Source organism: Capricornis sumatraensis, chromosome 5 (assembly GCF_032405125.1).
Source record: "Capricornis sumatraensis isolate serow.1 chromosome 5, serow.2, whole genome shotgun sequence".
NCBI classification, from domain to species: Eukaryota; Metazoa; Chordata; class Mammalia; order Artiodactyla; family Bovidae; genus Capricornis; species Capricornis sumatraensis.
Window position 1 is genome coordinate 10,154,564 of NC_091073.1, and position 144,179 is coordinate 10,298,742.

General features: G+C 46.1%; 3 protein-coding genes across 7 annotated transcripts in view; all 3 read left to right on the forward strand.

Annotated features, from left to right (window-relative positions):
- The window catches only part of GRB10 (growth factor receptor bound protein 10), a 215,468-nt gene extending 213,832 nt beyond the window's left edge, over positions 1-1,636 (forward strand). For all 3 annotated transcript variants that reach the window (XM_068973463.1, XM_068973464.1, XM_068973465.1), the window contains one exon: positions 1-1,636. This exon is cut by the window's left edge and continues 1,131 nt beyond it. The gene's annotated coding sequence lies outside the window, so the exon portion shown is untranslated.
- An 8,590-nt stretch (positions 1,637-10,226) lies between these two features.
- DDC (dopa decarboxylase) lies at positions 10,227-107,992 on the forward strand. Of its 3 annotated transcripts, XM_068973482.1 has the most exons (15): positions 10,227-10,358; positions 33,670-33,898; positions 36,099-36,212; positions 39,049-39,168; positions 46,745-46,879; positions 49,943-50,086; positions 60,070-60,136; positions 65,227-65,321; positions 70,133-70,200; positions 88,211-88,287; positions 93,453-93,472; positions 95,475-95,573; positions 98,062-98,163; positions 104,383-104,590; positions 107,471-107,992. In XM_068973482.1, the coding sequence occupies exons 2-15, from the start codon at positions 33,698-33,700 to the stop codon at positions 107,482-107,484; spliced, it is 1,464 nt and encodes a 487-aa protein (XP_068829583.1). In that variant the 5' UTR covers positions 10,227-10,358; positions 33,670-33,697; the 3' UTR covers positions 107,485-107,992. The 3 variants fall into 3 exon arrangements, with proteins under 3 accessions (XP_068829583.1, XP_068829584.1, XP_068829585.1); XM_068973483.1 differs by lacking the exon at positions 104,383-104,590; XM_068973484.1 differs by lacking the exons at positions 46,745-46,879; positions 49,943-50,086.
- Positions 107,993-122,098: 14,106 nt separating this feature from the next.
- Positions 122,099-124,169, forward strand: FIGNL1 (fidgetin like 1). The gene has a single exon (XM_068973349.1). The coding sequence runs from the start codon at positions 122,099-122,101 to the stop codon at positions 124,130-124,132; it is 2,034 nt and encodes a 677-aa protein (XP_068829450.1). The 3' UTR covers positions 124,133-124,169.
- The last annotated feature ends 20,010 nt before the right edge of the window (positions 124,170-144,179 follow it).

A 144,179-nucleotide genomic window follows, 5' to 3' on the forward strand; every position in this document is an offset into this window, starting at 1 on the left:
GGTTTCCATGGTGACAGAGGTGGAAACCTTGGAGAGGGCAGCCCCACAGAGGATGGTCTCGCTTGGTGGCCTCCATCCTGCTGACAGCCCTGTGGCCAGGCCCTGCAAGGCAGCCGGCGGTTCCTCCACTGGCCCGGGTCAGGAGGCCCCCACAGTGGGGCTGGCCACGGACAGGCTAGCAACGCAGCGCTGCGTGCTGCTCCAGGAGCTGAGTCAGATGCTGGCCTGAGATGTCCCCACCCTCTGCCTTGCCCCGTGGCCAAGTCTTTAGCGTGCAGGCAGCCGTTCCTCTGCCTTTGATCCCTGCAAAGCAGAAAGGGCTCCCTGACAGCATGCACGCCGCTTGCTGAAGGGTGACTTCCATCCCCAGGTCACAGCGGGATGCTTCCCTGCCCCTCTGGGCCGCACTGGCCGCTAGACCCCTGGACTGCCCGATGCAGCGCTTCCCGAGGGAGACGTGCGGCTTAGGACACAGTGACACATACCCGCTGTACCTCAGTTCGTGGTATAGACACTGTATTTTAGTTGACAAGACACACTTTACTTATTTTCCATGAAGTGTCTACTTAGACAAATGAAGAATTTTTAGTAAAACATGTTTTTAACCATGAACGTTCAATGGCTTTTTTGTTTGTTTTGGGGTGGGGGTGGTGGTTTTCTAGCCTGTTAATCTTTCCAACTGTTGACAATTAGGTAATTTTCGAGTCATGCCTGGCACCCTGCTTCCCCTGGAGGGACTGATGCTTTAGTTACACTAATAGACATTTTTCTCTTTGCCAGTTGGAGGTAAAGCCTTTAAAAAACAAAAAATCCAGCAAAAAAAGAAAAAAACGCCACCTTTCCAGTTTGTTTTCTGTTTACATAGACCAGTCTCCACCAGTGAGATGAGACTCAATCAATAGACAGCTAGTATCTGCAGTATTGCGTATTTATAAATCACCTTCTATTTAAAAAGAGAACGAAAGCTAGACTCTGACGCAGCGTTCTGTGTGTACCCTCCTGGCCACAGTGAGCTGTCACAGAGTGTGACCTCCCAGGGTCCCTTGTACTGGGGGATCCCCCCGCCACCGGGCAGCCCCTCGCAAGAGATGGGCATCCAGCTGGGCCAGCCAGGGGCTGAAGGACGTTCGACTTTTATTTTTGTATTTAAATGACATGAATGTAAACGGAACAGCTCAGGGTCATTTCAGAGCCTGTTGACTTTTTATCTCTTCCTGTGATTTTCTGTTGTGAACAGAAACTCCATGTAGCAACCTGGACTGAATCGGGAAAGAAAGCACCAAATGCTCTGGGGATTAACGCTAAGTAGGAGAGCTTTGTGACCTTATGTGTAGAGTTTCAGAACGTTTTTCTGTTTGCTAAACCTTGAAGAAATACGTGCCTCCGTCTAGATGCTTTGTCTCCTGTCTTCTGCACTGAATACCTGAGGGTTTGACCAGTCGACGCACCTCTGCGGGGGTGGGGCCGCTCACGGGGGCTCTGATGCCTGGTGTGGTGAGCATGGCATCGCCCGCCGTGCTTTCAGGGAATGCAGAATGGATTCACCGAAAAGACAAAACCTTTGTCCCATGTGCTTTGCTCCTTTCTGTACATAGCTCCTCGGCTCATGAACCTAACTGTAAACATTCAGGTATTTTTGTACAAATAAGGGACTGATGTTCTGTTTGTCGTTAGAAATAAACAGTAATACAGTGTTCTTCATTTTGCCTGTGGCGTCTGTTTCTATATTTTAAAAACGTTCAGCTGATCAAGCACTAAACACCTAGGGAGATGATTTGGGATATTTTAGTGATTTGCTTCTTACCTCGCTAAACAGCAGTTACAAACGAGTTGGTGTGACGCACAGACTGGCGTGACCCTGCTGGGTGGGCCCCATGCTGACCACGGAACAGATCCCCGGGCCTCTCCTCCCCCCACTTCCTTCGCAAGAACAGAGACCCATGGAAGCTCCAGAGGGAGGCAGAGCTTCCCTCAGCTGTAGCGAACACCTCAAGAAACAAAAAAGCTCACATTTGTGCAGTTCAAATGTGACTGGATTTTGCCATCACACGGGCAAAATGGCCCACATGAGAAATGGGCAGAAAGAATAAGAGAATGGATGCCCTGCATCTCTGCTCCCACAGGACCTCCCCTGGGGCCCGCGGGCAGCATCACTTAGCTGTCCTTGGGCCTGACACCTCCTCCTGTCCCAGCCCCATAAGCCAGCTGTGTCCACCCACCAGAGCACACCTGTGGCATTTTGAACCCTCCCATCACTTGTTTTCAGAATCTGCACCCTTGGTTGGAAATCTCATCCCACTAAGGCAGGCTGCCATCAGAGCAAGAGCAAGAACTCACAACACTCTCTTCCTTGTCAGAGATGGGGAGGGGGGCGTGTTTACGATGGGGCTGGTGTGTGAATGTGTGTAGGGTGTATGTGGTGAGGGTTGTGGGTGTCCATGGGGTGGGAGAGCAGAACCAAGTATGCTGTGGGGGGTGGTAGGGGGCAGGTGGAGGCGGAGTGAGGAAGGCTAGATGCAAGCAGGGCATCTGCGAGGTGTGAGTCTGTGCGGAGTGTGTGCATGGTGGTGGGGCATACAGTGCACAGAAGGCATGACATGAGCGACCTTGTGTTTCCATGTTCCCAGAGTCCAGGGGGGTGGGGGGGCGAAGCACTGGGCCAGGGTCCCAAATGTAGACCATGGTGTTCCTTCCAAAGAAGGTGCTACAAGGGGCCACACAGATAAGCCAATAGCCAATATAATTAAAAGAAGACACGACATTAAATTTGATCTCACTGCCTTGATCATAGTGTTACTGATCTTTAAAACCCACTTTGAGGGATTCATAAAATTATAAGATGAATTTTCTGTGATAAAAACTTCCCCCTGTGAAATGTAAACAGAAAAATATCCTACACTATTGAGTTTTAGCATGGTAATTTCACAGCAACCCTCCTCATCTTGGAAGTTATACAACAGTAACAGGGACAGAAAACAAGTGAAAAGTCCATCCTTGGCAGAACTGGGAACTTGCAAGAGGGATTGCTCAGCTCGGTGGGTGGAGACCGCAGGCCAAGAGCTGCTGGCAGGGACTCCGTGGTCGCATATCTCAGCCAGGCCTGCAGAGGGCGCTCGAGGGTGCATGGGCCGCCTGTGGGGGCACTGCAGGCCCTTTTGGAGAGCAGCAGGACAGGCAGGGTTTGATATAGAGCGATAGGTGTCCTTCCCGCTCCCCCATCCTGGGGATGCCATGTGTACTTTCAGTCTGTAAATAGATCCAAGTCTTCTTTGATCTCTGAAAGTTTTCTTGAATCACATCTAAATCTGGTTTTGTTACATCACTGCAGGTCTTGTTTTTAAAGACAGCACTGTTACGTGTGCTGGGGCTCTCTCACCTGCCTTTCCTAAGATATACCTTCGCTCACACTTGCTGGCTCCGTTTGGTGTGCACATCCGTCTGTCCCATCAGTGTGCATGTCCCGTCTGTCGCCCAGGTCACGCACAGTCTCTGGGCGGGCTGCTTGCTCCCTGAGCCACGGCCGACCTGCACCATGACCAGGATGCCTCCTTTTCCCTCCGTTTCTCTTTGGAGTCACGCTGGCTTCTGTTGCGTATATTCCTGCATCACTGCTTTAAGCTTTGGTGAACTGATTGCTTTGATTTTTGTTTTGTTTTTATTTCATGGTATTAGGCTTGACTGCCAATTTAATCTCCATGTCAATGTATTTCTACTGAATACTACTTAATACCATTTTTTTCCTACTCTTTTTCTCTTGGGCATCTTCATGGTTCCTTGAAGAATGTGGGTTCTTCTTGGCTGAGTCATTCATAGGAAGTTTGTGTAGGAAAGAAAGCAGGGATTGTGTCTGATGCTAGCAGGACAAAGTAAATGAATGCTATTTCAGTTCAGTTCAGTTCAGTTGCTCAGTTGTGTCCGACTCTTTGCAACCCCATGAACTGCAGCACACCAGCACTCCATCACCAACTCCTGGAGTCCGCCCAAACTCATGTCCATCGAGTGGGTGATGCCATCCAACCATCTCATCCTCTGTCGTCCCCTACTTCTCCTGTCCTCAATCTTTCCCAGCATCAGGGTCTTTTCAAATGAGTCAGCTCTTTGCATCAGGTGGCCAAAGTATTGGAGTTTCAGCTTCAACATCAGTCCGTCCAAAGGACACTCAGGACTAATCTCCTTTAGGATGGACTGGTTTGATCTCCTTGCAGTCCAAGGGACTCACAAGAGTCTTCTCCAACACCACAGTTCAAAAGCATCAATTCTTCAGTGCAGAGCTTTCTTACCACTGAACACAAAGGGTCATGGATGTGAATTCCAAGACCTTGACAACATTAGTCATCAAGATTGATCTTCCAGCTAACTCCTCTCCCTCCCTAGAGTCACCCCTGCCTTTTCATTCAGCCTCACACACCTTCCAGACAAATGTCCCCAAATGATTTCATATTATTTTGCAATGCAACAACTTTTCCCCCTTGGTTGTTCTATGGAAAATAATGCAATGTCATTTTTGATAATTATGGAGTTTTGTCATTTGAAATAAAAATTATGAAAAAGTCTCTTAGAAATAAAAGAGATTCTATTGTAAGTCTACATTCTTACACAAACTCATGCACACACATGAGCATAGATGTCTACAAGGGCTATAGCACAGGATTCCTAGGGAAGACCTGGGCCCAGCTGGGGGATGCATCTGGAAGGTGTGTGGAGAATGAAGGCAAAGGTGGGCCTGAGCACAAGTGGATGGAGAATGTGCCCTTATCCAGGTGTGTGTTGTCCAATTCAGTAGCACTAGGCACGCATGACCATTATTTAAACTGCAATAAAAAATAAAATGAAAACTTCAGTTTCTTGGTTGCACTGTCCTCATTTCAAGTCCTCGATAGCCACAGGTGGCTACCCATAGTGTATGGATAGTGGTAGTGGTGTCCAGCAGCCACCACACTGAACAGTGCATTGATAGGACATTGCCATCACAGGAAATCTTGCTGGACACGGCTGGTCTTACGGGACCCGGAATGAGAGGCTAAATTAGAGACGTGGGAATGGATGGTTGGAAGGAGGGGGCAGTCCCCTTGAGAGTCAGTCTCTCTGTGTCTGGATGATGTTCTGAATTAATGAAGCCAGGGCCAAGGCTAAAGGCACCTGCATTCATGGGGCATCTCTGCCTCACCCCGTAGGTAAGACAATATTAACTTCTCATTTGCCAGAGCAGGGTGACACCATCCGCTGTCTCCCGTTTGTTTGGGTACATTTTGCTTTCCACTTATAATTGAATGGTTTCACATCATAGGCATACACTGTGTACAAAACTCAGTGATGTCCACTTAGCCCCCCACAACATGACTCCACTGAGAAAAAGCATGCTTCCCAATTTGACATCAGCCTATCGAGTGACCAGAGGTAGAAACTCTACCTTTTGTATTTCCCAAAATAATCGCCACTACTGTGAGCATCTCCCCAGACTGAGTGCAGCTTTAATGTCTAAATATAAAGTGCATGTGTTTACACATGACTCTAAATGTAAGCAGGGCTGTTATTGCTGTGCATCTGAAAAGACAGCCATGTCTCTGGGGGGGTAAGAAAGAGCCACATGGGACCTCTCGGAGATGGCTTTGTCTGGGGTGATTACACAGAACCCAGGGATCATTCTTGACACTTTGACATTAATTCAAAACCAGTCTGGACAAAGTGTTGGAGTTTCTGTGGATGGGCACATTCTCTACTTTCTAAAGCATAGTGGAGGATTCATCCAGCCAGCCAAATTCAAAAATATGCAATGCTTGGTGTATTTCTTATTGGAGGAAGGAGACTAACATTTTTTTTATTTTGTACAAAAAGTGAAATTATATTAATATTTTGTCATTGCACTACTTCTATTGTACATAAAATATTTCACGGAACTTTCTGAGAGGACTGAGGTAGAGTCTAGGGTCATTCAGAACATCGATGGTTTCTGAATGGTTTCTGCTGCATTGCTGAGTTGACAGCTGAACCATGGTGGGCTACACAGCTGTACCAAACCTGCGTTTCTGACACTTCCTCTCCAGAATGGACACCTTCAAGATGATGCAGGGCAAGTGTATTCCTGGTCTTACTCCCCGGGGTCCCGACTCAGAAAGCTGGGTGGGAGACAGAGCCATGCCTCTGTGCCAGCTCAGCAAGATTCGGTGCAGCTCCCACGGGGAAGGAGAATTCTAGAAGCTGCCCCAAGAGCCAGGCTTGTGTGTTCCACATCCTCAGGCCTCTCTTAAACCTACAGATTAAAATCTCTGACTTGGTGATAAAAGCATTTGGCCAGCACAGGGGGGTGGGACCGTCCCCAACTTACGATGAGCTTCGGGATTTTAGGGTCCACGTACTCACTGTGTTTTCATCCCTTCCAAGCCACCAGAGTTTTCAACTCCTATGATAGTGATCTTGGTAGAAAATGATGGGAAAGGCTTAGAATTAAATCCAAAAATGCCTGAAGCTGTATTGGAGAGCACCCAGTGAGCACACAGCTGGCATAACTGGAAGGCCACTGGGGATTCAGGCACCTCCAGATTCTCTTCACCCACTGACAGGCCCCACGTGGTGGAAGCCATGCAGCCCCATGGTGCCCCCTCTCCACCCCTGCACACTGGCCTGATCGCCACTCAGGGGGCTTGTCCGGGGGTACACAGCCAGCCCCAGCACAGCTGAGGCTGGCCCGTGGCCTCTTGACTCTCGACCAGGGGTCCTCTGGTGCTTTCCCACAACTCTCTTCGCACTGAGTCACTCACAGAGGCTGGCAACGGCCTGCATGACATCGTACAGAATCCACAGGGAATCTGTGGCTGGGTAACTGGGCAAAATCAAAGCCTCCTGAGGGGCGGAACCATCCTCTCTCTTGCCTGCCTGAGCACCCAGCAGGAGCCTCTTCTGGCCTTTACCCCCGCCTCCTCCTTTGCAATTGGGCCACTAACACTACATCTGCCCCCCCCCCCCCAAATGAGGTGAAAAAGCCAATGTGATAGGTTATTCCCTAGTGGTCCAGTAGTTAGGACATGGTGCTTTCCCTCCTGGGGCCCAGGGTTCGATTCCTAGTCAGGGAACTCGGATCCTGTAAGATCTTGCAAGCCATGGCAATGCAGCCAAAAGAAAAAAGAATGTGCTGAAGCCCAATGGAATGTATTAGCCTAACTCTAGTTAGCTTGAGCAGCTGAGCAGCGCATAGCCCTGTCTGTGCTCAGCTGAGCCAACCGGCCCCCACCCGGGGCTCCCCCCTGCCCTCAGGTCCTGCTGAGGTCCGGCCCCTCCCAGGCTGAGTCCTGCTCCCTTCCGAGCTTGAAATAATACAGGAGATAGAAGCCTGAAATTCCCAGAAGAAAACTACAAATAGCTAAGGAACATAAGCCCACCACTTTTTGAATGAAATGAACAATAAGTACTGGAATAGCTGTTTGCCATTAAAGGCTGCCTCCTCCAGCTTTTATGGTTACTCTTGAATCCTCACTTGCAGATTTTACAAACCTCAGCCTCCTTTATTTCTCTAGAGAGAATTACCCTCAGTGCCAGCTGTCGTCTTTGATCATAACCTACGGTAAGAAATGCTGTCATCTAGTGGCCCAGCGTGCACACACACAGACATGCATATGTAATTGAACAGAAATTTCACGAAGCACCGTTTCCCTTGTTAGGTGCAAAGCCCTGTCTTTCCTATTCTGTTCTGTTCTATTTGCTTTCCTCTTTTAAAATGCTGGTCATGAAATCTCCAAACCGGTTTCATGATCCAATGATAGCTCAATCCCAGCGAATTGGAAAACACTGAATTGGAGAAGAACCATGTTGAAGGACCGACACACCCAACCTCAGACTTCCTCTGAAACTGCAGTAACCAAAGCCGTGTGGAAGCAGAGAGAAGTGGATCGACGGAACAGAACAGAGAGCCTGGAAACAGACTCGCACAAAGACAATCAACTCATCTCTGACACAAGAGCGAAGGCAACACAGCAGAGCAGAGACAGTCTTTCCAACAAGCGGAGCTAAAACAACTGCCACCCACGAGCAAAAGACAAATCTAGACACAGACATCACACCTTCACAAAAACTAACTCCAAATGGATCACAGACCTGGATGTAGGATGCAAAACTACAAAACTCCCAGAATATGACATGAGAGACGACCTAGATGAACAGAGGCGTTCGTGATGGCATTTTGGCTATCATACCAAAGGCACAACCCACAGAAGTAGAAAGCAAGCTGGACTTCATTAAATTTAAAAACTTCCACTCAGCAGAAAATACGGAATTGACATTGTCAACCACTCCTAAGAAAAGTGGCTTTTCTGAGAAATTTGATCCCTTGGATATTGCTCCTCTGCAGATTCAGTCTCAGGGTCCGGGCTGGGATTAGGACGAGGGCTTAGGGGTTAAGGGTTAGGGGTTAGGGTTTAGGTCTGTTTAGGGTTGCGGTTAGAGTTAGGATTCAGGTTGAAGTGTTTAGGGTTACAAGGTTGGGGTGGGAGTCAGAGTTGGGGTCATAGTCATCATCAGTGTGGCCCCTTGGCTTTCCACCGCCTGCTTCACTGGAGTCTCCAGGGCTCCCTTGCTGGTCTCCACTAAGTAGGGATATTGAAGTTCCTCCACGTGTCTCCAGGGCTTCCCAGGTGATGCTAGTGGTAAAGAACCTGCCAACGCAAGAGACTTATAAGAGACACCCGTTCGCTCTCTGGGTCGGGAAATTCCCTGGTGGAGGGCACAGCAACCCACTCCAGTATTCTTTCCTGAAGAATCCCATGGACAGAGGATTGTGGTCGGCTATAGTCCACGGAGTCACAAAGAGTTGGACACAGCTGAAGCAGCTTAGCGCGCATGCACAGGTGTCTCCAGACCAGATGATGTGGCTTTGACCCTGTAGAGAGTTGCTCAGTGTAACCAAGGCATGACTGTCACTGGGAGAGGAAAAGTCTTCTTAAGATCATGGACTGGGGGCAGCTTTACTGCGTCTGCCTGGAAGATCTACCCAGAAACCTCTCCCCAGTGAGGTCTACACACGACAACACCAGAAGGGACTCTTTAACTCCAAGCTGCATTCAGTTGAAAACGTGTTCTGTAGAAAAGTTCCAGTCCACATGGTAAATAAAAGTACCTAGAATTCCCACTCCCGCATCAGTGAGCCTCCAACACTGACCTGTGGACACAGGACTTAGTTAAGGAGCCTTGGCAGAGGCTGTCCATGACTCATCACTTTTGCGCACACAGCTGACAGGTCCGGTGACTCTGCCCAAGGCTGCCCCTCGGCACCAGAGCTTGCCGTGCCTGAGTGAGGGCTGAGCAGGGGGATTACCAGCCTTGACAGGCAGGCAGCCTGTCCGACCTCCTTCGGTTCTGCGGTGTGGGCCCTGCCCACCTGGCCACCACAGGGGTAAGTGGCTTGGAAATGTGCCCGGTGCTGCCTAACAAAACAACAACTAACAAAATAAACAACTTGCACTCCAGTCTGTGTCTTACGGCAGCTTTGGACGAACCCAAACTAAGACAAGAATGTCCCTGGAGTGAGATGATGGGGCTATAGAAGGGAAAACTCCCTTCCCAAAGGTCAGAGCCTCACTATTTAACTCCATCAGCGTGCTTGCAACACAGACCTCAGCAAAATATTTGAATGTAGGAACATTTTTAAATGATTTTAAAGTTCCTCTTGAAAGAAATATATATGAAAGCAGCCAGGATTCTTTTTTAAGAAAAATGATAAGGGATTTCTTGCCTTCCAAGAACCCAAAGGCACCAGAAAGTGATGCGTTTGTATATATGCCTGAAATTAACCCAACATTGTAAATCAACTATACTCCAATTAAAAAAATTAAAAATAACAAAAATATTTTAAAAAGGAAAGAGGCAAAGTTTACACACTGTAGCCCTGGCACAGAAATGAAACAACAATTTCACGGGACCAAAACAACAAGCTCAAGAAACAGAAATATTTTTCAAAAATCATGTTGGAAGGATTAGCTTACTCTATGGGGGAAAAAACAAATCAGAACTTTATCCTATGACTTACCTTAAAATAAATTTCAGATGGAGGAAAGTTCTAAAGATAAATATCTAAAATGATAAAATACTAAAAGGAGACAGAAGTAAATGTGTATATATTCTGAGTGAAGAATCGTTTCCCAAGTTCCCCAGAGATTTCTCAAGATTTCCTTGACCTTTATCACTATGAGAAATTAATGTTTAACCAGCGTATGACTCTGAAAAGGCAAGGGCTCGTGGATCTGAAGCAGTGAGAAGACTGCAGGGCTTCAGCCCAGCTCCCCAGCTGCTCCTGCATGTTCTCCCCAACCCCCAAAGCTGGCAAGTCTCAGACAGGAGTGGAGACCCAACAGGGCCAGAATTCCCAGCAAGTAAGTCCTGCTTTCTAACTTGATTACAACTGTTGGAAATGGCAAGCCCTGTGGCTTTACTCTGCCGCCCCACTGCTGGGCTTTGGCGTAAAGCTCAGCTGGCTTGGGAAACTGGAGCTCACAGGGGCAGCGTGAGCCTGGGGGTGCTGTGCTGACATTGCTGGTGCTCACGGGGGCATGCGCCCACCTGTGTGATGAGGCAGACGCGGGGTGCCACCTCTGGAAGGCCGCTGACAGTGAGCACAGGACACACATGGACTCCTCTGCTCTCTGCTGCGTGCCACCCATGGGGTCTGGGGCTCCGAGCCCTGTCTCTTCTTCTCTAAAATGGTGATTTTAACTGTCCCTACCTTGTCAGGTGTGGAGGAGCACTGATTCTCATAATGCATGGGAAACACTCGGCATATCGGAGATGCTGAGTAAATATTAACGCTTCCCTTACATTTCTAACAACTGTGACTCTGCAAGGCTGTCCCTTTGTGGCATGTGCTGTAGTCTCCTCAGGGGCAGATTCAGAAACTAACTGTGCAGTGGGATTTGAGAGAACTGAAGAATCTTCCCTTCCCACCTAGCAGGCTCACTATAATCCCATCGGAAGATACAATTCTGGAGGAGAAACCTTTGCTTCTCCATCCAGCTGGAGTTAAAACAACAACTTCTGGGTGTTTGTGTGTGCTGAGAGTCACATACTTGGTCCCCAGTCATATCCTCATTTCACAAGGGAGAAAACTGAGACCGAGGAAGTGAGAGACATGGTCCAAGACCTCAGAACTCATGACCGAGGACTGGGGCCAAGCCCTTTCCTGTACCATCTGAAGCTTTCTGTCTTGCTACTCTGGGAAAGTGGTGCCTTTTGAAAGTACCTACAAAGCCTGGGGCTTGTAGTCAGCACCCCAGGAAGAGTTAATAGGAGCTGCTTAGAGACCAAGGAGCATGGTCTGGAGGTTCTGGATGGGAGATGCGGGGCTGTTGAGGGGTTGTGGTGGGAATGGAAAAAGTGGGAGGAGGAAATTCAGGGCACAGCTGGGAGGTGGAACGTGCAGGGCTGAACAAGAAGTGGGAGGCTCCGGGCTCCAAAGTGGGTGAGGACACATGGGCATGGTCTTCTTGGGAAGTCTCCCCGTACCTGGCCTAGGGGGCCCCATGCTCCCAGTCCTTGAGGATCTCTTAGGAGAGGTCCTGAAGGCCATCTTCTGAGGACCTCAGGATGCTCTCCATCAGCCTAGCGATCCCTTGTGATGGGGCCAGATGACAGATCTGAAGGAGTTCACCCCTGCCCTTTGGGCTCACTTGTATGAAGGCTTGGGACAGACATGCCCCAGAGAACTTCACTCAGAGTGGATTGATGACATTCTGAAACCAGGAAAATGTTGGTGCTGCTTAAAATTTAAATCATAACTTTAAGACTTTTAAAAATTACTAAATGATGCATAAAGAAATAAAGCCCTGAGTTTCACTGCACCTGGGCCTCCGATGACTGAGGAAGAACAGGGGTAGTTCACTCTACGACAAGGTCATTAACATTAATCTATTAAGTAATCTATTAAGTAGCATGACTTTATAAAATGATAAAAGGTTCAGTCCACCAAGAAGTAATATAGTTCTAAACACACGTAGACCTAATGGAAAAGTCTTAAATATATTAAGCAAATTTTGGCACAACTATGGGGAGAAACCAGCAAATTCACCACCATAACAGATTTCAACACATCTTCAGCAATGACAGTGAGTTGGACGATAGAACAAGCTAAAAAGAACATTAGTAAAGATTTAAAATATGTCAGCAAGTAACAGTCTTGGCTTATTGGATGTACTGTCTACCCAATGATTAGACTAACCCTCCACCCAATATTAGAAAACACACTTTCTTCTCAAGAGTACATGAAATGTTTATAAAAATTCAGGATGTATTCATAGCAGTCTGTAAGGCAAGTTTCAGTGTTGGTCAGAGAATTGCTAAAATACCAGTTGCTTTCCAATCACAGTTCAATTAAGTTAACTAAATTACAACTAAAGAAAAAAATAAGTAAAAATTGCTGTGCATGTCTGAAAATTTGGGGGAAGGTACTATTTAACTCACGATTCAAATTTAAAATGTAACAAAAATTAAATAATGCTTGGAAATAAGTAGCCGAGAGGAGGTACTCCACGTTCAAGGTCAGGAGGGGCAGCTGTGAGGAGATACCCTTCGTCCAAGGTAAGAGAAACCCAAGTAAGACAGTAGGTGTTGCGAGAGGGCATCAGAGGGCAGACACACTGAAACCATAATCACAGAAAACTAGTCAAACTGATCACATGGACCAGCCTTGTCTAACTCAATGAAAATAAGCCATGCCATGTGGGGCCACCCAAGATGGACAGGTCATTGTGGAGAGGTCTGACAGAATGTGGTCCACTGGAGAAGGGAATGGCAAACCACTTCAGTATTCTTGCCTTGAGAACCCCATGAACAGTATGAGAAGGCAAAATGATAGGATATTGAAAGAGGAAATTCCCAGGTCAGTAGGTGCCCAGTATGCTACTGGAGATCATTGGAGAAATAACTCCAGAAAGAATGAAGGGATGGAGCCAAAGCAAAAACAATACCCAGCTGTGGATGTGACTGGTGGTAGAAACAAAGTCTGATGCTGTAAAGAGCAATATTGCATAGGAACCTGGAATGTCAGGTCCATGAATCAAGGCAAACTGGAAGTGGTCAAACAGGAGAAGGCAAGAGTGAATGTCGACATTCTAAGAATCAGCAAACTAAAATGGACTGGAATGGGTAAACTTAACTCAGATGACTACTGCGGGCAGGAATCCCTTAGAAGAAATGGAGTAGCCATCATGGTCAACAAAAGAGTCTGAAATGCAGTACTTGAATGCAATCTCAAAAACGACAGAATAATCTCTGTTCGTTTCCAAGGCAAACCATTCAATATCACTGTAATCTAAGTCTGTGCCCCAACCAGTAGCGCCGAAGAAGCTGAAGTTGAACGGTTCTATGAAGACCTACAAGACCTTTTAGAACTAACACCCCAAAAAGATGTCCTTTTCATTATAGGGGACTGGAATGCAAAAGTGAGAAGTCAAGAAACACCTGGAGTAACAGGCAAATTTGCCCTTAGAATACGGAACGAAGCAGGGCAAAGACTAATAGAGTTTTGCCAAGAGAACGCACTGGTCATAGCAAACATCTTCTTCCAACAACACAAGAGAAGACTCTACACATGGACATCACCAGATGGTCAACACCGAAATCAGATTGATTATATTCTTTTCAGCCAAAGATGGAGAAGCTCTATACAGTCAGCAAAAGCAAGACCAGGAGCTGACTGTGGCTCAGATCGTGAACTCCTTATTGCCAAATTTAGACTTAAATTGTCTAAATTTAGACTGTATATTGTCACCCTGCTTATTTAACTTATATGCAGAGTACATCATGAGAAACGCTGGCCTGGAAGAAGTACCAGCTGGAATCAAGATTGCCGGGAGAAATATCAATAACCTCAGATATGCAGATGACACCACCCTTATGACAGAAAGTGAAGAGGAACTAAAAAGCCTCTTGACGAAAGTAATAGAGGAGAGTGAAAAAGTTGGCTTAAAGCTCAACATTCAGAAAACGAAGATCATGGCATCTGGTCCCATCACTTCATGGGAAATAGATGGGGAAACTGGAAACAGTGTCAGACTTAATTTTTTTGGGCTCCAAAATCACTGCAGATGGTGACTGCAGCCATGAAATTAAAAGACGCTTACTCCTTGGAAGAAAAGTTATGACCAACATAGACAGCCTATTCAAAAGCAGAGACATTACTTTGCCAACAAAGGTCCGTCTAGTCAAGGCTATGGTTTTTCCAGTGGTCATGTATGGATGTGAGAGTTGGACTGTGAAGAAGGCAGAGTGCCAAAGAATTGATGCTTTTGAACTGTGTTGTTGGAGAAGACTCTTGAGAGTCCCTTGGACTGCAAGGAGATCCAACCAGTCCATTCTGAAGGAGATCAGCCCTGGGGTTTCTTTGGAAGGAATGATGGTGAAGCTGAAACTCCAGTACTTTGGCCACCTCATGCGAAGAGTTGACTCATTGGAAAAGACTCTGATGCTGGGAGGGATTGGGGGCAGGAGGAAAAGGGGACGACAGAGGATGAGATGGCTGGATGCCATCACTGACTCGATGGACGTGAGTCTGAGTGAACTCCGGGAGTTGGTGATGGACAGGGGGGCCTGGCATGCTGCGATTCATGAGGTCACAAAGAGTCGGACACGACTGAGCGACTGAACTGAACTGAGACTTAAATTGAAGAAAGTAGGGAAAACCACTAGACCATTCAGGTATGACCTAAATCAAATTCCTTATGATTATACAGTGGAAGTGAGAAATAGATTTAAGGGACTAGATCTGACAGACAGAGTGCCTGATGAACTATGGAATGAGGTTCGTGACATTGTACAAGAGACAGGGGTCAAGACCAACCCCAAGACAAAGAAATGCAAAAAAGCAAAATGGCTGTCTGGGGAGGCCTTACAAATAGCTGTGAAAAGAAGAGAAGTGAAAAGCAAAGGAGAAAAGGAAAGATCTAAGCATCTGAATGCAGAGTTCCAAAGAATAGCAAGGAGAGACAAGAAAGCCTTCCTCAGCAAACAATGCAAAGAAATAGAGGAGAACAATGGAATGGGAAAGACTAGAGATCACTTCAAGAAAATTAGAGATACCAAGAGAACATTTCATGCAAAGATGGGCTTGATAAAGGACAGAAATGGTATGGACCTCACAGAAGCAGAAGATATTAAGAAGAGGTGGCAAGAACACACCGAAGAACTGTACAACAACGATCTTCATGACCCAGATAATCATGGTGGTGTGATCACCCACGTAGAGCCAGACATCCTGGAATGTGAAGTCAAGTGGGCCTTAGAAAGCATCACTACCAACAAAGCTAGTGGAGGTGATGGAATTCCAGGTGAGCTATTTCAAATCCTGAAAGATGATGCTGTGAAAGTGCTGCACTCAATATGCCAGCAAATTTGGAAACTCAGCAGTGGCCATAGGACTGGAAAAGGTCAGTTTTCATTCCAATTCCAAAGAAAGGCAATGCCAAAGAATGCTCAAACTACCTCACAATTGCACTCATCTCGAACACTAGTAATGTTCAAAATTCTCCAAGCCAGGCTTCAGCAATACGTGAACCGTGAACTTCCAGATGTTCCAGCTGGTTTTAGAAAAGGCAGAGGAACCAGAGATCAAATTGCCAACATCCGCTGGATCATTGAAAAAGCAAAAAAGTTCCAGAAAAACATCTATTTCTGCTTTATTGACTATGGCAAAGCCTTTGACTGTGTGGGATCACAATAAATGGTGGAAAATTCTTTAAGAGATGGAAATACCAGACCACCTGACCTGCTGCCTGAGAAACCTATATGCAGGTCAGGAAGCAACAGTTAGAACTGAACATGCTCAATAGACTGGTTCCAAATAGGAAAAGGAGTACGTCACCCTGCTTATTTAACTTATATGCAGAGTACATCATGAGAAATTCTGGGCTGGTAGAGGCACAAGCTGGAATCAAGATTGCTGGGAGAAATATCAGTAACCTCAGATATGCAGGTCACACCGCCCTTACAGCAGAAAATGAAGAGGAACTAAAAAGCCTCTTGATGAAAGTGAAAGAGGAGAGCGAAAAAGTTGGCTTAAAGCTCAACATTCAGATAACGAAGATCATGGCATCTGGTCCCATCACTTCATGGGAACTAGACTGGGAAACAGTGGAAACAGTGTCAGACTTCATTTTGGGGGGCTCCAAAATCACTGCAGATGGTGATTGCAGCCATGAAATTAAAAGACACTCTTTGGAAGGAAAGTTATGACCAACCTAGATAGCATATTCAAAGGCAGAGACATTACTTTGCCAACAAAAGGTCCATCTAGTCAAGGCTATGGTTTTTCCAGTGGTCATGTATGGATGTCAAAGTTGGACTGTGAAGAAAGCTGAGCACCAAAGAATTGATGCCTTTGAACTGTGGTGTTGGAGAAGACTCTTGAGAGTCCCTTGGACTGCAAGGAGATCCAACCAGTCCATTCTAAAGGAGATCAGTCCTGGGTGTTCATTGGAAGAACTGATGCTGAAGCTGATACTCCAATACTTTGGCCACCTCATGCAAAGAGTTGACTCATTGGAAAAGGCCCTGATGCTGGGAGGGATTGGGGGCAGGAGGAGAAGGGGATGACAGAGGATGAGATGGCTGGATGGCATCACCGACTCAATGGACATGAGTTTGAGTAAACTCTGGGAGTTGGTGATGGACAGCGAGGCCTGGCGTGCTGCGATTCATGGGGTCACAAAGAGTCAGACACGACTGAGCGACTGAACTGAACTGAACTGGAAATAAGTGATAAGGAAATATACTAATTTTAAAACTTGAACTACGTATTGAAAGCAGCACATAGAAGAAAGCAAATAGCTTTAAATGCTTCTATTAGAAAGTAAAAAGGCCAAAAAAATAATGAGGTAATCCCTCAACTAAAGAAGTTAGGAAAAGAACAACAAGATAAAGATCACTTCATGCAGGCAATAATAAAGAGAAAGGAGATAAATAGTGAAAAACAAATAAATGTAAACGAAAGAGGATCAACAAAGCCCAAGGGTTTTTCTTTTTTTTTTTTTTTAACTAGTACAATAGGCACAGTTTTGGTAATATCAGCTAAAGACAAAAAGAGACAGGAGTAGATAAATAATACAATAATAAAAGGGGATATAATTATAAATCCAACAAACTAAAAAGCTAATGACTGTTTCATAAAAAAGAATTCTTGTCATTAAATCTAAAAAACTAATGAAATAATATCAAATTGGGTTCATGGAGAAATAGAAATCCTGAAGAGTCGTATAATAAAAATAAATTGACATTAAAAATATGTCCTCAGAAACGAAGGGGAGGGGCAAATGATTTTATGAATGGTTTCGTACACTCTTTTAGTGATTGCAAAATTTCAAATTTCAAAATTATATGACTGTTTCAGAGAATCAAGAAAGAAGAAATTACCTTCAGGTCAGTCTGTGAGACCACAGAATCTGACACTAAAAGTAGAGAAAAAATTCTCTACAAAAGTTAATGCAGCACAGCTTTATCCCAAGAATAAAAAGATGTTTAAAATTAGAAAATTTATTAATGTGACTCATCACTTAACAATTCAGAGCCAGAAAACCATAAGATCTTTTACTTTTGGTGCAGAAAATATTTTGATAAAATTAAACATCTATTTATTTTTAAAATAGGAATAGAAGAAATCATCTAATAAAGAATATCCAGGGACTTCCCTGGCAGTCCAGTGGTTAAGCCTCCACACTTCAAATGCAGGGGAACAGGTTCAGTCCCTGGTTGTGGAACAATATCCTTCCATGCAGTGTGGCCAACAAAAATTAAAAAAAAAAGACTGTCTGGTAAAACCTGGGTGTGAATAGTGCAATGTTAGAAGTGGTCCTTTTAAAGTCAATGAGATGAGATGTTCACCACCATTGCCTCTATTAATACTGCCTCAAAGGCCCTACCTAGAACAGTGACAGGCACATACAGAATTTTAGAAGTTAAGTTTTCTAGCAATCACATTAGCAAAATTAAAAATATGTGTGCACTAGAGTAGGATATTTTAGTTAAAACAACAAAGTGAAACGTAGCCCTGCATTCAAATTGTGTAGTGGGGAAAATTTCCACATTGCTTCAGTTTTTAGATTTAAATTTAAATTATTAAATAACGTTAGCAGAAGCATTCATTTCCGCAGGAGCACTGGCTGCACTTCAAGAGCTCAGTAGCCAGATATGGTTCATATCTCTGATGTGGGACAGTGCAGTCCAGGACAGTGCAATGAGACAAGAAAAACAAATATGTAACCGAACTAGAAAGAACATTTTCACAATTCACAGATGATACAACTGATTACATCGAAATCCACCTGAATCAAGAAATTATTGAAAATTCTGAGAATATTCAGAAAAAAAGTCAGACACAAAATCAATTGCAATTCCATATGTTGGCAATAAACAGCTATTTTCTTGGATTATGACCAAGAAAAATCACTTTTTCACATATTTACGAGATATTTTGTTTCCATTTTGGATAAATGCTTGTGTTTCTACTGAATTGTGTTCTTTCACTGAAAAGTTATTTTTAAATGAATATTTCTAAACCCATCACTAGTGATACGCATTTCAAATCCTTTCCTCCACTCTACAGGTTGTCTTCCTAGTTATGTAGTTAGAAGAACAGATATTTTTAACAGTAACATGATCAAATTTGTCAGGGTTTTATGGTTAGCTGATTAAGGAAACCATTTAAGAAATATTTTTCTTCTACATTCATAAAAATATGTCTATTTTTCTCTATTGCCCTAAGAAGTTTGCCTTTAACGGTTAAGAATTTAATCTATCAGGAATTTATTTTTGTGTATAGAGTGAGAAACGGATTCAATTTCTTTTTTTTTCCAAGCAGCCAACCAGTTGTTCTAGAACCATTTAATAGTCTCACCTTACTCTATTGATTTGCAATTCCACAAGCTTATTTTCTAAATGTTTGTGGCATGTTTTCCTGGGCTCTCTCTTCTGCTAGCTTTGCCAGACGCCCATGCTCATATCAAAACTGTTACAGTTCTGCAGCTTCAGCTGCCTTGATAAGAGCAGAGCAAGAACATGCTGGTCATTCTCAGGCTTATGCTTTTCCGTTCATATTTTAGACTCAAGTATCTGGGTGGGATTTTGATGAAAGTGCCATTGAATTTGTTAATCAGTTTAAGTAAAGTGGAAATATTTACAATGGGGAGTGTTCTTACCGGTGAACGGCCATGTATTTCCACTTATTTAGGTCTTCTTGAGTGTCCTCCTATGAGCTTTTTTGTCTCTTCATACAAGTCTTGCACACCTTTTGTCGGATTTTGTTACGGCCATTCCTAGTGTCCTGTTCCTGACTGAGTCAGAGCTTGTCACTGTCCCTGGGACGGGGAAGAAGCCACCCAGGTTACCAGCAGGGTGAGAAGCAGGTCCAAGCTCAGACCTGGGGCCTGAGGTCTCAAGCCTGCGCTGCATCTTCAGGAAACGTCACCTCTTCTTGCTTCTTGTTGCTGTTCAGTCGCTCAGTTGTGTCCGACTCTTTGCGACCCCATGGACTGCAGCACGCCAGGCTTCCCTGCCCTTCACCACCTCCTGGAGTTTACTCAAACGGATGTCCACTGAGTCAAATATTCTTGTTTCTACCTTCCAAATCAATTCATATCTATTTATTCTCTTCCCTACAATTTACTCTCCAAGCAACAGTTGGTGGAACATTTAAACCCCCAGGAACAACGTTTCTCAGCCTCAAAGACTTCAGTGACTGGAAATGCCCTCCAAGAGCAGTCAGGCCCCATGCTGGGGCTCCCTTCTGGGCGGTTCCCTTCTCACAGGCTTGGCTTCTTAGCCCTGGTCACAGCTGGCCACCGTGGCTTTCTCTCGGCTTCTTCACTCACCGTCCGCATCCCCTCCTGGGCTGCAGCAAGCTCATCTGGCAGTGCCCAGCCTGCCTGGTGAAGGAAGCCCTGCTAGGTCACATGTGCTAGCTGTGTGACCCTGGACAAATTTCTGAGCCTCTCTGGGCCTCCATTTCCTTATCTATAAACCGGGGGTGACGATCATATTTACCTTCTTATGGGAGTTGTGAGGGACTGAGTGATTCTGTGTAAAAAAAAAAAAAAAACCGCCTATACAAGAAACTTTTAAAATGCTAAATATAGTATTATTGCAGTCACTCTGAAACAGGAGGTTTCACTCTGGTCTCACGGCGCCCTCTCGCAGAGGTCGGTCATCGCATCTGGATCCCTCCATTCAGCCTCCACGGTGATACAGGATTCACAAGAGTCTGCGCTGGGCCAGGCTCCCGGCTCAGCGGGCACCGTGTGCAGATTCCCGCTGGAGCCAAGCTTTCCAGCCATCCCGTCCAGCTTTCCCCCTCCCTTCCCTGCCTCCAATCGTACAGAGCGGGGCCGGGAGACCAGATCCTCTGTGGCCCCTGGCGAGGTGGTTCCCAGCTCAGTCGGCACAGCACCCTGAGGTCTGATCCCTGCACTCAGAGCAGGGCGGAGGTGGGGAGGAAGCTGCGCGGAGCGGCCCGGGTCCCTGCAGGCCCCGCCCTCCGACCCGCCCACCGGCCCTGCCTTGGCCCCGCCCCTGCCTTGGCCCCGCCCACCGCCTTGGCCCCAGCCTGCTCGGAACCCAGCAAGCAGATGCCCCTTTGAGCAGATGCTGTGTCATTAAAGTCAAGGGGAAATGGCTGTCTGTGGTCTGTGCGGAGTTCCCAGCTCCTGGCTGCACCACATGCCACGTGTGTATATGTTTGTGATGGTGTGTGTGTACATGGCTGTCTGTGTGTACCTGTGTGTATGGCATTTGTATGTGTGCCCTATGTAGTATACGTGTGTGTATGTGTGCCAGAGCATGTGTGCCGTAAGAGAGTGGATGGCGGGAGCAGGGGAAGCTGGTGCCCTGCTGGCCTACATGGGCTCCGGCCAAGGTGGGCTCTGGCCTAGGTGGGCTCTGGCCTAGGTGACCCAGGCCCTTGGGACCTGGATCAGCCTGAGCAGTGAGGTGGATGAGATGGGAAGCCCGAGTTTGAAGAAATCCCTGATTTGAATGCTGATCAGCTTCAGGGGTAAAAGAACAGGACGTTGAATCTGATGAACCTGGATTCAAATCCTTGCCTGCCTCTTCCTCTGTTTCTCCATCTGGGCTCCTGGGCTTGGCCCTTGCAGCCTCCTGTGGCCAGGGTAGTCCCCTGCACAGCACAGTGGGTCCTGGTGGCCCCAAGCAGGTACAGCTCTGACGCAGGGCAAGTCCTCTCACTTGCCTTGCCCAGGCCGGCCTTTCTTTGTCCCTTGGGAAAGCCAGGGGCCTTTGCTGATTAGAGGTTGCCTGGAGAGACTCCAGGAGAACTGGCCCCGATCTGGGTCCCATAGAGGGCCCTGGGACCCTGAGCACCTTTCCTTGTCTTCTTGCCCTCCCCTCTCCCAGGCCCTGCAGGCTCCGCTGTCCCTGGTCCCTGTTCTGCCCTGCGAGACCCTCACATCCTGCAGAGGGTGGGGAGCAGGAGGGCGGGGTGTGGGGGAGATGCTGCGGAGTAAATAATCAGAGCGAGCTGCTCTGATTGGCTTGGGGGAGGCGGACACTCTGTCTACATAAATGGCAATTCCATCCTCTGTGCCTTTTAACTGTCACCAAGGAGGAGAGGGAGAGGGAGAGACAGAGAGCAACCACCTCGGGCTGCCTGTGAGTACCGCTCTTTGTCCTCATAGCCTGGGGGGACCAGACTCAGAGGGGAAGCCAGCTCCTGAAGCCGGGGCCCCTTAATTTTGGGGACCCTGGGGATGGGAGGTTCGCCTGTTGATTGCAGCTGGGTGGATCTCCTCTGGCCAGCTGGGAGGGGTGCATCAGCTGTGTGCAGGTGTGGCAGGCTACCGGAACTTATTGAGAAGATTGGTGCCAATCTAAGTTCCCTGCTGTTGTGTGTGGCATGTCTAAGCAACAGGTGAGATAAAGAATCAGAAACTTCTGATAATTTTTAGCCCATGATCTCTGAGCCATAAGAGCAACAGAACAGAGGGAGTAGAAATTATTTCTCAGGCTGGTTCGTGGTGCATCTGAAGTGCACAGAGGCCAGGAGATGGAGACCCGGGGAGAATATGGGCCCCTCTCGTCCTCCGCTGTGAAGGGCATCCTCCCGCACGATGCTTGTAAAAATCAATTGAGTCCGATGTTTACAAAGGGCTAAGTACACAGTAGGTGGTCATTAATGTGATCTATATTACTAATAGGCAAGTAAGTAAACGCAGGTGGGAAAATGGGGGGATGCTAATGCTGGTGAGGGAACCATCTGCTCAGGGTATGTTATTTTCTCCCATTTTCAAGGGAAATTCAAGCAGGCGACTTGCCTTTTCCCCTTCATCCTATTTCTTTCACAGGCTCCAAGAGGTGGGTCTTTACAGTTGATTTCTTATTTAAATAGCAGTGTTTTTCTGCTGAGACAGAACCAAAAACAGAGGGGACCATTGCCACATAAAAAGCAGCCAGGACAATGGTCACCCTGGAATGGTTAAGACATAGGCAAGATGAGGAGAATCTGGGTGTTTCCTGAAAAAAATTGTGACATTCACAGCAGCCTCTCTGTCTCTCCCAGGTCCATGGCAGGTGGGCTGGCGGTTTGCTTACAATGATGAAAATAAAACAAAATCCCTTTGTGAAAGTTTTAGCCACTCAGTTGTGTCTGACTCTTTGCAATCACATAGACTTTAGCCCACCAGGCTCCTCGGTCCATGGGCTTCTCCAGGCAAGAGTACTGGAGAGGGTTGCCATTTCCTTAAACCTCCACGAATTCAAATAAATAGCTGGGCAGTTTATTTACACTTTCCCCTCTTCATGATGTTTATTCTGAAGGTCTTACTCTGTTGACTCATCATCTGAGTCTGGTAGCAAGTTTGGGGAGAGACTGCAGGAGAATTTGACTCCCTCCATATTTCAGAAAAGCTGTCCTCAGTCTGTCGGATCTCTTCAGCATTTCTGGAGGAGGACGCTCGGGGCTCAGGAGGACAGTGAGGGGCACACGGCCTCAGAGGAAAGGTTAAAGTCCCCCTGTGCTCTGCATGCAGCGAGGTTCCCTGTAAGTGAGGGGTGTGGGGGACCCCAGGCCAAAGGGCATTGGATGGCCTTCTGAGCTCACAGACCACGTGTGAAACCGCTGATGAGCTGAGGGGCTTAGTCCAGCCACCTGCTTCCCTGAGCCCTTCTCCTCATCTCGAGAGTGGGGATAATTTTGCTGCCTTGCGGAGCTGCTGTGGAGATTTAGGGTAGAGGTGCAGGGCTACCGCAGGCCATGGACGGTCACCACTGGGCATTTGTCAGGGTTTGGAGGAGCTGTGGGGGCAAGTGCTTCTGCCGGGTCGTTCAGCCTCTGCCTGTTTCTGTGGTGTTGGGACCAGCGCAGGATGGGGCCAGTGCCCTGACCTGGAGCGTCTTCTGGTGACCAGGCAGGACCCCGACCACACTGGCCTGCCTCGCCAGCTCAGGTGGGAGCCCCTAGGGATGGGCACTCTGACTCGTGGCAGAAAGCCCGGGTGTGTGTGTGGCTCTCTGGCCTCAGGGGTCAGGAGGAGGCTGGCTTCAGGGTCAGAAATGCCAGCCCAGCTGCTCCTGTCACCAGCTCTGTGGCCTCGGCAAAAGCATCCGCCCTTCAGAGCCCTAGCAAGGTGGCAGTGTTAGTACTGGCCGGGGTGCTGAGAGCGTGATGAGGTGAGGCGTCCAACGAGCTCAGCAGAAGGCCAGGCAACACCGATTCCTTTGTTTTCTTGGGACATAGGATGTAGCCACTAAGTGGCAAGCGTTCCCAGGATTCGACGTGGGGGGACCCTCAGTTGCAGGCTTCTGAGCGATGCGGTGGCAGACCTGCCCCCATGCCCAAGGAGTGAGTGTGCACAGTGAATTTAGAAAGTCAGCGTTTACTCCTGACCCAATCTGTGGAAGACAGTGGGGACTTCGTAAAGCTTGTGCCAGAGATACTGCCTACATGCACAGTGGCAGGTGGCAGGTGTTTATTCTAGCTGGGAAGTCAATATGTATTTTAGTCACAGGGCGTCCTGCCTGTTATGAAAATAAGCAGCCAGCTAGAACATCGTCTCAAGTCTATAAAAAAGGCAGAAGGTTGTGACCTTTTATCAATTATTAATGTGACTCCAAGAGAATAAGAGAAGGGGGCAGGGTGAGGGATTGAGAAAAAAATAAGGAAAAAAGTGAAGGGGGAGGAGGTCTAGTCTGACACTAAATTAAAATGGAAACAGAAGAGGAAAGTTCAGATTAAAATGACTGATGGTTCTTATGTGGATATCCTAGAAGGGTACACAGGAGTGAAAATGATAAAAATTTTTAGGTTAATTTGATGCTTAAATTTGAAAACTTTAAACTTTATTTTAAAAGCTAGCAGGAATGGCGTGTTCATGCCTACCAAGCCTGATGGGTGACATTTTTTTTTATTCTAGTTTTTCTGGAAAGAAATTTGGCATCATGCCAAAGAACTGTAAAACTCACACTTTTGAATCCCATTGGGAATGAGTATCTTTGAGGGACAGATTCAACAGGGGAGAAGTGCTTGGCCCTGTGGTGGGTAGCTCATGGCTGCTTTCCCCACAGCACTGTTCACAACAACCTGCAATTAATGTGGGATGTGACCCTTTGAAATCGGCAGGTATTGATAAGGTGCATATGTGCACGATATTAATGTAATTACACACAGTGTCATTAGGCTTACGGGGAAAATAAGTGGTAAGAGGCTACTAAACGACACACATACCCTGATGACAGCTGTTTGAATGGTCTGAGCTAAGCGATAAATTAGAATACTACTAACTGGTTAAATGTCACCAATAATTCTCTACTTTTGAAGTTGCTTAAGTTGTGAGTTTTCCAGCCAGCTTTCTATTCCATCCCAACCCGTCTGCAAGAGTGTGAGTGGAATCAGTATCTTCCCATGAGAGTAAGATTGAAAATCGTGCTGTAAATTTCTTTGTGGCTCCTTCTCATAAAGAGTTTCTGGCCAGGAAAATACTAAGATGGGGACTGTTCACTAAGTAGGGACTGAATCAGAAACAGATGCAAGATTCTTATGTTAGAGGAGCGAGGCTTTCCTCTCTAGGTTTGATCTGCATCCAGGGCGGGCATGCTTTCTCCTCACCCTCCATTTCTTTCCTGCTTCCCTGGCGCTCTGTCTGACCCCGTGATGATCTGACCTGCTGCTTTCCTAACATAAGGATGCATAAATGCCAGACCCAGCCAGCATTCTGAGTCTGAGAATGGCAGTGTCCTGTGCCTGCAGCATCTCGCTGCCCGATTACAAGGGGCTAAACCAAGACTCCAGAGGTCGTGGAGCCAGCCGGCAGCCGCCCAGCTGCTTGCAGCAGAGCCAGGACTCATGTTTGTTGCTCTGACCTTAACCCCTGCTCTCTCTACTTCTCACGACCGCTGGGAAGAGGAGCACGGTCTAGGGATGGCAGAGAGGAAGACTCTGGCTTTATGAAGTGCAGCGGGGAACCTCTCTAATCCAGACCCAGCTGGGCAGAGAGGAGGTGCCCCCGGATGTCCAGCCCTAACAGGGAGAGCCCACTGCCCATCGCTCAGGCGTCTGTGGGGTTCCCCTCTGACAGCAAATTCCTGGTGATGTTTTCATGGAATGGACCACAGAAGCGGTGGTGTGCCTTACTTAGAACCCTATGTGATACTTAGCGCTGTGCCATTTGACAGACTGAAAATGGAGGCTTGGAGGCCCAGTGGCCTGGCCAGAGGCCCACCTGCAGCGAAATCTGGCAAGCAGCTTGTCCTCCTAGTTACCCTGTGTCAGGGATGCAATCAGGAGAAGGGAGGTGCCCTTGGAGACTGCCTCCTCCTGGCCTCTAGGGAGCATCCAGGAAATCATTCCTGGAAGCTCAGGGAAAAACTGGCTTTTCAAGTTTCTGATCTAGAGGGTTGGGTACTGTTTCCCAGGAAACCCCCAAGCTGTTGGAGGTGCACTGTGCCTGCATTTGAGTCCAGTGCATTCAGGATGTGGCGGGTCAGGGGTCAAAGTGCTGCCTCCTGTCTCTCTGAGCCTCAGTGGATCTATTGCTCAAGAGGTGATAATAGTCTTGATAAGATTGTTATGAAGATTAACTGGAGCCCATGCAAAAAGTTGACGTAGCACTTGGTACGTGGAAGTTAATGTAAATGTTGGCCATCTTTTAAAAGAAGAATTGTATTGAACTGCACTTGCTTTACAATGTTGCAAGTTTTGTTGTACAGTAAAGTGATTTTGTTACACATACATACAGTTTTTAAATACTCTTTTCTTTTATGCTTTATCAGGGGATATTGATTATAGTTCCCTGTGCTCTACAGGAGACCCTGGTGTTTATCCATCCTGCTTGTAATAGTTTGTGTCTGCTGACCCCAAGCTTCTAGTCCACCCCTCCCCCGCTGGCCCTCCCTCTTGGCACCCACAAGTCCATCTTCTCTGAGTCTGTTTCTGTTTTGTGGATAAATTCATTTGTGTCATATTTTATATTCCACATATAAGTGGTATCATATAGTATTTGGCTTTCTCTTTCTGACTTGCTTCACTTCATATGATAATCTCAGGTCCATCCATGTTGCTGCAAATGACATGATTTCATTCTTTTTCATGGCTGAGTACTAGTCCATTCTGGTGGCTCAGACAGTAAAGCGTCTGCCTACAATGCAGGAGACCGAGGTTCGATCCCTGGGCTGGGAAGATCCCTTGGGAAAGGAAATAGCAACCCACTCCAGTACTCTTGCCTGGAAAATCCCATGGATGGAGGATCCTGGTAGGCTGCAGTCCATGGGGTCGCAAAGAGTCAGACACGGTTTCACTTTTTCGCTTTTCACTATTCCATTCTATGTATGTACCACGTCTTCTTTATCCGTTCATCTGACAGTGGATATTTAGGCTGCTTCCACATCTTGGCTACTGTCAATAGTGCCGCAGTGAACGCTGGGGTGCATGTGTCTTTTTGAAGCCAGATATTTGCCCAGGAGTGGGATTGAAGGATCCTATGGTAGCTCTATTTTTAGTTTGTTTAAGGAACCTCCGTACTGTTCTCCACAGTGGCTGCACCAATCACATTCCCACTAACAATGCAGGAGGATTCCCTTTTTCCCACACCACCTCCAGCATGCATGGTAATGTTGACCATTTTTAAACTGATGCAAGAGTCCCTATTTCACCAAGAACACCTCGGCTTAGGTAAAGTAAGTGTATGAGTGTGAGAAAGTGGTAAGAGTGTATAGAGAGGACAGAGTGCTTGGCAGGGTACATGGGCTCTGCCTCAGCTCTGCGTTCATCCCTGGGAAGACCCTCAGCACCTCTTCCTCCTGTACGAGGAGGGTAGCAGCAGCACAGATGTAATAAAGCACCAGCAAGTCAGGCCTGGCTTTTGGGGCCTCTGTTTCTGCCTCTCCTTGCCCCTCCCCGGGGGCCCTCGCAGGCTGGGTTTCCCCAATTACAAGGACACCTGGATCCTGGGAGCATTTTGCCAATGGGGGGTGCTGGTGGGAGGTTGAAGGGCAGAGGTACCCACCTCCTTTGTGATGCTGGCCGTCTCCTCCATGGTACCAGCTCCATCCGGGTGAGTCTGACAAAGTTGTGGCTTTGCACTAATGACCTGAGTCCCAGCTCCAGGACACAGTCTGCACCCCCCGCCTGGCCTTAAGGCCCCTAAATATCTCACTGTTAACTAGCGTGTTAAGTGGCACAAAAGATGTTAGAGGATTTTTTTTTTTTCCAAAGAGGTTAACAGATCACCATCCTTATTGTTAGATAGGTCTCACTGCTAGAGGCTTCCTGACAGTCTTGGCTAGAAGCCTTTCTCCTGTCAGGATTGTTTATTCTCTTTGTGCCCACAGAGAGGATGATCATCCAGAAACCAGTCAATTTAGGGGGAGATGAGCCAATTTAGTTTTGCACCTAGTACTCATGTGCTTGAGGTTTTAAAAAAGAGACAAGGCCTCACAGTTCCAGAGGGAGAAGTGTTTTTAAAAACATAAATTATGGTTTGTTTTTCCTGGAATCATGTTTTTAAAAGAAAGGTAAACACTTCTCTTTTTATCCTGATAGAGAAGGAAAGCCAGGAAAGGCTGATTGAAGAGTCCGCTGTCCCAGGGTTTGAAACCAAGACCAAGGTTTGTCTGAATCCACCGGCAGGACCATGGACAGATGCAAAGCACCTGGTTCCCGTCTCCTGCCCAGAGGCATGGCGGTGCTCAGACCCCTGTGCGGTAGGCGTGGCTGGCCGTGTGTGTTCAGGGCTGGCTCTGCAGTCCCCACGGAAGCTCTGCTCAGGGCCCACCCAACCCCCACCGCCCGGGAACAATTGGCTGGAGAGCCCAGTTCTCTCCAAACACCTGTGGCAAAGGTAGAATTCCAGGGGTCCAGGAAGGGGAATATTTTCAGCAAGGACTGCTGGGGCCAGAGCAGAGGGTAGCTCAAATCCAAGATGAACTTCTGGGTGCAAGACTGGGGAAACCAGGTCAGTTCTGAACCTGCAGGGTTAAAGGCTCAGCGTGAACTGTACACAGGAGTCTGGGAGAAGGGTCAGGATTCCCTGGGGAAAGGGCAAAATATCTCCTGTTTCTGTGGCAGGTACATGATGAGTTGGTTTATGGTTGTCTTAAAGGTAGAGAGTAGGATCTAATATGTCGGAAAGAAAACGTTCAGAGGACAAAAAGATCTTCCATTCATTCATTTTTTTCGTTCCTCATTCAGAAAACAGCCACGGTACTTACTGTGGCGCAGGGTCTGATTGCTCCTGAGAAACCTAAATAAAGAGTTGAGGACTCTGCTTAGAGAAGCCTGCAGTTAGCAAGGGATGTCAGTGAAATGATGCAATCCAAAAACAAATGGTCTTCGGGTCAGTCAGGAGGCCTGGGGGCCTGCAGAGAGGTTCGCAGGGCCTCGAGCAGGTGGGGCTCACCACGGGGCTGCAGCTGCGACCAGATGATGTCAACAGCCACCGTTCCAAGGCCCAGGAAGGCATCAGTCATAACCTTTATCATCGCCTACATCTTCCAGCCAATATTTGCTCAGCTTGAGGGCGTTAGATAGCAAACAGCTCCACAATGAACACAAGATTCTCTGTGACTTTGTACTAAAAGTCTTCTGGAAAAGTCTTTGTGGGAAAGAATTGGCAAATAAAGGACAGAATGATTAGAAAGTAATAACCAGGTCTTATCTTACAATTTGACTAGGAATATTTCTTTGGAAGGGCAAGTTGGTGTGTCTGTCAGTTTATTTTTCCCGAGGCCTCCCATTTGGCCATCCATACTCATGTATTCTCGTTAGAAGAGAGCGGCTGAAACTCCAGGAATGTAAGCATCCTTCTGAAGCCTCAGAGCATCCCTGGAGCCTTAGTAGGGCAAATAGAGGTTGTGCGAATATTTACTCTAAGAAGCCTTTTTTAGTAGTCTTGCATAAGGAACAAATCACAAAGAAACATATCCTGAGATCTGACTACATTAGAATTCTTATAGGTCAGAATAAAATTAAAAGCAAAACCAGATCAAATAAAAATGAGGAAAATGTCTACAAAATATATCACACATAGGGTACAAGTATTTATTATAGGGTGCAAGTATTTATTATATTAGTGCTCTTGCAATTAAATAAGAAAACATCTAACATCCTAGTAGAAAAAAATGTAATGAACAAGCAGTTCATTAAAAGAAAATCCACGAAAAGAAATCCCACACCACTATCCAAAGTCATGTGAGAAAACTATTTGTCTTCATAAATCAAAGTAAAAAATCATGAAACTTTGCCTGACTGGCAAAGCTTAAAATGTATCTCAAGCCCAGTGTTTGCTATCGTGAGGCAAATCTAGTGTTTTCATACAGTCCCTGTGAGTGAGTAATTTGGCAAAAATATTTCCTGGGGACAAGTCTGGCCATATAATTTTAACCAGGTGGCCCAGCGGCAAAGAATCCACTTGCCAATGGATACAGGGGACCTAGGAGACTTGGGTTCCATCCCCGGGTTGGGAAGATCCCCTGGAGGAGGAAATGGCAACTCACTCCAGTACTCTTGCCTGGGAAATCCCATGGACAGAGGAGCCTGGCAGGCTGCAGTCATGGGGTGGCAGAGAGTGGAATGACTCTCTCATGGTGGAATGACTGAGCGTGCACACAAAATATGTATCTCTACAATAATTTGTTCTGAAGAAGTTGTAGAATAAATGCTTTTCTTAAGAAAATTTTGACACAAAACAAACTGAAGAAACAAAAGATTGAGGTTGTATATTTCAGTGCTTTATAGAACATTAACAACGTGTATTGAATGCTTATTTTGTGCCTCTTTTCCTCAGCTGTTCCCATGTACTTATCTAATAATCATAAGAATTATTTGAGATAGAGCTTTATTATGGTGTTTGTTTTCAGTCGAGGAAAATGAAACCTCAGTGGCATCTATGTCATGCTGTGCAGTCTTTTAGCTCTTTATGATGCAGGGTTGGCCGTCAGGTTACACCAGCTGTCCCCACTAACGTAGGTGATAACCAGAGATGATGCAGATAGTCAACAATAGAGATGTACGCTGTGAATACAGCACATTCACCCTGTGGAACACTATGCAACTGGGAGAAATCAAGCAACAGAAAAGTATTCATCAACCTGGGAAATGTACTCATAATTACTTCATGAAAGAAAACAAGCTAGCAAAAAGATCATCTGTTTGATGCAATTTTGGTTGAATTTGAATCAAGTCAATTTAAAATATGTCAATTTGAAGTAAAACCTAGATTTACTCTATGTGTGACATTTGACGTAATCAGAGTTGTTCCAAGTGAAAAATAAATTTAGAAGCCTTCAGGGCCAAGGAATTATGAACCTGAAAGTGTACATATAAGGAAAGCTTCATGGCTTCGCACTAAGAGCCTTTGGAAATTCTAGCCACGATATTTTGGATAAGCTCCCTTGACCTGCAGCTTATGAAACACAAAGGTCCAATGGAAACTCAAAGACTCAGTTTGGTGTTTCTCATGCTATTATTTTAGCCTTTGCTGTTGCTGAAATTTAGAATCAAATCCTATATCATATCCAGTCACTGTCACTCAGATTTTCACTATGTGAAAAATGTGTCCCCTGGAGAAGGAAATGGCAATCTACTCCAGCACGCTTGCCTGGAAAATCCCATGGACGGAGGAGCCTGATAGGCTATACCCCATGGGGTCGCAAAGAGTCAGACACGACTGAGGGACTTCACTTCACTTCACTTCACACAGTCATTTGGTTGTAGAGGTTTGATCCAGTCAGTAACCTTGATGGAGCCTGGAACCTTCCATGCGTGCCTTCTGTACTATTCACGGAGGATATCTGAACAGAGAACTTCGGACAGAAGGCCAAGAGAGGAGAGACGCCATCAGGCTGATTCCTCGTTACGACACACTCTCCTGCGCCAGGCTTCTCTGAGCCCGCTTCTGAATGCAGGTTTGCTCCTCAGGGAGCTGAGCCCAGCTGTAGCAGAAAATCATGCTAAGTTGGTTTATCAAGAAAGCTTCTACCCTTGGGATACAATTCAGCTCTTCTTCCTCCACCTGGACACCCAGCCAAACTATTCTTAGTAAAGTAGCATCTGCTTCCTAAGTCTACCTGTCTTTGGAAATCCCCACTGACCCCTGTTGTATTTGGGAGACAGTCTCCCTCTCCTTTACTCAACAGTCTTGAGTAAAACCTGTCTTGACATGTTTAACATTAAAATTGTCACAAAAAAAGAAAGGAAAGCAACACAGATGATGGAAAACAATGGAAGAAGTGCTGAGAACATGATCTCAAGGTCATCAGCGAGATACAGTGGCTTGTAGAAGCATCTCCCAACACTTACTCCCACAGGAAAACCAATCTTCATGTATGAATCTTTGAACTATTAGAATTAAGAAATGTATCCATGACTCAGCATACAATTGTCTCTTAAAAGACACAACGTGGAAGGGTGTGTGCCAGAGTTTTTGAGTGGTGGGATTCTAGATGGATATTTTTCTTTCTTTGTGTGTTCACATTTCCAGTTTGGAAAATATAGTCCATGCTTACTACTCACAGATTTTCTATATGCAGGTGCAACTGTTTCCAACAATTCATTTATATTATTAATCGCCACAGTGGTGCCTTTATGATCATTCTTGGGCGCACATACATAAAAGGATAAAAAATTTAAATTGCCCAAGGTGCTTGTTGCCAGCAGAATCTAATAAGGCAACGCTCTGCCTAGTTGCTTCAGCCAGTGGTCTAATTACTGCTGTGTCTTTATGTTATTCTTGGTTACCTGTTAAAAATGGCCCCCACATATAGTGCTGACAGTCCTACATGCAAGAAGGCTGTGAGGTGCCTTAGGGAGAAAACACATGTGTTAGATAAGCGACATTCATGAGTTAGAGAGTTGTTGGCCAGAAGTTCAAAGTCAATGGGGCCAAGGTGTATTAAATAAAGTGTATTTAAAAGGAAATAGGGCTTCCCAGGTGGTGCCAGTGGTAAAGAACCTGCCTGCCAATGCAGGAGACATAAAGACACGGGTTTGACTCCTGGGTGGGGAAGATCCCCTAGAGAAGAAAATGGCAATCCACTCCAATGTTCTTGCCAGGAGAATCCCACGGACAGAGGAGCCTGGTGGGCTATAGTCCATATGGTAGCAAAGAGTCCAGCACAACTGAAGTGACTTAGCATGCATACATGCCTGATTTCAAATGACAAATGGTGATGTCTCTGGACAACAGTAGTAGGATTCAATAGGCCTGGTTACAAATCAGAGCTAATTCCAGCTTTCTTGGGGCTTCCCTGGAGCCTCAGAGGGTAAAGAATCCGCCTGCAATGTGGAATACCTCGGTTCAGTCCCTGGGTTTGGAAGATCCTCTGGAGAAGGGAATGGCTGCCCCCTCTTGCCAGTAGAATTCCATGGACAGTGGAGCCTGGTGGGCTCTAGTCTGTGGGGTCTCAAAGAGTTGGACACAACTGAGCGACTAACACACGAAAGGGCACAGAAAAGAGATTATGTATTGATTGATTGACAAAAATGTGACTAGAAATGCGCAGAAATGTAACCTTGATTTCCCCTGGGAAAGGTCTGGTGTTCGCTAATTCAGAGTTCATGGACTCTTTGTGGAATATTACCACCACAGAGGACCGGGGTCATCTGGATGTTATTATGTGATGAGGAAAGAAGGGGGTTGCATGGAGAGGTGTGGTTTCATCTGGTGATGATATAGAAAGTCAAGATATAGAAAGAAGCCTTGCTGATGGGCCTTATCCTATCCAGGCTCTGCTCATGCTGAACACAGGCCATGTGACTGCCTTTCTACCTTCCGGAAAGATCAGCACGGTCATCTGCTTTTCTCAGATAAAGAGAGACTCAGAGAGTCTCTGTCCCACAGCCCATGAAGAATAAGGCACGATTTGGAAACCAAGGCTTGTTATTAAAATTGCAATGGACCATGGAAATAAATGTGTACCTGGTCCATTTCCTGATACAGACGGAAAGAGAAATGAGACAGAGACGTGGCATTGTGTCTAGCTGAGTAGCTGGTGAATAGCAGAATAAGTACTTTGCTACAGTCTCCAAATCCAGGGTTACTTCTACCCCATCTGGACATGGAAAAGTGTTCCTGACTTGGAGTCTGGGTGGACTCTGGGGTGTTTGGTTCTCTGCCCAGGCAGCCCCAGTGGTTGGCTTGGCTCTGCTCCACTACAGGTGAAGCATCGTCACATCTGCAACTGATTTCTTTTCTCTCTGTGCAGCTTTTGCGTCTGAGGAAGGCCAGTCACCATGAATGCAAGCGAGTTCCGCAGGCGGGGGAAGGAAATGGTGGATTACATGGCTGACTACCTGGAGGGCATCGAGGGGCGCCAGGTGTTCCCTGACGTGTGTCCAGGCTACCTGCGCTCCCTGATCCCCACCACCGCCCCGCAGGAGCCAGAGACATTCGAGGCCATCATTGAGGACGTCGAGAAGATCATCATGCCGGGGGTAAGCCTGTATCCATGGTTGAAGAAGGGGAGGGCAGCTGTCAGTTCAGTACCTGTTGGGTATCAGGCAATGCACTTGGATCATTGCCCCTAATCCTCACAGTCATTTTCTTGGGGAGAAACTTTTGTTATTTCTCTTTTATAGCTGAGACAATGGAAGCCCAGAGAGGTTGAGTGATCTGCCTAAGGTCACACAGCTAGTAAGTGATGGAAGCAGGACTGCAATGCAGATCGTGTGGGCTCCAAAGGTGGTGACCATGATTTCCCTCCAGCTGCCTAGCTTGCTACTGAGCCAACCTGGGTCCACTGGCCCTTGTGCAGTAAAGCCAATCAACTGACACCAGGTTGTGGTGAAGGATAGTGCAGTATTTACTGCAGGCATCCAGCAAGGAGTCCAGGACAGCTAATGTTCAAAACACCCGAACTCCCTGTGGGTTTCCGGAAAGCATTGTTAAAGTCTCAGGGTAGTGATCAGCTCCTCCTCTTGTTGGTTGATTGTGAGGTCACGGGGTAGGATCACAGGGGTTCACGTGATCAATCCTCAGGTGCCGAGAGGCTGGGAGCTATGTGCTCATGGTCACCAAGTAACTGACTTCTTCCATGTGGTGGGGGTTTTATCATCTGTAAAACAACGCAGGAAGTGCACGTCAGATACTATTATCTGGGTACTTCAGAGAGGATCCACCTCAAAGGCTATGGGGGAGGGATCTGTTCCCAGCCCCATAGGGTCCTGCTTGGTTACAAGGTCAGTCCCCTGCCCTGAAACCCTGGGATGTGAGAGAGATGGTTAGTTTCAAATAAGTTAAATCAGCAGAGGGGTGATCAGTGCAAGGAAAAAACATGTATTTCATCTGAGACTGTGCAGCATGGACCACCAAAGTGGGCCTCTTTTTCTGTGGTCCGTGAGCCTGGATATGGGGTACACTCGGGGCTGCAGACGGACGTGGGGAGCACCCAGGACAGTCGTCTCCCAAGAGTCACTCGTAGGGAAGCAGACAGCTCAAGTTCAAAGGAAACTCCACTGCAGCTCCATGCTTGCATAATGAGATTTTCCTTGGACTCACCTAAAGGCACCGTCACTGCTGTGGAAGGGGTCTCAGACCCTCAGCCTCACCCCCTCAGCTCTAGGCAGGAGCCCAGGGCCTGGAATTTCAGACCCTGACACTCGGGGTGAGGCGCCCCCGCCCATGGGGTCCCCTGGTGGGTCCCTTAAGCCCAGGGCACCTCCCCACTCTCCTCCTCCCAGGAGTTCCTGTGACATTTGCGCTTTGAGCACAAAGCAGGATTCTGGTTCTCACCGGCGCAGAGGTTGTGCAAATGTGACAAGCCACTCAGCACAAAATCCCTCCCAGGAGTGCAGTTAAATGTCAGACCCAGGGCTGTCCCAGCCTCTCTGCAGTGGCAGATCCCACCGCTTGCAGCTTGGACAGATGCATCCTCTTCTCATGGAGCGAAGCCTGGGCATCCAAGGTCAAGGTTCCCACAGATTCGGATCCTGGGAGGTTTGCATCCCGGCCTTTCTTTTGTGCAGAGGGTCCACCCTTTCCATCGCATCCAACCCCTTACCTCCCAGAGGCCCCACCTCTAGGTACCATCTCATGGGGTTTCCATGAGACTGCCAAACCCAGAAGTTTCTGCTCCATTAGCTGGGAATGGATTGGACAGGAGAGTGAGGAAGCTGCAGTAGGCGGCTGCTGCTGCTAAGTCACTTCAGCCGTGTCCAGCTCTGTGCGACGGCACCATAGACGGCAGCCCACCAGGTTCCCCCGTCCCTGGGATTCTCCAGGCAAGAACACTGGATTGGGTTGCCATTTCCTTCTCCAATGCGTGAAAGTGAAGTCACTCAGTCGTGTCCAACCCTCAGCGACCCCATGGACTGCAGCTTTCCAGGCAAGAGTATTGGAGTGGGGTGCCATTGCCTTCTCCAAGTAGGCAGTTGAGGAAACCTCAAAGATCAAATCTCTCTCTTTTTCTCTCCTTTTCTGATATAGACTATTTTTTGGAGCAGTTTTAGGAAAAGCAATCTCAACACAAAGAGATGGGATCTCAGGGGCAGCCTCCTGGCTGACACTTCTGGCCAGAATTTAAAACAAGGTTTTTCTATTAATAGAGACTTGACTCTCTGTGGCAAACCCAAGCACCCCGGCCCCTGCCTGCAGGGCTGCCCCCCGGCCCCAAGTGACTGCCCGTGTCCCACACAGGTGACCCACTGGCACAGTCCCTACTTCTTCGCCTACTTCCCCACGGCCAGCTCGTACCCCGCCATGCTCGCGGACATGCTGTGTGGGGCCATCGGCTGCATCGGCTTCTCCTGGGTGAGTGAGTGTTGGTGGGGGTCGGGGGTGGGTCTTGGGATTCCCACATGGGACATGCACCCGGAACTCAGGCAGTTGAGCTGGTGGCGCCACCCTTGTGGGAAGGGAGGGTCTTGGGTCTGGGCAGAGGGGGACTCACGTGGGAATTTGGAGTTCAGGGAAGCAGAGGGGGAGTCTGTCTGCATCCAAAAGCCAGTTCTGCACAGCGGTGTGTTTAGAGGTGCTTGGTTTGAATTCAGACCACAGTAGAGGCCCTGGAGTTTCTACAGCGCAAGCCTGGGAACCTGCATGTCTCCCAAGCAGAATGAGGGGTTTCTAGACCATCTGCAGTTTGAGAAACATGACTGCCCTGGTCCCACCCGCTCTGTTCTTGGCTGTGGATGCTGTCCCAGGAGGGACCCCAGCCCAACAGAAGTGCCGCTGTCGAGAGCAGGGGATGGGCCCTGCCTCCACACCAACCCCGGGGCGTCTTTATATACAGTGGAATATTACTCAGCTGTAAGAAAGAATGCAGTAAGGCCGTTCGCAGCACTGTGGATGGACCCAGAGGTGATCATTCTAAGTGAAGGAAGGCAGACAGACAAAGACAGGCATCGTACGATGTCGCTTATAGGCGGAATCTTAAACATGGTACAGATGATCTTAGTTACGAAACAGAACTAGACTCACAAACAGAAAACAAACTTGTGTTTACCAGGGGGTAAGAGCGGGGAGGAGTAAGTTAGGAGCTGGGGATTAACATGTATACACTACTACATATAAAGTGGGTAACTAATAAGAACCTGCTATATAACACAGGGAACTCTTTAACATTCCGTAACGACCCATGCTGCTGCTAAGTCGCTTCAGTCGTGTCCAACTCTGTGCGACCCCACAGACGGCAGCCCACCAGGCTCCCCCGTCCCTGGGATTCTCCAGGCAAGAACACTGGAGTGGGTTGCCATGTCCTTCTCTGTAATGACCCATATGGGAATAAAATCTAAAGAAAAGGGGACATAGGTATACACATAACTGATTCTCTTGCTGTACAGCAGAAACTAACACCACATTCTAAATCAGCTATGCTCCAATAAAAACTGTTTTGTAAAAAGGCCTAGAAAGATCCCAGCCCAACACCACAGGAAAGATTCCTGGCTTTCCTCCATGCAGAGCACTCCAGAGAAAGGCCGCCTGCTGACTGTGTGAGGGACCCCAAGGCTGCCCATGTTTGAGGGTCTCTCTCCAAGCCAGGGTCTGAGCTCGGCCTTCTGGGCCCAGGGTGCCTGCTTGCTTGTGCTAAGTAGCTGAGCAGACTCATAACTCCGGACTCGTGCTGAATAATGGCCTCAGGCACTAAGAAGTTGTGAGTTCCTAAACGCCCAGCTTCAGCGCCCCCATTACCCCCTGACCCCGGCTCCGGCCCCCTCCCTCTATGCTCCTCTCTGGCCTGGGGCCCAGAGTTGCTGGGGGAGGGGGCCTCAGCATCCCAGAGGCAGACTTGGAGGGTCAGCCCTCAGCTCTTGCCTTAGTTGCAGGGATTTCTCTTTGGAAGAGCAGCCTGGGTGCCGCCCATGTGGCCTTGGGTACCCTCAGAGCACAAGTCCCCTAAAGCACATTCTTTGCATCAGACAGGACAGTGGACTCCACTCGGACTCCAACCCAGAGCCCCCTGCCCCTCAGGGTGGTGGCACCTGTCCTTCCTGGTCTGTTCTGAGGATGGTCTGGTGCCCTGGGGCCTTGGAGGGCTGCCTTACAGTCTCTAAGAAGCACTGGCCGAGACCTGGGCTCTGAGCAGTGAGGCAGGTTCCCATGCCTGGAGGGGGCCTTGGCCAGGATGGGATGGGGGTGCCCTCTGGATGGTGCTGCCCCACAGTATGTGGGGAACTGGGGCACGTGTGAGGGCCAAGGGCACCCCGAGCACCACAGTGAGACCCGCATGGTTGGAGAGGCTGGTTCATCTGCAGGTAGGGCCTGTGGCCAGCTCACCCCCTCCTGAGCACAAGGAGAACCATCCCAGAGCTTGGAAGGCAAGATCAGAGACTGGGGGGTTCCTGGGGCTTCACCTCCTCCACTCAGCCCATCTCATTCCTCGCACTGTGACTGTGGACCAGGGTCCACCAGAGAGCCTTACTAGGTCCTTCTATAAACAAACAGACGGCTGAATGAGGAAGCTGGCCTGGGAACAGTGCAGCTGTGGGGCAGGTCATCGCAGAGGTCGGTGTCTTCCTGCCCTGCTATCCTCCCAAGTCATGGCTGGAGACCATGTTTGAAACTTTGGGAGATGTTTGAATAGCACCTGGGATCAGGTGATTTTAATCTAGAGGTCAGTGAATGAATAAAGCCTGCCGTTGCTTCTGAAATCCTTCTGAAATCTAGGCCCTTATTCCGGCACCAGCCCCTAAAGGTTTATGATGGAGAAGCCCTGGAGGGCAGAGGACCTGAGCCTGTGGGTGAGGCAGGTAGAGACTTGCAAACCCCATGCAGAGAACATGGACCCCAGCAGCCAACCTGGGCCCCAGGGCGCATGGCTCCTTCCTGGCTCTCCAGGGGCCAGACGGAGCGGAAGGTTATGGGCGCCAGCTCTCAGCACCAAGTCCTGCCAGTGGGCCTTGGCAGCAACTTGGGGCTGCTGGGGGGAATGGTCCAGCCGCTGCTGCTCCAGAAGCTCCACCATGTGCAAGCGCACCTTCAGAGTGAGTCCCCTCCAGGGATGGGCCTTTTGAAAATGTTCGAAACCTTTTGCTCAGCTGATCAAGGGCAGTAAGGAAGTTTCCCCTGCTTGTCATATCCCTGGATCCCAAGCTGGTGGGAAGCTGAGGGCAGCTGTCTGTGGTTCATCCTTTCCTCCTGCCCACAGGCTGCCAGCCCGGCGTGCACGGAGCTCGAGACGGTGATGATGGACTGGCTGGGGAAGATGCTGCAGCTGCCCGAGGCGTTTCTGGCTGGAGAAGCTGGAGAAGGCGGCGGGGTGATCCAGGTAAGGCGGAGAGGGTGGGGTCTGGATTCTGGGGTGCAGGTGGCCCGCAAGCGTCGTTTCTTCTGGAGAATGAGCAGAGCAGAGCCCTAGGAAAGCTCTGCGTCTGGTTTGGCTCCCCAGCCATCTCTCACTCCCAGGCCGCCGTTGATGGTGGGCAGCATGGTGGCTGTCGCTTGCCTGGTGCATGGAGGTAAACACACAACAGTGGAGGCGTGTGTGGTTCCCCATTGCTTGCCCACCTACCAGAGTGCTTCCCAGGCCCAAACTTAATTTTCACAATAGCGCTCTGATTAGGGACCATTTCTCAACCTCCGTTTTGCAGGCGTGGAAACGAGGGCTCAGAGCAGTCAGGTAGCTTGCCCATCGATGCCCAGCAGCTAAGTTCTACAGCTAGGGTCTGAGTCCACCCATCTGACCACAGAGCCGCAATCTGACCACCACGCAGGGCCGTCCGCAGTGGCAGCCGTGACCCAGTGCTGCAGAGCCTTCTAGAAAGAGCTGCACCATGGGGACCCACCATCCATCTAAAGATGCTGCCTTTGCGACGTGATGATTAAATGTATTCTTCATCTAGCGCGTGTCTTTAAGAGTGTCTACGTGCCAGACGGTGCGTCAGGGGACGGGACGCACAATGACGGGCACAGCGGGGCATCTATGGCACGAATGCCACTCAGGGAACTAGGACTGCCCGGCTGCTTTCTTTCCTAGCGGCAAAGAGGGACACTAATCAACCCACCACCCTCACAGGGAGCGCCCCCTCTACTTTGGGAAAAAAATTTCCTTTATCAGATATCGTCTTCTCAAAGGTTCTGAGAGTCAGTCACAGCAGCTGTGTTTGTGTCCACTTGGCTGATGGGAGCTGAGGCCCGGATGCCTCAGTGTGAGGTCACCTGCTGGCGTGGCCGGATGAGATGGGGGGCAAGCCCGTCTCCAGGCTCGAGGCTGCTCGACTCACCAGGGGTCTTAAATGCTAGTGTGTTAATCGGCTGACTAACCCTATTATTTTACAGTCCTTTCTGGTGGGAGCCTGATGGATCTCACAGCTAAAATCAGGTTGACCCCTTGTAAGTCCCAAGCAAGACTCTGTCCTTGCCTCTTCTAGTTTCTAGAAGTTTCCCACATTCCTGTGCCATGGCACCTCGTCTGTCTGCAAAGTGGCTGCAAAGTCCCATCTCTCTGACCCTTCTTTCAGGTCACCTCTCCTCTGACCACAAATGAGAAAGCGTCTTCACTTTTCAGGACCCACAAGATTAGATAGAGTCCATCCAGATAATCCAAGATAACCCCCTCCCCCTCCTGTCAAGGTTCTTAACTTAATCACACTAGCAGGGTCCCTCTTCCAAATACAGTGGGGATTCTCATCTCCCAGGATGAAAGCGTGGCATCTTTTATTTTCCCAAACAAAACCAGTGCGGGTCAGCGTCACGGAGAGAGGGTCCCACAGAGGGAGTCTCACTTTTACCCTCAATAAGTCTTTGGTGGGCCCGGGAATAAGCATGTCGGGTCATCCTGATGCTGCATTCGTGTCATCTCATTCAGAGATGTTGAAATACTCTTCCATAAACAAGCCTTGTGCCATGACCCAGGGCTGACTTTCCTGTGACCTACAGCCTGCTTCCTCTCTCAGAGTAACTCTTTTGCCAGATCTCTTTCTGATGGTTGTGATGGGATGGCTGATGTGATGATGGGCAGTGAGACATCACAGGACCGGTGTTAGTGGCAGACAGAGATATGATATAGGCTGATTGTGCTGGAGTCCTGGCTGTGACGCTCAGATTCACAAAAAGGAGACGGCCAGGATGAGAGTTTTGATAATGAAGTTGACTGTGCATCATTCTGGCAGGTTGGGATTATGGAATGCTCCCAAGATTAGGATGGTCATGAAAGTGTTTGCGGTGACAATATTGGCAGATTCTGCTAGGGAAAAACAGGACTAACGGACCTGCAGCACGGCCCCCACTAAAGGCAGAGGAGAATTCTCCTATCAGCTTAACTGGGGCCCTGTGATTTCTGCCAGTGCGGAGATAAATCATATCCTGGCTCGGGGTCAGGATGAGAAAATCAGTCACAGATGCTCTTGTAAAAGGATTATGGTTGAGAGCGTCACCAGACCATTTATTAGCAGGACTGATGATGGAGAGAATTGCTGGGTCACTCTATATGAAACCGTCTGTCTCCTGCCCAGCCTGGCCAGGCTCAACCACACTCCCTCGTCCCCTCCTGTATCACCTCTCTGCTTATAGCACGCTCCCTCCTGCAACAGCATTTCTGAGTGCTGGCTGATAGAAATGAATCCTTCACTCTGAGTATGCAAAGCTTCAATACGGTGCTGTGCACGGGACTTAGAGACGGTGGCAACAGTGACTTTTCTCACAATGGCAAACGTTTCGGCCACCTTGGACAGCTTTCTGTTGGTCAAGGTGATGCAGCCTGGGGCAACCTGGGAAAAACCACACACAAAGGTCTGAGCTCCAAGCCGCTTCCAGCCTGGGAAAGGGGCTGCTATCCGCAGCCCCAGTCCATGCCCCTTCAGCTGCATCTCCCCTTGCTGGGGGGTCGGGTGGCTTTCAGGTCCCTGACTCTCTGGGGCTCCACTGCCAACAAAGAGCAGGGCCTGAGAGAGGCAGGCTGCCATGGGGACCTTGGTGGTGAGTTCTGTCCGACTGAATTCCAGCCCTGCGGGTGATCTGACGCTTCAAGACAAGATGGACCCTCATGGTAGACCTACTTCTTCTTTCTGATTCCACAACTTTTGTCAAGATACACTTTTTCCCTTTGTGCTATTCATTTTGACCCCATGTCCCAGCATCTGAGAAGCCCAGTTAATCTGAGAGTCAGCTCTTCCCTCACCCGGGGACGTTTTCCTCCCACTATAACTTAGTCTTTGTCTCTCGGTCCCTTATACTCGGTTTTTGAGGAACTTTAGTTTTCCACGGTTTGGGTACCTCTTCCATCATTTTCCACTTTTATTTGGCATTTTCCATTTTTTTTTTTGGTCATTTTCTCCTCTGTATTTTGGGGGAATTTCTCATGGTTTTCTTTATATCACTATCTCCATTTTTCACAGTGTCGACTGATTACCGTCAGCATCAATTTTGGCTCTGCTATTCAACTTAAAAGCATCATCTCCTTTCCGCTAACAAAAACTAGACATCCATTAGATAAATGGAAGAGATGCAGAAACACTTTGGGGCGGCTTCCTCCCAGTGTTATTTCAATACCTGTGTGTGTGTACATACATATGCACGTAATAGAAACAAAAGTGGGATAATACAATACATCATGTAGACCTCCTGTGTGGTGTTTTACTTACCATTTTGTTGTGGGCTTTCCCCACTGTTTATTTATCTGTAAATAGTTTTGGCCGTGCCCGATCTTCGCTGTAGCCCACGGGCTGCGGTGAGCAGGGGCTCCTCTCTAGTCCCTGTGTGAAGGCTTCTCACGGTGGTGGCTTCTCTTGTTGCAGAGCCTGGGCTCTGTGGAGCAGGCTTAGTAGTGGTAGCAAGCAGGCTCAATTGTCCTGCATGCAGCGTCTTTCCAGACCAGGGATTGAACCCGTGTTCCCTGCACTAGCAGGTGAATTCTTAACCCCTGCACCACCAGGGAAGTCCTCCTGTTGTTTAGTCTTTGAGAATATTATTATTGCATGATTTTCTCCTTTTTTTAAAATTAAGTATGGTATGTTTAACATGTGTGGTCTCCTTCCATTTGCATGACTATCTATGGTGTCACAATTTATATAAACAGAATATCTATAGAAATGTGTATAGTATCACATCTTTCACTTGTGAGTCATATTTCAAAGGATACACTCTAGAATGAAGGTCAACAATCCCCTAAGAGGATCCTCAGCTTTCTTCTGAGGCTCGCCTGGTTGAGCCTCAGCACGAATGCTCCAGCTCCACCAAAGATCAAAAACAAACAACAATTTTTAAAAAGAGTTTTTCTGGGTCACTGGAGATCAGGACGAATACAGTTTCATGTTTAATTCTTTCCAGCAGCCCGAAATCAAATGATTTCTCTCATTTGATGCTACTCAAAAATCTTACAGATCCCTCATCATCCAAGGCGTGTATATCATAATACCAACTTTGTGTTGAACACCCACTCAGAGTTAGGCTGTGTTTTAGCTTTATTTCTTCTGTTTTCTGGGTTCATTTCTCAACCTCCAAATATTTATGAGGATTGGGTTATCAACAACCCAAGGTTCAGAAACATAGTGCGTGGGGCCCCCGGGCTTGAGCTAGTTCAAGGCAAAGCTGGTGTACATGTGAGCTGGAGGCCAGGGTGTCCCCCCAGCCTGCCCCTGGCCCTTGGCTGGGGTGTGAGTGTCCAGAGACGGGGCATGCTGCCGTGGGCTTCATCTTTAAATCACCTTTTCCTTTAAAGGCACTTCCATTTTCTAGAAACAGCAGAAGCTCAGGCATTTGTTTGGGACTAATTCTGACATCCCTCAGCCCAAGGCTCAATACAACCCCCCTTGGAGTCCTGTCCACCCAGTTTGCTCGAGGAAAGCAGTCAATCGTGTCTGTTTGAGGCAGGAAGCCCAGCCTTCCCTCTGACAAGGCTGATTGTCTCTAATTTGCAAGGGCTCGGAGTGCCTGAGCCTGGTGACAGCTGGGGGGGGATGCTGGCCCCCCAGAGCCATAATCACAGCTGCCAGGCGTCGGCCCTGTGACGGGTGTCTGCGTCAAATGGCAACCCATCCTTTGAGCTGGACAAACAGGGCCATGGAAATAGTCTCTTAATTGGCTCTGAAAGCTCTCGTGGAAGAAAGGCCAATTTCGTGCTGTGTGTGGGGTGACACTTGAAAACTAAGAAAATGAAAGGGTGTTCCTGCTCCAGTATCAGCAGCCAGTGGCAACGTTCACCGCAGTTCTTTCTGCCTTGCCGCAGCCTCACCATGGCAACCTTTGTCTGCGGCAGGAAAACAGAGGTATCCTTACTGCTTTCTGTGCAAGAGCAGGCGCCCCGTCCCTTCCGTGGCCCAAACCTGCTTCCAGCAGAGGCCAGAGGCCCACTTGTCTGCTGCGCCTGTCACCAAGCTGTTACCCAGTCCAAGCCCAGTCTGCTTGCTGCACTACAGGCCAATTAACTGAGAGATGTGGTGTTGAGGCAAGGACTATGTCTTTATCGGGAAAGCTGGCTGGCCAAGAAAATGGAAGAGTAATGTCTCAGCCTTCTTGTTGGGGGTCTGGATGCCAAGTTCTTTTACAGAAAGAGAGAGGAGTTGAGGAAGCAAAGTAAAACAAAACAAAACAGTCTTGCAATTACCTCCTAGAATGGCAAGCTTCGGGCAGGGGATGTATGAATTTCTTCCTTCCCAGGTGGTTCAGTGGTAAAAGAATCTGCCTGCCAATACAGGAGATGCAGGAATCAGTGCTTTGATCCCTGGGTCGGGAAGATTCCCCTGGAGAAGGAAATGGCAACCCACTCTAGTATTCTTGCCTGGAGAATTCCGTGGACTGAGGAGCCTGGTGGGCTACAGTCCATGGGGTTGCAAACAGCTGGACACAAGTGAGCGCCTGAGCACTCCCATCCCCAGGTCCTGAACCAAGGCACTTTGGTATTCAAGCAGGAGGGCAGGGTTCCCTGGGGCAGGTCATTACGTATAAACAGTATCCTTTTAGTGAAAAAAAGCAAGCGGAAGCAAAGGTTAAAGTAAAAGAAACAGATTTCCTGCAGTGAAGCCATGCCTCCTCCAGCCATTGCACTCACGGGTGCTTGGCTGACAGTTGTTTCCTTGGCATATTTTTGAAAAATCGCTTTTTGTTGCCTGAAGAAGGGGAGTTTTCTTTCAAGGCATGGACAGCGCCTAAAGGAAAACCCATTGTGAACTGTTGTGGCGATTCAAGCCTTTCCTTAGAATATGGTTCAGAGAAGCATGGACGCTGGGGGGTAGTGGGAGTTCCAAGGCCTCCGACAGAGGGTGATGTTGAGAGTGAGCTGCGCTCACACAGGAGTGTCAGGGAAAGACAAGGACACGCACCCCTGGGCCCGTGCCTTTCGGTGAGTTTCCCATGTCAGTGTGTATGAAGGAGGCAGTGGATTTCCCTACTTTCTTCGATTTAAGTCTGAACTTGGCAATAAGGAGTTCATGATCTGAGCCACAGTCAGCTTCTGGTCTTGTTTTTGCTGACTGTATAGAGCTTCTCCTTTTTTGGCTGCAAAGAATATAATCAGACTTTGGTATTGACCATCTAGTAATGTCCATGTGTAGAGTAATCTCTTGTGTTGTTGGAAGAGGGTGTTTGCTATGACCAGTGTGTTTTCTTGGAATTAAGATTACAGATGTGTATATATGAATTTATGCATTGGAGCCGCACAGCTCTACAGAACTATGAATGTTTTTATTTTAACAATTTTTTTCTCACAGTCAACAAAACTCTACCTTTTAGACTTTTTCTTTCTAATGGTAATACTATTCAGCTCATGGTCTTTTCCAGGATTTACGTAAGATTCCATGATCACACATGGACTAGTCGCTGCAAACAGATATGGGTTTGCTCCTAACCATACTGCTCACTTACAGTTGATTTGGGGCAAGTTACCTAAACTCTCTGAACATAGGTTTCCCAACCGAACATGACACAATTAAAAATGAGCTTAGTTTGCAACTTAGATGGGCTGATGGAGTAGGTGCTGAATTTATATTCTCTTTCACCACCACCCACCCTCAGAGGAGTGAATTTTGCATCCTTGATTCTTTTGCCAAAATAAGTTGTTGACATTCATTGTGTTAGCTTGATAAGGCTGCCACAAGGAAGAGGCAGAGACCAGATGACCCAGGCAGCAGACAGGCTTGTCTCATCATCCGGAGCCGAGACATCTGATGTCACGATGGCAGCATGGCTGACATTCCCGAGGCTTCTCCCTGTGTGCTCACGTGGCCTCACGTCTGTGTGTGTGTGTGTGCAGGCACATGTGCTCAGCTCCTCGTCCTATGAGGACACCAGCCAGCCTGGACCACGGGCCCCTCTAAAAGGCCCATTTTGACTTTGTGATCCCTTCATAGATTTTGTCTCCATATGTGGTCACATCCTGAGAAATTGGGAGTTAGGGCTCCAACATATGAAATCTGGGGGAGAGGGATTCAGCCTGTAACATTAGTGACTGGGGAACACCCTCCAGGGCAATTTCTGGGTCTCAAAGAAGAGGCAGCCCCTTTGTGAAAACAGACAAATGTGTGTGTCCAAGTTGCTGTGTGTGCAGCTGTGCCCGCAGCTGTGCCCTGGGTCCCATTTCCTCCTCTGGGGGAAACGCACCAGCACGTCCTGTCCAGACTGGGAAGTGTCCATGGGAACGTGTCTGCCAAGTCTGCAGCAGGGATGCCTAGTAAGCGCCAGTGAGTGCTGGTAGGTATTTTATGAAACAGGCAAAGCAATGCTGAATTGGTAATAAGAGCTGGAGTGTCAGTCACAGGTGCACAGCCTGTTCCCCTGCATGGGAGAACGGACTTGACAATTTCAGGCGCATCTTCTAAGAAAATAGGAAGATGCCACATCACATCTCTCACATTTAGAGACGATTCCCTGGCTGCAGTTGGAAGGTCCTGTTGACCTTTTCTTTGATTTAGGGAACTGCCAGTGAAGCTACCCTGGTGGCCCTGCTGGCCGCTCGGACCAAAGTGACCCGACGCCTGCAGGCCACCTCCCCGGAGCTGACGCAGGCTGCCATCATGGAGAAGTTGGTGGCCTACGCGTCTGACCAGGTGAGTGCAGTGCCCAGAGCCTCCTTGAGCCTCCTGGAGTGGAATGGTTTGTGGTGTCAAGTCAAAACCACACCGAGGACTTCCTGGTGGTCCAGTGGTTAAGACTTTGTCTCCCATTGCAGGGGCCGTGGGTTCTGTCCCTGGTCGGGAAACTAAGGTTCCATATGCCTCAGGGTGTGTCCAAAAATTAAAAAGAAAAAACTACAGACCGTGCAGTATCCGTTTCAATCCAAAAACAGTCCCCCGGGTGTCACTAAGCTAGGGACCTCTGCTAAAGAAAAGATGTAGGCTGCCAGTGGGAACTTAGCAGATCAGGTTGGAAAGAGAATAAACGTGCCGTGAGATCACCCCGACCCCACCTGTCCCAGCTCGTGTTGAGGCCAGCTGGCTGCCTTCAGCACGGCGTAGTGGAGCCGCATGTGGGGCTCAGGGCTCAAAGACCTGGGCTCACGTCCCAGCCCTGCTATTTAAATTCTGTGATCTCAGGCCAATCACGTCAGTTCTCAAAGCCTTTTTTAAACCATCAGACAGGGTCAAAAGGGCCTGCCACCTGGTGCTGCTGCTCTGCCAGCTAGTGGTTGCACCAAGATGAGGAGTGAGACAGTGGTTTATAAGGTTTAGAGATCTCTGCAAGTGGGGGCATCTAGTCCATGATCAGTTCCCATGATCAGCCTTCTTGAAAAAGGTTAAAAAGCAAAGCAAAACGCAATTGTGTGAGAGAGAACAGAAGGAAAGAGCATTGAGCAGCAGCTCCACGAGTGAACCAGGAGTCAAGAGGGCACCCCAAAAATGGCACCACCAGAGGCTTTGGTTCCACAAGGCTGATTTAGCTTTGCCCCACAAGTGAACCAGGAGTCAAGAGGGCACCCAAATAATGGCACCACCAGAGGCTTTGGTTCCACAAGGCTAATTTAGCTTTGCCCACATAGCATTTTTAAAGTTTCTTTTATTGTGGCAAAGTCACATAACATAAGACATGCTATTTTAACCACATTTAACTGTACAGTTCAGGCTTCCCTGGTGGCTCAGATGGTAAAGAATCTGCATGCAGTGTGGGAGATCCAGGTTCTATTCCTGGGTCAGGAAGATCCCCGGAGAAGGGAATGGCTACCCACTCCAGTGTTCTTGCCTGGAGAATTCCATGGACAGCGGAGCCTGGTGGGCTACAGTCCACAAGGTCACAAAGAGTTGGACCGACGAGTGACTAACACACACACCGTACAGTTCAGTGGCGCAAAGTACAGTCACACTGTTGTGCAACGCTCGATGTCATCTGTCTGCCAGATTTTTTGCCTTTCTAAACTGAAACTCTGACCCATTAAACACTAAGTCCCCACTACCCCTCCCCTCCATACCCCTGGAGGAGGGGGAGCCCCTGGCATCTACATACTTGCTGACTCTATGAAATTGACTTCTAGGTACCTCATGCAAGTGGGATCAGTTTTTGCCTGCTCAGACTGTACTTTGAAGTATGTTTTAAGGGTGACTTAGGACACACCCTAGGAATAGATTGTACCTTCTCTTCCCCTGTGCTGCGGAGTATGTTCTCATCACTTATCTATTTCATACGTAGTTGTGTGTATATTTCAGTCCCAATCTCCCACTTTATCCTACCCCCCTTTCCCCCCTTGATGTCCAAAAGTTTGTTCTCTGTATCACTGATGTAATATTTTTAATGAGTTTGTTAAGCCAAGCACTTCAACTGTGACAGCTTTGTTCTAGGGAATAAACATATGTAGCCTGAAATCAATATAATATGCATACTTGGATGCTTTGTCGGGAGGATTGTCTCTGTGTGTACTCTAACTCCAGGCACTAGAGCTGCCCACAGAGGAAGAAAACTATTCACTTCTATTTATTTCTCCCTTGTTTCCCAGACAGACATGAGAAAACTTTTAAAAATGCATGTGTAGGTCTCTATGTATCTATGCTGAGATAAGTTGCTATGAATGTTAGGTGGTAGCCTTTCCCAGCAGGGTTTTCATGAGGGAATTTCACCCGAGAGAAGTGATCCGTGGGGTTCTCTAGATTCTCGCAAGGATACTGTGTGGCTACTACTATCCTAGATGACAGGAGTCAGATGGGTTTGTTACATTGAGTGGACAGCCATGGGCTCTAAGGCTTAATTCTGTGGCTTTGGGTTCACGTTTCCAAGGAGCAAGGTCTGATGTGGGGCTTTAGGGGTTCACCATTTATTGAGGGACGCTCTTTGGGGAAGCCTGTAGGAGTTAGGGAAGCCACATACACAGGGCAGGAATGAGCAAGGATGTGCCCTCTGGGAGAGTCACCTCCCATCAGCTCCTCCTGAGTGGAATCTACATTACAGGTGAGCATTAGCCCCCAGGAGCACGGGCTCAAGGTGCCGCTTGTTAATATAAAACCCTATCACCTTGCTCCTCATCTGAGGGTAAAGAGGACGCACAAACCACAAGGAGAGCTACTTTTGAGCATCGTCATATATTCTGCATGCAATTTTAGGGCCTCAGATGATAAGAGTGGGACTAGGAGCTTACTAAGTACACTTATGAAGTGATATCGTCATCAGGTGACATGACTAGGTGTCATTTTCCCAGCTGTGCTTCCAAATGAGCATCCCCTGCTTCTGTCAAATTCAAACCAGTGGACGAAAAAGCCCTCAGTACAGCTCCGTGTAAGACTGCCCTGATGGCTCAGCAGGTAAAGAATCTGCCTGCAGTGCAGGAGACACAGGAGATGGGGGTTCGGGTCGGGAAGATCCCCTGGAAGAGGAAATGGCAACCCACTCCAGGACTCTTGCCTGGGAAATCCCATGGACAGAGGAGCCTGGCAGGCTACAGTCCATGGGGTTGCAAAGAGTCAGACACAACTGAGCACAACCCCACACTTGCCTGCAGGCACAGCCCAGCACTCTGCCGTATGTCGGAATCGTGAAACTTGGAAGTAGAGTCTTCAGGACCTGAAAGGGCTCCTGGCCCGGAGGTGCAGGAGGTTGCGGGTGGGATCGAGGCTCTGCCTCCTGGCACTCAGGAGGCAGGCAGAAGCGCTGGAGGCTGCTGCAGAGTCTAACCTGGCGCTCTCTTGCAGGCACACTCCTCCGTGGAAAAAGCCGGCTTAATTGGTGGAGTGAAATTAAAAGCCATCCCTTCCGATGGCAAGTTTGCCATGCGAGCTTCTGCGCTGCAGGAAGCCCTGGAGAAAGACAAGGCAGCCGGCCTGATTCCTTTCTTCGTAAGTTCCTCCGGCCCCACAGGAGTGTCTGGGCCCTGCTGGGGCAGTGGGTCGGGCCTGTGGTGACACGATCATTTCCTGGCTGCCGCGGTGGTCACGGGCCAGGCATACTCAGGTCAACACACCTCTCCTTCAGGGCGGCTGGAGCAAAACTCCAATGATTTTCCCTTCTGCTTGTGTGAATCTCAGAAACACAGAGTACCCAGCCAGGGGGATACTGCTAAACCAAAAAGTCTTGCTTCTGCTTCCTGTTAAAAGTGACAGCATAGGGCGCACCCTTGACATGGCAGATGAGTGACAGCCATCGGAGTTAGCTGAGTTAAAAATAAAGTACACTTTCCACCTAGAGGGGTGTCCTCAGGAGATACTACGATGCATCGCTTGTGAGAGAGGTGTTGCAAGCCAGCAGTGATTAATTTAAAATACAATTAAATAGGATATGATTAAAACATCTAGCTAACCAAACATCAGCTAGTTTTGCTGAGCATGGCTGGGCACTTTCCAGTTGAGAAGAAGCAGTCGCGCCCACCGGAGCCTGGGAGCTGCCCTGCATCCCATCTCTTGGCTGCACTGGGATGTCGGGTGGGACTGTGGCACTGGCCCCGTGGGGTCATCTGGCTACACTTTGGAGTCACCTGGGGAGCTAAGAAGAATGCCGATGCCCAGGCCCTGCTCCAGCCTCTCTGAGGACAATGGCAGGTATTGGAGTCGCTTCCCGGTGGCTTCCAGCTTCTGCTGTGCACCCGGGATTCCATGCTCCTAGGCACCCATCCATATCTCGGTACTTCGAGTTGTAGAGCAAGCTCGGTTCAACAGACTCTAGGTGCCACATGTTTATAACTTTCATTACTTTTTAAGAGTTACTCTTTGAGATGAGTTTTTTTTAATCCAAAAATTGTTTTGATCAATTCAAATTTACCACCATTTGTTGAACAGCTAACATGTAGTCTGGGGGAGGGACTGAAGGCATGATTTTATACATAATTTGATCTTGATTCAAGGATTTTCCAAGGGAATAAGGAGCATAAACAAATAATTGTAAAAACATCAACAAGTGTCAGGTTGTTGAGTTTGAAGATTTCTTTCTATATTTTGGACTATTGTTGGAAACCAGTCCTTTATCAAGAGGTATGCTTTGCTAATGTTTTCTCCAAGTTGGGGACATATTGTTTCATTCTTAGAAAGTATCTGCCACAAAGAAGTTTTTATTTTTAATGAAGTTCATCTCATCAATTTTTTTCATGGACTATGTCAGGAACCCCTAAAAACTCATCCGCAAACCCAATATGTTCCAGATCGTCTCCTGTGTTAGCTTCTAGGAGTTTTATAGTTTTGCATTTCACATTTATATCCGTGGCTCATTTTGAACTGGTTTTTGTAGATGGTGTGAGTCTGTATCCAAATCCATTTCTTGCATGTAAGGGTCTGTTCCAGCACTGTGTGTTGAAAAGACTCTTCTTTTCCCATTAGATTGCCTTTGCTCCTTTGTCAAAGATCAGGTACCCATATTTGTGTATGTCTATTTTTGGGTTCTCTGTTTTGAGCCATTGATCTGTCTGTTTATTCTTTCCCAGTATAACACTGTCCTGATTACTGTAGCTTCTGCTAAGGCTTGAAGTTGGGTAGTGTCAGTCCTCTGACTTTTTTTTCTCCCTCAATATTGTGTTGTGTATTCTGCCTTCTTTTGCTTCTCTCTATAAACTCTGGACATGGTTTGTCAATAGCCATAACATAATTGGCTAGAATTTGAATGAGATTGCATTGAATTTATAGATCAAATTAGGAAGTACTGACATCTTGACAATGTTGAGTCTTCCTACCCATGTACATAGAATATTTTTCCATTTATTTCGATAAAATCTTTCATCAGAGTTTTATAGTTTTCTTCACATATATCTTGAGGCTTCCCTTGTAGCTCAGTTGGTAAAGAATCAATGCAGGAGACCCAGGTTCAATTCCTGGATCAGGAAGATCTCCTGGAGAAGGAAGTGGCAACCCACTTCAGTATTCTTGCCTGGAGAACCCCACGGACAGAGGAGCCTGGCAGCCTACAGTCCATGGGTTTGCAAGAGTTAGGCGTGACTTCGCAAGTAAACCACCACCATATAGATCTTATACATATTTTGTTAGATTTTTATCTGAGTATTTCTCCCTCCCTCTCTCGCTTTGCCTCTCTAGTTTGGTGTTAGTGTACATGGTATTGTGTTCTTAATTTCAAACTCAAATTTTTCATTGCTGGAGTATGAGAAAGCAACTGACTTTTGTATATTTTCCTTTATCCTCTGTCTTGTTATAATTGCTTACTAGTTTCAGGAGATTTTGGGTTTGATTTTGATTTGGGAGGTGGATTTCTATATAGATAATTGTGTCATCTTCAAACAAAGGTAGTTTCATTTTCCCCTCTCAATCTGTGCATCTTTAGTCCCTTGTTTGTCTTTTTGTAACAGCTAGAATTTCCAACATCATGTTGAATAGGCACGGTGAAAGCAAATATCCTTGCCTTGTTTCTGTTCTTATCAGGAAAACCTCTAGTTTCTCACTGTTAACTCTGATGTCAGGTTTTTAATAGTTGTTCTTTATCAAGTTGAGGTAGAACATCTCTTAAAACATCTGCTCTATCCTATTGGCTAGAATTTGTAAAATTTTGCTGGATTTTGTCAAAGATTTTGTATCTATTGATATGATTATGTGATTTTTTTTCTACTTTAGCCTTTTGACAGGATAGATTATATTAATTGATTTTCAGTGCTGAATCAGTCTTGCATACCTATAGTAAGTCCCACTTGGTTGTTATTTTGTATATATTACTGAATCCAATTTGCTTGTGTTTTGTTGAGAATTTTCACATCTATCCATAAGAGATATTTGTCTGTGGTTCTTTCTTTTAATGTCTTTGTCTGATTTTGGAACTTGGGTGAGACTGGCCTCACTGAATGAGTTAGGAAACGTTCTGTTTTCCTCCGTTTTCTGGAAGAGATTATAGAGAATTAGTTTTATTTGTCTCTTTTTTAAACTGCAATATAGCTGGTTTACAATATTTTGTTAGTTTCAGGGATATAGCATGCGGTTCAGCATTTTTACAGGTTATGCACCATTGACATTTATTATCATGTAATGCTATATTTCCTTGCACTGTACAGTGCATCCTTAACCTGTCCCGATACTTGCTTATCTGGTTTATCCATAGTAGTTTGTACCTCTTAATCCCCTGCCCTTACCATTTCTCCCCTCGCTTCCTTCTTCCCCCTGGTAATCACGAATTTGTTTTCCATATCTAGTTTAATTCCTTTCTTAAACGTTGGGTAGATTTTACGAGTGAACCCACCTGGGCTGGTTGCTGCCTGTTTTGGGGGCTATTAATTTATTGATTTTATTTTTTGATAGATACAGGTCATCTTAGTCTGTTCAGGTTGCTACAATAAGCTACCACAGAACAGGTGCTTTATGAACAATAAAACTTCATTTCCCCCAGTCCTGGAGGTGGGAAGTCTGAGATCAGGGTGCCAGTGTGGGTGCTACTCAGGGTCCTCTCCTGGGTGCAGACAGCTGACCTCTTGCGTGTCCTCATATGAAGGAAGGGGCTCAGGAGCTTTGTGGGGGCCCTTTTTTAGAAGCACTAATCCTATTCTCAAGGGCCTCATCCTCACAATCCCCCAAAGGCCCTGCCTCTTGATACCAACCACTTGGATTTCAGTGGTTTTGCACAGACCTGTTGAGAGCATCGATTTTTCTTTATGTGAGTTTTTGTAAAACTATGTCTTTCAAAGAATTGATCCATTTCATTCAGGTTTTCAAATTTGTGGGCATAGAGTTATTCATAATATTATTTAAATATTATCCTTTTACCACCCAGGGAATCAGTAGTGATGGTCCTTTTATTTCTAATACTAGAAATTTGTGTCCTCTTTTTTCTTAGTTAACCTAGTTAGATGTTTATCAATTTTATAGATCTTTTCAAAGTACCAGCATATGGGTTTGTTGATTCTCACTATTGATTTCCTGTTTCTAATTTCATTGATGTCTACTCTAATTTTTATTATTTCTTTTCTTTTAGACACTTTGGATTTAATTTGCTCTTTGTTTTCTAGTTTCCTAAGGTGGAAGCTTACATTCTGGATTGAAATTTTTCTTTCTTTTCTAGTGTATGTATTCTTTTAATGCTATAGAAGTCCCCCTAAACACTATTTTCACTGCATTCCACACATTTTGGTAAGCTGTATTTTCATTTTCATTGAGTTAAAAATATTTTGAAAATTTCCCTTGAGAAAAATTTCCCTTTGCCCTATATGTTAATTAAAATCTTTACTATGTTGTCAAGCCATAAACATGATATGTCTCTCTGTTTTTTTAAATCTTCTTTAATTTCTTTCATCATATAAGCCTATACTTGCTTTGCTAGATTTATACTTACATAATTCTTTTTTGAACAGTTATAAACGGCATTGTATGTTTAATCTAGGTGTCCGTGTGTTTATTACAGCTTACAGAAACACAATTAATTTTTTATGTTGACCTTGTATCCTGTAATGCTGCTGAACTCACTTGTTAGTTCTAGGAGGGTTTTTAAAAAATGAATTTTATGGATTTTTCTGTCTAGATAACCATGTCATATGCAAACAGGTACTACTGTATTTCTTCCCTTCTGACCTGTTTGCCTTTTATTTATTTTTCATGCCTTTTTGCACTGGATAGAATTTCAAGCACTATTTGTTTGGCAGTGATGAAGGTAGGCATTCTTGTCTGGTTTCCAACGTTAAAGTGAAATGAGTGTAGTTTTTCACCATTAAGTGTGATGTTATCTTTAGGCTTTGCAGATGTTCATTATCAAATTGAGAAAGTTTTCTCCATTCCTGAAGTTCTGAGAATTTTTATCATGAATTAGTGTTGAATTTTGTCAAATTATTTTTCTATACTGATTGATGTGGTTGAGTGGTTTTATTAAGTCTATTAACAAGGTGGATTACAGTGGATTTCAAATATTAAACCAGCCTTGCATGCCTGGAGTAAATCTCATTTTTTCATAATGTAATTCCTATTGCTAGATTCTAATTACTAACATTTAAGGACTTTTGCTTCTATATGCAAGAGTAATATTGTTTGTAGTTTTCCCTTTTTATAGTCTTATTTTGTTGTTAGGGTAATACTGACTTCATAAAAAGATTGAGAAGCAGTTCCTTCCTCTTCTATTTTCTGGAAGAGATTGTGTAGAGTTAATGCTAATTCTACGTTAAACGGACTTCCCTGGTGGCTCAGATGGTAAAGCGTCTGCTTGCAATGCGGGAGACCCGGGTTCGATTCCTGGGTTGGGAAGATCCCCTGGAGAAGGAAATGGCAATCCAGTCCAGCATTCTTGCCTGGAAAATCCCATGGACGGAGGAGCCTGATAGGCTACAGTCCATGGGGTCGCAAAGAGTCGGACACGACTGAGCGACTTCACTTTACTACTTGAAACATCTCGTTTTGAATTTAGCGCTGTTCTATACATGGGAAGAAGCAAGAGTCTCGGTTCATGGAAATCACTCCTTTGATGCACACCTTGACCATCCAGGGTCAGCATCTGGCTTTTCTCCACCCTGAATCCACTCAGGGTGCACAGTCTGGGGCAGCTACAGTGGCCGATGGCTTGCTGGCCGCAACCTTGTTTGCTTACTGATGTGGCAGGCAGCATTCTTGTTTATATCCTCATAATCTGGTGGCGGAAATTCAGAGGCAGCACGGTGTTCCATTTTGGCTGCTACCCTATGTCTTTGTGTTGAAAAAGACTTTGAAATAAGCATCATCTATGTGCTCTTCAGGGTGGCCAAGACCTCTGTTGGGGCATTTTATTTGCACCATTTAAGAGGCATCTTACACCTACATCAGTTACATTTCACTCCCAGGGACGAGGGAGCCTGGTGGACTGCCGTCTATGGGGTTGCACAGAGTCGGACACGACTGAAGTGACTTAGCAGTAGCAATCCTCATGGTGGGCTCTCAAGCAAAAGGTGACAAGTTCACAGTCTTCGGAGCAAGGGCCAGATACTCACACTCATTGCACTTCAAAGCCCATCATGATGGAAGAAGTAACAATTCCATGCTAATTCACTAAGTCACTCACTTGTTTGACAAATGAACGCCCATGACATACTGGGCCTGTGGGACTGAGATCAAGGAGGGCCCTCAAGCATCCTGCTGGCTGGAGTGGAGATATTAAGGTAACAGTCTGCACCAGGGTGCAGTGTAATCTGCATTAGAGATCCACTGATTTGGAGCAGACGGTTTCATCAGAGTTCTTAGTTCGACCTGTATGAAACACCTGCTTCCTTAGAGCCCTCCCTATGCCAGCCCCAGGGATCCGTGGGTAGGCGTGGTCGCTTTCCTCTTGCAATGCCGCTGGTGGCAGATAGACGTGCCCACGGATCTTTGTGCCATTTGGTGAGGACTGTGCCATTTGGTGTGGACAGTGCTCCCCTGTTAGTTCAGACGGTAAGGAATCTGACTGCAAGGCAGGAGACCCCTGGTTTGATCCTTGGTTCAGGAAGATCCCATGGAGAAAGAAATGGTGACCCACTCCAGTATTCTTGCCTGGAGAACTGCATGGACAGAGGAGCCTGGAGGTTTATAGTCCATGGGGTTGCAAAGAGCTGGACACTACTGAAGCAACTAACACACACACATGCACATGGACGGGGTAGAGGGTATGATGAGCTCAGCAGGGGGGTGTCAGTGAAGTCTTCGCTGAGAGTTAACATACAAGCCCCCCGTCCTGGAGGACATGCATCACGAGCCTGTCTTGTGGACGAAAACAGTACTGCAGCGGCACAGAGATGGGGAGGCTCACTGGATGTGTGAGGAGGTGCAGCTGGCCGTTGTCTTAAAGTGAAAGTGAAGTTGCTGAGTCATGTCCGACTCTTTGCAATCCCACGGACTATAACCCTCCAGGCTCTGTAGCCTACCAGGCTCCTCAGTCCATGGAATTTTCCAGGCATGGAGTGGGTTGCCATTTCCTTCTCCGCTATCTTAAAGGGGCAACCAAGGGCCCATGAAGCTGGAAGGAGAGGCTGCCTAGACCAGGCAGGAGTGTTGCTTGAGCTTTGACATGTTTGCTGGTTCCCGTTGAAACGAATGCCTGGTGGTTATCATCCTTCACATGGTGTGACTCTGTCCAATCGTGAGATGCAGACCCTGATGCCTGGGTGTCTCAGGGAGCTTGCTGACCCTGGAAGTCTAGCCAGTGCTGGAGATCTGAAGGGCATGTGAGGCTTTCCTAAGCAAGCTAGCCCCCTGGAGCCCACGAGCCCTGCCCACCTCCTTCATGGTTCACAAAGGGGCTACAGCCCCTTCAAAGTGTGACCTGCTATGGAAAGTAGGGGGCACGTTGGGCAGATCTGAACTGGGAGCCCTCCAGGAACTCGCCGGTTTCTTCCTCTTGGTGGTTTGCTTTCCTGACCTGATAAGATCAGGCCCAAGGCAGAGGGCAGAGCCTAGCGGGCAGTGGGGAGACTGGCAGAGGAGGGCGGGGGGCAGCATGGGGTAGCAGGACAGCCCCAGGCTCTCAGAGGTGAGACGCCTAGCCCGTCTCCCCCTTTGCAAATGTGATTAGGTCTCTGCAGAGCAGCTGAAATCAGGTTAGGATCTCTGAGCCGAGCCGAGTAATCAGAGCCCGGAGCAGAGCAGGTGCTGGGGTTAAAGCGGCTTCTGAGAATGAGGACAGGCTGACTCACAGCCCTCAAAACACGGAACCGCGGAACACATGGGCCCTGCCGTCACCAGCCCAGCCCGGCACATCCTCCTGGGACCCTGGGTCCCATGATGCCCACATGCTGTGCAGGGAGCTGCCCAGGGCTGGGCTTGGTTGGAAGGGCCTCAGGCATGGCCAGTGTGCGGGGTTCTTTAACTGGCAGAACCAGAGTTAAGCATCCCTGGGCTCTCTTTTTGGTCTGGTCCTGCCTGTTTGTCCTCAGACCCCATGCTGAGTGTCTCACTCAAGCTAACAGTAAAGTAGGGGGTCCCAAAGACATCCAAATCAGGAGGGTCTTGACGAGTGAATATAATGTCTGCAAAGCTGAGACATGTTCTCAGCTGAGGCCACTCCCAGGACTGGGCAGTGTTTTCTTGATTTTACAAAATGTTTCACGGCAGAATGAAAATATCAATACTAACATAAAAAATCTCAGAATAAAAGATGTAATATTAACCAAATCTCATCATAAGAGACAAACAGTACTAATATTGGTGAAATTATTCTAGACTCGCTGCCATATACACATTAATAGAAAATAATTTTAACAAGAGGATATTCAGGTTGCATTTTAAAAACAGATGGTATGGCATTTATTTCCATTAGGATTTAACTGAGGAAAATGAGATGAAATGAAAGGAATTCCTGGATGTCAGAAGTGTCATTCCTGAGAGACTCTTAAAGTTCTTAAAGAAAATAATTTGCAAGCGATATTAAAATAGTTCAATCATCCTGTGGGGTTTTTTTTTTTTTTAAAGCTATGCAAGCTTTATGACATAGACAAAGCATTTTATGGGTCTCGTTCTACCTACCAAACCAGGACCCTTAGACAAAGCGTTTTAATATTCAGTTATATTTTTGGAAGGAATTGCAAACACCAGAGGAAAATGGCTCACTGACTCAGATTCCCACTCAGTGACTCATCTGGCCAGGATTGAGCAGGCTTGGAGAATGGCTGGTGCTTGGACTGGGGTGGGGAGGGATGTGGGGTGGGCACAGAGGTGGGAGGCGAGGGGCTGAGAAGCCACGGGAAAGGTCAAAGCTGCAGGGTCTCCACTCACAGACCTTAGGCTCTGGACATATCCTGGCCCAGCGCATTTGTGTTGTAAACGAGAAAAACACCCACCAGGCGTCCACCTGATGCAGAGCTGGGCCTCCAATCTGGCCTCTTTGTCCCACGTGCTTGGCTTCAGCGTCTGTGTATCCATCTTGCCTTTTTATTTTCTGTGCTGCTGGTAACTGGATGTCTCAGGAAGCTTGCTGACCCTGGAGGTCTAGCCAGCTCCTAGGGACCTGAAAGGAAAGTGACCCTTTCCTAAGCAAACCAGCACTCTCAGAGCCCACACACCTTGCCACATCCCCTACGGGGCTCTCACACTCCCGGCTGCTATTCTCCTGCCCTGATCCCCCAGAGCCAGGGACCAGACAACCAGAGCAGCTCTTGTGCCCACAGCCCATTGCAGTAATCTGAAATAACTCACGCTTGTCAGTATTAAGCCTGCCTCACCTGTTCCTTTCTGCTGGAACCTGGAGTTCGTGCCCACCCTTTCCTCTCTCTCCATCACTTCCTCTACCTCCTGATCAACACTGATGCTTCCCTGTGTGGCCCTGCACGGCATGACATCCCCTCTCCCTGTGGGTATCACAAGCTATCTCTTCAGTGGCCATAGCCTCCCACACTGTTGGCCTTCCCTGACCTGAATAACAAAGCATCACTGTCTCCAGCTCATGTGACTATGTCAGCTGAGCCATCCCAGGGCAGAGCCCCACAATCAGTTTTCAGATTAAACACAGGTGGTCGTAGGTGGAATGCAACCAGGGAGGCCTCCAGCCCGGTTCTCAAGTTTACTATCTTTGTTTTTCTGATCCTTCCATCTCTATTCTCAGGGCACAGATAATTGCTGGAGGCTCCATAAAGGCTACACAGATTGCATGAAATGTCAGTCTTGTCACACTGAAAGAGAAATTTCATTATTTAGACAGCACTCACCACCATAGATCAATTAGGCTCTTTGGTTTTGAAAACATCAGATGCTTTTTGATCGTTTGGAGGGTGTTTGCATGCAGCGAATGTTTCAGCACCCAATCTGTGCCAGCAAAGTGTGAGTTCCTAGCAACACGAACAAATAAGATGCAGACCCTGGTCTCAAGAGCTTCGTGGGTTGCCAGGGCTGGGCCTGGGGGGTGTGGCTGTGTGTGTGGAGGTTACAGCAGGGACTGTGATGCAGGACTGAACAAAGCACATTTGCTTCTTACCCTCCAGGTGGTGGCTACACTGGGGACCACATCCTGCTGCTCCTTTGACAACCTCTTAGAAGTGGGGCCCATTTGTAAGTATCTGATTAAATTTTATTTGGAAAAAATTTTCCTGATATCCAAAGACTTTAGTGAGCTGCCTCTTTGGGCTCTCCTAATAATATAACATTAACTTAATATTATATTATACCATTATATAATAATATATTATAATAATATATAACTGACTCATTGGAAAAGACCCTGATGCTGGGAAAGATTGAAGGCAGGAGGAGAAGGGGATGACAGAGGAGGAGATGGTTGGATGGCATCACCGACCTGATGGACATGAGTTTGAGCATGTTCCGGGAGTTGGTGATGGAGTTGCAAAGAGTTGGACATGACTGAGCAACTGGACTGACTGATAATATATAAATGTAACATATAGTAATACACCATATGATAATATTAACATCATGAAACTTATTGTGGGATAGTCTGCCAAACTCTTCTCATGTTTGTAGTGGCACAAATCGCCTTAAGCTTGAACTCCAAACACTCAGAATTTGGGCTAATTGGACAACAGTTAACCTTAGCTGTACCAACACTGTTGGTAAGTAAAATACCACGGTGATATCGGATTGCAAAGGCTGTGTTGTCCCATTGAAGAGAACCAACCTTGCAGATTCTCAGAGGGTTGTGTGTGGGATGGCAGGAGAATTTCTTGTCCTTGGAGTAAGTCTTCCAGCATCTTTTTTCTTTTTTTTTTTTTGCCTTCTTGGAATTCCTGAATATAGGTCAGCAAATAAAGCAATTAAGCAAATCAATTAAAAAAACAAAACAAAACAAAACTAGATTCCTCACAAGAAGAAAGTGAGCTTTGTGTGTTTACTGGGAGCCTCCCTGGAGGAAGGCATGGCCACCCACTCAAGTATTCTTGCCCGGAAAATCCCGTGGACAGAGGAGCCTGGCAGGCTACAGTCCATGGGGTCACAAAGAATCGAACGCGACTGAGTGGCTAACAGTTCACTTAACTTCCCTCTTCTCTCAGTGGAGCATTGAGGTTTTCTTAGACAGAATTCTGAGAATTCAAATGTGAGCCGGGAATTAAGTGGCTTGGACTGTTGCTGGAAGGCCTCTCCTCAGGCAAGGGCCCAGCTTATGAGCGTCCTCTCTGTCCTCGGGGCAGGAGAACCAGCTCCCTAGCTGCAGGCAGAGCCGCTGCCCAGGGCTGGGGGAGGCAGGTAGCAGGAGCCCCCTGGAGGGCCTAGATGTTTCTGGGCCTCGCTGTGGCTTGTGCTAGGCATCCAGCCGGCTGCTGGGCCTGGCTCACTCCAGGGGTTTCTCAGCTTTCCTCACCTGGGTCCACCTGTGGGCCATACTCAGGGGATGCAGGGATGGGCCATCGCCCCCTGCCATGAGTGATGGCTGGGTGGCGTGCGTCGAGCCGGCCGCAGTCACAGCAGCTGTGCTTCGGCCCAGCTGCCCTTGTGGCTTCAGTTCTGAGCTCTGTCCCTACCTGCAAATTGCAGTCAGAAGTACCTGTCATTGTGACCTGATGGGATTCTGAGTAAGTTAACACACAGAGAGGGCGTGAGGCAGGAGGGTGGGGGGAGCCCTTGGGATTCAGGAGCTGTGAGGCTGTTGGCTGGCGTACCAGGTGGCCGCGGGCGTTCCTGGCCTGTGACCACGGGCTCTAGCTCCCTAGTCGTGACCATGGCGGACGGCTGTCCCACCCGCTGGCTGGAGTCAGAGGTGCAAGGCCGGGGTTGGAGGCCGGGGAGGAGGGACAAGCTGGCTGTGGCCATAGGCGTGGCTTCACGGAATGCAAACCCTGATCCTGGGCCAAGGTGCTGGGCCACTGGATTCAGATGTCAGGCTGGGAACTGGACGTCCAGGCCCCGGCCGGCGGATGGCAGTCCACAGCTATTAGATTAGAGGGCTGAGAGCCCCACGGGGCACAGCCCGCAGGACCCCGCCCCCAGCACTGGCTGCTCCTATCCTGGGGCTCCCGTGGCCCCGGGGCTGGGGGCTGTGGGAAGAGCTGGATCACTGAGGGGCTTTTGGTGCCAAACATAGAGGCTGTTCCCGGGGGGCTGAGGGATCCAGTGAGCACCACTACCCTCCACCTACTGCCTAGGCTTATCCAGGAGGGCAATTTGGACGATTCTACTTATTATTGGCAAGGCTCTTATGAACCATGGGTGGTGTTCTCACAGTGAATGAGCACCTTTTATCTGCTTGCCCTCCTCTGAGTGTCATTTTCTTGCTTGTCACCAAATATTTAGCATTCTTCAACTTTGGACAAGACCAGGTCAACCTGGTTCTATAGTGTGATCAGAGAAAACCATTAAAATAATTCAGATTAGTTGTCTTGGCCAGTATTTGACCAAGAGGCTCATCAGAACCTGGTCTTCTCCCAACTACTGCGTTAGGAAAGATGCTTTTTTAAAAAGCAGTGTTTATTATTTATGTATGTGTTTGGCTGCTCCAAGTCTTAGTTATATCACATGGGATCTTCAGTCCTCATTGAGACATGTGGGACCTTTGGTTTCAGCATACAGACTCTTTTTAAAAATTGATTATTTCTCTACGGCTGCGCTGGTTCTTCACCGCTGTGCACGGACTTTCTCCAGTTGCTGCCGGCAGGGCCTGCTCTTCAGTTGCTGTGTACCTGCTTCTCCTGGCAGGGGCCTCTCTTGTTGCAGAGCACATGCTCTCGGGCCCTTCGGCCTCAGGAGCTGTGGCCCATGGGCTTACTTGTTCCACAGCATGTGGGGTCTTCCTGGACCAGGGGTTGAACCCATGTTCCCTGCATTGGGAGGTGGATTCTTGACCACTTGATGGTCAGGGAAGTCCCGTGTGAGCTCTCTATTTACAGCATGTGGGATCTAGTTCCCTGACCAGGGATAGGCCCCTGCATTGGGAACACAGAGTCCTAGACACTGGATCACTCAGGAAGTCTCAGGAAAGACACTTTCTGTTTAGTTTCTTTTGAAACAATTTGCCAGTGAGACTGCTTCAGTTGGTCACCTTGGAGTGATCAGTGGAAATTCCTGGCAGACTTTATTGAGAAAAGGGTAAGAAACAGAAAGCAGAGAGTTGAAGGCAGACAGGCAGAAAGTATGAGGTGGGAAGCTGAGGCAGAGGTCCCGGGAGTGTGGAAGGGGATACAGGGCAGGCAGGATGGAATGGCTGGTGAGGATGCACTGTCTGGGGGATGAGTCCTAGCAGACACAGCCTTCCCCTCCCCAGAGCCAAGGGCAAAGGCCAGATCTCCTTGGGGTGAGGCTAGTTCTCTCTGCAGCCATCTTTCTGGGGACCCCCTTCCCACCAGAGGGCCCTCTGTCTTTCCCCACCTACTGCCCGCTCCGAGATCTCCTGTACCCTCTGGAGTGACGCAGCCTTGGGGACTGGCATCATTCCAGCCCCCTCCTTGGGGTCTGAGGTCAGATCTCCTCTCCTCATCTTCCCAGGCGAGGCCCAGCTAAGGAAAGGGGTTGTGGTTTTACTGTGTGACAAGCGTCTTTCTCACGGGGTGAGGGCTGAGGGGTCCCCAGAACTCCATCCCCCTCCTCCTGCCCTCATGGCTGTATTCCTTCCTGCCTTGTCTGCCTGAGCTGGGCACAGACACTGGCATCTGTCAGGTTCTACCCAACTGCCTCTAACAGAAAATGCAGTTCTCTGACAGCGGCCTCTGCAGCCCCACAGAGAATCCAAACTTGCCCTGAGAGTTTGTGTCCATCCTGTACGCGTGTCTGAAGCTTCTCCCTCCCTCAGCAGAGCTGAGCTATAGCAGCGACAGATGACAGCATTGCTGCTGCGGTGCTGGCCATTGCGTCCTTTCCTGATCCCATTTCTCCTAAGGCTTCCTGTCCTTTCTGGCACACAGCCACATCTGAGGGGGGGCTCTGAGGGCACCTGGGGGCAGGCACTTTAGGCTGTACCCAGTGTGACTCTCTGGGTTAATTATCATTGTCCCAGGACACAGTTGATCTCAATCCAACTTTCGTTGGATTGGATTTCGAGGGCTTTCGTTCCTTCCATCCTGAAGTTCAAACTGAATCTCTGCTTTGAAATGTGTCTTCCATCTGTTATCAGCAGAATTCAGAACTGGTCCTCACTCCTCATAGCATTGTGTGTAATGAACCAGCATCACGCAGGCAAAAGTGAACTGAATCTATTCACCTGCGTGGATGCATTGGCAGGTCCCGACTGGCCCCTGCAAGGGGGCCCTGATCCAGGTCTCCCGGGGCAGCATCTGCCCCCATAAGGGGAGGAGCCCACCCCTTGATCTAGACCCACCACCTCTCCTGCTTGCGTATTTCACAGCCGTGGGAAGCACCCAGCGCGGAGGCTGGGAATAATCGCAGTGATCGTGTCGTTCCTCGCTGAGTCTGTCTAGTGTCGTGATGGATACAGTATGAGTGTCACCTGGTTTATCCCTCGGGGTCTGAGTGCTGTTTTATCTCCATTTGCCGAGAGCAGAGTGAGCCTGTGGCATGGCAGTAAGGCCACACGGCAGTGGGCACCTGGGGAAGGGATTTGAACGCAGATGCACCCGAATCGAGGAGCACGTTCAGACAGGACTCTCCCAGCTCAACGCTAGAAGGTTCCTGTCCTGTGAGGCCCTTCTGGCGTGGCTGGAACACAAAATTCACTCATGAAAGGAGCTGAGAAGATTCAGGAAGCATAAAATAGGTGCCTGGACTTCCTGCGGAGATGGAGGGGGGCAGAGAGACCAGTGGGGACTGTGGGTGGTCCCCACCTCAAGAGATGCTTGTGGGAAGGGCTTCAGAGCCCAGAGATTTGGAAAGAAAGTTCGCAGTGAGTGAGGCTGGGAGAGCGGATCAGAGTGCATACCTGGAGTGGATGTGGACAGCAGGATGTGAGTGGGGTATGCTGGTCTCATGGAGCTCTGCTGGGCCTGAGGGTCAACTCGGAAAGTCCAGGTACTCCCTTCGCCTCCATGCACGTGCTGCGTACTGGTCCGTGTGCCCAGCGCTGTTGGGCCAGCAACAATGAAGAGCTGCTGCCTCAGCATCACCGCCTGTCAGGGATGCAGAAATCAGACCAACTAATGCTATTGACAGATGATGTTCAAAAGGTGCTGGGATGGGACGGGTGCTTGACTCCGGCACGGGGACATCCCTCCAAGAACTCACAGGTCATTTCTGGGCTTCAGGTCATGAGGAGGGCTTGTGGCTGCACGTGGATGCCGCCTACGCAGGCAGTGCCTTCATCTGCCCTGAGTTCCGGCATCTTCTGAATGGCGTGGAGGTGAGTGTGCTCTTCAACGAGATCACTTTTATTTATTTACTTAGTAAAGTTTTTATTGGAGGGTAGTTGCTTTACACTGATGCGTTAGTTTCTGCTGTATAGCAAAGTGAATCAGTTATACATACTCAGTTCTCTGAGACGAGCTCAATGGGCAGGAAATCAACAAGACCATTTTTTAAAGGTATATATACTGTGATCAGTGATTAGTCTTTATAAGGTTGTGATACTTTTATTTTTCGCTACTGTGGTTCGTTTCAGCAAGTGATTTCCATACCCATTTCTGTGATGATTAGAAGTTACACCTCCCTGTGACGGGGTGAGAACCTTCCTGGTTCCAAAAACTGTCTTCTCAAAGAAGACACACCTGATGTTTAGACTGTTTCTTAGTCTGCAGATCCTGGGCAGAGTTGTCATGATAGGATAGATTTTTAGTTCATAAGATGATGGGGAAATATTTAGGAAGAAAATAAAATCTTAATGCATTTCAGATCAATGGGTAGTTTTTAAAAACCAGCCCACCATTCTATTCAATCTAAGTCAATGTCACAGTCATGTTCTGATCATGCGACTGAGCATGATGTTCACCTTCATAGAGATGGAACGAGCAGCCATCAGTGCATTTAAATGTCCTGTGCATGCTCAGAATTTGGAATATAAGGCCTGTAATGCCTCCTAAAACATCTGATTCTTTTGAGAAACTGTGATCAAAATGGTTGACTTCTCCAGGGTGCAGACTTAACACACAGAGATGATCTTAGAGACAGATCCTAATAAATTATTCCAGACCCAAGCAGGTTTTCACTGTCAGCAGCTCACAGGGCAGGAGGTTCCTTCTTGCTGGGGACTCAGATGTACATGCAGCGAAGGGCCCAGAGCAGCAGGCTTTGTCAGTAATGACTTCATGCTCAGAGACAGGGGTTTCTTGAGACCATGGCCTCATGTGGTGCAGGAATCAAGGATGTTGTCTTGGGATTGAACAGCTGGTTTGCATCCTAGCTTTGCACCAAGACCAGCCTTGTTCCCTTGGGCAGGCTAGTAACCTCTCCACCCTTCACAGAATGGATTTCATAATCCAGCCCCCTTTGAGGGGTTATTATAAAAATCAGAAGCATTAATCATATTTAAAGGGCTGAGAAGCAGCGCCCACACACAGCAAGCTGTACACACAGTACATGTTATTCTCATTTCCCACTACAACCTGGAGAGACTGTCCCTCCAAGCCTCTCTCTGATCTGTTGTCTGCTGCCAATCAATTTTCTAATGACTGATTTGAATTCTCATAACACCATAATACTAGAAAAGTAGGTATCAGTGGTATATAATACAAAATTCTCATCTTTGAAATGAGTAATCCTTTTGTCACTAATGAATGAAGATGCATTCTGGTTTATGCCTCCATCACATCCATCCATCCATTCACTCATTCATTCAGTAATTACTTATTGATCTCTGAATGTGTGCAAGGGCTAAGATCAATCCTCGGGGGTACAGGGAGGCCTCTGGAAATCTTGGGAAGGGATGAAAGTACATGAGAAGTTCTGGTAACAGGGTGCTCACACTGACTCCTGTAGTTTATGGCTGATAGTTAGGTGGGTGTTTGGTGCTGAGAGATGAAGAAGAAATCTCTCCAATATGTAAATATGTTTTGTTGTGGTCCTATGTGTGATGATACATACCACTGGGAATGTCTCCCTCCCCTGGGACCTCAAGAGACCAAGGGTAAAGCATCCATCAGGACGCATGTGCCCCTCCCAAGGCCTGGTCTTTTCTGAGGGTCTAGAGTAGAATTTCATGATCTGTTCCCACTACACTCTTCGCTATGAACCAACAACTCAAAGTTTCACTTTCATGAGGTGGTGTCTAATTGTCAGACCTCCGCAGTGGTAGGGCAGCACTCCACCCATCTCTCTGCAGTGAGTTCCTATCAGTATCAGATAGGGTTTCATACCCAGTTGGGAGGGCCGGCTGCTCAGCTGGCAGATAAGGGACTGTAATATCCTGTCTACCCAGCCCAGCCCTGCTGATAAGCGCCTTCCTCTCCATCAGCAGGAAGAAACATCCCTGTGGGTAATGAAAGACAGAGAGGTTTAAAGAGATCAGCCCCCAGGAGGAAACTAATGAAATTCCTAGCAAACAAAGCCCTTCTTTCACCTTTTGTTTCTCATTATCAACAAATGAAACTCGTTGTCATTTCCTGCCTCTTTCTCAACTTTGCTTTTTATTGGAACCTGGAGGGAAATGGATCTGCACCCCTAGAGTGGGTGGAGGGGTGAGGTGGCCATCCACCAGGAGGCCATCCAGTGTCTGCCCTCCGGCCCCTCCTGGCCCTTTGCATTCTCCTGCCTCCTCCTGCTCCTCCCTTGTCAGGATGGAGGGGAGGTGTCCCAAAGCCTCAGGGAGACTTTGAAGCTTCCCCCTGGGAGATTCCTCCCAAATGGGGTCTCAGCAAGACCACTGTCATCATCCGCTTCAATTATAGACGCAGCACATGGCCTCAGGTGGACTCAGGTCCTGTTACTCAGCCAGAGGACAAGCCAGGGGCACGTGCTCTGACAAGTCAGTGAAAACACAGACTGCCCTAGTCAGTCTTGCTGGTTGAAATCTCTTATTTGTCCTACTTGAAAATAGGTTGACACTTGAACTTGACGAGTGACCCTAGAGCCAGTTGTTGGCAATTGTTACCACTGGTGTCCAGTGACCCTCTCACTGTTTTGAGTATAATGAATGTGGATGGTGTCTTTGGAACGAAGAAGAAAATATTTAGAGAAACAAGAACAGTTGTTGCTCTATTACATCCATATTGGTAAAAGAACCATCCAATTTAATGAAAAACGGGCTGATCCTAATTGCTGTATATTAGTTACGATATTTTCATTTCCCATTGTTGATCATGGTATTTATACTCGGAGAACTTTGCTAGTTCATAAAGTTTGGGAACCATGCATAAAGTATTTTCTAAGCTGAATCAGTCCAATTTTCTGCCACAGCACCTGTGAATTAAAATTCCAATTGTCAAATAGTCTAGTAGTTTGAAATGTGGATACATTTTATGTGACTTCAGACTATGCAAAATTGAAAGTACACAGCATAAAATATGAATAACATCTCATTTTATGTGGAAAAGTAGAACTATGACTTTCCTCAAAAATGAATTGGGATTCACCAGTGTCAAAGCAGGAGAGCCCACTGAACTATAAAGTGTGTTTGTGTTGCTTCTTGGGGGTGGGCATCCTCATGGATGATAGAAATGTCCCATGACCTTTCATATGCTTTGAACTTCTGCATGTTTTATGTTATCCGAGGTCTTTGAAATGCATCCCTTGATCCAAATATGATAGCCCTACACCAAATTAGGATTAACCCATTTAAATTTGCATATATTTTTAGGAAAGCCTTAGATATTATCTAATTCCAATCCCTTACATAAATTTCCATAGAAAAATGCTGCTGCCACATCAGTAAATAAAGGGTGTTGCAGCCATCCAGACTTCACCTCACAGCTGCCCCTGAAAGTGAGCCTTGTGGGGACTCAGGATAGGAATGCCCAGCACACTGGCCCCAGGTAGCTGAGATGCCCATCAAGGTAATGATTTCATTGAGCCCAGACTCATGCAACTTCCCACACAAACAAAAGCCCTAAATTCCTTAACTTGACATGTTTGGTTTCCTTGGCCTGTGTGATAAGTCACTTTCATCATGTCTGACTCTTTGCGACCCTATAGACTGTACCCTGCCAGGCTCCTCTGTCCATGGGGTTCTCCAGGCAAGAATACCAGAGTGGGCTGCCATGCCCTCCTCCAGGGGACCTTCCTGACCCAGGGATTGAACCCTTGTTCCCTGCATCTCCTGTGTTACAGGCAGATTCTTTACCACTGAACCACCAGGGAAGCCCTTGGTTTCCTTTGACTGGCAATACTGGTTTGATGTTCCAACTACCTGATCTCTGGGGCAAAAACCCCTGTATAGCTTGGCCTCCCCTTTCCCTCTTCAGGGCCGTCCCTTGGAGTGACCTGAGATTGCTGTCTTCTGGGCTTGGAGTCCTGGGAAAGTCTGTCAAATAAAGCATAACTCTCAGCTTTTAGCTTGTGCTTTTTTTACAGCCAACAACCTGATACCTTTTATGCCCGGTGGGCCATAGTCTCGCTCTGGTTCTGTGGGTATGCCCTGCAGGGTGCCCCCAAGGCACAGCCCTACCAGCTCAGCGAGTCCCTCCTCTCGCCCTCTATGAGCAGAGCCTGGTTTAGGGCCCCCTGTGACGTCATTTTATAAGCCCCGCCCAATGACTGCTCTCTCCAGTTCTCTGGACGTAACCGGAGCTGCATCACATGGCTCCCCCACCTGTATGGCCCTACAACCACAGAGCAGTTACAGGGTTTGCACCGGACGGTTTCTGCATCACCCGCAGGACCCGCGCTGAGGCGTTCACGGCTGTTATCTCATGACTTTTCCACAAAGCAGGACTCCCATCCAGGCACACGGAGAAGCAGTTGTGCCCAGATGCCAACCCAGATTCTCTGGCTCCAAAGCTCTTTTCCTCCCTTTGTGCCTCAGCCCGGAATCAGATATATTAGCTTCATGTTTCATGAGATAGGATTTGAAATGGATGAAATGAGGCTCAGGTAGCTGGGATAGCTGCCCAAGTGCCCATGAGCCCCAGACCCCACAGTTTCACCTGATTCCCATTCTGTCTGACTGATCAGACTATTTTTATTTGAGAATACAAACTGTTAATTACTCTGCACGAGGTCTTATTTTTAGCTAAGCATTAATAATTGAAGTGTTTTCTTTTTGTTGTTCTTATTTCTTGGCAGTTTGCAGATTCATTTAACTTTAATCCCCACAAATGGCTCTTGGTGAATTTTGACTGCTCTGCCATGTGGTAAGTTTCCCTGTTCACTAGATGTCAATTACTCTGCAATTATGCTGCTTCTTAGACAAGTTTATATGAAAGAAACCTGGCAGGTGAACTGACATTGCTGGGGAAACACACAAAACACTACCTGCCTGCATTTCTGCACAATGGGTAGTGTTCTTACTAAATCTTACCTTGTCGTTTGCTGTCATCTAGAACATATTGGCACAAGAGAAGTTTAACAGAGGAAAACCTGATCTAATTTACCTAGTATTAACAATAACAACAAAATAATACAAATTAACCTTAGTACTTACTTGTAATTCATTTGCTTCTATGTTTTTATTCTTAAATGTTTAATAAATCTAAGTCTAAATGCTTAAAAGCATTTGCTAAGCAAAAAGAAAAGTAATTCTATTTTCTAAGAAGTTCCCTGAAAATTCTTAATAGCCGTACCATCAGCACATTGGTTATATTTAGAGCAAGAAAAAAGAATTCAGAAATTAAAGGGGATGGCATTTCACTGCGCTGATGATGTTTAAAGAAATAATGAAGACCAGAGTAGAATGGGATCACTAGAAAATGTTGCTTCTTAGTTTATTAGAGTAAGAAGTTGGTTAATGAATCCTTAGATCCAGGAGTTTCTCATGAATTTTGTGCAAAATTGTTTATTGTGTAATTAAGGGAATGGATTTCCACCTTAAAAAGCTAAGGAAAGCAACTGAAGTCAGTTCTCCAAGTTCACCTTAACTTATCTATCTAAAGATAAGCTGCACTCAGTGCTTCGTTGTTATTGTTTAGTCACTAAATCGTGTCTAACTCTTTGTGAGCCCATGGACTGTAGCCCACCAGGCTCCTCTGTTCATGGGATTTCTAAGGCAAGAATATTGGAGTGCGTTGCCTTTTCCTTCTCTGCAGAATCTTCCCACTCTGGGAATTGAACCTGCCTCTCCTGCATTGGCAGGCAAGTTCTTTACCACTGTTTTAGGTCCTTTTTGGTCAGTCTTAGCCACAAATTCTGATACATGATTTTAAAACCCATTTGTATTTGGGTTAAAGTTTGTCAGAAATACTAATAAGAACTTAGAAAAGCTATAGCTTTTATGAATGTTAGTATTCTTGTGGTTGTGTTTGCCTATTTTACCTAAAGGAAAATGCTTTGAGGATAGTTTGTGTAGTGTGTCAAAACTCCCTTTGCTCTAACTTTAAATTGGGTTGAGATAGAATTCTTTTCTGCTGGGGTATTTGACCAGGTGCAGACAATGTCTGAGGGCTTCACTGGTGGCTCAGACAGTAAAGAATCTGCCTGCAATGCAGCAGACCTGGGTCAATCCCTGGGTCAGGAAGATCCCCTGGAGAAGAGAATGGCTACCAACTCCAGTATTTTTTTAAATTAATTAATTTATTTTAATTGGAGGCTAATTACTTTACACTATTATAATGTTTTGACATACATTGACATGAATCAGCCATGGGTGTACATGTGTTCCCCATCCTGAACCCCCCTACCACCTCCCTCACCATCCCATCCCTCAGGGTCATCCCAGTGCACTGGCCCTGAGCACCGTGTCTTATGTATCGAATCTGGACTGGTGATCTGTTTCATATTTGGTAATATAAATGTTTCAATGCTATTCTCTCAAATCATCCCACCCTCGCCTTCTCCCACAGAGTCCGAAAGTCTGTTCTTTACATCTCTGTCTCTTTTGCTGTCTCACGTATAGGGTCATCGTTATCATCTTTCTAAATTCCATATATATGCATTAATATACTGTATTGGTGTTTTTCTTTCTGACTTACTTCACTCTGTATAATAGGCTCCGGTTTCATCCACCTCATTAGAACTGATGCAAATGCTTTCTTTTTGATAGCTGAGTAATATTCCATGTGTATATGTACCACAGCTTTCTTATCCATTCATCTGCTGATGGACATCTAGGTTGCTTCCATGTCCTGGCTACTGTAAACAGCACTGCAATGAACATTGGGGTACACATGTCTCTTTTAATTCTGGTTTCCTCGGTGTGTATGCCCAGCAGTGGGATTGCTGGGTCATATGGCAGTTCTATTTCCAATTTTTTAAGGAATCTCCACACTGTTCTCCATAGTGGCTGTACTAGTTTGCATTCCCACCAACAGTGTAACAGCATTCCCTTTTCTCCACATCCTCTCAGCATTTATTGCTTGTAGACTTTTGGATAGCAGCAATCCTGACCGGCATTTGATGGTACCTATTTGTGGTTTTGATTTGCATTTCTCTCATAATGAATGATGTTGAGCATCTTTTCATGCGTTTGTTAGCCATCTATATGTCTTCTTTGGAGAAGTGTCTGCTCAGTTCTTTGGCCCATTTTTTGATTGTGTCGCTTATTTTTCTGGAATTGAGCTACAGGAGCTGCCTGTATATTTTTGAGATTAATTTTTTGTCAGTTGTTTCATTTGATATTATTTTCTCCCATTCTGAAGGCTGTCTTTTTACCTTGATTACAGTTTCCTTGTTGTACAGAAGCTTTTAATTTTAATTAGGTCCTATTTATTTTTGCTTTTATTTCCATTATTCTGGGAGGTGGGTCATAAAGGATCCTGCTGTGATTTATGTCAGAGAGTGTTTTGCTTATGTTTTCCTCTAGGAGTTTTATAGTTTCTGGTCTTACGTTTAGATCTTTAATCCATTTTGAGTTTATTTTTGTTATGAGCAACCTAGATAGCATATTAAAAAGCAGAGACATTACTTTGCTGACTAAGGTCCATCTAGTCAAGGCTATGGTTTTTCCAGTGGTCATGTATGGATGTGAGAGTTGGACTGTGAAGAAGGCAGAGCATCGAAGAGTTGATGCCTTTGAATTGTGGTGTTGGAGAAGACTCTTGAGAGTCCCTTGGACTGCAAGGAGATCCAACCAGTCCATTCGGAAGGAGATCAGCCCTGGGATTTCTTTGGAAGGAATGATGCTAAAGCTGAAACTCCAGTACTTTGGCCACCTCGTGCGAAGAGTTGACTCATTGGAAAAGACTTTGATGCTGGGAGGGATTGGGGACAGGAGAAGAAGGGGACGACAGAGGATGAGATGGCTGAATGGCATCACGGACTCGATGGACGTGAGTCTGAGTGAACTCCGGGAGTTGGTGATGGACAGGGAGGCCTGGCATGCTGTGATTCATGGGGTCGCAAAGAGTCGGACATGACTGAGCGACTGAACTGAACTGAACTGGTGGTGTTAGAAAGTGTTCTAGCTTCATTCTTTTACAAGTGGTTGACCAGTTTTCCCAGCACCACTTGTTAAAAAGATTGTCTTTTCTCCATTGTATATTCTTGCCTCCTTTGTCAAAGATAAGGTGCCCATAGGTGCATGGACTTATCTCTGGGCTTTCTATTTTGTTCCATTGATCTATATTTCTGTCTTTGTGCCAGTACCATACTGTCTTGATGACTATAGCTTTGTAGTATATTCTGAAGTCCAGCAGGTTGATTCCTCCAGTTCCATTCTTCTTTCTCAAGATTGCTTTGGCTATTTGGGTTATTTTTGTATTTCCATATAAACTGTGAAATTATTTAATTCTCTGAAAAATACCACTGACAGTTTGATAGGGATTGCATTGAATCTATAGATTGCTTTGGATAGTATACTCATTTGCACTATACTGATTCTTCTTATCCATGAACATGGTGTATTTCTCCATTTGTGTCATCTTTGATTTCTTTCATCAGTGTTTTATAGTTTTCTAAATATAGGTCTTTTGTCTCTTTAGGTAGATTTATTCCTAAGTATTTTATTCTTTTCATTGCAATGGTAAATTGAATTGTTTCCTTAATTTATCTTTCTGTTTTCTCATTGTTAGTGTATAGGAATGCAAGGGATTTCTGTGCATTAATTTTGTATACTTTACTATATTCACTGATTAGCTCTAGTAATTTTCTGGTGGTGTCTTTTTCTGTGTAGAGGATCATCCCATCTGCAAACAGTGAGAGTTTTACTTCTTCTTTTCCAATCTGGATTCCTTTTATTTCTTTTTCTTCTCTGATTGCTGTGGCTAAAACTTCCAAAACTATGTTAAATAGTAGCGGTGAGAGTGGGAAAGCTTGTCCTGTTCTGGACATTAGGGGAAATGCTTTCAGTTTTTCACCATTGAAGATAATGTTTGCTGTGGGTTTATCAGAGATGGCTTTTATTATGTTGAGGTATGTCCCTTCTATACCTGCTTTCTGAAGGTTTTTTTTTTTTTTATCATAAATGGATGTTGAATTTTGTCAAAGGCTTTCTCTGCATGTATTGAGATAATCATATGGTATTTATCATTCAAGTTGTTAATGCAGTGTATCACATTGATTTATTTGCAAATATTGAAGAATCCTTGCATCCCTAGGATAAAGCCCACTTGGCCATGATGTATGATCTTTTTTAATATGTTGTTGGATTCTGTTGGCTGGAATTTTGTTGAGGACTTTTGCACCTATGTTCATCAGTGATATTGGCCTATAGTTTTCTTTATTTGTGGCATCTTTGTCTGGTTTTGGTTATTTGGGTGATGATGGCTTCATAGAATGAGTTTGACAGTTTACTTTCCTCTGCAATTTTCTGGAAGAGTTTGAGTAGGATAGGTGTTAGCTCTTCTCTAAATTTTTGGTAGAATTCATCTGTGAAGCCATCTGGTCCTGGGTATTTGTTTGTTGGAAGATTTTTTATTAAAGTTTTGATTTCTTTGCTTGCGATGGATCTGTTAAGATTTTCTATTTCTTCCTGGTTCAGTTTTGGAAGGTTATACTTTTCTAAGAATTCATCCATTTCTTCCAAGTTGTCCATTTCATTGGCATACAGTTGCTGATAGTAGTCTCTTAAGATCCTTTGTATTTCTGTGTTGTCTGTTGTGTTTTCTCCATCTTCATTTCTAATTATGTTGATTTGATTCTTCTCCTTTTTTCTTGATGAGTCTGGCTAATGGTTTGTCTATTTTATTCATCTTCTCAAAGAACCAGCTTTTAGTTTTGCTGTTTTTTGCTAGTCTCCTTTGTTTCTCTTGCAATTATTTCTGCGCTAATTTTTATGATTTCTTTCCTTCGACTAACCCTGGGGTTCTTCTTTTTCTAGTTGCTTTAGGTGTAAAGTTAGGTTTTTTATTTGATTTTTCTCCTGTTTCTTGAGGTAGGCTTGTATTGCTATGAACCTTCCCCTTAGCACTGCTTTTACTGAATACCATAGGTTTTGGGTTGCTGTGTTTTCATCTTCATTCATTTCTATGCATATTTTGATTTCTTCTGTGATTTGTTGGTTATTCAGAAGTGTGTTATTTAGTCTCCATATGTCTGTATTTTTATTAGTTTCTTTTTTCTTGTATTTGACATTTAATCTTACTTCATTGTTATCAGAAAAGATGCTTGAGATGATTTCAATGTTTTTGAATTTACCAAGGCTAGATTTATGGCCCAGGATGTGATCTATCCTGGAGAAGGTTCCATGTGCATGTGATAAAAAAGTGAAATTTATTGTTTTGGGGTGAAATGTCCTATAGATATCAATTAGGCAATGGCACCCCACTCCAGTACTCTTGCCTGGAAAATCCCATGGACGGAAGAGCCTGGCAGGCTGCAGTCCATGGGGTCGCTAAGAGTTGGGCATGACTGAGCGACTTGACTTTCTCTTTTCACTTTCATGCGTTGGAGAAGGAAATGGCAACTCACTCCAGTGTTTTTGCCTGGAGAATTCCAGAGACAGTGGGCCCCCATCTATGGGGTCGCACAGAGTCGGACACGACTGAAGTGACTTAGCAGCAGCAGCTGCAGCCCATTGTATCATTTAAAATTTGTATTTCCTTGCTAATTTTCTGTTTAATTGATCTATCAATAGGTGTGAGTGGGGTGTTAAAGTCTCCCACTATTATTGTGTTACTGTTAACTTCCCCTTTCATACTTGTTAGCATTTGCCTTACATAATGCGGTGCTCCTATGTTGGGTGCATATATATTTATAATTGTTATATCTTCTTCTTGGATTGATCCTTTGATAATTATGTAGTGTCCTTCTTTGTCTCCTTTCATGGCCTTTATTTCAAAGTCTATTTTATCTGATATGAGTATTGATACTCCTGCTTTCTTTCGGTCTCCATTTGCATGAAATATCTTTTTCCAGCCCTTCACTTTCCATCTGTAAGTGTCCCTAGATTTGAGGTGGAACTCTTGTAAGCAGCATATATAGTGGTCTTGTTTTTTTATCCATTCAGCCAGTCTTTGTCTTTTGGTTAGGGCATTCAACCCATTTACATTTAAAGTAATTATTGATAAGTATGTTCTTGTTGCCATTTACTTTGTTGTTTTGGGTTCAAGTTTATAAACTTTTTCTGTGTTTCCTGTAGAGAGAAGATCCTTTAGTGTTTTTTAAGAGCTGGTTTGGTGGTGCTGAATTCTCTCAGTTTCTGTTTGTCTGTAAATCTTACCACCCTTATGGCAGAAAGTGAAGACGAACTAAAAATCCTCCTGATGAAAGTGAAAGAGGAGAGTGAAAAAGTTGGCTTAAAGCTCAACATTCAGAAAACTAAGATCATGGCATCTGGTCCCATCACTTCATGGGAAACAGATGGTGAAACAGTGGAAACAGTGTCAGACTTTATTTTTGGGGGCTTCAAAATCACTGAAGATGGTGATTTCAGCCATAAAATTAAAAGACGCTTACTCCTTGGAAGCAAAGTTAGGACCAACCTAGATAGCATATTCAAAAGCAGAGACATTACTTTGCCAGCAAAGGTCTGTCTAGTCAAAGCTATGGTTTTTCCAGTAGTCATGTATGGATGTGAAAGTTGGACTGTGAAAACAGCTGAGTGCCAAAGAACTGATGCTTTTGAACTGTGGTGTTGGAGAAGACTCTTGAGAGTCCCTTGGACTGCAAGGAGACCCAACCAGTCCATTCTAAAAGAGATCAGCCCCGGGTGTTCTTTGGAAGGAACGATGCTAAAGCTGAAACTCCCGTATTTTGGGCACCTCATGCAAAGAGCTGACTCATTGGAAAAGACTCTAATGCTGGGAGGGATTGTGGGCAGGAGAAGAAGGGGACAACAGCGGATGAGATGGCTGGATGGCATCACTGACTCAATGGACATGAGTTTGAGTGAACTCCAGGAGTTGGTAATGGACAGGGAGACCTGGCGTGCTGCAGTTCATGGGGTTGCAAAGAGTTGGACACAACTGAGCGACTGAACTGAACTGAACTGAAAGCTTTTGATTACTCCTTCATGTTTGAATGAGATCCTTGCTGGGTACAGTAATCTGGGTTGTAGGTTTTTGTCATTCATCACTTTAAGTATCTCCTGCCATTCCCTTCTGGCCTGAGGAGTTTCTATTGAAAGATCAGCTGTTATCCTTATGGAAATACCCTTGTGTGTTATTTGTTGCTTTTCCCTTGCTGCTTTTAATATTTGATCTTTGTGTTTGATCTTCATTAATTTGATTAATATGTGTCTTGGGGTTTTTTGTCTTGGGTTATTCCTGTTTGGGACCCTCTGGGTTTCTTGGACTTGAGTGCATATTTCTTTCTCCATTTTAGGGAAGTCTTCAACTATTATCTCCTCAAGTATTTTCTCATGGCCTTTCTTTTTGTCTTCTTCTTCTGGGACTCCCATCATTTGAATGTTGGGCATTTAACATTGTCCCAGAAGTCTCTGAGGTTGTCCTTATTTCTTTTAACTCTTTTTTCCCTCTCTGCTTCATTTATTTCCACCATTCTATCTTCCATGTCACTTATCCTGTCTTCTGCCTCAGTTATTCTACTGTTGGTTCCCTCAAGCATGCTTTTGATCTCAGTTATTGCATTATTCATTATTGACTGACTCTTTTTTATTTCTTCTAGTCCTTGTTAAACATTTCTTGCATCTTCTCAATCCTTGTCTCTAGTCTGTTTATCTGTAACTCCATTTTGTTTTCAAGATTTTGGATCATCTTTACTATCATTATTCTTAATTCTTTGTCAGGTCGACTCCCTATCTCCTCTTTTGTTTTATTTGTTGGGTGTTTATCATGTTCCTTTGGCTGAAAATTTCTCTTCCTTTTCATTTGTTTAGATTGCTGTGTTTGGGGTGGCCTTTCTGTATGCTGGAAGTTTGTGGTTCCTCTTTATTGTGGAGGTTCCTCCCTGTGGGTGGGGTTGGACTAGTGGCTTGTCAAGGTTTCCTGATTAGGGAAGCTTGTGTCTGTGTTCTGGTGGGTAGAGCTGGATCTCTTCTCTCCGGAGTGCAATGACGTGTCCTGTAGTGAGTTCTGAGGTATCTGTGGGTTTGGCGTGATTTTTGGCTGCCTGTATTTTAATGCTCAGCAGTATGTTTCTGCATTGTTGGAGAACTAGCTTGGTATGTCTTGCTCTGAAACTTGCTGGCTCTTGGGTAGAGCTTGGTTTCAGTGTAGGTATGGAGGCTTTTGATGAGCTCTTGTCAATTAATGTTCCCTGGAGTCAGGAGTTTTCCAGTGTTCTCAAGTTTTGGATTTAAGCCTCCTGCCTCTGGCTCTCAGTCTTATTCTTACAATAGCCTCTTGACTTCTGCATCCATACAGCACTGATGATAAAACATCTAGGTTAATGGTGAAAAGATTCTCCACAGTGAGGGACACCCAGAGAGGTTCACAGAGTTACATGGAGAAGAGAAGAGGGAGGAGGGAGATTGAGGTGACCAGGAGGAGAAGGAGGGATATCAAAGGGGGAGAGAGCAATCTAGCCAGTAATCAATTCCCTAAGTGTTCTCCACAGCCTGGAACACCCAGAGAGTTTCACAGAGTTAAGTAGAGAAGAGAAGAGGGAGGGAGGAGATAGAGGTGACCTGGGGGAGAAAAGGGAGTGTCAAAAGGGGAGAGAGCAATCAAACCAGTAATAACACCCCTAAGTAAAAATGGCTGACTCCAGTAGTCTTGCCTGGAGAATTCCATGGACAGAGGAGCCTGGTGGGTTACAGTCCATGGGGTCAGATGCTATTGAGTGACTAACACACAGACACAGATGCTATCTGAAGGAGTTGGTGGATGGAATGTGGCTTCAGAGTACCCAACTGGCATGGAGTCGATGTGAGTCCCCGTGTGTATCCCAGAGGCCTCTGTTCTGGGAGAAGAGCTGGCCTCCGAGCAGATGAACTAGCAGCTAAGGGGTCCTCAGTGGCCAGTGAGACATTTCACTGAGAAAAGCCACAAAATCAGCCTGGACAGACCAGCTGATGGCTGGTGGGGGAAGGAACGAGATGACTCCTGATGGTCTCTTGGTAAGCCGTGGTATTTTACTCATTTCCTGGGTAAAATAATGTCAGAAATGGATATTCAATGAGTCCTGGTAGATGCAGCTCCATCAACACACTAATTAGCCAAAGTCAGTGGCCCTGCCAATGGCCCTGCAAGGGGGACACTGACTTCGCTGCCCCATCTTCCAGGTGCAGAAACTGCAGCTGTCTGGGACCACTCATGTATGACCTGGATAATAAGGATGAATATGATGAAAGCAGCATTGCACCCCTGTGTCCAGAAAGCCAGGGAGTGAGTAAACAATAAGAGAAGACATGCTTCATCAGGGGCTTTTCTCAGAGCCTGGTGTGATGGTTGAGGCTGCCATGGATGCTGGGTGAAGTTGCAGGAGCTTCCTACCAGCTAGTTTGAAAGGCTAAATAAACAAATGAGTAAAGATTTAAATTATAGTAGAGGATAAGCCTCCTCTCTCCTGAGTCAGTGCAGTCCTGAACAGAATGATTGTCAAGGGTTTTGAGGTGATTTCATCCATCCAGGAGAATTGGGTCTCTCCTAAACCCAGGAGTTCATCCCACGATATCATAATGATAATATGAACATTTATTGATGGAATTTGATCTGGAAGGATTTTTGTTTTAACATAGTAATTACTAACATCTACTATTTTTGGCCCTGTGCTTACATTACCTTTCTAGGGCTGCCATAACAAAGAACCATATATTGGGCAGTTTAAACAATAGAAACCTAATTTTGGAGGCTGGAAATCCAAGGTCAAGGTGTGAGAAGGGCTGGTTCCCCCTGAGACCTCTCTCCTTGGTGTATAGATAGCTGTCTTCTCCCTGGGTTTTCTTATGGGCTGTTCTCCGTGCCTGTCTATGTTTGGTGACATGGTATCTGAAGGAGGGCTCATGAGGCGGGTCCAGGCAATGAGCATCCTGAGGGCCAGGGCAAGAGGAAGCCAGTGCAAAGGCCCTGAGACACATATGTGCACAGCAGAGAACTCAGAATAGGTCACAGGTACTGCAGATGGTTTTCTGTGTTCTACATGGATTTTGAACTTGTTTAAAATAAGCTGTTTACATTTTAAAGTTGGTGTTTTTCCATATGCTTGCAACTTTTCAAAGTTTCATCAATTACTGAGAGCCTTTAAGGAGTCATTTCTGTGGGTCTTGGTTGCTAGGGTATCCTTCCCACCTGGCACAATCCAGTGGCCCCCCACATACCCTGGCCCTGTACTCCTGTGGCCACCAGGCTTCCAGGGCATGCATACATGAGTGATACTTTCCAGAAACTTCTAGCTTGAAGAAATGATGTGCCAACTTAAATTACAGCACTGGATTCTATCAAGAAGTGACATATAAACCTAAGTTCTTGGGCTGTCTGGAAAGAACTCCCCTGCCCTCACTGGCAGCAGAGGGGGGCATACCTAAACCCTCATCCAGGGGTGCCCATAAAGTATCTATATGGCAATAAAGATGCTTGAATACAAATTTTACATTCAAGGTATTATCTGCTATTAGGTGCCCTTTTATTTTTCATATGTCACCTCATCTAATCCTATTGCAGCCTTATTGGTACAGGAATTATCCTGGTTTCTTAGTTGAGGGTACTGGGGTTCTGAGACATGCATGGGATCACTAAAGGCAGACAACCATCCATGCTAGAGCCACAGGTTTGATACAATAGGGGTAAAGTTTTAAAAACTATAACTGAGTAAAAACAGTATCTCCCAGGATGCAACTGATTACAGGCACGCAAAACAATACACATTTCATAAACACACACAAGCATACATAGTGAATACATTGGAATTATTCTAATTGGGTATAGAAAAGAGCTTTTTTGGGGTGAATGAGGCAAAATAGAGCCTAGATTCTATGCCCACTTTTGTTCAAGCTGACTCTGATTCCACTTTCCCTCTGTATACTGAAAACAGTTCTGGACTTTAGCCCTGGCACGTACAGCCTAGAGGTAAAGGAGAATGGATGGACCACAGCATCTCTCTCCTGTTTCAAGGCAGCTGCCCCTTCACCCTGCTGCTGCTAAGTCACTTCAGTCTTGTCCGACTCTGTGCAACCCCATAGACAGCAGCCCACCAGGCCACCAGGCTCCCCCATCCCTGGGATTCTCCAGGCAAGAACACTGGAGTGGGTTGCCATTGCCTTCTCCAATGCATGAAAGTGAAAAGTGAAAGTGAAGTCACTCAGTCGCGCCTGACTCTTAGCGACCCCATGGACTGCAGCCTACCAGGCTCCTCCGTCCATGGGATCTTCCAGGCAAGAGTACGCCTTCTCCGGCCCCTTCACCCACCTGAGCAGCAAATCCACTGAGCAGGTCCCAAATTGGGGACCCCTGAGTGTTTTCAGAGGATGTGAGTGCGTCTTGCAGCCTGGTGACAGGGAGCAGGGCTGAGTCTATTCAGAGGCTTTTTTGCCCTGTGCTGTATATCCAGGGAATCACGTTAAGCAATTTTGCTATTTTAAGAGGTATTGCAGTAAAAACGAGCTATCCTAACACAATAGGACACAGACAATAAGGATGCTTGTGAGAACTGGATTTCGGGAAAGGCCAGGTATCCTTCAACACCTCAGAGATGAAGACAAGCAAACACACAGCCTTATGTCGTACATTTTTTTATATTTTTGTTTAGCTGCTGAGTCATGTCTGATTCTTTGTGACCCCATGGACTGTAGCCCGACAGCCTCCTCTGTCCATGGGATTCTCCAGGCAAGAATACTGGAGTAGGTTGCCATATCCTCCTCCAGGGGATCTTCCTGACCCAGGAATTGAACCGAAGTCTTCTGCATTGGCAGAAGGATTCTTCACTGCTGAGCCACCAGGGAAGCCCTTGAACTTTTTTTTTATAGATATGTTTAAAGATTTTGCTAACACAACACATAAGATAAAAATGGATTTTTTTTAAATTGCTCTGGCTTTTTTGTATTCCTTAAAATCAGAAGCATCTCTTTTTGGTTTAGTGAAATTTTACCAATGGTTAATCCGTAATTTAAAACAAACTTGTTGGCTATAACCTCTAAATATTGAAATGGACAAGATAATTGAAGTTTCTAAACTTGCCCTCATTACAAGCATAGGAAATACATTTTATAACGATTTCATTATTCTGTTCGTAAGCATTTTATTGTTCATTTGGGTATTTCGAATGTTTTCTATGTAAATATGAACCAGTGTGCTCTGATCTTACTGTGTCCTAAAAGCAGATTTTTTCCAAAGAAAGTCTCAAATTTCACCAAGGGCATGTTTTACTCTGCCTTTAAAAATTAGCTTGATTTTTTTTCCAAATAAAATCAACTTTTTTAGTTTTATAGCTTTTGTATACTCCTGTCACAGTGGACTTTCTAAAAGTTCAGTTACTTGGGAAGATTTTTAATCACTCTGGTTATGGTAAGATGTGATTCCAGATGCTGTGCAGGGCGGCACAGTTCTCTGTGAATCTCCTCAGTGTCTTTGCATTGTGGCCTTGGTGCTTTTGGTATCTTGGATAGCTGATGGCATTATTGGCATGAAGAGCTAACATGAGCCCTCATTCAGGGAGCCCTACACATAAGGTGGTGTAGATTTTTTAAGAAAACGTAAGAAGCCATACTTTCTGCACAAAACAGGAGCCCCTGCCCCTCCTCCTCAGGATCCTCCCTCAGGAATGTGTCTGGTGACAGGGACAGGTTTTCCTCACCGTCAGGCCCATCCGAGGTGGGGCAACTTTCATACCTCTAAAGGGTGTTTCTGTTCATGTGTGTGTGTGAGTGTGCGTGTCTGCACACATGCATGTACATGCCCATTTGTTGGTTTAAATAAAATCTTCCTCATTATAGTATCATGAAACTTCACAAGGAAAAGGAAGGCTGGTACCTACATTTTGAAGAGCCGACGACCACAGACCATTGGAGCCACAGGCCAGTGGACAAAGGGAAACAGGTTGTTGGAAATCCCAAGACCTGAATGAATAAGAAGATGTGACAGAAGTCCTGGTCCCACAGTAAAGCAGGGCGTGGAAAACAGACTTAAACAGAACAGACCAGAGCCAAGAAGTATTGAACTGAGAGCCCAAAGAAAGCAGAAAACAGCAGCAGAATAAACACTCCCAGAATGGAAGGAGGGAAGTACTGAAGAGACGTCCATGAAACAGGAAGTGAGGCAACAGGAGCCGAGGTCGACAGAGCCACATGGTGGCCCTTGCTCTGCCTCATAAAATAGATGATCTCTAGAAAGAGGTGCCAGGATAGAGAAGAGGGCACAGTCAGCTGGGCTGGAAACACAGAAGGACACTCCACAGACACAGCAGGGTCTCAGACAGCAGGGAGCACGTGAGCGACAGCACGCCAGAACTGCCTACAATGTGCACATGCAGTAACTACAGAATACGTTATCAGAGTCAGGAAATCTGGAGCACCTCATAACCCTAAGGAAAATGTGTCCATAGGGACAGTTTACACAACAGAAGCATTCAGATTCTTCTCACAGCAAGTCCTACCAAACCGTCAAGGCATCTACAGGTCTAATTACAAATGTAATTCATAGACTTATCATGAAGTTAGTGTCAATTTGATTCCAAAACCAGATAAAAGGATTTCCCTGGTGGTTCAGTGGCTAAGACAGCCTTCCAAGAAAAAAAAAAAAGCAATACCTGCGCATTTGTATTTTTCAAAAAATTCCAAGATAATTCTGCTATGCATCTGGATTTTAAAATTTTCTCCAAAACTCCAGATATATTTCTAATGACCAGCTTTGTTTTAAAACACCTGGACTATTTGATGATCTTTTATCTAGTTTGTTTCACTTTTTCTGTTTCACATTCAGTAATCTCATTTCATTTAGTTCATGTTTTTCAATCTCTCCATCTCTTCTCTTCTTGATGCTCTTTCTCAAGCCTTTATCAGTCATACTAGAAGACTTTGCCTTCCAATGTGGGGGGTGCAGATTTGATTCCTGGTTGGGGAGCTAGGATCTGCATACCAAAAGACCAGAATATAAAACAGAGGCAATATTGTAACAAATTAAATAAAGACTTTAAAATGGTCCACATCAAAAAAATCTCTGAAAAAAAACATGAGAAGCTGAGAAAGAAAAGCTGTAGGACAAGCTCATAAAATTACATGTGGAAATTCTAAGTCAAATTTTAGCAAACAAAGTTCAATGATGTTTAAAGAAAAACAAAAGCTGGTATATTATGACCAAAATCTATTCATCCCAGATACCTCAGGGTGGTTTAAAAATATCTGATTTTAAAATGTCATTGATCATGTTTAACAGTAAATGAGAAAAAAGGTTATCATCACATTAAATATGGAAAAAACAATAGATAAAAATTCTAAAATACACAGAACAGAAGAAGCTCTTAGTAAAAGAGGAACTGAAGAGAACTTTCTTAATCTGATAAAAAAAAGAAAATCTACCAAAAAAAACTACAGCCAACATATTCTTGGTGGCAAAATATTAGAAGTGCCTTTTAAGAAAGAAAATCACAGTTGCCATAATGCCCACCCTTGGCTGCACCGTGCTCTCCCAACCTGCACAATTGGACCCAATGGAGAAGCAACAGTGTAAGGATTAGAGTGCAAGCCAGATGGGGTGAGTGTCTGCCAGTGAAAACAGAATCTTCTAAGAAGGTATTAATGGGAGAACACAGCAAGGTTTCTAGATACACAACACTTTTAAGGTTGCCTTTATTTACATGTATGATAAACAGCATGTGTGAATTTTTTTTCTATGTCTTTTTTTAAATTATTTTTTATTGAAAGATAATTGCTTTACTGAATTTTACTGTTTGCTGTCAAAATTTTTAGAAAACATTTTTATAATAGCAAGAAAAGTTACTGTGAATAAATAGGTTACAATCTGTGTATATTTTTATGAAGAAAAGGACACAGTTTTTTGGAAGTCATTCCAGGAGACCTAACTAAACGGAGATGTGGACTCAATGTCAGGTCTCAGTGCGATTCTAGTAAGTATTCTGGCTGGCTGTTTCTGTGGGGCTTGAGAAAGTGGAGCCTAATATTTGTAGTGGCTCAGGAGACCAAGAGAAGGACTTGTGAGGACCACTCCCCATCCTACAATGACCTAGCCACGCTCGCTGGAGGGACATAGCCAGGCAGAGACCAGAGGGGGTCCACAAACAAGCCTTTGGATCAGCATTCCTAATATTTACCGCATTTTTACGATCCTGTCTACCACACAGAGGCACACAGCCTAATAAGTAAATGAACAAACGTGTCCTCACCAAACAGGAAATGGGAGTGGCCTCTTCATAGAGGCAAAGCTACTCAACTTTATTAGTGATTACAGAATGCACGTTCAGGCATAGGAAGCACTGCCAATGGTGGAAAATAGTCTCCCTGGCTAGATGTCAGCAGGGATGCGGATCATCAGGGGCTCGTGGGCAGCGGGCCTTTAGGAGCACTTGTTATTGCCCCATGAGGCTGTAGGACCACACCTTTCCTGCTGGCCCACGACTAGGCCGGTGTCCCCAGCTTGTCCCTGACACACCAGGAGCATCCACACAGTGCTGTCCGTCTAAGAACACGGGGAGCACAGTAAGAGAAGGGGCAGATTGGGATCTACTGCTACAGAGCCCTGCGGGGAGCTGGGGAAAGAGGATAACTGAGCAACGACCTTGTGGACGACCAGGTCAGAAGCTCACAGGTGTAGTTTTAACAGAAAAAGCAAATTCTAAAAATTACACAGCGAAAGGTGCCGTTTACCTTGAAACAACTTACGTTTGCATTGTGTTTTACTTAGAAATGTGTGAAACAATACCTTAGATTACTTAGTGATTTGCACAGAAAATTCTGTAGAGCCCAATGGCTTGATAAATGCCCATGCTGCCTCATGGCCTCCTGAGCGGCAGGCAGTGAGGGGAGGGACATGTAGGGGAGATCTAACTTGTGGGCAACTTTTGTTTCACACGTGATGAGGTGGATATATTATTATTTATACCTTTCTGCATCACTTTAACATGGCATATAGTATTTTTAATTTAAAAAAAGCAGCTACAAAATCATTGCCAGTGTCAGTGGAGAGGGCAGTGTGACTTTACATACAGAGGGCAGAGGTCTGCTGAGAGCAATACTGTTTCTACCCCCTTTCTCTCCTGTCTCTCTATGGCTTGGCATGACCTTCCCCAGCATAGACAGGCCAGAGGAAATGGTCCCCCAAGGCCAGGGAGGCAGCCTGGCCCGTGTACACACTATTCACATGTAGCCCCTGCTTAGGGTTCTCCCCCAGGTCAGCCCCAAACAGCTTGTGACTGTTCACTTAGTTTTTTGTTTTGGGTTTCTTTTTTTTTTTTTCACTCTGCAAAAGACACTTTTTAAAAACATGGTCTCTTGGAAAAAAAATAAATTGCAACCATTTTCAACTTCACAAAAATTGAGGGAGGAGGATAGTGAATGATGATAAAAAGGTACAGCTGAAATAGTAAACATGATTCCATCTGGGTGGAAGACATTCTCATCTCCATAATCTCAGATCCCATACCCTGGTTGTCAATTTCATGTCTCCAGTTTCCTTCCATGCCTTTCCTAGCCTCCTCTGCTGCTTCTGGGAAGGGACAAAGTCTTTGGTCTCAGGACGGTGCAGGATGCAACATGGCGCACAAGTTCACACTATTGGAATTCCCTGTCTTCTAAGCCTTTGAAGCAGTCACTTCAAATCAGCTCGAGCCCCTTGCTCCCTGACCCTCCTCTGTGAGCTGCATCCTGGCGTCCTACTTCATGCCCGTGGGTTTCACCTTCCAGGGACTCTCATTTTCTTCCAGCCTCAGTGCCCTCAGACTTGGCTCTTTCTCTAGTTTGCCTCCAGGATTGCATTTGCACACAATTTCTTTGAGGTGCCCAGAGGCATGAAGGGCAGGTCTGGGATGGCTCAGGCAGCACCTCCTGACTGACAGTCCCTGTTCATCCCACACCTGCCTGATGCCCATCAAGGGCCGGGGCTGTGCCAGGCCTGGAAGGACAGAGAAGGACGGTCTCCAACCTGTTGGGTTCCTCTTCCAGACCCCGGTTCCCCTGCTCTCCAGACCCCAGAGGGATGTCCCTGAACCCGGTGCAACTCTGATACTGGAGTAAGCACAGACCTGGCAAAACAGTCACATGTCCCAGGTCCCAACGGCCCACGCTTGCATCCACCTTGGCTGTAAAGTTGGGGGTTCCTACAACTCCTTTCCCTGCTCCTTCAGGTCTGACAGTTGGCTAGAACAACTTATTTATATTTAATGGTATATTATAAGGACCCTAATGAACGGCTTGTGGAAGGGTGGGACAAGGCAGGGGTGGGATTGGGGGGCACAGAGCCCCAGTACCTGCCTGGCGTAGGTCCCTCCCAGCCTGCCCATGTGGTTCAGTCGCCCCAAAGCTCTTTGCACCCCATTGTGTAGGGGTTTAAGGAGGCTTCCCCATACAGGTATGACTGATTAAATCGCTGGCTGTTGGTGATGATCTATCTCAAGTCCTTTCTCGGAGATCAGGGGGTAGGATTCAAACTTCTGCCCCTCCAATCAAGACTTAGTTTCCTGGCAGCCAGCCTGGACCCTGAAGCCATGCAATTGCCCAGGCTTCATCCCATCCAGCCGTTGTCCCGAGGGTTTCAGGAGCTGGGTGCCGGAACCAGGGACAAGGCCTCCCCCACTGCAGGGGCCCAGGGCTCTGGAGGTTCACGTTGTGTTGCAGGCTAGGGAAGGGGCATGCACGTGCTGGATGGGGCTGTTAGGAAGGGTGTCAGGGAGCAGTAGGCCCCTGCTGAGCTGGGCAGGAGAAGGCGCAGGAGGAGAGGACCCTGAGATGCCCCTCATTAAATCCTCTTGTTTATTGTCTTGAGCCAGGGTGAAAAAGAGGACAGACCTGACCGGAGCCTTCAGGCTGGACCCGGTCTACCTGAGGCACAGCCACCAGGACTCAGGTGAGCTCGGCCCAGCTTCCTCCAATCTGTTCCCATCACGGCCACGTCCACAGTGTCCGGAAGCCAAGGTCAAGCATCACAGCCACAGTCCTGGGGGGCCGGGGCAGAGCTGGGAAGACTGGACACGGGTTTGAGCAAACTCTGGGAGATGGTGAAGGACTGGGAAGCCTGGCGTGCTGCCGTCTCTGAAGTCGCAAAGAGTCAGGAACAATGTAGTGACTGAGCAACACCAGCTGATAGCACCAGGGCAGGAAAGGAAAGGAAGACGGTGGGCCAGGGGCCAGGGAAGAGGATGCGGGCAAGGCTGGGGCGGCATCGACACATGAATGTGCTCTCTAAAAATTAAGTCTCTCAGTTAAACAAAATCATGATTACTTGAGATCCAGACAAGATAAAATGCATGAGGCAATCTGCACAGACACCCTGTCCGCTGTGCCTGTTCAGGGTAATACACATTCTGGGGAGCTCATTTATTAATACTTGCCTGTCTGTCCCCACAAGACTCAGCCTCCAGGTGGGAGGGGGCTCTCTCATTCCCCAAACCCACAGAGTCCCCGGCTGTGAGCCCCAGGGAAGGAAGGACAGGCCAAGTCTGGGAACTTGTGCCAGCTTCTCCTCAAGTTTCCTCGGATGACAGAGGACATGGGTGATGGGAGGGACATCAGGGATCGCTCGACCCCAGCCTCCACCTAGAGGAGGAATGGACGGGTTGGAAACTGGGGCAGTTTTGGTGATGGTGGCAGGAGCACTGAGCAGTAGGGATGGAAGTCAGGGCACAGCCCGTTCCCTCCTGCCCAGACCCCAACCTGTGCTGTCTCCACAGGAAGATCAGACCTGCATTCACCTTCCTAACATTCCCCACCATTTCATGGAGCACATCAGATGCAAACACTCACCCTCTGATCAGGTTTGCTCAGAACTTAAAACTGCTCTAAAAAATAAACTCTAGTTTTTTGTAATGGCATTGGCATGAAGCCATGAGGAATTATGAACCAACTGTCAAAGCTCTTCTATTTAAAAGTACATTTCATGTTTCAATAATGAAAACCTCAGTAATCATGACATCTTGCAAAATGTTGCTCTTCAGCAATGAAGGAATTCTCAGGAATCCCCTGGTGGTCCAGTGGTTAGGACCCAGTGCTTTCACTGCCAGAGCCCTGGGTTCCATCCCTGGTCAGGAAACTAAAATCCTGTAAGCCACAGAGAGAGTTTAAGCCAAAGGCAACTGAGCAAAGGTGATTACTCCAGGAATTTCTTTAAAGTAATTTTATTCCATGTTTAAGGAAAGGCAGTTTCTGACTGACAAAACAGCTATGGCTGTTAGAGATGAACAATCTTAGTTATTTGTGTTTTTCCCCCTAAAAAACTATGAATCAACGAAAGCAATGACCTATTTTGTGTTTAGCAGGTAAACCACCCAAAACCAGCTTTAAACTTCTGTGTCTAGTGGATGTAACGGTGTATTTTATCTGATATAGTATATCACTCTCCTGCTCATTTTCTTGTAATTTTAAGTGAAATATGTTTAGAGTGTTTCTTTAAGAGCCTTTCTACTCAAGCAAGAAACCTTTTCATTGCATAACTGTCAAAACCAAGACCACTCAGGTCTGCGCACGTGGCCCTGCTCTTCACCCCTCACACTGCAGCCCCCGAGGCTGGGGCCACGTCCCTCCTGCGGGTTTGGGGGACTCCTCCCCTCACCACTTGGGTCTGGGGCAAATGTCTCGCTGGGCAGGGGGTCCTCCCAGACCTCTCCCTGTGAGCCAGACCCCTCCGCTCAGCCATCTCCCCCATCTCCTCACTGGCCCCTTGTCTGCCACTAGAAACGACGATCCCTGGAGTGGGGGGACTCGCCCTGCTGCTCCTTGACAGGCCAGTGCCCTGGCAACAGCGCTAGGAGGGACTGAGGCTCCCACGTGTCCCCACGTTTGCTTTTCACTTTTATAGACGCTGTTTCATTGGACTTGTGCCAGAGAGCGACCGAAACACATGGGATTTTTTATTTTGAGGACAGAAATTTCTGTCACAAAACAGATAATAGGAAAATAGTAGTCATACCTGGTATATAGACTTTTCAAATGAATTCTTTCATTATAAAAACTGTACATCTGGACAACAGAAAAGAGGTGGGCCGGAAGCGTAACCCTGAACTTAGCCCTCCACCCAGATGTTGATCCTGTTAATATGTGGCTGTTTCTCACCAGTCGTCTTATATGCATTGTTTGGTTTTATTGTTTTTACTATATGCAGATTTAGAGCTGCTCACCCCACTTACATCTTACGTAGTTTAAAGACATAATAGGGAAGGCAATGCCAAAGAACGTTCAAACTACCGCACAATTGCACTCATCATACGCTAGCAAAGTAATGCCCCAAATTCTCCAAGCCAGGCTTCAACAGTACGTGAACTGTGAACTTCTAGATGTTCAAGCTGGATTTAGAAAAGGCAGAGGAACCAGAGATCAAATTGCCAACATCCGTTGGATCATCCAAAAAGCAAGGGAGTTCCAGAAAAACATCTATTTCTGCTTTATTGACTATGCCAAAGCCTTTGACTGTGTGGATCACAGTAAACTGTAGAAAATTCTGAAAGAGATGGGAATACCAGACCACCAGACCTGCCTCTTGAGAAATCTTTAAGCAGATCAAGAAGCAACAATCAGAACTGGACATGGAACAACAGACTGGTTCCTAATCAGGAAAGGAGTAAGTCAAGGCTGTATATTGTCACCATGCTTATTTAACTTCTGTGAAGAGTACATCATGAGAAACGCTGGGCTGGATGAAGCACAAGCTGGAATCAAGATTGCCGGGAGAAATATCAATAACCTCAGATATGCAGATGACACCACCCTTATGGCAGAAAGCGAAGAAGAACTAAAGAGCTTCTTGATGAAAGTGAAAGAGGAGAGTGAAAAAGTTGGCTTAAAACTCAACATTCAGAAAACAAAGATCATGGCATCTAGTCTTATCACTTCATGGCAAATAGATGGGGAAACAGTGGCAGACTGTATTTTTTTAGGCTCCAAAATCACTGCAAATGGTGACTGCAGCCATGAAATTAAAAGACATTGCTCCTTGGAGGAAAAGTTATGACCAACCTAGAGAGCATATTGAAAAACAGAGACATTACTTTGCCAACAAAGATCCATCTAGTCAAGGCTATGGTTTTCCCAGTAGTCGTGTATGGATGTGAGAGTTGGACTGTGAAGAAAGCTAAGCGCTGATGAATTGATGCTTTTGAACTGTGGTGTCGGAGAAGACTCTTGAGAGTCCCTTGGACTGCAAGGAGATCCAACCAGTCCATCCTAAAGGAGATCAGTCCTGGATATTCATTGGAAGGACTGATGCTGAAGCTGAAACTCCACCTGGTGCGAAGAACTGACTCATTAGAAAAGACCCTGATGCTGGGAAAGATTGAAGGCAGGAGGAGAAGGGGATGACAGAGGATGATATGGTTGGATGGCATCACCAACTAGATGGACATGAGTTTGAGTAAACTCCAGGAGTTAGTGATGAACAGGGAAGCCTGGCATGCTGCAGTCCATGGGGTCACAAAGAGTCAGACATGACTAAGTGACTGAACTGAACTGAGGCATGTGGGATGTAGTAACTAGTCCACAGTGTAAGTAACACCATCATTGGGACTTGCTGCTGGAGAGGGCTTTAGCATTCTTTATGTTAACAGGAAACACTTGTACTGGGCAGCACCTAACTGGACCAGGTCTTCAGCCAGTCCTTGGGGAAGCAGGTTCTTTGAGACACAGACTCCATCTCTAACCATGTCATTCAGCTATAGAAGCTTCTGATCTGACTCCTCTTCTTTAAAGCTTCTATCACACAGTCCAATAGGATTTTCTGCAATGACGGATGTGTCCTGTAATTCTGTGGTGTCCTGTGTGGCAGACACTAGCCACAGGTGGCTTCTGAGCACTGGCAATGTGGCTGGTGTGACTGAACAGTCGTTTTAGTTTTCTGAATTGTAATTCAGTGTAAACTGACTAGTGACTATCAGGATGGGGCAGGGACCTGAACTTGGAGGTGTTTCATTCATCCTCCTTTACAACATCACCTTCTTACTGGGTGTTTATTACCTGCCAAGTACACTCGTGGGTGCTGTTACCTCTAATGACTGCTGTTGGTGTTTGTTAATGAGTCTGTTCCAAGGGGCATGAAGAGAAGAAAAGCATCATTTGGGAGTTGACTTAAGCTGCGTGACTTGTGGCTTCCGCTCGGGGTACCAGATGAAATGAGGAGGTTGAGCCCTGCAAAATGGCCCTACATGTTCCCCCATTACTATAACTGTTCTATGATCCTAACTGGTATGCTCCTAATCCATCTGGTCTCTCCAGGTGTCAGTTGGGGAGTCCTAACAAGCTGCGATTTTAGATTTTCCTGTTAATGTAAGGCAGACCTGTGCGCCCAGTGGACCACGCACATTTTACCAGTGTGGGTGGAGGGTTGTGGCAGGTCGACAGCCAGGACGACACTGGAGGATTGGGTTCCATCACACAGCTTTCTAATTCCCACCTGATGCCGCGCCCAAGATTCCCACGTGGAGACTCCCGACCGCAAGATTTCTCATCCAGTGTTCTCCCCTATACACCAGCTTTGACTTTACTGCTTTTGGCACAAAAGGAGACCTAAATGCAAGCAAGGCCTTCTTCATAACCCCTGTGAAGCCATTTGAATCCCAGATAATGAAGCCGACTCGGAAGATACTCACTGGGTATTTATTCAGCTCCAGAATCCGGACTAAGAAATGAGAACACAGAGATAAACTCCCATCAAAAGTCTGATTTTTTCACATTCAAATCACTTCTATATCACAAATTCACCTCCCACACATGAATGAATAGATGATGAAGACTTCACAGAATCTGAATGCCAATTTACTCCAGGGCACAGAAGAAATCTCAGATTTCCCTGGTTGTGTAACTGCAGAAAGTGAAATGAGTGGGAATCCACTGCTAATTCCACATTTCCTCTTGTGCTGTGCTCTCTGGAACCCCCCCCAAATCTGATACCTTGGGGAATCACCTCAAAGAACACCCAGCCCCTGCCCTCAGTGGTCTTTGGTCTGGTTCAAGAGATGATGGAAAGGAATGAGGCAGGTAGTCGACCAATGTGTCTAATGGTTCCTTTTTTCTCTTTCTCCTTTGCAGGGCTTATCACTGACTATAGGGTAAGTGGGAGGCTTGTCTTCCCAAGTCCAGGTCCGAGGTCATCTAAACTGTGAGTGCTGTGTGGGGGCCGTCCCGGGCTGTCACTCCTCCTGCCTCCCGGTCCTCTTGGAACTACGGTCCCGAAGAGGACACCCTCCAACTGGGTCCTAACTAGCAGTCTGGCCAGGCAGGGGGCAGCTGCACTGAGCCCACTGACAGCAGATCTGAGGTTTGGATGGAATGATGCTGCCCGTGCCCATATTCCTCTGTGAGGCAGAGAAGTATCCTCAGATCGTGTGGGCCCTCGGTCCCACGCTCAGGCTGTGTGCCTGAGCCACCGTCCCCAGGGCAGTGGGAGAACAAGGGTCAGGGGACATCAGAAGGCCACAGATGGCAGCCCTCGTGTCGAGCCTCCTTCTCTAGGCAGGACCACTGTGCTGCTGTGGCACTGCTCTGAGCTGGGAGCAAAACTGGGAATAAAGTGGCTAACAAGACCAGCCCTCTCCTCCCCAGACTTACGTCTGGTCAGGGCTGGGGGAAAGACTGGGTGCACAGGCCTTGCTCCCAGGGAAGCTGGCCCAGTCCTGCCTCAGGCCCCAGAGAGGCAGTGACAGCATTTTAGGGTGACGCTGGAATGAACACAGTTCAGCTGCGTGCATGTTTACTCTCGTGCCATGGAAATTAATTTCCCCTTGCTATCCTTTCCAGTGTTCGACTTCATTCACATTTTAGTTTTTCGGAGGCTGCTGGGGAGTGCAGCGACCTGTAAGCAAGGGACCACGGGGCTCTAGTTAGTTAGTGTCTAGTTAGTTACTCAGTGGGGTGACAGTGGGTTTTCTAAAAAGGCATGTGAGGGTAATTTTTACTAAGACTCCCCAGCAGCTTGCAAACGCACAGCTACATAGAGGACAGCGGGCGTCAGTGGGCACAACTGGGGCTCTCTGGCCTGGCGCATCATTAGCCCCTAGATGCCTGCTTTCTCACGGATAAAACAGAGCTCCTAAGCCCTGTTCCCAGCACGGTTAGGAAGATAAAGTGAGATGGCCTGTGCATCCACACAGTGCCCGCTGTAAACAGCAGTGACACTGCTGGATGCTTCTGAACCTCAGTCTTGGACCCGTGTTTCTCTTTGCAACTCGAGAAGCTTCTGCAGAACCCCTGGTGCTTTCACTGCAGTTCAGAAGTGGGGTGCCATGGCCGGGGGTGCATTCCCTAGAGCAGCAGTGCCCCCAAAGCCTGCTGTGCCCCTCGTGCAGCCACGCTGCACCCCAACCCCGAGTGGCATTGCCCCATGCCCAGCAGGAAGTCCGTCTCTGGGCTCTGTGGGCTGCCCATGGAGAACGAAGATGGAGAGAAACCCCCTGTGCCCCTCATCTCCTTTAGAAGCTCCAATAGGAAGTGGCCATGTAAAAATCAGGATGTTTTTATCCTTATCTTCCCAAATGTCCCTGCACCCTGTCCCCTCTGTGTCCACTCCTGCTCGCTTTGGTACCTTGACAACCATTGGAGAGTGTCACACCCGGGCAGCTGACAAACGCAGGAAAACTCAGGAAGGCTCGCGTGATGTCCCGCATGTTCCATGGCGGCCTGTGAGACAGGAAGAAGATGCACGTTGCTCTAGAGAAGGGGTGTCACCGGGCATGCGCAGCAGAGGGCGTGGGGATCTGCAGCGCCCTTCTTGTTTCCTGTAGGCAGAGGAATCAGTGAACTTTCCCCTCCCACCCCTCCTGGGTTGTAGGCCCGAGGGGCAGGGCCACACTCCCCCATCCGCTCACAGTGGCATCTGAGCCCGACACTGGTCTGGTCCCTGCGCGCACTCCGCAGACATCTCGGAGCTTTGTAAAGAGAGCTTCTGGCTGCACCGCTCACTCCCCTGCTGTCAGCTTTGCTCTTGTGGCAGCCAGAGGGTTGGTCTCCAGGGAACTAACTGCCTTCAGGAGAAACAAGCTAGTCCATGAGTCGAAAAGGAAGCCAGTCCTTGGCACAGTCCTCACCGAGCTTCCGTCTTGTGTCTGATTTCAGCACTGGCAGCTGCCGCTGGGCCGGAGGTTCCGCTCTTTGAAGATGTGGTTTGTTTTTAGGATGTACGGAGTCAAGGGACTGCAGGCCTATATCCGCAAGGTGAGTCTGCTGTCATTATTGATCCAGCTGACGTTAGGGAGGTCTTAGACCTGAGAAATGAAGTAAGACGTTGTCAAGCAGGGCACGGGAAACTGAGCGACTCAGCACAGCACAGCGCAGTGTGCGTAAGTGAACGTGGCTCAGTCGTGTCCGACTCTGTGCGACCCCACGGACCGCAGCCCGCCAGGCTCCTCCATCCACGGGATTCTCCAGGCAAGAGTACTGGGGTGGCCATTCCCTGCTCCACGAGCAGTATGTGTACCCTGCTCTTTCCCTTTTTTAAGCAACTGAGGAAGCAGGCCAGCGGAGACCCACTCACTTAGCTGGCTGTGGACGGCCTGCCAGCTTCCAGCCGGTCCTCCCGTGCTGGCGTCCTCAGCTGCGGCGCCACCCTGACGGGGGCCCTCAGGCGGCAGGGGAGCGGGGCAGCCCTGCAGACGCTCGCTTTGGGGGCGGCGCCGGGCAGCTGCGGGCAGGGCGAATGGCTCCAGGCCCCTCCCTGTGGCAGAGCGCGCGGAGCGGGCGGCGGCTCGGGCCCCCGCGGCGCCACGCACACCGGCACCCATCCAGCTCAGGAGGCTGCTGGGGGGCTCTAAAGGGTCTGGGCGTCTCTGTGCGAAGAGAGCGGGGAAAGGACATGCAAGCGGGCCCATGAGTTCTCCCGTGGGGAGCCTGTGCGCAGAAGCTGAATGAGGATTCAGCTGCTCTGGGGAAAGAAGGCGAAGCACAAGTAGTTCATCTCACGAGGGTGATTCCTGCTGGAAGCTCCGGGAAGCAAGCGCTTCGTGTTTCCCTGAGGGGGACCGACCCTGCCCTCCTAGGAGGCAGATACATCCCGGCAGGTGTCCAGCTCCCCAGGACCCAGCGTGAGGGGATCCCCTGCCAGCAGTCTCTGGAGCCCTCTAGTGGCGGCAGATTCATCACCGCCTGGGGACCCCTCATGGAAACGGTGGTGTTTCTCATACATGTGGAATCTAGAAAAAGGGCACAGAGGAACCTATTTGCAGGGCAGGAATAGAGATACAGACAGAGGACACAGTGGGGAGAGGGGAGGAGGGCACGAATTGGGAGATTAGGACTGAGAGACACACACTACCACGTGTGGAATAGACAGCTAGTGGGAAGCTGCTGCACAGCGCAGGGAGCTCAGCTCAGTGCTCTGCGATGGCCTGGAGGCGTGGGCTGCAAGGGAGGGGGGCTCCGGAGGGAGAGGAGATGTGTACACATATGGCTGATTCACTGTGCTTTACAGCAGACACTAACACAACGTTGTGAAGCAGCTATATTCCAAAAAAAAATAAATGACGTTTCTGTCCCAACACTTTGAGCAATGCGATCTCTGCTCAGATGCTCCCTGGGCACCTGTCAGTGAGCCCCACACTGGATTCCGGGGTTCAGGATGAGCTCCATGGGCGCTGAGACCTGGGTGAGCTGGTTCTCAGATCATGTACTGTGTGAACCAGCTCTTGGTCTCTGTAAACACCTCCATGTTTAGTACAGGCTGGTTCGGGGAGAGGCGGCAGCCTGGGGCTGATGAGGGTCTCACTGTGGCAGCAGATGCTGTGGAATAACAAACAGCTGCAGAGAGGGAGCTCTGGTGCTGGGCAACTGCGTTAGAACCAGCCTCAGTCTCCTGGTCTGCAGAATGGGCATGATTGTGGTGTTATTGGGCTTCCCAGGTGGCGCTAATGATAAAGAATCCACCTGTCAATGCGGGAGGTACAGGTTAGATCCATGAGTCTGGAAGATCCCTTGGAGGAAGAAATGGCAATCCACTCCAATACTCCAGTATCCTTGCCTGGAGAATCCTATGGACAGAAGAGCCTGGCGGGCTGAGGTCCATGGGGTCACAAAGAGTTGGACTCGACGGAAGTGACTGAGCACGCCCCTGCACCATGGGCCAGCACCAGGACAGGACGGGGAAGTGCCCGGCTCCCCAGCTGATGTTGTCCGCTGTCTCTCTTCAAAAGTGTGTGTGTGCTTGTGCTCAGCTGTGACCGAGTCTTTGCAGCCCTATAAACTGCGGCCTGCCAGGCTCCTCTGTCCGTGGGATTCTCCAGGCACGATACTGGAGTGGTTGCCACACCCTCCTCCAGAGATCTTCCCATCCCAGGGACCGAACCCAGGCCTCTTCCATCTCCCGCATTGGCAGGTGTGTTCTTTACCACTAGTGCCACCTCTCTTCTGAAAAGTTTAAATCCCTCCTGGCAACATTTAGCCTAAAATTCTAAAAGATGTGATGAACACGGTCCTCTGAACAGAAGATGACAAGAGGTGTTTTTCTGAAGATGGTGGCCCCTTTCCCCTGGTAGCAAGTTTCTCACCCTCTGTGGGGACAGCCAGGACATGGGTGACATCAATGCTGGAAGAAAATGGCTAAAGCATAGTCATGAGTTCCAGATGCGTGGTCTGATGCTGTTCTCTAGGTGGTGAAGTTCTGAAACAAGTCGTGACAAAAGACTCAGACAGATGTCCCTTCCCTTTCCAGCACGTCCAGCTAGCCCATGCATTTGAGGCATTGGTGCGCCAGGACTCCCGCTTTGAAATCTGTGCAGAAGTCACTCTGGGACTGGTCTGTTTCCGGCTAAAGGTATGTCTAAGTTGACTTCATTGTCTGCGTTTTCTTGACTGGAAAGAGAGGAAGCGGTCATTCATTACATCCATCCATACATCGACTGAGCTCCCCAGAGACCTTGCATTGCTCCCCACCAGTTCTCCAGGCTGCTGGTCCCAGCTCCCGAGTCTGACTTCCCGCAACCCCCGCCCTTCTCCAGGGCACTCAGACTCCCTGCCCGTGTGTGCCTGGTGTGAGGATGCTGGCCATTTCCCCATCAACCCAGCCGTGCCACGGGGATCCTTGAAGGGCTGACCCATGCGTGGGCTCACCGGCCCAAGCATGGTCCCTGGACCAGCACCTGGGAGCCTGTGAGGAGCCAGTCTTGGCTCACTTGGGACCCGCTGACTTGACCCTGTATGCCCCCCAGCTGCTGGTGCAATAGGGGTTTGAGGGACGCTGTTCCCTGGGGTTATGTCTTTCTGCTGTCTGAGGGAATCAGCCACCTTTGGTGACAATCACAACCATGTTTTCCACAGGCCCCAAGGGGCACTGCTCACACAGACCCTTATCAACTAGCCTCGTGTGGAAGAAGCCATTAGCTTAGCTCTAATGCCCTGACCACTCTCTGGCGAGCTTTCCATTTGCAGAGTCAACTCTGTGTCAGAAAGGTGAGAAACTTGCTACCAGGTCTCCATGTCCAAGTCCACAAAGGGAGGCAGGAGAAGGCACCATGGTCTCAGTCGCATTGTCACGGTGCTGCCCATCCAAACGTGGCCATGGGCTTCCCCTTCCCTCCCCACACCGATTCCGCAGGATTTGAGGGCTGGTGAGAACCGCACATGGGAAAACCGAGAGGCGACAGAGTAGAGTCCTGACAGGAGAGCTGGCAGGGAGATGTGAGCCTCACACAGTAACACCTGAGCACAGGGAGAGCATCACACACACACCTGAGCACAGGAGGGAGAGCATCACACACACACCTGAACAAAGGAGGGAGAGCATCACAGACACCTGAGCACAGGAGGAGAGCATCACACACACACCTGAGCACAGGAGGGAGAGCATCTCACAGAGACACGTGAGCACAGAGGGAGACCATAACATAGATACCTGAGCACAGGAGGGCAGACCATCACACAGACACCTGACCACAGGAGGAGAGCATCACACACACACCTGAGCACAGGAGGGAGAGCATCACAGACACCTGAGCACAAGAGGACAGAGCATCACAGAGACACCTGAGCACAGGAGGGCAGAGCATCACACACACACCTGAGCACAGGAGGGAGAGCATCACACACACACCTGAGCACAGGAGGGAGAGCATCACACACACACCTGAGCACAGGAGGGAGAGCATCTCACAGAGACACGTGAACACAGAGGGAGACCATAACATAGATACCTGAGCACAGGAGGGCAGAGCATCACACAGACACCTGACCACAGGAGGAGAGCATCACACACACACCTGAGCACAGGAGGGAGAGCATCACAGACACCTGAGCACAGGAGGGAGAGCATCACACACACACCTGAGCACAGGAGGGAGAGCATCTCACAGAGACACGTGAGCACAGAGGGAGACCATAACATAGATACCTGAGCACAGGAGGGCAGAGCATCACACAGACACCTGACCACAGGAGGAGAGCATCACACACACACCTGAGCACAGGAGGGAGAGCATCACAGACACATGAATACAGGAGGGCGGAGCATCTCACACACACCTGAACAAAGGAGGGAGAGCATCTCATACACACCTGAGCACAGGAGGGAGAGCATCACACACACACCTGAACAAAGGAGGGAGAGCATCACAGACACCTGAGCACAGGAGGAGAGCATCACACACACACCTGAGCTCAGGAGGGAGAGCATCTCACAGAGACACGTGAGCACAGAGGGAGACCATAACCAGATACCTGAGCACAGGAGGGCAGAGCATCACACACACACCTGAGCACAGGAGGGAGAGCATCACACACACACCTGAGCACAGGAGGGAGAGCATCTCACAGAGACACGTGAGCACAGAGGGAGACCATAACATAGATACCTGAGCACAGGAGGGCAGAGCATCACACAGACACCTGAGGAGGAGAGCATCACACACACACCTGAGCACAGGAGGGAGAGCATCTCACAGAGACACGTGAGCACAGAGGGAGACCATAACATAGATACCTGAGCACAGGAGGGCAGAGCATCACACACACACCTGAGACAGGAAGGTAGAGCATCACAGACACCTGAGTACAGGAGGGAGAGCATCACACAGACACCTGAGCACAGGAGGGAGAGCATCACAGACACCTGAGCACAGGAGGGCAGAGCATCACACACACACCTGAACAAAGGAGGGAGAGCATCTCATACACACCTGAGCACAGGAGGGAGAGCATGTCACACACACCTGAGCAGAGGAGGGCAGAGCATCACAGGCACCTGAGCACAGGAGGGCAGAGCATCTCACACAGACACCTGAGCACAGGAAGGAGAAAATCTCACAGACACCTGAGCACAGGAGGGAGAGCATCACAGACAGCTGAGCGCAGGAGGGAGAGGATCTCACACAGACACCTGAGCGCAGGAGGGAGAGCATCACAGACACCTGAGCACAGGAGGGCAGAGCATCACACACACACCTGAGCACAGGAGGGCAGAGCATCACACACACACCTGAACACAGGAGGGAGAGCATCACAGACACCTGAGCACAAGAGGGCAGAGCATCACACAGAGACACGTGAGCACAGAGGAGACCATAACATAGATACCTGAGCACAGGAGGGAGAGTATCTCACACACACCTGAGCACAGGAGGGAGAGCATCTCACACACACCTGAGCAGAGGAGAGAGAGCATCACACACACCTGAGCACAGGAGAGAGAGCATCTCACACACCTGAGCACAGGAGGGAGAGCATCTCACACACCTGAGCACAGGAGGGAGAGCATCTCACACACACCTGAGCAGAGGAGGCAGAACATCACAGACACCTGAGCTCAGAAGGGCAGACGTCTCCTCTGGTGCTAGGAGCAGGGCCCCACAGGGTGACCAGAGGGGTGATTCTGTCTGCGCTGGTGTTGGCAGCCAGTATGCCTGATGTGTTTGCCATCATGCAGTTGTTTTTGTTTTTACTGCCAGTGTTCTTGAAGGATTTTAATTTTTTTAGTTTTTAGCAGTTTTGTTGAGATATCATCCGCATACTATACTCTCTGTCCATATAAAGTATCCATTTCAGTGATGTCTAGCCTTCCCTGTGGTTGCACGGCCATCCCCACAGCCTAGCTTGAGAACATCTTCATTCTCCCCCAGAGAAGCCCCAGCCCCATCCCTAGGGCCACGGATGTACTTTCTCTCTCTGTGGATCTGTCTGCTCCAGACATTTGTGTTAACGGGATCATCACTGTGCTGGCTTCTGTGACTGGCTTCTTTCAACAAGCATTGTGTTGTCAAAGTCAAGACTTTTATTTTCTCCTCCCCATTTACTTGGGCAAACCTGCCTGCATGTCCCTTCCCGCCCTGGAAGCCTAGGGGCTTCTCAGAAAGTGAAACGTTTCTTCTGTGAAACTCGTTATTTCTATTGTGTGAATCGGTTTCTCCCTGAGGAAGCACGCTGTGCAGGCGTTGTTGCTTGTTTTCTGCTTCGCATCTGCTATCTTGCTATGCTTTTTTTTGCCGTGTTGCCGTCGGCTCTGGATGTCAAGTCTCTGCTGCTGCTACTGTTCTTACACCTCAGACTGTTTTCTGTCTTTGCCTCTGTTTAGTAGAAAACAAACGTTGTCCGATCCATTTGAAAATAGTGAGCAAAGTTTTCCTGAGTTGCTTGCTTTTATTTCCTGCGTTTGGCACTTTCAGGCATTTGCTCTTCCGTTACGTCTTCCTGGTGAAGCTCCATCCTTTCAAACCATCATTTCCTCCTTCTCACCCTCATCCTGGAGCGGAACAGGCCCTGGCTGGATCTGGTGCGCAGCAGCAGTTCCTAGGTGGCCTTGGGCCCACACGCTGTCCACAGGCCACTGCGCATAGCCTCACGCCAGTCGGCGGCCTGCAGACTCTGCAGAGACGTGAGGCCCGGGTCCCGCCTCCGGCCGACCAGGACTTTTCTCTTCCCACTGTCTCCCTGCTCTCAAGATGGAGCAAGAAGAGTACAGTCTACCACAGTCACGTGACCCAGGACGCTGGCCCCACGTGCAGGCCCTCCACGTCAACCAGGAAGCGTGTGGGGCTGGAGTCACTGCCTGGGGACAGAACGAAGGCTGAGAGGTGGGCGGGGATGAGAAGGGGAACCGGACCGACCAGACGGGAGGGGCACGGCCCCCAGTCTGTAACGCATTTCCCCCATGTGGTCCTCTCGGTGTGCGGTGCGGGCCCCCGGCCCCCTGTCCAAGGCTGGTGGGCTGCTCCCCTCCAGAGGGGGGCCACGGATGGCCCCTTGGTCCATAGTTCGAGGACAGTTTTCCAAGACTCTAGCCAGAAGCTGACTATCACGCTTCATTTTCTACACAGCAGTTGCCTACATAGGAAGGAGTTCCCATTCCGTGGATGCATTCACTGAGTTTAGTCTGTATGTAGGTTTAGTGAAATTGGCCTAGGCACCCAACTAACACAGTCGGCTATAGAGTACTGTACTGTAATAAGTTTGTAACTTTTCACACAAATATTACATTAAAAATAAACAAAAAATAGAGAAAACCTTTTTAATCTCATAGTACAGTACCTTGAACAGCACCGTAGGACCAGGTGTAGCACCGCTGCTTTTATGCTTGCTTCCAGACTTCCTGGGCATGAAACAAAGATACCTCCCTACTGCACTCTGATCCCCTGGAGAAGGGAAAGCCTACCCACTCCAGTATTCTGGCCTGGAGAGTTCCATGGGCTGTATAGTCCATGGGGTCGCAGAGAGTCGGACACGAGTGAGCGACCTTCACTTCACTCACCTACTGCGCTGTAACCACGACTGTGCAGCAAAGGACCTGAGAGCACAGCCTGCAGAGCACGCGGGTGCGTGACACGGCGCACCAGACACGCTAACGTGGGTGGACATGAGAACGCACTCTCTCATCTTGGAAATTTCACAACTTCAAGCTTCGTGTCCAGGAGACTTACTTTATTGTGAGATTTCTTCTGTATGTTTCCATTCCCTGGTGCCATTATACAGTTCTGCTGTTTCAGCTCATCAGTTCAGTTCAGTTCAGTCGCTTAGTCGTGTCCGACTCCTTGCGATCCCATGAACCGCAGCACTCCAGGCCTCCCTGTCCGTCACCAACTCCCGGAGTCCACCCAAACCCATGTGCATTGAGTCAGTGATGCCATCCAACCATCTCATCCTCTGTCATCCCTTTCTCCTCCTGCCCTCAATCTTTCTCAGCATCAGGGTCTTCTCAAATGAGTCAGCTCTTTGCAGGTGGCCAAAGTATTGGAGTTTCAGCTTCAGCATCAGTCCTTCCAATGAACACCCAGGACTGATCTTTAGGATGGACTGGTTGGATCTCCTTGCAGTCCAAGGGACTCTCAAGAGTCTTCTCCAACACCACAGTTCAAAAGCATCAATTATTTGGCACTCATCTTTCTTCACAGTCCAACTCTCACACCCATACATGACCACTGGAAAAACCATAGCCTTGACTAGATGAACCTTTGTTGACAAAGTAATGTCTCTGCTTTTTAATATGCTGTCTAGGTTGGTCGTAACTTTCCTTCTAAGGAGTAAGCATCTTTTAATTTCATGGCTGCAGTCACCATCTGCAGTGATTTTGGAGCCCAGAAAAATAAAGTCAGCCACTGTTTCCCCATCTATTTGCATGAAGTGATGAGACCGGATGCCATGATCTTAGTTTTCTGAAGGTTGAGCCTTAAGCCAACTTTTTCATTCTCCTCTTTCACTTTCATCAACTTTCTGCCATAAGAGTGGTGCCATCTGCGTATCTGAGGTTATTGATAAACTTATCAACTTACAGGTGACATGTCTAGGAAGCTTCGTTTTCTCTCTGTAAACCTGGGTCACAGAAGGCTGGCCTTTTGGCAGCACCGGAACAGCAGGAATTGTGCAGGGAAGGCAGCCCTCTCTTGGGCCCACGTCACGGTTACTTAGCTGAGCTTTTTATGACTGCAAATGGAAGGCCTGTGGTGAGGTGGTTCTCCCACTGACCTGGGACTGTATCACCCAACACCTACCTGGCTTCGTGTTGCATGTTTGAGCGTCCAAAGATTCGAGTACTGCCTTTCTCAATCTGCAGGGTTCCAACAAACTGAATGAAGCTCTTCTGGAAAGCATAAACAGTGCCAAAAAAATCCACTTGGTCCCTTGTTCCCTGAGAGACCGGTTTGTGCTGCGCTTTGCCATCTGCTCACGCACAGTGGAGCTGGCCCACGTGCAGCTGGCCTGGGAGCACATCCAGGAGATGGCAGCCGCGGTGTTAAAAGCACAGGGGGAGGAGAAGGCAGGTAAGCCGCCCTGTGGGGCCGAATTCCCTCCACCCCAAAGAGAGGGAGAGAGAACTAGCCCTGTCTGGTCTGGAGAAGTGGAGGGAACGTACCACATGGGGAGTCTTTAGAAGCTTCGATAGATTTCTACTTTGCACTCTTTTATTTGAGACTGTCAGTCATACATCTCTGTAATATCCCCTCAGCTTTCTTTAGTGTTCCCCCCAACTTACAATCGTAGCAACTTATAAACTGGCAAATGGTAGATAAATGAAAATGGGTGAAAACACTCAAAAAGGAGTCTTGACATGACTGCTGGTTTGCTGTCAGGAGGACCAAGTTCATGTTGATTTAGAGAAAGAAAAGGTTAAACTATTGTGCATCAGTTATAGAAACCCTAAAGACAGTGGGCAGGTGACTTGTAAGAAAAGCATCTGCACAAACACAGCATTGACAACAAGTTGGAATGATGTCTGTTGAACTGCAAGGATCTTTAGAGCGTTGGCATTAGGTTATTTTCTGAATGTCATTCCATTGGAGTTTTTACAGCACCTTGATTTCTTCATTTTTCCTTTTGCCCCACTTGGGGGAAGTAGGTGGTAAGAGCTTCTGCTTTTCTTTCTTTTTTATATTAAACAAGTAAGATTTATATCTCTCTGAAAAGAGCACTTCATGGGGTTGCAAACAGTTGGACACCACTGAACAACTGAACTGAACTGAAAAAGAGTTTAAAGAAAGGCAGTCAAGGGGCAAGAGTCGGGTTTCAAGAATCATCAGGATCCCAGGATCCTTCCTTCTTGCTTCCCTGCTATTTTTAGCATCAACATAGAACATCTGTCTTATGGCCCAAAATGGTTGTTCATGCTCCAGCCATTGCATCCTCATTCCAACTTTTCTTTCTTTCTTTTTCTGCTTTATGCCCATCTGTCATCATCCACCGGGGATGGAAAACCTAAATGTGTGATGGAATTTGTTTGCTGAGCACATACAACTTGATCTTCTGGGCTCTTAATTTTAACTATGAGTACCTGAGATATTAATACTATAGTGCAGTGGTCCTCAACCTCTAGGATCTAATGCCTGATGATCTGAAGTGGAGCTAATATAATAATTATACAAATAAGGTCCACAATAAATGAAACACATTTGAATCATCCTTAAACCATCCCCCACAAATGGTTGGTGGAAAAATGTTCCTTGGCAAAACCAGTTCCCAGTGCTGAAAAGGTTAGGGACTACTGTGTAGTGCTCAAAAAATCAGAAGTTACATATTGCATTTTATTTATGTGAGAGCTCCATCCCAGGCTTCTGGCCCAAGAGGTCAGAGACCCCTCTGTCAGGGTGTGTCCTGAAATATCAGGTCCTTTTCCTGGCTCGGCAAACCCCTTTCCTAAAGGACTGCTGCTCATAAGCTGAGGGATCACCCTTCAGGGAGCAACACCCCAGTTAGAGCTTGAGCATCTCGGGAAGGTGTTGGGAAGAGGCCTATAGCTCCAGATTATTCCACTGCTCCACAATAAGCATCTCTGTGTGTGGTGGGGGTGTGTATGTGGGGGAAATAAGATAAATTCAAAACAAAACCACACAGGCAAACACTCTAGAGGAACATTTCTGCGACTCTATGTTTGTGTATCTTATTCCCCTATGCCTGGAACAGCACAGGAGACTGTAGCTCAGAAAACTCATCTGAAACAGAGGCAGGTCTCTGATAGAAGTAACAGTTACTCTGGAGTTAATATGCGTGTGTGCTTCAGTCATGTCCAACTCTTTGCGACCCCAGGGACTGTAGCCTGCCAGGCTTCTCTGTCCACGGGGACTCTCCAGGCAAGAATACTGGAGTGGGTTGCCACGCCCTCCTCCAGGGGATCTTCCCTCCGGGGACTGAACCCAGGTCTCCGGTCTCTTGCACAGGCAGGCGGAATCTTTTCCACTAGCGCCGCCTGGGAGGCCCATGTGGAGTTGTTACTTGTTGTTTAGTTACTAAATCACGTCCGGCTCTGTGACCCCCTGGACTGCAGCTTCCCTGTCCTTCACTACACTTGCCATCAATTCCAAAGGTAACAGAAAGGAAAAATTTTTTAAATGGAGGATACAGTAGTAAATCCCAATGCATATAGGTTTTAGTCAGATTAATTAGAGTGATGAAAATCTTAATACCTTGGTTTTACTTGTGCTTATGTTAACGTGCTCAGCCGTGTCTGACTGTTTGTGATCCCCATGGGCTTCAGTGCATCATGTGCCTCTGTGCATGGGATGCTCCAGGCAAGAATACTGGAGTGGGTTGCCATGCCCTCCTCCAGTGGGTCTTCCCAACCCAAGGATCAATCCCCTGTCTCCTGCGTTGGCAGGCAGATTCTTTACCACTGAGTCAAGGCTGAAGCCCCTTGTGCTTATGTAAGTTTATATCAAATGTAATGGTCACAGTTCTCAAGGAAAGAAGGAAGTACCCTATTTTACATAAGGTAGGAAATGGGGCCAAGACTCTAGCTGACATTAATAAAATGTATCATAGAGAAGGGGCTTCCCAGGTGATTCAGTGGTAAAAATCTGCTTGTTAGTGCAGGAGACACGGGTTTGATCCCTGGGTCAGGAAGATCCCTTGGAGAAGGAAATGTCAACCCACTCCAGTATTCTTGCCCAGGAAATCCAACGGACAGAGAAACCTGGTGGGCTATGGTCCATGGGGTTGCAAAAGAGTCAGACATAACTTTGCAACAAAACAACAACAATCATAGAGAAGCCAGATTGGCAATAAAAGCTAATTTCTTCCAGTTCAAACTCTTTTCTATTTCACAGATGGAGAAAGTATATTCCTTCTCTGTGTTCCAGGGAGGAGTATACAAAATTCTTTCACATTTTTAAAACATAGCCATATGCTCCTGTTCTTTTTTTCTCCTGTAGAGATCAAAAATTGAAATTATCTGAAGACTGGGATGAGAGGAAACTGTATCAGCCCAGCTCCTTGGAACCCAGCCTGTATGTGGCACAAGCTTCTCCAGTTCAGTTCAGTGGCTCCGTCGTATCTGACTGTTTGTGACCCCATGGACTGCAGCACGCCAGGCTTTATCATCCATCACCAACTCCCAGAGTTTACTCAAACTCATGTCCATCAAGCCAGTGATGCCATCCAGCCATCTCATCCTCTGTCATCCCCTTTTCCTCCTGCCTTCAATCTTTCCCCAGAGTTATCCAGAAAGAATCCCGTGATTGCACCTTTTCAGCCACTCATCAATGAAGAAATATTATGTGCTACGAGTTAACCTCAGTGAATATAGCTTTTATTCATTATTTGGCTCTGACTTCTGTTGATTAAAAAATCATATGTTTCTATGCCTTTGAAGTTGTCAGTGGGGTAAAGCCTTATTGAAATATCGTCCAGGGTGATCTATGATTATGGGATTTATACCCGTGGCATTTAAATTGTTCTGTCATGTGGCTTAATGCTTAATAAACAATGTGAAGTGTTATGCGTATTGTGTCTGATGGGCATCTTGTTCTATTCCGTAGAAAATCAATTGTTATCATGTGGACTTATCCTTTCAAAACAGCTGAAGATATGACGTTCCTGGATGTTTTTAAATGACATTCATTTAGTCGGGAAGCATTCAGGGAGTGCCTAGTACATGTCTGGTGGGCTTCCCTGGTGGTGCTGGTGGTAGAGAACCTGCCCGCCAATGCGGGAGATGCAAGAGACGCAGGTTCAATCCCTGGGTCAGAAAGCTCCCCGGAGAAGGGCATGGCAACCCACTCCAGCATTCCTGCCTGGAGAATCCCCTGGACAGAGGAGTCTGGCGGGCTACAGTCCATAGGGTCTGAAAGAGTCAGACATGGCTAAAGCGGCTTAGCGCATCAGCCACTGTTCTAGATGTCATAGCAACATACGCGTTGGAAATGACTTCAGCTTCTAAAGAAACATCAGTAAATTTAGAATCAAGGCGCAGCCAGAGACCACGTTCTGCGGGCGTGGTGAGAAAGGCTTCCAGGGCCTTGCTCTCCTCATCGGGTTAGGCTCCTGCCCTGGGGCATCACGACTAATAAACACCTGAAGGTTCTCTTTACACAGAAATATCAGGAAGATGCAGGTTTTGTCCAAATCACTGATCTTTCTTTGAAACTCTTTATTCTTCGAAACACATATATTTTAATCCCAAGACAAGTTTTTATTCTTTGGAGACTGTAAAATTGTCAAAAATACTCTCAGAATGGGACCTTGAATTATTATCAGGGCTATCTGAATTTTAAAGATCCCTGTGATCTATGTGCATGTAGCTGAATTACCTGTGTTTTTGAAATCTGTTAGCACATCAGATGCCATGTGGCCCCCCTCTCATTTGGTCAGCTCATTTGTTCTCTGCCCATCAGTGGACAGACCTGACCTCCCGCACAGCGTCGGGATGTGGGATGGGCCAAGGGGACCCACTGGTGCCACCACGTCAGGAGGAACAGAGGGTGGTGATCTGAGCTCAGATCACAGTGTGGAGGCCGAGGGGCCTGCCTTGTACAGTGAGGCTGTCTGCCCCGAGTGTGCTCTGGAGTTAAGATTGTTGCAGGGCCCCCTACGTGGGGCCTGAGTCACCAATGCAGCCACAGCCCACAACCTTTGGGAGCGGCTCCACCCAGCTGATCCACAAATGCACTTTGGAAAGACGACCCAGATTTGTGTTTGAGGCAGGAGACTGGGCAGCAGGTGATGGCAGAGATGCTGCCAGGCGGCATGGGCAGACAGGGAGCAGGAAGCTGATGGATGAATGAAGAGCTCCCCACTGACCGGGCTGGATCTTTGTGTTGGGGAATCTCACACCTCAGCTGGAATGTAGACCCAGGAGAGACTGCAGCTTGCCCACTTCTGGCTCATTTCTAGCTAACTCGTGGCAGTTCCCCCCACCCTGGACCTCACTAGGCATTTCCATAGCACCGTGATCAAACCCCAAATTACCCAGCCTCGGAACAGAACGGCATACTTCCTCCCAGTTTATTTAACACACATCCTCACGGCATGTTCCCTATGTTGTAAATATTTTAATATTAATTTATTTAATACTTATTTTAAAGTTATCAACTATTATTCCCATTTTCCAGATGAGAAAGAGGTCTAGTGACTTTTCTGCATAAGGTCTGGAACATGGCAGTCTGGAATTCACACTTTCTTAGTCATTCAATTCCAAGTGTGCTGTCTCTTGCCCAGAAAAGCCATTTCTCAGGATAACTGGCAGTGAGGAGCTTTCACTCCCTTCTGGGAAAAGCCCATCTTCGCCTCCCAGGGTAGAGTCTTGGACCCTGACCCTAACCAGACAATCCCCAAACAGCCCAATGTGGGGAAGTTTCTGAAGGTCTGCACTGTGCAGCTTAACCCATCTGTGTAGCATCTTCATAACCAATCCAGTGTCCGGATGCAGTGCACAGACCCCCGCTGGCCCTGGGACCAGCTAGCATCTCCCGATAACAGGCAGCTCCAATGAGCACAGGGAAAATCCCAGATCCATCTAGACACACCTAACATCTTGATGCCAAGAAACCTGTTTTTTCTTTTGACACTTCTGACCACAAAGGAAAGGGTTTTCCCTCCTGGCACCAAAAACATGGACTGGTTTCCAACAGCAGTTTCCCACCCATCTGACAGCACTGCCTGGAGTCAGCATCCAACCCCATCTGTGAAGGGCTCAGTCCCTCAAATAGCCTCACCTCACTACCAGCCCGGGTCTCCTGGCCTCCTACCTGACCTGCTGTATATTAGGGGTCCCCATCGCTCCCATGTCAAGATCCACTGTTGGCCAGAACAGTTTACAGAACTCAGGAAGTTACTTTATTTGCATCCTCAAGTTTAACATGAAGGATACAACTCAGGAACAACCAGATAGAAGGGAGACATAGGATGGGGCAGCGGGAGGGAGTGGGGGGCTTCCATCCCCCACCCCCACTCCCTCGAGGGCATGGCTCTCCAAGCAGCCTGATGTGCTCAGTTAGTCAGTCAGTTCAGCTGCTCAGTCGTGTCCGACTCCTTGCGACCCCATGACCTGCAGCATGCCAGGCTTCCCTGTCCATCTCCAACTCCCAGCGCTTGCTGAAACTCATGTCCATGGAGTCAGTGATGCCATCACCAGTGTGAAAGTGCTCCAAACCCTATTGATTAGGAGTTTTCATGGAGATTCCAGTACATCACTGGTTTATTAAATCACTGGCCACTGTGATTAACCCAAGTCTCTGGTCCCTCTCCCCCACTGGAGGTGGGGATGGGATGGTGCTGAATGTTCCCACCTTCTCACTATGGTGACCATCTCTGTCTTTACCCTGTCTGTGGACCTGCCAAGAGTAGCCTCCCTAGAACAAAAGAGATTCCTGTTACCCACAGAATCCAGAGAATTTAGGAGCTCTCTGTCAGGAGCCAGGGACATAGACCTAATATATAACTCTTATTATATCAGACCCAAGATACCTTCTGGAATCATATACATCCTTCCTAAAATGCAGAAAGCAGCCAAATTTCCTGACAACAGAGAATCTCATTCCTGCTGACTCCATGCCTGACACAGGAGGAATTTGTAGAAAAGCCAAGATTTTTAAAAAAAGAAGCTAGAATATTACTCAGCTCTATAAAAGAATGACAGAATGACATCTGCAACAATATAAATGGACCTAAAAGTGATCACACTAAGTGAAGTAAGTCAGAAAGAAAGACAAATGTCATATGACAGCATTTCCATGTGGACTTCAGAAAGATGATACAGGCGAACTTATACAAAACAGAAACAGCTTCAGATACAGAAAACAGACTTATGGTTAACAAATGGGAAAGGAAGGGAGAGGGATAAACTGGGAGCTTGGGATTAAAATATATACACTCAGTTCAGTTCAGTTCAGTCGCTCAGTCGTGTCCAACTCTTTGTGACCCCATGAATCGCAGCACGCCAGGCCTCCCTGTCCATCACCAACTCCCGGAGTTCACTCAGACTCACGTCCATCGAGTCAGTGATGCCATCCAGCCATCTCATCCTCGGTCGTCCCCTTCTGCTCCTGCACCCAATCCCTCCCAAGCATCAGAGTCTTTTCCAGTGAGTCAACTCTTCTCATGAGATGGCCAAAGTACTGGAGCTTCAGCTTTAGCATCATTCTCTCCAAAGAAATCCCAGGGCTGATCTCCTTCAGAATGGACTGGTTGGATCTCCTTGCAGTTCAAGGGACTCTCAAGAGTCTTCTCCAACACCACAGTTCAAAAGCATCAATTCTTTGGTGCTCAGCCTCCTTCACAGTCCAACTCTCACATCCATACATGACCACAGGAAAAGCCATAGCCTTGACTAGACGGACCTTAGTCGGCAAAGTAATGTCTCTGCTTTTGAATATGCTATCTAGGTTGGTCATAACTTTTCTTCCAAGGAGTAAGTATCTTTTAATTTCATGGCTGCACTCATCATCTGCAGTGATTTTGGAGCCCCAAAAACTAAAGTCTGACACTTTCCACTGTTTCCCCATCTATTTCCCATGAAGTGATGGGACCGGATGCCATGATCTTCATTTTCTGAATGTTGAGCTTTAAGCCAACTTTTTCACTCTCCTCTTTCACTTTCATCAGGAGGCTTTTTAGTTCCTCTTCACTTTCTGCCATAAAGGTGGTGTCATCTGCATATCTGAGGTTATTGATATTTCTCCCAGCAATCTTGATTCCAGCTTGTGTTTCTTCCAGTCCAGCATTTCTCATGATGTACTCTGCATATAAGTTAAATAAGCAGGGTGACAATATACAGCCTTGATGTGCTCCTTTTCCTATTTGGAACCAGTCTGTTGTTCCATGTCCAGTTCTAACTGTTGCTTTCTGACCTGCATATAGGTTTCTCAAGAGGCAGGTCAGGTGGTCTGGTATTCCCATATCTTTCAGAATTTTCCACAGTTTATTGTGATCCACACAGTCAAAGGCTTTGGCATAGTCAATAAAGCAGAAATAGATTTTTTTCTGGAACTCTTGCTTCTTTAATGATGCAGCGGATGTTGGCAATTTATATAAAATAGATAAACATAAGGGCCTATTAGACAGCATGTGTGTGCGTGCTCAGCAGCTCATTTGTGTCCAACTCTTTGCGACCCCATGGACTGTAGCCCAGCAGGCTGCTCTGTCCATGGAATTCTCCAAGCAAGAATACTAGAGTGGGAAGCCGTTCGTTTCTCCAGGGGATCTTCCCAACCCAGGGATCAAACCCAGGTCTCCCACATTGCAGGAGGATTCTTTACCACTGTGACATCTGGAAAGCCCATTTTATAGCACAGGGAACTGTAATAATTTATATGGGGAGAGAATCTGGAAAAGAATCTGTATATCAGAATCACTTTGTTGTATATCTTAAACTAACCCAACATTGTAAATCAACTATCTGTGTGCTCATGCTGTTGTGTCTGACTCTTTGTGACCCTTTGGACAGTAGCCTGTCAGGCTCTTCTGTCCATGGAATTTTCTAAGCATGAATACTGGAGTGACTTGCTTCAATAGAAAATAAAAATTAAATTAAAAACTAATAAGTTGAAAACAAAGGAGAGGTGGGCTGATTATCCCAAGGGATAAGAAGGAAGACCCCAGAGGAAGCAAGTTCCAACCATCCATGGACTTCATACCTATGCCCCTTAACCTGAGAGTCCAGGTTAGCAACAAATATTGCTGGTCTTTTATTCAGAAGGCCTGTATTTGAGGAAAGGAATGGAGCTTGCCTAATGGCTTTTTGATCTAAGGACTGTTTCATTGCTTTTCTCAATCATGGAAATCTCCAAATATATAAGAACATTTTTTTGCTTTCTTTTAAACTGCATTTGATATCAATACTTATTTCTTCAGTATTCCTGTGTCACCTGCCATCACCTACACTTGTCATAAATAGTAGAAAAAATAAGAAAGTACTGTGAGAGTAAGTTGCTTGTATGAATTGGATAAATTTGGAACTATCATTTTGGAGAAAGTTGAGTGTGATTCCACAGGTAGAGATGCAAAATGGATGGTTGGGGAAAGAAGAAAGGAGGAAGAAAAGAACAATGAATTCATATAGACAGGACCCCACGACATACATAGAAGACTGTACATATACACCCCATATACAGGAGACTCCAAAAATGTCCAGACTGTTGAAGTCACGTCCAGACCCTGCCATTGGTAAGAGACGGTGATATCTCTGTAACCGAGCAGGACCCTATGAGGCCTTCCCAGAACAGATCCCCACATGTGTCTTCCACCTGCCTTTTGTCTACAGAGAACTTTAGTCTAAGAATACATTTATTCAGAGAAGTGAGAAAATACAGAAAGGAAAGCAGTCAAGCAAGACAAAATGATAATAGGTTAGCCAATAAACAAAGTCAAGGACTTTAGTTCCTCCTCAGGGACTATAGCTAATACTCTGAGCCATGTCCTTTGAGCTGTTTTGCAGAGGCTGAGACCCTCACCAGGTGAGAGAAATTAACTGTGTGCTGCTCACAAGCACATGGAACCCAGACCAGAGGGAGCCAGAAGGTTGACAACGCTGACTCCTAATTACCTCACCACCAGGCCACTGGAAGAATGTCCACAAGTTGATCATGCCCTGTCCTTGAACACTATATGACTCCTCATTACCCCATCCAGGGCAGGACACATAATTTTGAGGGCATTAGCCTCCCATGGCCCCCTTTGCCTGGCAAAACAACAAACCTATTCTTTTCTGCTTCACCCAAAACTCTGTCTCTGCATTTCTGTTCAGCACAGGTGAACAGAGGACAAGTTTCAGTGACGTTTCCAGGCATTAGAGAGGAGCCAAGTCACATGAGAAGTGTTAAAATGGAAGAATATTTTATTGGTAAAGACACAGAGAGGCCTTACTTGGTAACTGTCTTCAAATGTTACCCTCACTCTGACATGAAGAGTCTTTGTGCCTCAAAGAGCAAGTGACACAGAGGGAGAGTTATTTTCAATGTGAAACGTCAACTTATCAGCAAATAGAGTGTGATATCTCACAGGTCAGTAAATGCTCCACCTCGGTGGGTGCTGGCTGGAGACAGGAAAATCAACAGTTGAGAAATGGTGGGGGAAACTCTTCCAAGAGACTGAAAACTACAGTATATGACCTTTAATCTCTCTCTGTATCTGAGATTCCAACAGTCTATGAAAATAAGAGAATCTGCCTAAATTACAAAGTAGAAACACCACTAACAGCATGGGTTATTTTTCTGTGAGAAGCTCTAATCTGTGCAACCCATGTCCAGCAAAGGGCTTGCCCATAACAATGCCTATCACTTGGGCACTCTTTCCTGGGGTCAGCTCTGGCCTCAATGCCCTTCAGAGGTCAGCTCCACTTATCCCCCCACAGTCCTTGGAGGTAGCTCATGAGTAGTGGGGTCAGAATCTGAACTCTGCCTCCACCACCTAGCACCAGCCCCTCTGGCATAAGAATACCATGTGTTTCCTTTGTTGTGCAGAAGCTTTTAATTTTAATTAGGTCCCATTTGTTTATTTTTGCCTTTATTTCCAAAATTCTGGGAGGTGGGTCATAGAGGATCCTGCTGTGATTTATGTCAGAGAGTGTTTTGCCTATGTTCTCCTCCAGGAGTTTTATAGTTTCTGGTCTTACATTTAGATCTTTAAGCCTCTGCACAACAAAGGAAACTATAAGCAAGGTGAAAAGACAGCCGTCAGAATGGGAGAAAATAATAGCAGATGAAGCAACTGACAAAGAATTAATCTCAAAAATATACAAGCAACTCCTGAAGCTCAATTCCAGAAAAAGAAATGACCCAATCAAAAAATGGGCTAAAGAACTAAACAGCCATTTCTTCAAAGAAGACATACAGATGGCTAACAAACATATGAAAAGATGCTCAACATCACTCATTATCAGAGAAATGCAAATCAAAACCACAATGAGGTACCATCTCATGCCAGTCAGAATGGCTGCTATCCAAAAGTCTACAAAAAATAAAAGCTGGAGAGGATGTGGAGAAAAGGGAACCCTCTTGCACTGTTGGTGGGAATGCAAACTAGTACAGCCATTATGGAGAACAGTGTGGAGATTCCTTAAAAAACTGGAAACAGAACTGCCATATGACTCAGCAATCCCACTGCTGGGCATACACACCAAGGAGACCAGAATTGAAAGAGACACGTGTACCCCACGTGTTTATAATAGTCAGGATATGGAAGCAACCTAGATATCCATCAGCAGATGAATGGATAAGAAAGCTGTGGTACATATACACAATGGAGTACTACTCAGCCATTAAAAAGAATACATTTGAATCAGTTCTAATGAGGTGGATGAAACTGGAGCCTATTATACAGAGTGAAATAAGCCAGAAAGAAAAATACCAATATAGTATAATAACGCATATATATGGAATTTAGAAAGATGGTAACGATAACCCTGTATGTTAGACAGCAAAAGAGACACAGATGCATAGAACACTCTTTTGGAGTCTGTGGGAGAGGGCGAGGGTGGGATGATTTGGGAAACTGGCATTGAATGTGTATTATCATATGTGAAACAAATCGCCAGTTCAGGTTCAATGCAGGATACAGGATGCTTGGGGCTGGTGCAATGGGATGACTCAGAGGGATGGGATAGGAAGAGAAGTGGGAGGGGGGTTCAGGATGGGGGACACATGTACCCCTGTGGTGGATTCATGTTGATGTATGGCAAAATCAATATAGTATTGTAAAGTAATTAGCCTCCAATTAAAATAAATAAATTTATATTAAAAAATAAATAGATAAATAAAAATTCTCAAATTCCAGGGAATAAGTGTCAGAAAACTGAAAGAAAAAGAATACCATGTGTTAGCTTCCTAGGGCTGCTGAAAAGAAAATAAATTTGCTCTCAGAGTGCTGGAGGCCAGGATCCAGAAGTGGCGAGGCCAGCCAGGCCACACTCCCTCCAAAGCCCCAGGGAGGATCCTTCCTTGTCTGCTCCAGTCTCTGGTAGCCCAGGTGTTCTCTGGCGTGTGGCTGCATACCTCCTACTTCTGCCTCGTCTTCAGGTGGTCGTCTTCTCTCAGTGTCTCTTTCCTTCTTCTCTACTGAAGCATTGGTTCCCTGGATTAGGGTCCATCTCAATCCTGTATGACCTCAGGTTAACTCAGTTACATCTGCAAAGACCTTATTTCCAAATAAGGTGACATTCACAGATGTTGGCTGTATGTATGTTTTTTGGCAGGGGGATACAATTCAACTCACAACACATGGTATTAAACTGGAAGCACCAGAGGTACAGACTCATGTTGGCAGTGGATTCAGGAGGAAAGCAATAGAAGTGCGTCATTACTTTCCTGCTCTGTCCACCCATTTCAGGGGAGGCCCATCTCCCCACTCACCAGCTCGGTTCATGTTGCTGATGCCAGGGAGCCTGTCAGAGCCTCATGGTTCATCCAGTGAGCTAGGGAAAACCTGTTACTAAAACTGCACATCTCATTCACTCCAGGTCCACACACCCTTTACTTCTCTGATGGAGGCAGGTACTCATCCCCTCCATCCTCAATTTTCACTCTGCCTTCTTCCTTAATGCTGAGTTAAGGAGGTGAAAGGTGGGAACTTGGTCAGAGTCCAGCCACAATCAGGAATCCCACCCAGAAAGAACTGACTCTTGTTCCATCTGCTTCTACACCCCCTCCACCGCATCCATTTCCCTGGACCTACAAACACACCACTTTTAAAATTAAAGTGACTCTCCTGGCAGACGAAGATGCACATTATTTGAGGCCATATTCTCCCTCTGCTTCAAAACAAATGAGATTACTGAAGTGTGCATTGGCATTTGTTGGAGATCATGTTTATAATATTCATGAATATGGAAATGAGAGGCCAGCTCCCAGAATCCCTCACACCAAGAACTTGCACTCTGTTCGCTGTAAGTGAAAACTTCTTCCCTTGAAGGTTTAAAATTTTTTACTAGACAGAAAAACAACAACAACCATAACAAAAAACAGTGTATGGTCTCAGAAGGAAAGTGGAAGACCTGCCTAGCTCAAGCACTACACTCTTACAAATTATGCTAAAGTATTAGGACAGTATTCTAAAATATCCCATTTGTAACAGAAAAGGTCTTGCTATAGATTAGGGCTTGAATCCCCCAAATATCACTAATAACACTAGTAGTACCAATAAATATAATACAGCATCACAGCTTCTGCTGAATGTCTGCAATGTGCCAGCGTCTGCTTTGACAATTTAAGTATTAGAGCTCATATTAACCATAACTCTTACAATAACATATTGGGTTAGAGATGCTTATTCTTGTTTTACAGATGAGGGGGAGGTTGAAATTCATACAGGGCATGGAATTGACTTAGATTTTTGTGAACTATGCAGGAAGAAAAAACTGCTAGATTGGGAAATGCTTTTCTGTCAAATGTGCAAAAGTAAAGTGGCAATGCTAATGCCACTTGGAGAAATTTTAATATGTGAACAACGGGCTTCCCAGGTAAAGAACTCGCCTGCCAATGCAGGAGACGCAAAAGACGCAAGTTCAATCCTGGGTCCTGGAAGATCCCCTGGAGGAGGGCATGGCAATCCAGTCCAGTATTCTTGCCTGAAATCCCATGGACAGAGGAGCCTGGCAGGCTACAATCCATAGGGTCGCAAAGATCAGATACTACTGAAGTGACTTAGCACACACTCACACACATGAACAGTACTCTTAGGAGGCTAAGGTGGTGGTTTATATAATACAAATTCTCCAAAATGCTATCACTAAAACTTTGGTGATGAAAATCACTGAAAATTGCTATTTCCCAAATATGTAGTATTGATATGATTTCTAAATATACAAGTAGAAAAACAGCTAGTAAACAAAGCTATTAAGCTGGTCTTAAGATAATGTTTTTAATTTTCATTTTTTTCTGGGTAATTATAACTAGTAAATTATTTAGTATATTATGAAGAATTACAATAAAAAGTCTTTTGTTACTATCTAATCCAAGAGATGAATTGTGAGCTACCCTTTTCCCTTGTTTATTTTTAAAAGGTATTGTCCAATCATTCCCTTTTATTTTATGCCCACTTTAAAAAATGTTTAAAGAAAGGTCCTAAAAGAAGTGTTCCATCTCACACTCCTTTAGGAGTGCATTTCAATGTCAATTGCTGTTAGTTGCTCCAGGAACTGCACATTCGTTTTCTCCATCCCTGGTGCCAGGCGCTCACTTTCTGGGGAAGCAGTGCCCGCAGGCAGGAGAGGAGGAGGCCCTGTGGCTTCCCAAGGAGCGTCTCCTCTTTGCTCTCTGAGAGAGGTACTCAGGAGGGCACCCTCTTCCCCAGCGCGGCCCCTTCTTGCTTTAAACCAGAATATGTCAGTAGGTTCCTGGGGTTGTAGGTGTGCCCTTGGGACACTGAGATGATGAGCCCAGGTAGGATGATGGCAGGATGAGAAGGTGGGAAGATGGTCCTTTGTGACCCCCTCAGCTCATTCCATCAGACTCCACACTTCCCAGATGACTCATGGCATGAACTATTAAGTTGGTGCAAAAGTATGGTTTTTTGCTTCGTTGAACTTTGCCATTTGATACTGGAATACATTCTTAAATGTGGTTATGTTATACATCATTTTCATGCTCATTTCTTACTTCATGTTTTTTGCTAATGAATTATTACTTGCTGTTTACTTTATATGTATTTTATACTATGGAAATGATGCTAGAGAAAAAACAAATTTGAGTGATTTTCTTATTTGAGTTCAAAATGGGTCATAAAGCAGCAGAGACAACTTGCAACACACTTGGCCCCGAAACTGAACTCAATACCCAGAGGTGGCTGTGAGGGGTATTCCGTTCCTTGTCCTGCGCCGGGACAGTCCCTGGGAAGAAGGGCATGCTTCCCAGTCTTCCAGGAGCAAGTCTTCCAGGACCCACGGAACAAAAGGACGCGCTGGCTGAGTGACGTGGGGATTCGAGATGCGGATTCTGAGTTTAAAAACGTGTGAGAGGGAGGCTCCTTCCTAAGGGAAACAACCAAACCAACTCCCCTAGGGCGCTGGTCAGAGCTTGAGCTTGGTAACCGAGACACGGGGGCGGGGCCGGGGCGGGACTGGGAGCTCAGACCCCGCCCCAGGAAGCCTACAGCGCTTCCTCGCCCGCGCTCTCAGTGTCTCACAGACTCACGCACGCCGGGATGCACGCACGCACGCACGCACGGCGGGGCTGAATCGGCAGCAGTGCGCAGGCGCACACGGTCCGCGCGCTTTTCGGAAGCCGCAGGTTGGCGGGGAGAGCCTTGAGGGGTAAGGCCGGGGTGGGGCGCGGGGCCGGGAAGGCTGAAGGTGCGAGTGGCTCCATGTGCTGGCAGGCCGACCCGGGAGTGTGGTCTCCCGGCTGGTAAGGCTTCAGCAGCGGCGAGTCCGGAGCCGGCCTCTGGGGAGGCGGTGTCCCGGGGGCCGGGCGGGCGGCGCTCTCCGGAGGTTCGGCGGGGGGAGGCGGAGCCAGGCCTGGAGCCAGAAGGAAGGGCCTGCACCCGAGGTCAGGGCCAGCGGGCAGTGGGCGGTCCCTCCCTGTGAGCGCCGCAGGGTCCGCCATCCGCAGCCCGGTCAGCGCGGTGACCACTGTCCCCGGGGACGTTCCTCCGGGTGCAAGGGGAGGGTCGGTGTGGTGGGAAGCACCTACCGTCTGGATCAACAGCGCATCCTACAACGGGCAGGGAAACCCCAGAAGATGGGACTGCATCTCATACATCACTGCCGAATAACCGTTGTAGAGATCTAGGAAGTGGTGCCCGGGGCCAGGCTGTGCTGCTGAGGGGCGCTGGCCAAGCCGTCTTTGGTTTGTGTGTCCCTAGTCCTTCGGTGAATGATTGCGTTGAAAGGAAAAAGGAAGACTTAGAGGTGAATGTTGAAGAAATCTGAGAGGGTGGAAAGGAAAGAGCAGGGTATTGGGGGGGACAGTGATTAGAACGCTGAGCCTTTGGAAGAATCCCAGGGTTGCAGATGATAAGGTGGGATGACGCTGTGGGAGAGGAATAGGATGTTCATGGTAACAAGAAAGTTGGTTGTAAGTGACTTCCAAGTCACCTCTCTTGCAATTTCTCATTTCTGGTATTGTAGGATTAAAATAGGGTAAAATGGAATAGTGGAAAGAGGAATAAATTGTCACGAGATGTCAGTTCTAGTTTTGACTTTATAGCTGTAAGCAAATTAGGATCTTAGTGTTTATTTTTTTCAAAAATATTACAGAGGTTTATGAACGCCTACTTAAAATATGACTGATTCTTTTAGGGTTCAAGGGAGAAAGCTGTATTAAGCATGGCTCTTGCACCAAAAGAACCTGCTGATTATTAAGCTATATTTACATGTAATTTCGAAGGTAAAATTTAAAATACATAAAGTTCTTGGTTTTTACTTTATTGCAGTACCCTTAGGAAGCTTCAACGTTTTCTTACACGTTTTTCTTGTGGATTGTCAGGTAAATTCTACACATCCACCAACATTCATCTACACATTCATCTACAGTTCTGTAAAAATAATTTTAACTTAATGAAAGGAGGCTTGTAAGACTAACATGAGGGGGAAAAGATCTAAAATAAAGCACCTTACTACCAACTGGTTCTCATATTTCATCACAACAGCTTCGCTTTGTAAAGAATCCTGTGAAACTGGGAAATCGTGAGAGATTCTGGGGCATCGTGTTTTAAAGTGCTCATCTACCTGTTCCAAATCCTTGGAAACATTTACTATGTGATAATTGTTCCTGTCTGTTATCTGTGACCTTTGGTGGCACTGTGAAGGGGCATTTTGTCCATGGTAAAGTGCATATGAACTGCAGTGAAACTGCTCATATGTGAATTCTGGCACCATTGCTCACTGGCTGTGTGACCTCAGCTTAAGTTTCTGAACTCTCAGCCTCAGTGTCTGCATTTGTGCAGATAGTAATTTTCAGATATTTTCATATTCATTATTTGACTTGATTCTCACAGTGATTTCTCTTATTTTACAGATAAAACTGAAGGCCCAGCAATAGGAAGAAGCCACCATGACATTGTTCCTCTGATTGTCCTTAGAGACCAGACTTACACCTCTCTGCTTGACTTGGTTTGTTTTGCTTTGCTTGTCTCTAGTTCCATTGTTTTCCATGTTGCTGCCACTGTCTTTGATCTTCCTGCAGTTAGTGTTTGTGGTGGTTCTGGAGAGAGTGACCTATTAACTAACTAGGCCCATGGCCCTGACAGGACCCAAGACTTTCCAGAGGGTGGTCCTTTGAAGTGCCCTCAGAATGCCACTGGGCATTCTGGTCACTGACACCACCCTCTAAACCTTGTGAATGTTTTTCCTATTCACAGGGAAAATTGTTATGTAACTGAAACAGTTTAACCCATAACAGAGCATTATTGACTCTTTAATCTTTTATATCTTGAATGTTTGAAAGCTATGGTTAAATAGATGTTTCCACTATAAACAGCCTTTCCTTATAAATTTACTTCGTAAATAAAAAGTCCAGTGTGTTTTCCTTAAGATGGGCAAAGAGTTTAAAAGTATGTTAAAAGTGTTATGTCTTTGTTTTCTTCTAAACTGAATTTTTTTCATCTTTGTTATTTGTCATAGAGCCTCTAAAATGCAGGCCTCCAGCTCCAGGTCTGTACATCTGAGTGACTGGCAGAAGAATTACTTTGCACTTACATCTGGTACATGTACACCTGGACAGAAGGCAGATGCCTACCGAGCGCAGATACTCCGCATTCAGTATGCATGGGCAAACTCTGATATCTCCCAGGTCTGTGCTACTACACTGTTCAGAAAATATGCAGAGAAATATTCTGCAGTTATTGATTCTGACAATGTTGAAACTGGCTTGAATAACTATGCAGAAAGCATTTTAACTCTTGCAAGATCTCAGCAAACTGACAGTGACAAATGGAAGTCTGGATTGTCAGTAAATAATGTGTTTAAACTGAGCAATGTGCAGGAGATGATGCGTGCTGGCAAGAAATCCAAAGACTCTCTGTTGGCGCCTGCTGATGCATCACTAGTCATCCACAAAGAGGCCACTGTCTTTGACCTTCCTGCATTTAGCGTTTGTGGTGGTTCCGGGGAGAGCAACCTGTTGACTGACTCAGCCCATGGTGCTGACAGGACTCAAGAGTTTGCAGAGGGTGGTCCTTCTTTGACGTGCCCTCAGAGTGCACAGCCACCTCTGGTCATTAACACCACTAAGACGTGTCCTGTAGCCTCAGCACCTTTTGGTGAGTCAGCCCTTGCAAAGTTCCATGCCAGACCATTATTTGGGAATGTCAAAACGGAAAATAACAGCTTTCTAAAAGGAAATATAGGTCTCAATGTGTTCTCATCTAATCAGTCTTGTTTTCCTTCTTTCTGTGAAAATACACGGGACAGAAAAGCTTTTTATGGTGCTGGCACCACTGATGCACTTGCCACCCCAATACTGAACAAGGCTTTTAGTAAAACAGAAGATAATGGCCAAAGAGGGAAGAGCAGCCTGCCTGCTTTTAAAACTGCAAAGGAACAGTTATGGGTAGATCAGCAGAAAAAGCACCATCAGCCCCAGCGTGCATCAGGGTCTTCATATGGTGGAGTGAAAAAGTCTCTGGGGGCTGGTAGATCCCGAGGGATATTTGGAAAGTTTGTTCCTCCTGTACCTAAGCAAGATGGGGGAGATCTGGGTGGGGGGATGCAGTATAAGCCTCAGGGTGCAGGTGCTGTAGACCCAGCACATCCCATGGACGAGCGTTTGAAGAACTTGGAGCCCAGAATGATTGAACTTATTATGAATGAGATTATGGATCAGGGACCTCCAGTAAATTGGGAAGATATCGCAGGCGTGGAATTTGCCAAGGCCACAATAAAGGAGATAGTTGTGTGGCCCATGTTGCGGCCAGACATCTTCACTGGCCTACGAGGACCCCCTAAAGGCATTCTGCTCTTTGGTCCCCCTGGCACTGGTAAGACTCTGATTGGCAAATGCATTGCTAGTCAGGCTGGGGCAACGTTCTTCAGTATCTCTGCTTCCTCCTTGACTTCCAAGTGGGTGGGTGAGGGGGAGAAAATGGTCCGTGCATTGTTTGCTGTAGCAAGATGTCAGCAACCAGCTGTGATATTTATTGATGAAATTGATTCCTTGTTATCTCAGCGCGGAGATGGTGAGCACGAATCTTCTAGAAGGATAAAAACCGAATTTCTAGTTCAGTTAGATGGGGCAGCCACATCTTCTGAAGACCGTATTCTAGTGGTGGGAGCAACCAACCGGCCACAAGAAATTGACGAGGCTGCCCGGAGAAGGCTGGTGAAAAGGCTGTATATTCCCCTCCCAGAAGCTTCAGCCAGGAAACAGATAGTAGTTAATCTGATGTCCAAGGAGCAGTGCTGCCTCAGTGAGGAGGAGCTCGCGCTGGTGGTGCAGCATTCTGACGGGTTCTCTGGGGCAGACATGACTCAGCTGTGCCGGGAGGCGTCTCTGGGTCCTATTCGCAGTTTGCAGGTTGTTGACATTGCCACCATAACGCCTGATCAAGTTCGCCCAATAGCTTACAGTGACTTTGAAAATGCTTTCAGAACTGTGCGACCTAGTGTATCTCCTGAAGATTTAGAGCTTTATGAAAACTGGAATAGGACTTTTGGTTGTGGAAAATAAATGGGACACTTAGGATGGCATCTTTGTAGTCTTGTCTTTCCACTTTTTATTATAGCAAGGAAATTAATGAATTGTGAAATGTATATTCTGAATCTGTACCTTAAAATAAAATATGATAACAATATGTTAACTTTTACAATTGATTGACTTAGACTATATTAATATAAGCTCAATTTTCATTCCAGTTGTTTCCTGATATTTAAGCCTATACATACAAGATAGGAATGCGCTTTTTTTCTTTTGTTGCTAAGAGGTCTTTTCAGGATGTATACTGTGATGAATAGTAAGCTCAAACAGAAATTTTTAAAAAAATGTGATTTGTGTTTGGAAATGTATCTGACGTACAAGCATGTTTTATTGAAGGTTTCTTGTGAGGATCACATCATGCTTAGTGTTGGCTAGTATAGTGGTTTACATTAGAAACTGAGTGTTGTTTACTGTTTAATGATCTCAACCAAAGCTAGAGTAAAAGTGCCAGTTTTTACTTTGTTCTGGCATGTAACCTCTTATGGTTTCCTTCCTTTACCAAGACTGAACATGTTCAGAAATGGGTGTAATCTAATATCAGAGGCATCCAGAGAACAGAAAGGGGAAGAATATGTTTTTTCAGGGGGTAGGTGATGTTTACAATTAATATTTTATTTGACACTATAGCCTGTAGGGTTGGTTTCATTCAAAAATGTTTTTAGGTTTTTCAGATAGACTGTTTCATATTACAAATAATACGTGTTCTGTGTAGAAACATTATAAAATAGAGGTGAACAAAAGAAAATAAAAATCACTGTTACCTTACCATTTTGAGGAACACACTGTTAACATTTGTGTTGCTTCCAGATGTTTTATACAGGAGTAGGGTTGTGCTCTGTGTTCTTGTTTGTAGTTTGCTTTTTTCTTTAAAGTATATGAGTCATCATCATCTTCCACATTGACATCTATGACATCTTCCCTTATGTAAGTGCCTGGGGTCCTATGGTATGGGTGGCCTATAATTTAGTCAGCCCTCTGTTGGAGGACATTTAAATCAGGTCATTAGGTTCACCTTTTGTTTATTGTAAATAAAAATATATTAAATGCCTTAGTGATCTTTTAAAAATTATATACATTTCTTGTATAAAATTCTTGGATTAAGAATTTTTCAGGCTTCTAGCATGTGCTCTATTATAAATTGCCCTCTGAAACAGTGACACCCTGTGTAAAATTCCCACATGCACTGAATCAAAGTGCCTGTTTACTTGTACCAGCTGGACAGATGCAGGGTTTGTTAGCATTCTTTTGCATCCATTCATTCAAAAAACTTACCAGATGCCAGGCAGTGTTCTAGGTGGTGAAAATAGACCAGTGAACAACACAGTTTTCATGGAGATTACTTTCATGTTCTGATGTTTTGAAAACAATACAATGTAAGAAATGAAATTTGAAATTTTTAGTAGGTGAATTTAGGCAGTTTATATTTAATTTTTATTCTCGGTCTGCCTATTTTTATGCTCTTTTAAAAGTTTTATTTCTCCAACTTTTAATTTTTGCCTTTGAGATATATCTTTTATTATAATCTGGGTATTAAATCTTTTGTCCTAATTTTTTGTTGTATCTTTTAAAATCTTTAAGCATTTCACTATATTTCTTACTATCTATGTCCCTTTCCATTAAACATAACAGCACTATAACATTGGATCTCTGTAGAAAATTTGAGCTAGGGAGTCACATGGCAGTTGTTTCTGCATTATACTAGAAGCCTTCTTTCTCTTAGCTTTTTGTGATTTGCAGTATGTTTCTTGAGGCATTTGGGTAGGAAGTTTCCTGAAACTTAGACTTGAAATTTCTTTGTATCTCCACATTATGAATATTCTCTTGATTGAATATGGTAATGTTTGGTTGAGTTCTTTGCTTTCAAGTGTTTTGTATGTCACTATCCTTATCCATTATTTTTGAGAAGTAAACATTACCTGTATTTAATATCATTTAAAGATACATTTCCTCTGTAGAAATACACACATTTTACCAACAGACATACTCATTTGTATATCAGTGCTTAAAAATATTGGTAGGTAGAGTATCTGCATTTTTAGTATCAGGGATTTTTAAATGTTTTTCTTATTCATCTGATTATGGTTCTTTAAAGTGTATTCTTTGGGAAATTCTATTCCAACTTACTGTCTTTGCCATCCTTTTGAAATTCTAATTCATTTTCTCACTTCCAAAATACTTACCCAGTCTACCTCCATGTCAACCAGTTGGTAAGGTGGAGTACTTGTAAAGGGCATGGACTTGAACCAGAGGGCCATGTTATACTCTGACTTTGTCATTGACTGATTGGGACTATAGCCCCCCCGACTGTTCAGTCTTAGTTGTGAAATGAGAGTAGTCTGTACCTATCTTGTTGGAGAATGAGAATCCTGTGGTACAATACAGGCTTACAAAGCCTGATTGATCAATAATTGTGCATCCTCCTCTTTCTGGTTTGATTCTGCCTTCATTGCTTTGAAGGATCATTTTCTTTTCCACTGTTTCATGTGGTTGTTCATTCTAGCTTATTCTTAATTCTACCTTAATCCAGTGTGGGCATGTACACCCGTGGTGGATTCATGTCAATGTATGGCAAAACCAATACAGTTTTATAAAGTAAAATAAAGTAAAAATAAAAAGTTAAAAAAAATAAAAATAAAATAGTAACTCTAAACTGAAAAAAAAAAAAAGATCCATGTCAAAAATTAGACTAAAATAGCTTTTTAATAAAATGAAACATTTCTAGAGAATTAAAAAAACACTATGCTATAATAAAAAAAATCCAGTGTGGTATTGCAAAAAAAAAACCAAACATATATGGATCAATGAAACAGAATAGAGAGCCCAGAAATAACCCACACACCTATGGTCAATTTATCTGTGTCAAAGGAGACAAGAATATTACAATGTATGAAAGAAAAGCCTTTTCAGCAAGTGGTGCTGGAAAGGTTGGACAGTGATATATAAATCAATGAAGTGAGAACACGCTCTCACATCATACACAGAAATAAAGTGGCTTTAAGACAAATGTAAGACACGACACCATAAAACTAGAAGAGAACATAGGCAAAACATTCTCTGACAAATCTTGTCAGTGTTTTCTTAGTTCAGTCTCCCAAATAGAAATAAAAATAAATAGGTCCCAAGCAAAGAAAAAGACAACCTATAAAATGGGAGAAAATATTTGCAAATGACTCAATCAACAAGAAATTAAACTTCAAAATATACAAACAGCTTATACAGCTCAATTAAAAAAAAACCCTACTTGGAGATCTAAATAGGCATTTCTCTAAAGACATGGAGAAGACCCTTGAGACTCCCTTGGACTGCAAGGAGATCCAACAAGTCCATTCTAAAGGAGATCAGTCCGGGGTGTTCTTTGGAAGGAATGATGCTAAAGCTGAAACTCGGGTACTTGGCCACCTCATGCAAAGAGTTGACTCATTGAAAAAGACTCTGATGCTGGGAAGGATTGGGGGCAGGAGGAGAAGGGGACAACAGAGGATGAGATGGCTGGATGGCATCACTGACTCGATGGACATGAGTTTGAGTAAACTCGGGGAGTGGGTAATGGACAGGGAGGCCTGGCGTGCTGCAATTCATGGGGTTGCAGAGTTGGACACAACTGAGCGACTGAACTGAAAGACATATGGAGGGGTGACAGGCACATGAAAAAATGCTCATCATCACTAATTAGAGAAATGCAAATGAAAACTAAAACAAGGCATCACCTCACACTGATCAGAATGGCCATCATCAAAAAGTCTACCAATAGGGGGCGGTCCTCAGATGGCAGAGGAATAGGATGGGGAGACCACTTTCTCCCCTGTAAATTCATTGAAAAATCACTTGAACGCTGAGCAAATACCACAAAACAACTTTTGAACGCTGTTGGAAAACACCAGGCACCCAGAAAGGCAGCCCCTTGGCAGCCCTACCAAGGAGGTAGGACAAAATATAAAAGATAAAAAGAGAGACAAAAGAGTTAGGGATGGAGACCTGTCCCAAGGAGGGAATAGTAAAACAGGTTTCCAAACACCAGGAAACCCTCTCACTGGCAATTCTGTGGGGAGTTTTGGAATCTCAGAGGGCAACATAACTGGGAGGAAAAAATAAAACCCAAAGATTATGTGCCTAACCACAACTCCCAGAGGAGAAGTAGCCCAGACAGACACTCGTGTGCTGGGGTCCAGCCCCGGTGGATCCAGGGTAATTCAAAGCGGGGACGGTGTGGGCGAGGAAAAACATATTTATTTAGTTAGAAATATAAAGAGAGATGAAAAGAAATACTGTAGTAGGAAAATTTAGTGGAGAAAAGAGGCTGAGTAACTTGGTTTACGTGAAAAGCCAATAAAGTTCCAGACAAGGAACTTGCGCCATTTATGTTAGGCCACCAGCGTCCTCTTGAATAGTGGGGTGGGGGGGGGGTGCCCCACCTTGGGCTCCCTCTCGCGTGGATCTTAAAAGCCAAGGCAAGTAAGTAGACATGGCAAGCCTCCATGCCCCAGATGGGAATTCAGCCAGAAAAGAGAGTAAAGACATGGGGGAAACCAGTCCAGTGACTGGCCCATCCTCTATTGTCCAGAAAGGCCTTTTATACCTTTTTTTTTGTACATAGAGATCAATGGATAATATAAAATTATGCAGCATCAGCAGCCCTGACTCTTATCGAGGCCAGGCTTTTTCTCCGCACACTTAGTTGTATACACAAGTCTTAGGTGATTTATATCATCTTCTGGCCAGAAGGCCAATTAACATTTTATGGCCCTTTTCTGATAGGGATTTGTCAACCGGAAGACTTATTTGTGTTGTTCTTCCCAAAGTCTGGTACCACTCTCAGAAAGCACTAAATAAAGTTACATTCTTACATAGCAAGGATACAACAATTTATAACAAGTAAAAGGAGTACAGTGATTTATAACAAAAAAAGTAATTAACTCAAAAGTCTAATGTTGCTAGCATCAAAACTACTATATTCCTTTCTCTATATCCCAATTACATTGATTAATATCCTTCAGGTGTTAAAAGATAAAGAATATGGAGGCCTGGCAGCAGTTATTGACTCAACAGTGAAAACCCATCACCAATATGATGTTTAGCTCTTTAGAAAAGGCTCTGTATCTTTAAGATGCTTTAAGCTTTGGGCCTCTTGAGGTAGAACTAACACCCAAAAAAGATGTCCTTTTCATTACAGGGGACTGGAATGCAAAAGCAGGAAGTCAAGAAACACCTGGAGTAACAGGCAAACTTGGCCTTGGAATACGGAATGAAGCAGGGCAAAGACTAGTAGAGTTTTGCCAAGAAAATGTACTGGCCATAGCAAATGCCCGCTTGCAACAGCACAAGAGAAGACTCTACACATGGACATCACCAGATGGTCAACACAGAAATCAGACTGATTATACTCTCTGCAGCAAGATGGAGAAGCTCTATACGGTCAACAACAACAACAAAAAAAACCAGGAGCTGACTGTGGCTCAGATCATGAACTCCTTATTGCCAAATTCAGACTTAAATTGAAGAAAGTAGGGAAAACCGCTAGACCATTTAGGTAAGACATAAATCCCTTATGATTATACAGTAGAAGTGAGAAATAGATTTAAGGGCCTAGATTTGATAGATAGAGTGCCTGATGAACTATGGAATGAGGTTCGTGACATTGTACAGGAGACAGGGATCAAGACCATCCCCATGGAAAAGAAATGCAAAAAGCAAAATGGCTGTCTGGGGAGGCCTTACAAATAGCTGTGAAAAGAAGAGAGGCGAAAAGCCAAGGAGAAAAGGACAGATATAAGCATCTGAATGCAGAGTTCCAAAGAATAGCAAGAAGAGATAAGAAGGCCTTCTACAGCAATGAATGCAAAGAAATAGAGGAAAAGAACAGATTGGGAAGGACTAGAGATCTCTTGAAGAAAATTAGAGATACCAAGGAAACATTTCATGCAAAGATGGGATCAATAAAGGACAGAAATGGTATGGACCTAACAGAAGCAGAAGATATTAAGAAGAGGTGGCAAGAATACACAGAAGAACTGTACAAAAAGGATCTTCTTGACCCAGATAATCACGATGGTGTGATCACTCATCTAGAGCCAGACATCCTGGAATGTGAATTCAAGTGGGCCTTAGAAAGCATCACTACAAACAAAGCTAGTGGAGGTGATGGAATTCCAGTGGAGCGATTTCAAATCCTGGAAGATGATGCTGTGAAAGTGCTACACTCAATATGCCAGCAAATTTGGAAAACTCAGCAGTGGCCACAGGACTGGAAAAGGTCAGTTTTCATTCCAATCCCAAAGAAAGGCAATGCCAAAGAATGCTTAAACTACGAAACAATTGCACTCATCTCACACGCTAGCAAAATAATGCTCAAAATTCTCCAAGCCAGGCTTCAACAATATGTGAACCGTGAACTTCCTGATGTTCAAGCTGGTTTTAGAAAAGGCAGAGGAACCAGAGATCAAACTGCCAACATCTGCCGGATCATGGAAAAAGCAAGAGAGTTCCAGAAAAACATCTATTTCTGCTTTATTGACTATGGCAAAGCCTTTGACTGTGTGGATCACAATAAACTGTGGAAAATTCAGAGAGAGATGGGAATACCAGACCACCTGACCTGCTTCTTGAGAAATCTGTATGCAGGCCAGGAAGCAACAGTTAGAACTAGACATGGAACAACAGACTGGTTCCAAATAGGAAAAGGAGTACGTCAAGGCTGTATATTGTCACCCTGCTTATTTAACTTATATGCAGAGTACATCATGAGAAACGCTGGCCTGGAAGAAGCACAAGCTGGAATCAAGATTGCCGGGAGAAATATCAATAACCTCAGATATGCAGATGACACCACCCTTATGGCAGAAAGTGAAGAGGAACTAAAAAGCCTCCTGATGAAAGTGAAAGAGGAGAGTGAAAAAGTTGGCTTAAAGCTCAACATTCAGAAAACGAAGGTCATGGCATCCAGTCCCATCAGCTCATGGCAAATAGATGGGGAAACAGTGGAAGCAGTGTCAGAGTTTACTTTGCTGGGCTCCAAAATCACTGCAAATGGTGATTGCAGCCATGAAATTAAAAGACACTTACTCCTTGGAGGAAAAGTTATGAGCAACATAGATAGCATATTCAAAAGCAGAGACATTACTTTGCTGACTAAGGTCCGTCTAGTCAAGGCTATGATTTTTCCTGTGGTCATGTATGGATGTGAGAGTTGGACTGTGAAGAAGGCTGAGTGTCAAAGAATTGAAGCTTTTGAACTGTGGTGTTGGAGAAGACTCTTGAGAGTCCCTTGGACTGCAAGGAGATCCAACCAGTCCATTCTGAAGGAGATCAGCCCTGGGATTTCTTTGGAAGGAATGATGCTAAAGCTGAAACTCCAGTACTTTGGCCACCACATGTGAAGACTTGACTCATTGGAAAAGACTCTGATGCTGGGAGGGATTGGGGTCAGGAGAAGAAGGGGACGACAGAGGATGAGATGGCTGGATGGCATCACTGACTCGATGGATGTGAGTCTGAGTAAACTCCGGGAGTTGGTGATGGACAGGGAGGCCTGGTGTGCTGCCATTCATGGGTTGCAAAGAGTCAGACACGACTGAGTGACTGAACTGAATTGAAACAATTTGCAAGTTGTAAAATGTCCGGGGGAATCTGTTAGGCAAGTTAGAGAGCCATCAGAGGGGCTTGAGCTGAAACATTCCTTTCAAATGCAGAAGACTGAAGCCCTACGTTAACTTTTTCCAAAGAGTGTCAGAAGAGTGAAAAAGCACAGTACAATAAAATCAGGCCGACTCTGGTTTTTGGGGGTAGATGTTCAGGAAAACTCAGGGGGAACCCCTGAAGCCAGGTTATGCCTTTGTGTTTTGTCGGGCTTCCTTCCTCATGACCTTTGCCATGGGCGGAATTCCTCACGCTGGCTCCCGGCACTTGTGTCCACCGCCATCAAGCAGTGGCTGAACAGGGAGGTGTTGGCTGTGTTGCTTAGGGTAAGGACAGGCCTGAATGCCCTGAGGGCAATCTGAGGGAGCTAACAACCCAAACCGTGGATAGCCAGAGAGAGTAAAAAAAAACTTTGCCGTGAAAAGCTCTAACCTAAGGCACTACCGGGCCGCTCACAGAATAAAGGTTTGAGCGAGAACCAGAGGAGAGCTAGCCAGCTACCAGTCCCTCCCCTGCCGGAGGCAGAGAGGCAGGTGGGCGACAGCCAGAGGTGGAAGGTGAGGGGCAAACTTGGCCCCAGAGATTGCATCCTCTATCAAACGGCAAGCAGGCTCCCAGTTGCTAACCAAGTCTTCTGGGATCCTGGGTGGTTGACATCTGCCAGGAGTGTTGCAGCCAGAGATCAGCTCCCCAGAGAAGACACACAGCACACTTGAGACGGCGCTCCCAGGAAACTGAGAGCTGGGAATAGGGACGGTGGGTGATAAGATGCACCACCCACCTGGGGAGTGTGTGCTCACCAAGCACCTGGTCACTTGAGCTTCTTGGACCTGGGAACGGCACAAAACACAAGCCCAACCGAGTCTGTGCATTTGCGGAATACCTGAGAACCTGAACCTGAGTGGCTTAGACCTGGGAACTGCACGCAACCCAGGGCCCGCTTTAGACAGTTTCCCTGCAGAGCAACCTGGAGTTTGCCATGAGCAGGGGCAAACCCAGTGTGGCCCAGACACTGTGAGCACTCCCCACACACGCCAGTGATATTGGTTTGCAGTGTTCCTCCCTCCACGCAGCACAATTGACAACTGATTCTAAATAAGTGACTGCCTTCGCCCCCTTGTGTCAGGGTGGAAATTAGACACTGAAGAGACTTGCAAATAGAAGAAGCCAAAATAAGCAAAGAAGAGGGAACCGTTTTGGAAGTGACAGGTGCAACAAATAAAACCCTGTAGTTAGCTTTGACTACATTGGAAGAGGCCTACAGACCTTGAGAAGAAGTATATACTGGAAAAAGGAACTCTCTGAAACTGAACAGACCCCACACTGCCCTCAACAGCTCCAGAGAAATTCCTAGATATATTTTACTGTTCAGTTCAGTTCAGTTGCTCAGTCATGTCCAACTCTTTGTGACCCCATGCATTGCAGCACACCAGGCCTCCCTGTCCATCACCAACTCCCGGAGTTCACTCAAACTCATGTCCATCAAGTCGGTGATGCCATCCAGCCATCTCATCCTCTGTCGTCCCCTTCTCCTCCTGCCCCCAGACCCTCCCAGCATCAGCATCTTTTCCAATGAGTCAACTCTTCACATGAAATGGCCACAGTATTGGAGTTCCAGCTTTAGCATCACTCCTTCCAAAGAACACCCAAGACTGATCTCCTTTAGGATGGACTGGTTGGATCTCCTTGCAGTCCAAGGGACCCTCAAGAGTCTTCACCAACACCACAGTTCAAAAGTATCAATATTTCGGCCCTCAGCCTTCTTCACAGTCCAACTCTCACATCCATACATGACCACTGGAAAAACCATAGCCTTGACTGGACGAACCTTTGTTGGTAAAGTAATGCCTCTGCTTTTTCATATGCTATCTAGGTTGGTCATAACTTTCCTTCCAAGGAGTAAGCGTCTTTTAATTTTATGGCTGCAGTCACCATCTGCAGTGATTTTGGAGCCCCGAAAAATAAACTCTGACACTTTTACTATTATCATTTTTTATTAAATTTTTTTAAAAATTTTAAGTTCTTTTACTCCTTTAAATTTCATTTTTAAAACCTACTATTATATTGCTGTAAAAGAATACCCTATTATTAAAGCAACTTTAATATATATATTTTTATCATTTTTGCGGTTGTTTGTTTTTTTAATAATGTACTTTTGAGAGTCTAACTTCTACTCTAGATTTTTAATCTTTGCTTTTTGGTATTTGTTATCAATTTTATACCTTTAAGAATCCAATCTTCAGAACCCATTTTTACTTAGGAGTGTGGTTACTGGCTTGATTGCTCTCTCCCCTTTTGACTCTCCTTTTTCTCTCATAGGTCACCTCTATCTCCTCCCTCTCCCTTCTCTTCTCTACTTAACTGTGTGATCTCTTTGAGTGTTCCAGGCTGTGGAGAACACCTAGGGAACTGATCACTCACTAGAATGGTCTCTCTCCTTTTGACTCCCCCTCCTCTCCTCCTGATCACCTCTATCTCCTTCCTCCCTCTTCTCTTCTCTATGTAACTCCATGTACCTCTCTGGGTGTTCCAGACTGTGGAGAGCAAATAGAGAATTGATTACTGGCTAAATTGCTCTGGCCCCTTTTGATTCACCCTCTTCTCCTCCTGGTCACCTCTATCTCCCTCCTCCCTCTTCTCTTCTCCATGTAATTCTGTGAACCGCTCTGGGTGTCCCTGACTATGGAGAATCTTTTCACCATGAACCTAGATGTTTTATCATCAGTGCTGTATGGATGGAGAAGTCCTGAGGCTACTGTAAGAACAAGACTGAATGCCAGAGGCAGGAGGCTTAAATGCAAAACTTGAGAACACCAGAAAACTCCTGACTCCAGGGAACATTAATCAACAAGAGATCATGCAAAAGCCTCCATACCTACACTGAACCAAGCTCCACCCTAGAGCCAACAAGTTTCAGAGCAAGACATACCACGCTAATTCTCCAGCAATGCAGTAACACAGTTCAGTTCAGTCGCTCAGTCGTGTCCGACTCTTTGTGACCCCATAAATGGCAGCACACCAGGCCTCCCTGTCCATCACCAACTCCCAGAGTTTACTCAGACTCACGTCCATCGAGTCAGTGATGCCATCCAGCCATCTCATCCTCTGTCGTCCCCTTCTCCTCCTGCCCCAATTCCTCCCAGGATCAGAGTCTTTTCCAATGAGTGAAGTCATCACATGTGGTGGCCAAAGTACTGGGGTTTCAGCTTTAGCATCATTCCTTCCAAAGAAATCCCAGGGCTGATCTCCTTCAGAATGGACTGGTTGGATCTCCTTGCAGTCCAAGGGACTCTCAAGAGTCTTCTCCAACACCACAGTTCAAAAGCTTCAATTCTTTGACACCCAGCCTTCTTCACAGTCCAACTCTCACATCCATACATGACCACAGGAAAAATCATAGCCTTGACTAGACGGACCTTAGTCAGCAAAGTAATGTCTCTGCTTTTGAATATGCTATCTATGTTGCTCATAACTTTTCCTCCAAGGAGTAAGTGTCTTTTAATTTCATGGCTGCAATCACCATTTGCAGTGATTTTGGAGCCCAGCAAAGTAAAGTCTGACACTGTTTCCATCGTCTCACCATCTATTTGCCATGAGCTGATGGGACCGGATGCCATGACCTTCGTTTTCTGAATGTTGAGCTTTAAGCCAACTTTTTCACTCTCCTCTTTCACTTTCATCAGGAGGCTTTTTAGTTCCTCTTCACTTTCTGCCATAAGGGTGGTGTCATCTGCATATCTGAGGTTATTGATATTTCTCCCGGCAATCTTGATTCCAGCTTGTGCTTCTTCCAGGCCAGCGTTTCTCATGATGTACTCTGCATATAAGTTAAATAAGCAGGGTGACAATATACAGCCTTGACGCACTCCTTTTCCTGTTTGGAACCAGTCTGTTGTTCCATGTCCCGTTCTACCTGTTGCTTCCTGACCTGCATACAGATTTCTCAAGAAGCAGGTCAGGTGGTCTGGTATTCCCATCTCTCTCTGAATTTTCCACAGTTTATTGTGATCCACACAGTCAAAGGCTTTGCCATAGTCAATAAGGCAGAAATAGATGTTTTTCTGGAACTCTCTTGCTTTTTCCATGATCCAGCAGATGTTGGCAGTTTGATCTCTGGTTCCTCTGCCTTTTCTAAAACCAGCTTGAACATCAGGAAGTTCACGGTTCACATATTGTTGAAGCCTGGCTTGGAGAATTTTGAGCATTATTTTGCTAGCGTGTGAGATGAGTGCAATTGTTTGGTAGTTTGAGCATTCTTTGGCATTGCCTTTCTTTGGGATTGGAATGAAAACTGACCTTTTCCAGTCCTGTGGCCACTGCTGAGTTTTCCAAATTTGCTGACATATTGAGTGTAGCACTTTCACAGCATCATCTTCCAGGATTTGAAATCGCTCCACTGGAATTCCATCACCTCCACTAGCTTTGTTTGTTGTGATGCTTTCTAAGGCCCACTTGAATTCACATTCCAGGATGTCTGGCTCTAGATGAGTGATCACACCATCGTGATTATCTGGGTCAAGAAGATCCTTTTTGTACAGTTCTTCTGTGTATTCTTGCCACCTCTTCTTAATATCTTCTGCTTTCTGTTAGGTCCATACCATTTCTGTCCTTTATTGATCCCATCTTTGCATGAAATGTTTCCTTGGTATCTCTAATTTTCTTCAAGAGATCTCTAGTCCTTCCCAATCTGTTCTTTTCCTCTATTTCTTTGCATTCATTGCTGTAGAAGGCCTTCTTATCTCTTCTTGCTATTCTTTGGAACTCTGCATTCAGATGCTTATATCTGTCCTTTTCTCCTTGGCTTCTCGCCTCTCTTCTTTTCACAGCTATTTGTAAGGCCTCCCCAGACAGCCATTTTGCTTTTTGCATTTCTTTTCCATGGGGATGGTCTTGATCCCTGTCTCCTGTACAATGTCACGAACCTCATTCCATAGTTCATCAGGCACTCTATCTATCAAATCTAGGCCCTTAAATCTATTTCTCACTTCTACTGTATAATCATAAGGGATTTGATTTATGTCTTTCCTAAATGGTCTAGTGGTTTTCCCTACTTTCTTCAATTTAAGTCTGAATTTGGCAATAAGGAGTTCATGATCTGAGCCACAGTCAGCTCCTGGTCTTGTTTTTGTTGACTGTTTAGAGCTTCTCCATCTTTGGCTACAAAGAATATAATCAATCTGATTTCGGTGTTGACCATCTGGTGATATCCATGTGTAGAGTCTTCTCCTGTGTTGTTGGAAGAGGATGTTTGCTATGGCCAGTGCATTTTCTTGGCAAAACTCTATTAATCTTTGCCCTGCTTCATTCTGCATTCCCAGGCTAAATTTGCCTGTTACTCCAGGTGTTTCTTGACTTTCTACTTTTGCATTCCAGTCCCCTGTAATGAAAAGGACATCTTTTTTGGGTGTTAGTTCTAAAAGGTCTTGTAGGTCTTCAAAGAACTGTTCAACCTCAGCTTCTTCAGCATTACTGGTTGGGGCATAGACTTGGATTACTGTGATATTGAATGGTTTGCCTTGGAAATGAACAGAGATCATTCTGTCGTTTTTGAGATTGCATCCAAGTACTGCATTTCAGACTCTTTTGCTGACCATGATGGCTACTCCATTTCTTATGAGGGACTCCTTCCCACAGTAGTAGATATAATGATCATCTGAGTTCAATTCACCCATTCCAGTCCATTTTAGTTCGCTGATTCCTAGAATGTTGACGTTCACTTTTGCCATCTCTTGTTTGACCACTTCCAATTTGCCTTGATTCATGGACCTGACATTCCAGGTTCCTACGCAATATTGCTCTTTACAGCATCGGACTTTGTTTCTATCACCAGTCACATCCACAGCTGCGTACTGTTTTTGCTTTGGCTCCATCCCTTCTTTCTTTCTGGAGTTATTTCTCCACTGATCTCCAGTAGCATATTGGGCACCTACTGACCTGGGGAGTTCCCCTTTCAGTATCCTATCATTTTGCCTTTTCATACTGTTCATGGGGTTCTCAAGGCAAGAATACTGAATTGGTTTGCCATTTCCTTCTCCAGTGGACCACATTCTGTCAGACCTCTCCACCATGACCTGCCCGTCTTGGGTTGCCCCGCGGGCTTGGCTTGGTTTCATTGAGTCAGACAAGGCTGTGGTCCTAGTGTGATTAGACTGACTAGTTTTCTGTGAGTATGGTTTCAGTGTGTCTGCCCTCTGATGCCCTCTTGCAACACCTACCATCTTACTTGGGCTTCTCTTACCTTGGGCGTGGGATATCTCTTCATGGCTGCTCCAGCAAAGCACAGCCGCTGCTCCTTACCTTGGACGAAGGGTATGTCCTCACTGCTGCCCTTCCTGACCTTCAACGTGGGATAGCTCCTCTAGGCCTGTGACGGCCGGTGCACTCAGCGTGGCTGAGAGGAGCCACCCCACGTCCGAGGTCAGGGGTGGCGGGCAGGAGGAGCCACCCTGCATCCAAGGTCAGGGGCAACGGTCTGGAGGAGCCACCCCACGTACGAGGCCGGGGTCACGGGCCGGGAAGATCAACCCACGTCCAAGTAGCGGTGGCTGCACTGGCGCAGGAGAGCCTAGAGGAGCAGGAACACAACCCTGAGCATTAAAATACAGGCTGTCCAAAGTCACACCAAACCCATAGACACCTCAAAACTTACTACTGGACACTTCATTGCACTGCAGAAAAAGAGATCCAGCTTCACCCACCAGAACACTGATGCAAGCTTCCCTAACCAGGAAACCTTGACAAGCCACTCGTCCAACTACACCCACAGGGAGGAACCTCCACAATAAAAAGGAGCCACAAACTTCCAGCATACAGAAAGACCACCCCAAACACAGCAATCTAAAAAAGATGAAAAGGCAGAGAAATATTCAGCAGGTAAAGGAACATGATAAATGCCCACCAAACCAAACAAAAGAGAAGGAAATAGGGAGTCTACCTGAAAAAGAATTCAGAAAAATGATAGTAAAATAATCCAAAATCTTGAAAACAAAATGGAGTTACATGTAAATAGTCTGGAGGCAAGGATTGAGAAGATGCAAGAAAAGTTTAACAAGGACCTAGAAGAAATAAAAAAAGAGTCAATCAATAATGAATAATGCAGTAACTTGAGATCAAAAGCACTCTGGAGGGAACCAATAATAGAATAACTGAGGCAGAAGATAGGATAAATGAGGTGGAAGATAGAATGGTAGAATTAAGTGAAGCAGAGAGGAAAAAAGAAAAAAGAATTAAAAGAAATGAGGACAAACTCAGGGACCTCTGGGACAATGTTAAATGCCCCAACATTCAAATCATAGGAGTCTCAGAAGAAGAAGACAAAAAGAAAGGCTTTGAGAAAATACTTGAGACAACAATAGTTGAAACTTCCCTAAAATAAGGAAGGAAATAGCCACCCAATTTCAAGAAACCCAGAGAGTCCCAAACAGGATAAACCCAAGGCAAAACACCCCAAGACACATATTAATCTAATTAATGAAGATCAAACACAACAAATATTAAAAGCAGCAAGGGAAAAACAACAAATAACACACAAGGGGATTCCCATAAAGATAACAGCTGATCTTTCAATAGAAACTCCTCAGGCCAGAAGGGAATGGCAGGACCTACTTGAAGTCATGAGAGAGAAAAACCTACAGCCCAGATTACTGTACCCAGCAAGGATCTCATTCAAATATGAAGGAGAAATCAAAAGCTTCACAGACAAGCAAAAGCTGAGAGGATTCAGCACCACCAAACCAGCTCTTCAACAAATGCTAAAGGATCTTCTCTAGACAGGAAACACAGAGAAGTGTATAAATTCAAACCCCAAACAACAAAGTAAATGGCAATGGGATCGTACTTATCAATAATTACCTTAAATGTAAATGGGTTGAATGCCCCAACCAAAAGACAAAGACTGGCTGAATGGATATAAAAACAAGACCCCTATATATACTGTCTACAAGAGACCCACCTCAAAACAAGGGACACATATAGACGGAAAGTGAAGGGCTGGAAAAAGATATTCCACACAAGTAGAGACCAAAAGAAAGCAGGAGTAGCAATACTCATATCAGATAAAATAGACTTTGAAATAAAGACTGTGGAAAGAGACAAAGAAGGACACTACCTAATGATCAAAAGACCAATCCAAGAAGAACATATAACAATTATAAATATATATGCACCCAACATAGGAGCACCGAAATATGTAAGGCAAATGCTAACAAGTATGAAAGGGGAAATTAACAGTAACACAAAATAGTGGGAGACCTAATACCCCACTCACACCTATGGATCGATCAACTAAACAGAAAATTAGCAAGGAAACACAAACTTTTAATGATACAATGGACTAGTTAGACATAATTGCTATCGATAGGACATTTCACCTCAAAACAATGAATTTCACCTTTTTCTCAAGTGCACACAGAACCTTCTCCAGGATAGATCACATCCTGGGCCATAAATCTAGCCTTGGTAAATTCAAAAACATTGAAATCATCTCAAGCATCTTTTCTGATCACAATGCAGTAAGATTAGATGTCAACTACAAGAAAAAAACTATTAAAAATACAAACACATGGAGGCTGGACAACCAACTTCTGAATAACCAACAAATCACAGAAGAAATCACAAAAGAAATCAAAATGTTCATAAAAAAAGAATGAAAATTGCCGGGAGCCAGCGTGAGGAATCCCACCCGTGACAAGGTCATGCTGCAGAGATCTGATGGGCAAGGTCGAGTCAGATCTCAGGTTTTCCCCCTGGTATTTCCTGAGCGTGTACCCCCCAAAATAAGAATATGCCTGCCTGGAAAAAGTCATCTCCAGGCTTTAGTCTTCTGCATTTGAAAGGGTGTTTCAATCCAAAAACCCCTCTAATGGCTTTTTAGCCTGCCTGCAGGACTGGTACAGCTGCGCATGTGATTGTTTGAGGCCTCCTGACTGCAGGAGGCACAGAAAGCTTAAAACATCCTAGGAATGTAGGGGCTTCCGAGGAGTCAAAATCATTAGAATAGGACTGATTAAAGGTTTCATTTGTTGAGCCAATACTTGCTGCCAAATTTTCATATCTTTTACTTGTTGATATAGTTGGTATATAGAAAAAACAAGTAGCAACATTAGATCTTTGAATTAAGTACCTTCTTTGTTATAACCTACTGCACCTTTGTTCTATAGAGATGTAACTTTAGTGCTTTAAGGAGATGCAGATTAAAGAAAAACACTTCAGGGGAAACGAAATTAACATTCATTAAGGAAGAGAGCCAAAAAGTGTTAGCAAGCCTCTTGGCCAGAAGATAATGTAAATCACCTGAGACCTTTTGTATACAAAAGATATACAGAAAGAGTCTGGGCTGCTAATGCTACATAATTTTGTATTACCCATTGATCTCTATGTACAATCAAAAAGGTATAAAAAGCCTTTCTAGACAATAGAGGCGGGGCCAGTCATTGGAAGGACTGGTTTCCCCTGTGTCTCCTCTTTACTCCTTTTCAGGATGATCCCTTGGAACGTGGAGGCTCACCATATCTTCTTACTTGTCACGGCTTTTAAGATCCATAAGAGAGAGAGCCCAAGGCGGGGCACTCTCTGATATTAAAACGGGCACCGGCGGCCTAATATAGATGGTGCAAGTTCCTTGTCTGGAACTTTATTGGTTTTCCTCATAAACCAAGTTAATCAGCCTCTTTTCTCCACTAAATTTTCCTACTACACTATTTCTTCCTAATCTAATCTTATATTAATAAATAAATAAGTCTTTCCTCGCCAACGCCGTCCCTGCTTTGAATTCCCTGGATCCACTGGGGCTGACCCCAGCATAAAATGAAAACACAACAACCCAAAACCTATGGGATTCAGTAAAAGGAATGCTAAGGGGAAGGTTCATAGCAATACAAGCCTACCTCAAGAAACAGGAGAAAAATCAAATAAGTAACCTAACTCTACACAAAAAGCAACTAGAAAAAGAAGAAATGAAGAACCCCAGGGTTAGCAGAAGGAAAGAAATCATTAAAATTAGGGCAGAAATAAATGCAAAAGAAACAAAAACCATAGGAAAAATCAACAAAGCTAAAAGCTGGTTCTTTGAGAAGATAAATAAAATAGACAAACCACTAGCCATACTCATCAAGAAAAAAAGGGAGAAGAATCAAATCAACATAATTAGATATGAAAATGGAGAAATCACAATGGACAACATAGAAATACAAAGGATTATAAGAGACTACTATTAGCAACTATATACCAATAAAATGGACAACTTGGAAGAAATGGACAAATTCTTAAAAAAGTATAACTTCCCAAACCTGAACCAGGAAGAAATAGAAAATCTTAACAGATCCATCACAAGTACAGAAATGGATATTTAATTGGAAATCTTTCAACAAAAAAAAAGCCCAGGTCCAGATGGCTTCAAAGGTGAATTCTACCAAAAATTTAGAGAAGAGCTAACACCTATCCTACTCAAAATCTTCCAGAAAACTGCAGAGGAAGCTAAACTTCCAAACTCATTCTATGAGGTCACTATCACTCTAAAACCAAAACCAGACAAAGATACCACAAATAAAGAAAACTACAGGCCAATATCACTGATGAGCATAGATGCAAAAGTCCTCAACAAAATTCTAGCAAACAGAATCCAACAACATATTAAAAAGATCATACATCATGGCCAAGTGGGCTTTATCCCAGGGATGCAAGGATTCTTCTGTATTTGCAAATAAATCAATGTGATACACTGCATTAACAACTTGAATGATAAATATCATATGATTATCTCAATACATGCAGAGAAAGCCTTTGACAAAATTCAACATCCATTTATGATAAAAAAAAAAAACCCTCCAGAAAGCAGGCATAGAAGGGACATACCTCAACATAATAAAAGCCATCTATGATAAACCCACAGCAAACATTATCCTCAATGGTGAAAAATTGAAAGCATTTCCCTTAAAGTCAGTAACAAGACAAGGATGCCCACTCTCACCACTACTATTCAATATAGTTTTGGAAGTTTTAGCCACAGCAATCAGAGAAGAAAAAGAAATAAAAGGAATCCAAATTGGAAAAGAAGTAAAACTCTCACTGTTTGCAGATGACATGATCCTCTACATAGAAAACCCTAAAGACTCCGCCAGAAAATTACTAGAGCTAATCAATGAATAGAGTACAGTCTCAGGATATAAAATTAATGCTGAGAAATCCCTTGCATTCCTATACACTAACAATGAGAAAACACAAAGAGAAATTAAGGAAACATTTCCATTCACCATTGCAACGAAAAGAATAAAATACTTAGGAATAAATCTACCTAAAGAAACAAAAAACCTATATATAGAAAACTATAAAACACTGGTGAAAGAAATCAAAGATGACACAAATAGATGGAGTAATATACAATGTTCATGGATCAGAAAACTCAATACAGTGAAAATGAGTATACTACCCAAAGCAATCTATAGATTCAATGCAATCCCTATCAAGCTACCAAGAGTACTTTTCAGAGAACGAGAACAAATAATTCACAATTTGTATGGAAATACAAAAAACCTCGAATAGCCAACGCAATCTTGAGAAAGAAGAATGAAACTGGAGGAATCAACTTGTCTGACTTCAGTCTATGCTACAAAGCTATAGTCATCAAGACAGCATGGTACTGGCACAAAGACAGAAATATAGATCAATGGAACAAAATAAAAAGCCAAGAGATAATTCCATGCACCTATGGACTCCTTATGTTTGACAAAGAAGGCAAGAATATACAATGGAGAAAAGACAATCTCCTTAACAAGTGGTGCTGGGAAAACTGGTCAACCACTTGTAAAAGAATGAAACTAGAGCACTTTCTAACAGCATACACAAAAATAAGCTCAAAATGGATTAAAGAGCTAAATGTAAGACCAGAAACTATAAAACTCCTAGAGGAAAACATAGGCAAAACACTCTCTGATGTAAATCATAGCTAGGTCCTCTGTGACCCACCTCCCAGAGTAATGGAAATAAAAGCAAGAATAAACAAATGGGACCTAATTAAACTTAAAAGCTTTGACACAACGAAGGAAACTATAACCAAGGTGAAAAGACAGCTGTCAGAATGGGAGAAAATAATAGCAAATGAAGCAACTGATGAGGAATTAATCTCAAAAATATACAAGCAACTTATGAAGCTCAATTCCAGAAAAATAAATGACCCAATCAAAAAATGGGCCAAAGAACTAAACAGCCATTTCTCCAAAGAAGACATACAGATGGCTAACAAACATATGAAAAGATGCTCAACATCTCTCATTATCAGAGAAATGCAAATCAAAACCACAAATAGGTACCATCTCACGCAAGTCAGAATGGCTGCAATCCAAAAGTCTACAAACAATAAATGCTGGAGAGGGTGTGGAGAAAAGGGAACCAT

Bases quoted from the DNA above. Each gene is read 5' to 3' on its own strand.
- DDC (XM_068973482.1), top strand. From the start codon at position 33,698: ATGAATGCAAGCGAGTTCCGCAGGCGGGGGAAGGAAATGGTGGATTAC. The intron at 39,169-46,744 runs GTAAGGCGGAGA...TCTTTGATTTAG, and splicing joins AAGGCGGCGGGGTGATCCAG to GGAACTGCCAGTGAAGCTAC. The intron at 60,137-65,226 runs GTAAGTATCTGA...TCTGGGCTTCAG, and splicing joins CTTAGAAGTGGGGCCCATTT to GTCATGAGGAGGGCTTGTGG.
- FIGNL1 (XM_068973349.1), top strand. From the start codon at position 122,099: ATGCAGGCCTCCAGCTCCAGGTCTGTACATCTGAGTGACTGGCAGAAG.